Source organism: Gymnogyps californianus, chromosome Z (assembly GCF_018139145.2).
Source record: "Gymnogyps californianus isolate 813 chromosome Z, ASM1813914v2, whole genome shotgun sequence".
Classification (NCBI taxonomy): Eukaryota; Metazoa; Chordata; class Aves; order Accipitriformes; family Cathartidae; genus Gymnogyps; species Gymnogyps californianus.
In genome coordinates, this window is record NC_059500.1 from 73,756,848 (window position 1) to 73,899,497 (window position 142,650).

General features: G+C 47.5%; 2 protein-coding genes across 2 annotated transcripts; both read left to right on the forward strand.

Annotated features, from left to right (window-relative positions):
- The first annotated feature begins 3,193 nt into the window (after nt 1-3,193).
- ATP8B2 (ATPase phospholipid transporting 8B2) lies at nt 3,194-74,650 on the forward strand. The gene is made up of 28 exons (XM_050913400.1): nt 3,194-3,314; nt 9,542-9,620; nt 21,242-21,300; nt 31,406-31,519; nt 33,804-33,902; nt 34,870-34,931; nt 36,530-36,602; nt 36,793-36,863; nt 38,047-38,129; nt 41,993-42,151; nt 43,123-43,211; nt 48,434-48,630; nt 49,811-50,019; nt 52,190-52,233; nt 53,808-53,973; nt 54,769-54,957; nt 55,804-55,919; nt 57,379-57,543; nt 60,007-60,118; nt 61,199-61,304; nt 62,103-62,250; nt 65,434-65,617; nt 67,119-67,342; nt 68,321-68,404; nt 69,317-69,562; nt 70,419-70,557; nt 72,440-72,570; nt 74,429-74,650. Exons 2-28 carry the CDS (start codon nt 9,578-9,580, stop codon nt 74,648-74,650), a joined length of 3,534 nt encoding a protein of 1,177 aa, XP_050769357.1. The 5' UTR covers nt 3,194-3,314; nt 9,542-9,577.
- Nucleotides 74,651-85,724: 11,074 nt separating this feature from the next.
- RUSC2 (RUN and SH3 domain containing 2) lies at nt 85,725-139,322 on the forward strand. Its single transcript, XM_050913440.1, is given in 14 exon segments — nt 85,725-85,866; nt 102,489-102,594; nt 122,143-124,221; nt 126,673-127,461; nt 127,991-127,999; nt 128,002-128,190; nt 129,444-129,587; nt 130,693-130,769; nt 132,802-132,976; nt 133,937-134,042; nt 135,132-135,178; nt 136,646-137,624; nt 138,302-138,475; nt 138,800-139,322. Coding segments are annotated over 12 exon segments (4,842 nt in total). The 5' UTR covers nt 85,725-85,866; nt 102,489-102,594; nt 122,143-122,249; the 3' UTR covers nt 138,981-139,322.
- The last annotated feature ends 3,328 nt before the right edge of the window (nt 139,323-142,650 follow it).

A 142,650-nucleotide genomic window follows, 5' to 3' on the forward strand; every position in this document is an offset into this window, starting at 1 on the left:
TCAAGCTTCAAACCTCGCAGTTCAGGAGTTGCAGACTGCAGTTACAAGACAGTAAGGGAAAGCAAAGATCATCAGTGCTCCTTTTGAACTATGTAAGATAGTTGGGAAAGCATCTAGGTTGACAGTAATTTTAAAAATAGCATTGACATAGGGAGGGCTGCTCGCAAGGACTGGCGTTTAGTTTAAGTCTATACTGTGGGATGCTCCAGTTTCTCTCCTGTTTCTCTCCTATCCTCTAGTTATCCTCTCCAGTTACTTGGGGGCATATTAAGCCATTCAAAGCCTTACTAGGTCACCAGACATGTTTGGGTCCTGCGTGCTCCAGAGAGGGTCCTCTGCTCTCAGCTTTGCTATTTGGAGGGAGAGTGAATCTGGTCCGGAGGGTGGGCTGAGGGCATCCCTTAAACATCAGTGTCAGAAAGTTCAGTTTTGCATCTTGATCATAGTTGAAACGCAGCACAGGCTGAATGACTGAAAGTCATTCTTCCAGATATAGCCCTAGGATAAGGTCTTAATGGCATTACTTTAAATCCATCCCACTCTAAGCCAGCCCTCTGTGACTAGTGGGCAGTTGGGAAAGTAGAGGATTCAAAGGAGAAGGACCATGGTTTGGAGGTAGCTGCCTGGCCAACAAAACAGCTTGTTTACTGGAAGAGCAACAGACTGAACTTCTTCCCACAACTATGGGTCACAGCAAACTCACTGCTGCCTTGCTGCAGCTAGTCAGCTGAATCTCTGCCCAAACCATGCTAGCTGCAGTGGGAGCTCAGACACCTAGCATACATGTACACTCTTTATGCAGGCACTGAAATTTAGACAACTGACATTGCAGGCTGCAGCCCTGCCTGATGTGTTCAGAAATTTGCAAAGGAGGATGCAAATGGTGTGATTATTGGGAAGATGCTTCCCAGGGACCAAACTGTAAGGCAAGGATAAGAGACCTCAGAGCTGAGTTCATAACACTGAGTCACTTCTGCTCTTCTGAGTGCTTCCACATGTGCTGAGCATGAGCAGGTTCACTGAAGTCCATGGGGAAAGTATAGCTGAGGGAAAAAGTCATTGCCAATGTACGTGAGGTGGATTTCGCTGCCAAGAAAAATCATTAACAAAACAGCCTACCCAATTTTTAGCTATTTTAAAGTCTAAACAAGCCCCAAGGCCAGCTGATTTTATGGCTGGATCCACTCTCATGTCAAAGGAAGGAGATGAACCTAACTCTAGACAGGAAGAAATGACCGTGGCCGAGGTCAAAGTGACAACAAGCAACTGTAAAGACAGCAGCAAAGAAAGTGGGAGTAGTGTGGAATGAATCGTCATTAGCTAACATATTAAAATGGCGGGGGGGAGGGGAAGCAGAAGAAAGTTCTAAGGAGGAGGAAAACTCTAGAATCAAGCAAGAACAAGGGGTTCCCCAAATATGTAGAAGGACCGAAATTAATCCAGATCCTTGTACTTTTGGTTGCAGGAAAAAACGTGATACTTGTGGCTGTTGCTGTTGAGATGGGGTGTAGGTGGTGAGAACATGAGAAATGGCTAGTGCAGGGGAAATTCCTTCTGAAGTTAGATGCTTTTCAGTTCAAAATCATCTGAAAATTACCTGGGCGTTGAGGAGGTTAGTCCTACATGCCATGTCCCATGTTGGCTGTTTGTATGGATACTTTGTGTTGGAATTAGGAATCCAATTCAGTGAATGTTGTCTCAAATAGGTGTAGCTTGGAAGAATAACCCTGGAGTCATCGCAAGGGGGCATAGGCTCTTGTTCTTCCTTCAGAAATTGCTTATGGTCCTATAGGATCCTCTTCGTTGCCACTTCAACCTTCATCACCACTGAAGCACTGCTATTGCAGCATCCAGGTTTCTGCATAGCTTTGCTCTTGACAGGACTTCAGAAAATTTCACCTTCTAGAAAATACTCTTTGGCAAAGCCTTGACTTTCATGTTACTATAATTAATCAGCTGATTAATGCGTTCAAGTGTTTGTGGGTAGGTTTGAAATTAATTCTAACAGTGTTCACATAAATCCAGTGGGAAAACACAGAAGATGAAGGAAAAAACAGAGATAAATACATCTAGAAATCTTTTATGTTAAACTTTCTCTTGCTGTCTGCAATAAATTGGCACATTCCTGGCAGGCATTACTGTCAACACAACTTTGGGAAAGAATACAGTGATCTTAGAATAATTGCAATTCACAGATATGGGGAAGCAGGATTAAAGTTGTAGTTGGCCCAGTTTTAGTCTTGTAGTGTACTTGGCAGGTAAAACGCCAGAGGACTGGCATATAGGAGGGCACTGTATTGTGAAGGGTCCCACAATTCGGAAAAAAAAGTTAATGTTTGGTTCGTTGAGGGAGGGAGAATGAGTGGGAAGGTCGGGAGGCTTATGAGGGTGCTGGGGCATTTTGGTGGGGAGGGTCCCCTCGCCAGCGGTGAGGCCAGGTGGGTGTCCCAGAGGCCAAGGGGAGGTCATGCTCTCAGGGATGAGCAAGCCCTGACGTTTCGGCGCCAAAGCGATCCTCCGGCTGGCTGGAGGAAGCTCTGTGGTTGAGTTATGCAATTGTGCTCTATGAGGTTTTTCTCTGCAGAGTTTTTGTTACTCACAACTATTGGAAAGTGGGTGAGGTGGAGCCTTGGGATCAGCTTGTAGGACAGTGTCTCTGGGTTTAAGGAGTCCTCACCAACTCCAGCATTACAGACGCAGAGAGGGGCTGCTGCTGGGAAATGGATCCCTTACCAAGTTCATCCTTTTTTAAAGCAATTTGATATGTTGGACTCTTTCACTCGCTTGGTTTCCTTTTGAAAGCTTCCGCGTCGGCAGGAGGTAGGTAAGGCGAGCAGCAGTTGCCTCTGGAACTAACTGGGGTACCCCAAGCCTAGGTGCTCTGCTTTTCTGCTTTACTCTTTCGCAGCTTGTTGTGCTGAAGCATTTTATTTTTAAGGGAGCTGCTACGCTCTCCATATCTACAGGAAACAGAAGTTAAAAAAAAAAGGGGGGGGGGGAGATTTTGGCAAGGAGCCAAGCACAGTGACTGAAGGAAGAAGTAGGGAACTTGGAGTAACTTTAGTTACCAGGACATCGCATGGCAGAGTGGGTCCGCGGTGGATTTTAAGGGGCTCAGAGACAAGCACGCGATGCCCATTTCACAGCGCAAAGAAGCTTTGCTTTCTTAGATGAATGTCCTGGCGCTGCGACTACGAGCGAAGCTGTTGGTCTTGGGAGGGGATAAAGCTGCGTGTAAATGAGAAGAGAGGAGTGTACCGGAGTGCTATGGAGGGCAGCAACTTTGTTGCTGTGACTTTTACAAGCCTTCAAGGGTAAGATTTAATACTTTCCTTCCGCTTGTTTGTTTTCCCTCTCAGTTTTTGGGGGCAGAAAACCTGCATTTTTTTCAGACCCGAGAGCTTTGCAAAGCTTAATCAAAGTGCTTGGGGTTCAGCTTTTTCTGCGAGCGAGCTGATAGACTTCTGGGTGGAGTGAGCTGAGCTGTGCATGATTTCAAGCAGCAGCAGCAGCAGCAGCAGCAGCTGCCCGGGGAAGCTGCTATTGTTTGCACTGTGTCGGAGGGAGCAGACTGCAGCCTGCGTTTCTGTTTGGGAACTCGCTCTGCCTCAGCTGTTGATCGGTAACTTGAGCATTGCAACTAACTTACCCAAAGGAGCTGAATGCAAATTTTTGACTGCCATTCTGGTGTCAGTTTAAAGAGTGTTTTAATGAAGACAGATGGAGGATATTGGATCATTACTTTAAAACGTGGCAGATAACAGACTGAGTCTGTTTCCCAGCAATTATAGCTAATTGCATTGGCACATTTGAGTGTAGGGGGTAGGAGCACAGTTTCATGGGTTTCTGTATGTATAGCTTGGAACAGCACCAAAAAATAGCTGGAGTGCTAGCTCACCTCATCCAGGACACTTCTTCAGGTATTTAAAAAGCTGGGGAGATTTCAGGGATACTTTCAAACTCTTTGCACTGAGCTATTAGATTTAAACCAGAGTCACCGCTCCTTTTGTAAACCCTGATGCCAAGAATGACTATTTATAGCTTCTTAAACTTATTCCAGGTTGAATTCAGGCAAATGAGATTTCAGCCCCAAAAGATTGTTATTCTAGGATTAAAAACACACGTTTCGGTTGTCCATCCTGCAGCTCGCTTTCTACATTTCCCACTTGCAAAGCAGGGAGTGGTACAACACATGCTACTCCCTGTTTTGCTCTTGAGGTGTTCAAACACAAGAGGATGCAAGGAGCGGTGGAGAAATACAAATGCTAATGTATTTCAATGTTAAAAGATGGTTAGTACTAATTATTTCTAATGGCTGAAATTTTTGTGTTTGCTTTCGATAGGGAAAAGCAAATGCATCGTACTCTTTGGAACCAAAAATTGAGCAATTTGATTGAAATAGTTAATACACCAGAAGTTTAAAGGGGGTCCTTTGCAAACATGCCTTTGCGTGGCACATTAAAAGGTCAGTCCATGCCAGGTGTGCCAGGCCTTTACATTGCTCTTGCCCGGGCATTAGCAAACTTTGCACCAACTGTGATGTCCTTCTCTGCAATACCTGTGAGTGAACGTGACTCTCCTGATTTAGTGCCTGACACGTGCACCCCCTTAGCAGGCATGCAACTAAGGCATGGAGAAAACAGGGAGTCTGAGGACCTAATGTGTTTTAAACCCTTAATATTTTCCCAGTTGTGCCTTCAAATCCAGTTGCAAGTGATAGGTGTTCAAAATGTAGGGACTTAGATTTGGTTCATCTCGTGGTATTTAACAGCGCTACTCCACCAAGAGCACGAGGCAGCACAGGCAGTCTTGAACCTTATCTGTCACAATACCCAGTGCTTGGGATCTACCTTCTCATATACTGAGTTGGATATTTAGTACTTTAGCCTGGAAAAAAAAATGTTCTAAGACCTGTGGGTATTTGTAATTGTTACATCAGCTGAACATAGATTAAAAAAAATTTAACTTACAAATCTTGCTCATGTGCAAAAACTGACCTGACATGGACAGCTGGTGAGTGGAGGCATGCTATGCTTTCTGAATTTTTATCTGGACAGGGCTATTTAAGCTTTTTAGGGTGTATACATACCACATTATGTTTGGTGGCAAAACTGACTGGAGAAATCTTGTTCTCCTGCCTAATTCTCCTGGACTCTGGGTGCTTGCTTCTAGTATTACAGCACAATTTGCTGCCCCCTCTGCTACAGCCACTGCTTGGGTAGGAATTTTGGTCTGTACTGAACTACACCCCATGATCTGGATTAAAATAACCCTTCCAAAAATGATTGTATTTAACATGGATTGTTTCACAGAGTCTGGGAACAAGGTGATGGGAGCAGAAGCATCAAGTATTTTCTAATTCGTATTTATCATTGAATCTGATGTATCGTGTAGCTACGTCCAGAGAAATGGGCAAGAAACTAGCCATGTGTTCCACCTGCAACATCTGCTCTCCATTCATCCGAGTTGTGCCATGTCTTTTCTCATTTTGCTACTCATCACTGCGGTGGTAGGAAGTGCCTCCCTCCACCTCCAGTTTGCCATACAACCTTTGCAGTTGTGTTCTCAAGCCAAATCTGGCTCTTGTCTCTTCTAAATAAGGCTGAGCTTGGTTTGCGAGAAAGCATCCCTTCCCTATTCAAGACCCATCAAAGTATCTTCTCGCTGTGGATGTTGAAGTGCTCAGAGCCCATGAGTAGCCCATGAGTAGCCCATGAGTAACTGTGAGTAGCCATAAGCAGGTGGATTGTCTTTGCAGAATTGTAAGCTGTAGCTAGACAGTTTGTAGAGCACTGTAGGTACAAAAGCCTTCTATGGTGAGAAGAGATAATTTATTCGTAGCTTATACCCCCAAATCCCCATAAATGAGGAACTGGGAATTTGAGCTTTAAATAATTTTTGCTATAGGGTTTGGAAACATGGGGAAGCAACACATGTCTTGTTAAGCAGAGGAGTTGGACCTGCGTGGTTACTCAAATATTGTGAGCCCCCGTTGATTACTGAACAGAGCGGAGTACCTGGAGTAAACAGAAATGAGAAAAAAAACCCAAAATAATTGAGTGGAAATTGGAACAACAAAAAGAAGTCCAGAACAGCTGACGCAGACTGTGGAAGGCAACTTGAGGAGATTGAAGCAGTGCTTCACTTCGCCTCTGAAAATAGCTGGTGCCAGGGAAAATGAAGGCAAAGAGGAAATTGCCTTTTTTCTGACTATAGAAAGTTTTCATGTGTTTTATGGGTTTTCAATTAATTCAGGAATAGGAGGCTGTGAAAGTGTCTTACCATAATTTGAGAAGTCCTTCATGCCACATGAAAATGAAACATGAGAGAGCGCATTTTTTCCAGAAAGTGCAAAGGGAAATTAAAACCGTAGCAGTGTATGTGAGTGATATGAGGCTGAAGACCCATTGTTGTAATTTTGGAAGGGAAACTGAATCTCAGATTTAAAAAATAGAAAGATAAGTTAAGAAAACTGAACAGGGACATGAATTTTGATTACAAGTGGAATCTCAGAAAGAAAGATACCCTGAGGGAGATTGTTGATAGATACAGGTGCAAAGATCTTGGACCCTGCAGGTAGGATTGAAAGTCAAAAATACGCCAAGAAAAAGACCTGGGACTGAAAGGCAGGCAGAGCTAAGGTCAGCCAAGAGACCACATCTAGCTGTAGAAGTTGTGATAGCTAACACAAATGGGAGCAGTACCAGGAGCACCACCAAAAGGGAAAACTCCACCATCATTTGCTTAGGTTTGTTTTCACACTTGCAGCCAATGGTCAATGAACTATCAGACTGAAAACAGACACCTGGAAATGTGAAGGTGTGCTGGTACAAACTGGGCTGTGAGCAAGCGAGCACACACAGAAGCTATAGCCAGCATGAGAGTGGCTTGCTAGGTAAAGGAGTATGAGGATTAGATGTATGAGTCAATAACAAAGCAGCAAAGGAAGATATTTGCAATATCATGAAAATAAAGGGTACACCTCAGTGCAATAGGGGTGTGTCAAGCCCTTAATGCCGTCGTGTGTGTGTGCCCATCAAATACTGACACATTCTCAAATGACACTGTGGTTTGGGCAAGCCAGGAACTGAGTTTTGCATAAAGGATCAGGTCAGCTTGGGAAGGATTCATAACTCCTGGGCTTTAACTAAGTAAGCAGCTATGATAAATCTGCGTGATGGAAATGACGTACCGGAGCGGTAATTGGTACAAATGGATATGGCAAAGTTATCACCCACATCTGCCCTAAAAGACAAGGTTTTATGGGAATGGTGAGCCTGTAAGGATATTTGTGCAGGCCACAATGGCAACTTAAATATGCTGCTGGGTGAAGATGTTCAATGAATGCAATCCTAATCAAATGCACCGAGAAGCTGAAGGAATTAAAGATGCCCGCCATGCCAAAACAGTGTATCGTTGCAGTCTTGTTGTCATACTGCGGTCATGCCAGGAACTGGTGATTAAAGAAAGAATCACAGTAATTAACAAAAGCCATGTGTCAGAGCTGAAGGAAGTTTCAGGTTTTTGTTTGTGAGACGCGGATCTTAACTCCATTGTTTATTTCATGTTATTACTGCTGAAAGAAGGCTTGTAACTACCCTCTAGTCTCTGCTCCGCCACAAATATAAACATCCTTTTTTTCCCTCTGCTGAAATTATATGCCTTGTCAGTTGAGCACACAGCTGGGAGAGGTTTCATAGTTGCGGATAGTCTTTCTAAAACGTTTGGCAAGTACAGCAAAATCCAGAGTTCAGCAGTATAGCCATATGATGATTACAACCAGCCAACCTTTTGCACCCTTGTGCTGCCAGTGGAGAGTGATTATCAGATCTGTGGCTCGTGGTGCTCTAGGAAATCTGAGGTCTTTACCTCTAGGTGTATGGGTAGCATGTCTTGCTTCTCCCACCATCTTATGGGGAGCTCTCAGTCCTAGTTTAGAAGGGTTTTGGAAGACATAATAGTAATTCTAAAACATGGAAGAAATATGTTGAAAATTATACATCAGTTAGAGATGGAAAGCAAGGTTGGTCAGCAGGGCTGAGAAAGCTTTACGTTGTGACATTGAGTATTGTAACTTTAAGTGGTTTAGCTCCATGGGCAGAGGAAATTTTGGGGAGAGGTGTTGCCCAAGCATTTGTTCTGCTAAGCAGAAACAGTTGGATCTACATGAGTGAATAGAAGAAGGATCTCTTTCAAGCACAGTGGGCACAGCAGGGTTGCCAAACGCCGCAGTGAGTGGCAGGGAGCACCATGCCAGGGCTGCTCTGTGCCCAGGGTGTACAGCACTTAGCTGGCTGGCTGGAGCTTACCTGCTACTGTTTGCCTTATCTCAGGCTCATTCAATTGCAGCTGCTAAATATAGCTCTACTTTAGCATCTGGAATAGAGATCTGTGCAGAAATGTTCGACCTATGCAATGATTGTATTTTTCCTTAAAGTTTACCTTCGTTTTCTGAAAAGACGTGAAGCCTGAGCTTGCACTGGGCACGGTCCGGTGATGATGTATCAGGATTGCATTTGGACAGTGGCATAGGCAGTATTCACATTTGCATGTTTCCAAAATACGATATATTATCTGCCGTACTTGTCTCCTTAGACACCCTTGCTCTGCACAGATAGCATAGGACAAGGTGCAAAAACTTCATTCTGTCACCTAGAAAACTTGTTCTAGATTGATCACAATTCCCTCAAATGTCTCAGCTTGCTTCCACTGCCTGGTTAAGCAACTGATACAGAGTTCATGTTGATTCAGGCTCCTGGTCAGCCAGGCATGCCAGGCAGTGCTGGCTTTTCCCATGCTCACAGATCTTTGCAGGCTGTCACCACCACCATCACCATTAAGTCCTTTAAATAAACTGTCCGATGCTCGGAAGACCGAAAGTTTCCTTACTGATTTTGTTTAATGCTCAATTCCTCTGCATTTCAGGATATACTCAGTGCCTTAAATGCATTTCTGGTGCCTGGCTTTTGGCTTCTGGGCCAGGAAGTTTGCAGCCAGCAGGGGAGTAATTTTTACTCAAAGCCGTACAGGGTAGTCCACCCCAAACATGGAGGGTGACCAGCAGATGGACAACAGTGTGAGCCAGCACATGTTGGGCACAGGCAGATGTACAGGAAACCAGTGCTTCCTGCTGCTTCCTCCTCTTCAGGGAGGCTGGTCTTGCTCTGGGTAGTCACACAGTTCCTCTGTACCTTAGGTACAAGCCCTGTGAGTGTATTTCTCCTTTTCATATAGGGCCAAGGTAGTAGGAATGTCTTTTTCAGTCTCTCCTCCACCAGCCCCTTCTTTGTGCCATGTCAGGAGATGAACGGATCAAAATGTCCAAGGTAAGGTAGCCCACACTGATGCAGTGCAACTTGCAAACCTGAGATGGTTTTGCATTTTAAGACACACTATATGATATACTGTAGCTGTTGGCCATGGTGCTGAGGAGTTTGGTTTTTCCATTTTATGGGCACAGAATTACATGTATGTGCTGCACCATGTCATGCTGCGGGACTAGAAACCCCCGTTATGAATTACCTTCTCTTCTTTCTTGCAGAAGTTCCATGGAGTTGGACTAAAATAAAGTTTTGGGATGTCTCTATTTGGATTAAAATTTGGAAAGAAGAAATTGCAAGGTGAGTGCCGTCTGGTAATGCCATTGTCACAGGTGACAAACTAAGGAATGTAAATATAGCACGGGTGCAAGCCCTTGAGATGGTGTTTGGGAGCATGTCTTACACCTGCAGAGCAGGTGGGGGAAGACACACTTTCTTGACTTTTCCTGCATTTTGTACTACCTTGGAGGAGTGCTGCGGACTGTGTGCTAGTGAACGGGGGGCACATCTGCAACAGAACAGGCTGCAAAGTTTGTGCTCTGTCATGGCACATGACTGGCTTGGGGAAGTTGAGTTTTGGTGGGTTTTGTACAAGGATCATTTGGGGGAGTGGGTGGATGAGCAATGCAGAGTGCTGTCTCTCAAGCAGTTTATAAAATATTAAAAAATATATAAAAATATAAAAAAATATATAAAAGCAAGTTAGCGTGAAGGTGCAATGCAGTCTTTTGACAAAGAAATGTGTTGATGGCAATGGCCCGGATATTCCATTCAATGAGAGGCAGGAAGAAGAGCAAAGTACAGAGATGCACTCTGAGAGCACCCCAAAAGCTGCTGAGAGGAACACTAACTCTGGAGGAGAAACCAGAGCCTACAGGGAATTACCCTCCCTGTGAGCTCCACATGGCACCCAAATAAATGGGTGAGGGAGCAGCCATCCTCTGCAGCAGGATCCTCACTGGACTTGGCAGCAGAAATCCCTGAAGAGATGAATGCTTGGAAGAAGTCCAGCAGGAGGGCTACTAGCATATCCTTAAAGTGGGCCAGCTTCCTAAAGCCTCTTAGGATGCATCTTCATCAGGCTTTGCAGCAGGAGCCACTGAACTGAGTCTCGTGTTTTATCACTTCACCTCCAGGCCCAGGGTGCGATCTCTGGTCAGGGATCCAGGTCCGCAGATGCTGTGAAGATGGAAAGTCTCTAGCTTTTCCTTTCCAGGGTGTTCCTCCCTGTATTTGATGAATGCAGAGATTAGTGCCCTACTCGTATTTTGACACGAAATTATTTTTTTCCCAACCTCTCTGAGCTCAGAAGACCAAATAGCTTTTTCCCAAGAGTTTATTTTTGCAATTGTGCTGCTGTTTCCCCTTCCTGGCACGGGGCAGACTGTGAGCCCTGGTGTTACGATAGGGGCATCCATTTGCTGCTCTGATAGCCCCAGGAGAGGAGGCTGTGATTGCTCCCAGGGAAGGATCTCCGCCAGCCCAAGGTTTCTCTCTCCATCTTCGCTTTGGAGATGAGGGAGCACAGGCTTGTCTGTGAGCCACCGTCCACCCAGGGCATCCCGACTTCTAAAGCAGTAGCTGTTCTGATTGTCAAAAAGATTATTAAAGTTGCTATATTAGGAAAAAATTGTGTTTTGCCTGGCCCTGTATCTGGGTTTTAGCAGAGAAGTGTTCAGCCCCTCCTTCAACCAAGTGTCTAAGAAACTCAGATCTTCCTAGATATAAACCCCATACTTTATAGGGAAAAATGATTTATTTTCACATTTTATGTGCTTTTGATCACCAGTTCAAAACCAATTAATTCAAACTGGAGGAAGTTCAGAAAAGGATAAGGGAAGCTGGGGTGATCAGGGAATGAGGAGCTTCCATAACAGGAAGAGCACGTTTTCCTCCCCTTTTATTTTTAATTTTTTTGCCTTGCAGCCCAAAAGCTGAAAGGGCTATGATTGCTCCTTGCAAACATTTCACTGGAGTAAATGCCAGGGTTGAAGTGCTATTTTAATCCAACAGTTTATAAACCCTTCTATTTGGAGAAGTCCGTAGGACTGTGCTGCATGAGAGCAGGCAAGGCTCTTCTGCGGGGGACATCCCATGCAGTCATCTTACAGGGACAGTACTGCTGATGGCAAGACCAAATTTCTATTCCAAAAACAAAGCTGGATGACAGTTAACCTTTCTGAAGAGCCATGCTCATGGTATGACTTTCATGGGAGGGAATGGATTACCTCAGGCATCAGCTGCTGAAACTGGGATCAGGATTGCTCCCATGAGAACCAGTAATATTTTGCTGTTTCTCCCCAGCAAGACATGAATGTTTCCACATGAGCTGAGATGCAGGCAAAATTAAGAGATTTTTTTTCAGGATGGGTATAGTTTAACAAGACAGGTTACATGGTCTAAATTTCTTGGAGATAAGAGTCAGGTTTTTGTAGTTTTATGATGTTCTTTATACGAGGAATCAGGGATGTAACTAAAACTCAGCTTCACAGTGCAGTAGTGTGTAGTGTCATGTCAGACACACAAAGACTGTTGGAGGAAACCAGTTCCTAGATGACCGAACCTTAGTGAAGCTCTTCAAGCCAAAGTGGGGAAGTACATCTCTTAGATAAGCAGCAGTAGTGTTTCTGTGGAAAAGATGCCTGAGATCTTTTACACTGAGGTTTAACCTACAATGAACATTGACAAAACAGAGAGGAATGGGGACACTTTCGGTTCACGGAGTGTGTAGGAAGCAATAAGGATCATGCATTGGTGATGGCTGATAAATGTGGAACATCTCTGCTCACTGGCTTGATCCCATGGCAGCTTAACTCAGCACTGGAGCTTTGTACCTCGAGGATGGGGATGGTCAAGTACTATCTATGAAACAAACAGAAACAGGGAACAGGGAGAACTCCTCTACACAAATAACCCTATCCCAAGGTGTGTGCTTCCAGTCGATGGCACGAGCAGTCATTGCTGCAGCTTCAACCCCATAAGCCCAGCCTAGGGGCACTGTGAGAGGAAGAGGAAGGATATAAATTGAGCCAGGGCTTTTGGAAAGCTCTATTGGGTTCTCCTTCTTGCTGATAGGGACAGCCTGCTCTCCAGGTTTTGAGCAGCCAGGCTCTGGGGAGAGCTTGGCAGGGGTAGCAGCTCCCTAAGGAGAAGGCAGCCTAAGACTGGCTCTACAGACATAAAGCTCGTCTGCCTTCTGGGACTCCCATTCAGATCTGATAGGAAATGTCTTACCACAACAGACATTGAGTATGAAAAATATATTTATTTTTACATAATTTCCCATGAGGGAAATAACTGTGAATTGAAAAAGTTCATTTCAGAGCTGTATTTATTTTTATGATTTTTACATCACTTCCTATCGCTGTGTATCGCTGTTATTAACAACATGTGCAATTGTGTCAAGCTGTGGCATTACCAGCGCGCCTAGGAGATACTGTTTTCTAGTAAAGGAAATTATATGTGCCAGCGAGTCACTGTCAGACTAGTTTTGAAAATAAAAACAAATGGCTGTTTCAGCTGCTTTATTTGGCATGCTGATACTGATCAAAATATTGTGAACTACTATTACAAAAACCAGGACACAAAGTGATATAAATTCTAAACCAAATTTGTAAAAAAATAAAATTAAAATTAAAATTTTCCAAAAAGACACAATTTCTACTGCTAATATATTTGAAAAATGCATACTTTCATTCTGAAGTGGACTGAAAACAAACATAAAAAGATGTAGATGCTTCTTGAGAAATAATCTGTTGCAAGGCATTTCTGAGATGTGGTGAGTCCCCACTCCTTGCCCAGAGCCAAGGCAGGTGGGTGAGACATCGCTGGGAGGAGGAAGTGAAGGAAAACCAGAACTGCTATTATTGCAGGAGATGGGGAGAGGGAGAGACGAGGCAGCCTCTGTCCCTTCCCAGAATAACCTAAAAAGGAATATTTTCTGTTTTAAGGTTATCTAGCACTTCTTCCAGGCCTGTGTCCCAAGAGCGCTGTTTGACCACGAGTGTTGTACATGCTGGGCAAATCTGAGGCATCCTTTTGAAGCTCTCTTTTCTTGTTTTCTCTCTCCTTATGGTGATAATACCAAATTCTGCTTTTAGAAAAGGGCAGGATCTAATATTGAACTTTATCTTCATATAAAAAATTTACTGGACCTGAGACAGAAATAATTCCAGTTCACCCTCAAGATTTTTGATTTCAGACCTTGCATCTGCTGTATGAAAATGGAGGCATGTCAGTATATCTCCTAAGTGGGCCCTCTGTTAATGATGCCAGAAAAAAAATCATTTTGCATTAATACCAGGGACATATGAAATGTTTTACCTGTGTGGGAAATCCCAGTTGCCACGTAGTGTTTGTTTAGTGCTAGCAGGAGGCTGAGCTCAGTACCAAGCACCAAAGACACAATCCATGACCACAAAAGTGTATTTCTTGCCTTTCATTTTTTCAAGAGGAAGGAGGATTCTTGTTCTTTTGAGGCAAAAAGACATAATAAAGAAGATCTTTATTTAATAATGGAGGAACAGGCAGGAGGGAATAGGGCTAAACCCTTTTATGGTGGTGTCTCTGAATGGTCTTGCCGCAGGTTTTTTTAAATTAAATCCCTCACACTCAGTACAAGCTACTCCATTTCAGAGATGAAAATGCATGTGATTGCCAGCATAAATCCTCTCCAGCCACAGCAGCCAGAGAGGCTCCACAAAAGAGAGAGCATCTATATGCCAAAAATGCGCAGGTTTGTAACATGGAGCCCTGGAGAGCCCCTCCTTTGAGTCAATAATAAAAAACACGTTTGTTTGCCAGGCAGCTGGGCATGTTCCTGCTCCGAGCAGGGCTTGCCTGTGACCTTCGCCTTGCTCGTTTCCATCCCACCGGGTTCTCACCGCTGCTCCTGCCCCAGCCACGCTCGCTGCACCCTGCCAGGCTCTGGCTGCGGTTCAGGGCAGGGATGGGCTTCGGTTTCGTGCCACAGAGCAGCAGGCACGCCGGCACCAGGCATGTTACAGCATTAGGTTGACACTTGGGTAATGAGGGTTCGGCTTTTGTCTGTGTCCCAGACTGGCTGTGAAATGTAAATATTTAACCAGCGTGAGCCTCAGACCTGATGTATGGCTCTTCCCTTCACCCACGTATCCTCTGATCCATATTAAATGTTGAGCTTGTTGGGTAAAGATCCCTGGCTTTCGTTTTGGGTAGAGTTCACTCGGTGCAGCTCTGATCCCAGCAAGGCACTGCTGTATTATGAATGTGAAATCCTGTGATATCGCTGCTATAAAAAATATTCCTGTTCTCTTTAACCCAATGGTAGGGACTCTACCCAGGTACAGCACCTGTAAATCGAGAAACTTTTTGCATGGTTCCTTCATCTCTCATGGTTGCAAAAAGGGGCACTTATTGCTTTAAGGTGAAAGGAGATTTTGGCTATTAGCTTGTATAATAACCTCCCTAGGAGCAGCTATTTTAGTTGCCTAATACAGTATACAAGGACTTACCCTCTCCCATGGAGTTGCCTTTCAATGGACACTGTAATTCTCTTTTTTGGGGGGAGGATAGAGGTACAGACGCACCATGGCAGGTTTCATTTACATGTGCACACAGAGTAACAGTCCAGCAAAGACCAGAAATGAGGGCTAGGATTTCTCTGCCTGTGAAGAGATGGGTGATCTCCTGGGTATGGGGTGCGAGGTGGCACTTGTGCCGTTGCTGAGAGGTGATACCAAAAGCTGGATCACACAGTGACAATGAAGTGCCCAAAAGTGGGGTCAACAAAAGTAGGAGGGAGATGGGACAGGAGGAGGTGGAAGGAGACACATCATGAGATTTGAAATAGAAACTGTGCTGCGACTGGTGGAGGTCTTCTGAGACTGCTTATAGCCTGTTGCAGAAGAGATCTGAATTACAGTCTAGGATGTGCCCTTGGGAGCAGAATAACCATGTTATAGCTTTCACAACGTGGTATTGGTAAGCTTTGCTTTGCTTACCAATAATAGCTTTGCTAAGAGCCACTCTGCAAGGGAAGCTAGGGAGATAAGCCCAGCTCCTGGATGCCATTCTTCATAGCTGGTCCAGGGCAGCGTTTGTGCTCTTGAGGTCACTTGTTTAAAGGGTGGAGTAGAGATCATTATTTTTACAGAGTTTATGTTGTCTCTGTTCTGTTGTCAGGCTTAGTTACACTGGCACTCCCCAAATTGGGCTGTGTTCATTTCATGCATGAGGTATCAGGCCCTAGTTTGTATATGACTTGGCAAAACCAGGCAGCCCTTAACCTCCTGTTTCTTGGAGCCACAAAACCTAGTATCTACAAAATTTTTCCAACAGCCTGTTGAAAGCACTGCTCTTGGCACATGCTTCTTAGCATAAACTAGAAACAAATTTCCAGGCTGTCTGACCAGATCTTGAATCTAACCTTTTGCAGGACTTTTCCGTGCAGCAGTCCTAAATGGAGAAGGCTGGTGGGCTGGCCAGTTACATTTATAGCTGATTTTTGGCATGAGTTTAATTTTATTAAATACAGATGTTATTCTGTGGTTTAGCTCCTAAATCTGTCTGCCTGAGAAAACAGCCACTTTCCCAGTGACTTGGTCTCAGTGGTTAGACCAAGAACTGGGCACTAAGCCATATTTATGTACGCTGAGTTTCCACTGATGAATAATTTAAAATAGTTTTCAGTGGCAGTGAAATGATAACTTGGAGCACGAATCCCATTCCTTCTTTCCAGTGATTTGTGACTGCAGTTTGCAGAAGCAGAAAGTTTGAGTTGCTTAGAGATATAAAAAAGTTTCAAGAAATGAAAAACTTAACATGTGATAGCCCTTCAGGTTTCCCCTCCCTTTTTCCTCAGTGCTTTCAGAATCAACAGGGCATGATAAGACATGCGTGCTTGGATCTACAGCCAAAATACCCTGAGCTGTGGCTTCCAGGCAAAGCTGGTGTAACGCTTGACTTTCCCTGACGTTTTGTTTATTGTGATTGTCCAAGAGGCTTCATTTCTGTCCAGACAGTTCCAGAAACAAATAGGAGTTGTCTGGTCCATGATAGTTGAGAACTGCTGGTTTAGGAGGCACAGCAGTAGGACCTCACAGTCCTCTGTTGGTAAAAATAAAACCACTGAGGCAGCCTTGCCCTGTGCATGTGGTCAGTGGTGGTTCTCCTTTGGTGTAGCCAGAGGACAGAAAGTTCCGCTTGCTGATGTTGTTGGAGGAGGCACCCTTTGCAATTTGTTGTCGTCGTTCTTGCTTTAGCCAAAGGTATTGGCTGTTACCCAGTAAGGAAAATGAAAATCTTGCCACTAGAAATTAGCCTCATATTTTGGCCTTTAGGGACACCGCCTCTGAGAGGGATGGACGGCTACGGCAGGCCAGAGACTTTCCATTCAGTTTTGAACCAGGTTCATAGCTCTCTGGGGCCTTCAGAAATGGGTTGTCCGAGAAAACCTGCCCTTAGGTACCAAACGATCAGGCACAGGAGGGCAATGCCTCGAGTGAGTTTCATTTGCTGTTCTGTTTCATGTCCCACTGCTTCATGTTTCTGTGCCATCCCTAAGCTGTTTGCAGCTATTTGTGTGTCTCACATAAAAGCCATTTCTCTTGGAGAAGGCATCTCTCACTGTGGTGAGAAGCCAGGCTCCTTTCCTCACTAGGGCAGATACACGCATGGTTTCTTTCTAGGAGCATTTGAGATCCTTGAATTCAAATGCATGTGTCAAGTGCCTCTCCCCTGGCTGCACAGACCCTGGGGACAGGCTGAGGAAGGGGGACGGCTCCTCACTCCCCCAGAGAGCCCTGGGAAGAGCAAAGGAGCTCGCGGCATGTCCAGCTGCTGCCGGCAGCACTTGGATTTCTGTTTCTCTGTGCAGTCCCCTCGAGGGCTGCCCTGCCTACGAGAAACAGAAAGTCACTGAGGACTTTAGAGCCTCTCAGGAGCTGCTGTGTGACCCCGAGGCTCTGCCATGTGCCCTGTGTCTCATGTGCTGGCAAGGGAATAGATACCTGAAGGGCTCCAGCCCAGATTAGCAGTTCTGGATGTCTTCGTGCCCCTCCGTCCATCATGCATTTCCGTAGCTCCTTCTGGTGAGGCAGCTGGGCAGACCTGCTGGCTATGAGCAGCTCGGACAATGTCGTCCCCTGCGAGTGTTCAGCCTTTCATTTCAGGGTCACCACAGGTCTTTGGCTTGCTTGCACTGCTCCATGTAAGTGTGTGGTGCATGCAAACAGTTCTGCCTCTGCCTGCTGGTTCCCCTTCCCAGGACCAGCACGGGCTCTGCGAGTGTGCCTCTGTAGCCCGGTAGGTTTTCAAGCTTTGTCATCTATTCCTATTTACATTAAAGCCATTTATCTTTTCTGTGGCATTTATTCCAGGACAAGACTTGGAGCCCCTGGGGAGGGGATAAGAGTAGCACTTACTGTATGGGAGGAAACGTGTGAGTGTTGGGAAGTTCTGTTTTTAACAAATAGCTTTATCTTTCGTCTGCTTTGATAATACTGGCCGCTCTCAGGAAAATTCCTGAAAGGGCACATAACACAATAGTTGATGCCCTGCAAGCCTGGACCTCTTGAGCTCTGCTTCTGTTTTCCTCTGGGACACAAGACAAGTTACTCTGATCTCTCTGTACATTGTTCTCTCTATTGTGAAAGATGAGAAAAATGTGTCTGAGGAAAGCAGTAAAGGATTAAGCACTTTGAGGGTCTTGAATGAAGCCTCTGTGGTTGGTCTGAATCACCCAGCTGGGGCAGATGGCAACTGATTCGAAAATGCCTGGCACAGCTAGATGTGCCTGAACAAAGGGAAAAGCACATTTACCTGCTAACATAGCTTTACATTAGTAATTAGAGGCCTTGATGAAAACAGCCCACAGACAGAGACAAAAAAACGGTGATCTGAAAAAGGGCTTAAAACTTAGGGATGCTGTGTTATTTATAGGGTTATTGGAGGGAAAGGAGGAAGGATAGCAGTTCAATGCACTGAATAGCTTAGACGCTTGCTAATGCAAGAGTGAATAAACAGGAAGAACTAGATGTCTTAACACATCATTTAATAGGTGTAATAGACACGTGCTGGGATAACTCATGAGGCTGGAATATTAATAGAAAAGAATAAAGCTTATTCTGGAAGGGTAATAGAGGTTTTCCTTGTATGTCCATGTGCTCCGAGATCCAGCATGAAGAAAGAGATGAACAAATGGCAGATCTCTAAGTAACGCTGCAAGGGTAAAGAACACAGGCATAGCAAACGAAGAAGGGCAGTCTTTTGAAAAAAATAATATATAGTTTTCTGAGAGACAGGGCATGGTGGTAGATGAAGAATTCTAGCTATGCAGAGGCAGAGTTGGAGAGGAGCATAGGGGAACACGACCTGTTCAGCTGGCACAGCTTTTTGGTGCAGAGGTGGGTAATTTTTTGGAGCTAGAGAGGAGGCTGTTCCAGAACCAATTCTCTCCAACAGGGAGGAGCTGGCTGGTCCTGTGAAAGCAGGAGGGAGTGTAAATGGGAATGATTATGAAATGACGGTATGATACTTAGGAAAAAGTGACAATAGCAAAGTGTTTAAAAAGGACTTCAAGAAGGAAATCTTCAGTAAATATGAAGAACTAGTAACTGAGATCTCATGGGAAAGAAATCTGGGGTGGAGGGAGAATTAAGCAGAGCTGTCATTTCCCTAAATTATTGATATTAAGGGCACAGATACAAGTTGTTATCTTTCAGGGAAAGACTCAGAAGGCTGAGTGAAATGGCGAAATCACAAGCTCCTCATTCACTTCAGGCAGAGGAAGGATGCCTCTAGAAGGTGCAAAGCAGCTTGTTTTATCCAGCACAAACTGTGCGGCAAAGGCTCAAAGCGAGAAAAAGCTACTGAAGACATAAAGAGCAATAGAAGTTGTTCTCTAAGAGTTGGGATCTCTGGGGTTCTGTAACGCTTCTAGTAAGAGGGAGATCAAAGATGGTTTATATCTGCTATTCAGTGAAAAAAGCCTAGCAAATAATGCTGGGTTTGGGTTTTGGTTTTTTTTTTCTTTAGACATCTAACATAATAGCTGCCAGAAACAGAGAAGGGGGGAGGTTTGTGGCCGGAATAGAGAGGGAATGGATTGGCTAGGTAAGGTAGAGCATGGCCTGAAGCAGTGCTGCCTTGGAGAATTTCTGGTGCACAGACAGGCAAAGTTCAGAAGACTGGGAAGAGAGCAAGCATAGCATCTATCTTGAAACAGGGGAAAAAGAAAAGCTGAGCAATTATAGATATATTGGCTTCACTTCTTGGGTAAAGGTTAAAACAATGCAACAAACCACTTCAAAGTAACTAGAAGTGTCTGTGTGGGGAAGAGATAATTAACAGTCAGCGGTCTTGAAAAACTGCATCAAACCAAAATTAATTCTGTATTAGTGGTAGCCAGAGGGCTAGTGAAAATGCCTTAGATAGCTGTCATGTATCTTGACTGTCACTTATGTCATTTTTACAAGTAAACTGGAGGTACATGCTCGAGATAAAATCACCATACAATAAATGTGAGATTTTTCAGAAAAAAAATACACTGACAATAGTTATCAATGACTGATTATGAAACTTGAGAGATTCATCAGGGATGTATGCTGAGTCTGGTATTCAATATTTTCTTCTACATCTTGGCTGGCAGAATAAAGTGAATCTGCAAATGGCACCACGCTGGCAGGAGCTACAAGTGCACTGAAAGATAGGATTAGAATTGACTAGATGGAGAAATGGTCTGAAAAAATTTGGATGCAGCTCAGCAAGGACAAATGAAAGATTTGCATTGCCTGATGAGGCATTGGCTCTGCCAGAAAGGATCTGCCAAAATGGATCGTATTCTGGAATGCCGTCAGCTGTGTGCCGGTGGTGCATAAGGATATTATTCTAAATTACTTCTAGGTGAATTTCCATGTCAAATATGCATTGTCTACAAGATAGATGGAGTGTCCCTTGTGCTCCGGTCAGCTTTGGTAAGGTCTCAGCTGCAAACTATGACCCATTTTGGCCACTGCACATCCAGAATGAGGTGAAATAGCTGGGAAGCGCACTGGAGAGCAGCAAGAGTGATGCTACTTCTGGCAGACTGAGGCATAAGAAGTGACTGAAGAAACTGGCGTTGCTTACCCTTGGGAAGAGAAGACTACAGTAAGGCATAACAGCCTTCAATACATAATGAACTCATCTGTGCTCTGTGTCCTTGGCAAGTAGAACAAGGAACTGAGGGGGGGCAGAAGAGCACTGATGACCATCCCAGGAGAAGATATAATTTGTTTAAATTGAAGTAATGAGTTTTATGTCAGATAACGGGGAAAAAACTCCCCCAGGGGAAGGACACCGCAGCCCTGGAACAGGCAGTCTGAAGAACAGCTGTCACTGGAGCTTTCTAGGACATTTATTGGGAGTGACAGGCACGACCCTGTCTTGAGGTAGAGGATAGATATGATGACCTTTTGAAAACCCTTCCAGTAGTTTTTGATTTCATGATAGCTATGGTGGTGATGTCCCATCTGTGGGATGATGCTAGGAGATGCATTTGTACTGGAGGAAGGGTGCTAACAGCAGGCTGATGGCAACAGCCCCAGAGACTTCAGGGGGAAGAGATGGAGCAGGGCAGGAATAGTGAGCACCACTAGCTAAGTTGTAATTCTTACCCAGGAGTAGGTGAACAACCTGTAAAATCAGCGCTGGCATTGCAGTGGGTTGTGGGCAGAGGAGACTTGGAGTATGGGCTTAGAGTGCTACGGTACCAGTCCACAGTGCTGCTCTGTCAGTGTCACCAGCCTCTTCAGTTCCCTGACGTGGGGTGGTTAGCCCAGAGCACAGATTCCTGGTGACATTACCTTTTAGCAGCTCTGCTTGCATTTTCTGATGCTTCATTCATATCTGTATTGACTCTGCTTACCTTCAAGCATGTCTGATGTGTTTCCTCTTCTTTACAGAGGAAGAGAGACAACTTCAAGCAAACAACCGGGATTTTAATCTGCAGTTTGAATATGCTGTAAGTAACGCAGCATATGTTGTTTCATGCAGATGTAGTCACAGATGTAGCTGCATCTGCTTCATGTCTTGAATGTTGTTTCAAGGGGGTGACATGACTGCACACTAGCTATGACTCTGCAAACAAGAGTACCAAGCACAAAACAAGGCAAATATGTACCAGACAAACCATCAGAGACGGTTCATTGCTGAGTCCACCGTAGGGAGCTCTGCCTTCGGAGTCAACCCTGCGAATGGGCAGTTGAAGGAGATCTCATGCTGGAAAAGCATAACACAGTGACTTTACACACTTCCAGAAAATTATTTGCGAGTCAAAGTGTTTGCAGGATCAGGCTCCAAGGCCTTTCAATAAAGGAACCTGGAGGGAGTTTTCTGTTGGAAACGTGTCTCCATTTAAAGTAAAACATGAAAGGAAATGTGTCAGTTCCTCAGCTCTTCCAGTGAAATCCTCTCTGGCAGGAAGATTTTGAATCTGGCCTTTGTGGCTTCCTGCCAGCTTTATTTCCAGCTCCTTAACAGCCTCCTTAGGTTCACATTGTGCCATGAAATCTGTGACTCCAAGGAGCATCATGAGACGGGCTGGCTGTGACCCAGGTCTGCCAGGCTATGGTGCCAGGCAGCTTTGGCAGCAGTGCCTTTGGCAACTTGATTTCCAAAGCTTGTGAACCATTTGCTGACACTGTGTGCCGAGGAGGGCTAGCTCAGTTGCTAGACCTGTACTGCCTGGCTGCAGGGTCATCCCCTCCGTGAGGCAATCCTGAAGCTGCATTCTTTCAAAGCGTTTGCAGCTGCCAACTGATACTGAAATGAATTTTGTGAATTTTTGTCATCTGCATATCTGAATTCCAGTGGTGAAATTCATCCTTCAGTTTTACTCAGAAGCTCCTTTGAATCATGTTTTGATCTAGGAACATCACAAGTATGATCTCAGTAAGAACTAGAAAAACTCAACATTTCAGAACACTGTAGTTTCTCGTGAGATAGAACGTCTGACTTGCCAACAGCTTTGACTAAAGATCTTAATGATGTAGCTGATCTGTTGGCAACATGAACTGGATGGTTTTCAGCAGTCACCTTTCATCCATGAACTAGCCAACACAGGTTAGAGACTTCCTACGTACAGAGCTGCTGCAAGTGTCCTGAATATGGAATGCGTTGTACTTAATATATGTGAAAGACTACTGTGTAGACAGAGACAGGAAATCTAGAAGACTGTCCAGAGAGAGCCAAGCAGGAGGGAGATGTACAATGATGTCAAGGTAGAGAGAACAAGCAACTCTTCTGGTTCTGAGCCTATTTCTGTGAAAAGCCATTCATAAGCCTGACTTTGCATGTCACTGCTTCCCAGCTGATTGCCTACATGCCCAAGGATTTGCAAATAACCAAAATTAAGGAGAGCTCTGGAGGGTTTCCATGAGAGTCTATTGATTAGGTGTAAAAGTGGAGGCAGCCAAAAAAGCCAGCTCAATATAATCTGTTAAAACTTGGCAGTGAGTTTCAGTAATCCTACCCCTCATTTTAGTCAGCTGTGGCTCATGATTTCTGGAGTCCATTGTATACAGAGGCTTAGGAAATCTAGAAAACTGTCCAGAAAGAGCCAAGCCTTGAAGTGGTGAGTGGGTGGTGAGGTACTAAAAGACTTTAAGTGATGATGCAAACACTGCCCTAACTGTGCGGGGCTGCACATCATGTCCTGGGCTGCTTTTTTCCAATAAGTTCTGGCAAAGGTTCAATTTATTAAACCCACATTACCATGGTGTATGAAAAGAACTAACCTTGTTCATAAGTTACTTCAGATCCCATGCTATAGATTGCTGGTGCATCTGGAGATGCCAAAAAGGGAGATAGTCTCCTGCTACCCTCCCATCAACATATGCATGATGCTCCTGAAAGTTAGCTCTTCCAGTCCTGTAATCCACTGCAAGGGTCAAATCTGGGCCCCTTCCTCACGTTCAGATTCATCTGAACACAGTGGGGTTGCACTGCTAAGCACTAGGATATGGTCCTGGGGGACCAAGACTGCCCAAATGCCGGAGCCTGCCCTGGTGTGCTCAGGCACAGCAGCTATTAGTCTCAGTTGTCTCTCAGCATGCTGACATTTTCTGGACAGAGTAATTTGTGTCTCCTGCAGCCACAGTCCTTCCTCAATATGTCTTCCCACCCTCATGTATTTAATTTGACCTGTGTACAAGCAAACAACAGAAGCTTTTGGACTGTCTGTGCTTCATTGTGGTGCTCAGCTCTTTGGGACATGAGAATCGGCATACGTGGGCAGCCACATGGTGATTTGAGTCTTCTTTATAGAGCCAGGAGGAGACAGCTGTCCTCCAGTCCTCGGTCCCACGACAAGGACCATTAGTCCTTGTCCTCCTGCACAGGAGTCTTGTCTTCTCTCGAGGCACAAGGAAGGTTGCACCAATAGCTATTCCAGCCAGATAAAAGGGACACTGGGCAGGAACTGGAAGGAAACCCAACAATATAACAAAGCTTAGAAAGTATTTTAGACAGTGAAAGCCACAGGAGTGAGGTTTACTTTACTTGGTAACTTAAGGCCATGTTAGCTATAAAACCTATAGAACAGGTTCTTGTAACAAAGCTAGATGAGGCAGTAAATGTTTCTTTAGGGTGAGGCACTTGCTGAGAAAAGCCAGAAAAGAAAAGAAAGGGAAATGCAAACAGAGGCGTAGTGTATTGCCTTACCGCTGTGGCTGGACTGTATGTCACAGCTGGTGTGAAGGTTCGAGCCTTTCGCTAAAAAGAGAGTTTCTGTTATGTAGGCATAGATCTAAGGTACAGAGATGCTTTGTCCTTGTTTAGTCTCAGTGAGAACAGGGAAGCAGGAAAGTACAATCAGAGGTGGGTGTGTTGTCCCTGAATAGTTGGTAGTTATCGTCCCTTCCCGGTGCAAAGTCTACAGGATATCTGTGAAGGGAGAAAAGAGGAGCTGAGAAAGACTTGAAAACTCTATTGTGTGTGGAGTCTGACATCAGCTCTGGCAGCTGCTGAAAGCTGGCCCTCCTGGTATGAAGCAAGATTCCCGAATACGCTCAAACCAGCTTTGCAGGAACCTGATGCTGCACCGTGGAAAGCCGTGTCTGCCAAAGCGTGCAAGGGCATGTCCAGATCCATCACACTTGGACTTGCAGGAGACTTGGGAGGGCAAATTCCCTCCCAGAGCTCATCAGAAAATACACGAGAGGCCAAGCTGCAGTGTGTCCCTGCCACGCTGCTCCAGCCATGGAGCTTCTTCAGCTGAGCAGCGGCTGGGCAGGAGGGTTGGACAGTGTGGGAGGCTGGACTGATAGGGTAGGATGAGGATAAGAGGTGGATAGGAGCTGCAAGTAGTGGAAATCCCCTTAACACAGAGGCTTCACGGTGAGGCCGAGGGACAGTTTCAGAGGAAGAACTGAATGTGCCCCGTGGGCATATGAGATGTGTCATGCAGTGGGCTAGAAGACTGGGGTGGTCTCCTTCATCTGTGTGAACAGAGGCAGTACAGACTGAGAGGGGGGACAAAGGAAGTGTCTCTTATCTGAAGAAGCCTCTTACATGTCTTCTGATGATTTTTGCTGTGATTAAGTAATAGGAGGTGCCTGTGGTTAAGGGCAGCAGCTTCAAGCAGTGGCAGTGCTTGGGTAGGTCAGGATTTATTTGGACTTAGTGTGAAGACTGAAGCTGAAACTAGAGCTCTCAGACTGGTGCAACCCCCGACATCCTTGGCCTTATCCTGCACAGCAAGAACACAGTAGCTTAGAGAAATAAAACAAACTTTAAAACAAAGTGTTGTGCTGGAAGGGCTGACTGTGAAGGTATGTACTGCCCACCAGCTCACAAAATTAGTTAGGAATGACTCAGAAACCAAGTGTGAATGAGAGGCATGCAAAGGCACTTAGTGCAGCGCAAAAGCGGACTCAATATAGGTCGGTAAAAATGAAGTGTCAAGTCCTAATCCCGTGTTTATTCACACTGTAGACAGGAAGATCCTTCCTGACTTCAGTAGGAGATTTGCTTGTGTAAAGACTGAAATAAAGTGAAAAGCAGGGTGCCAGATGTGGTCCAGCAAGATTTAAGGGCTTTAATCAAGGTTCTTATCTGAGGCAATTCAATCTGGCTGCGCTGTCCCCAGTCTGTCTGCACTGTCCCCAGCACAGCTGCAGAGGGGACTGCCCCATGTGGGTCCACCATGATGGGCTCTCTGTCTACCAGCACTCTGGAGAAGAAAATCTCTTCTGAAGGCTTTTAATGTTCGGTCTGATCCCAGTTCCCTTTTATTTCTTTGCTTTCACGTTGGAATTTAGCACAGCTGCACTGGGACGTCACGAAGGGCTGCAAAAACAACTTTGAAATTGGCTTTCAGACAATAGGAGAGGAAATGCAGGGCCCATGAGTCAATGACAAATTTCATCTTGGATCAGGATCTAGGGTCAAACCAGCATCCTTTCTGCAGGACCAGCAGCGAGGGGGCTGCTTGGACTCTGCTTTTGTTCTTCCCGGTCACCTGATGAATTCTCTAGTGAAATAGGAGGGACGTATATAACTTCCTGTGGCCAACACACATTGCCCTGGGCTGGAGCCGCAGCTGGGTTCTTATCTCTTTGAAATTTAATCAGAGAGCAAGAAGCTCTGGTAGCGGGCTCAGACTGCTCCGCCTCCTCTGCTTGCGTGCTTTGATCTGAGAAGGACCTTGTCAGTGTGGTCAGGATGGTGGTAACGGCTGCCTTCTCTTCCTGTCTCAACCTGTAAATGTTTCCCAGTGTTTGTCACGCTCAAGGCTGAAGGGAGTGTTGTATGATCATGTGAAAAGTGGTCTGAGTAGCCCCTGAAGGAATAGCTACAGCAGCAACCCGCAGTGCTCCTTCTGGATCTAGGAAGGTGTTAGCTGGATTCATCTGAACACCAGCTGAGGCACTGTCAGGGAGCCGCCAGAGCAGGGCTGCCCTACGAGAGGGGACAAGCTGGGAGCTGAGGGTGACCCCAGCACAGGCAATGCCCTCACTGACCAGGGTGCAGTCCTGCAGCATCTGGTTGGGGGGGACAGAGCAGGATGCTGGGAATGGGGCCCATCCTGACCATCCCAGACAAGGTGAAGTGATGAACCGGGTCCAGGGTCCATCTAGGAAGCCCAGTCAGGAGCTGCGGGAGACAGAGCTGAAGACAAGACTACACCATAGGTCCAAGGTCCATCCAGGAGGCACAGCTGGATAGGTCCATCTGGGAAACTAGGACAGATGTCAGGCTGGAGACTGGTACTCCTACAACGTAGCTCAAGCAAGGACTGAAGGCCCATGGCTGGGTTTAAGTGAGCTTCTGAGCCCTGGAGATGCCAGGTGAGGTCAAGGCCCTTAAGACGTATTAAGGCCCTGACAAGCACAGAAAGGTTGAGCTGTGCCAGACATGAGCTGCAGTGAAGTCCATAGACTCCTTTGGACCAAGTCCTTCACTCTTCATCTTAGCTTAAACCTCATGGAGGCAAAAATCCTACTGCACTGGTTGGGAGTCTGGTTGTGTGTGACCTTAATGCACAGGGTATGGTGGTTTGGAGTTTGCCTCCTCTGCACCATTCAGCAGTGCTCTGCCCTCCCCTCCACTTCTCCTCCCTGCCTGGCAGCAGCTTCAGGTACTGACCTGAGCGGGACGAGAAGGCAGTGTAGTCGAAGGAGATGACTAAGAGACAAAACCTTTAGACCCTGTACTTGGCCTGTCTGTGAGCAATGGCATGAGGTCGTCAAGCCATCTGCCTCCATGTCCTCCTCTGCACCACCATGATGAGGACACTCACCACAGTGATGATTAACTGCTCTGTAACAGGATGACACCAGGCAGAAGGAACAGCATAGGAAAACACAACCAGTGACCACATTTTCCTAGAGATTTTCCTGGAATACCCAACATGTGATGGGATCCTGGAGCTCACTTCATTATTGATGCCAAGAGGGGGTCAAGGGGTTACGTATGTAAGAAATTCCCAAAGCTGTTAAAAAGAAAAAAAAAGAAGAAAAAAGAAACAAAAGAAAAAGGATTGTAGGTTGGATATAGATCTTTTTATTTCTGGTGTTTGGCCAGTCTCTTACTTCTGGGAGTCAGGATGAGATCTTTACAGGGACCCAATGAACCCCATCAGCATCCTGTTGGCCTTTCTCAGTCTTATGTTGAGTTGGGGCTGCTGCCCACCATCAGGAATAAGGCAGTGAACTTGGTAGGCTTACGACTGAGCTGGTGTGACTATTCTGTACTCCCTGTGAAAACAAAGTCTCCGTGGCACCACATGCCCTGTTACATGAGTTTATTAGATATGTCCTTGAGCAGCCCTATGGTCAGATTTCTACGTGTGGCATCTGCATGCTTTCAAACTGCACTGCTGCAGTTAAACAAAGTGCCGTTGAATTGCGCTCCCACCACCTCCTTGCAAGGCTTTATCAAAGCACCTAGGAAAGCCATTTCTGCTGCTCAGCTGCCTCATCGGTCTGTACCTTGTACTACACAGGTACCAGTGATACTGTCATGTGTCGTGGCACAACACCTCCCTGCAGGATCGCCAAGCTTTTGCTAAAATTTGCTTTGAGCCAGGTTGTCCAGCTGCTAGAAACTAATATGTCACTGAGCCAGGGGCATAAATGCAGATGGTCAGTACCCTGCCATACCCTGCCTTTTCTGGGTATCACCCTTTAACCCCTGTAATTTAGCCACAAAAGCAGCATTGTCTCTTATTTACAGTGACTTTTATGGCGAGGAGATGATTTGTTTGCTCAGCAAACAAAGGTAGGAGCCATCTGCTGAGCATTTGCCTGCGGTTGGATGTCACAGGCAGGCTTCTGAAAACACCCCCAAAGTAACAGCTCATCCACCAGATCTGGACTTGTGTAACTGTGGCGCGATGAGCTCTATTCTTAGGGACAGCATTTCGGTGGAGTCACACCTCCCGGAGGTGTGAATCTAGCCCCTGAAAAGAGCAGATGAGAATAATCCCTCACCCACAGACAACGTTGCTCTCGTGTCAAGCTTCGCATCTGGAGAGCTTGAGGCTGACGGTGGGTAACCAGGCTTGAGCCTGTTCATTTAGGACGCAGGCACATGCAGGGGCTGCCCACGGTCAACCAGAAGTCCAGGGCAGATCTGGGAGTAAGTGTAAAGCTCCCAATTCCCATCTTTGTGCTTGGCCCATAGAGCTGGTTTTCTTAGATGTTTGATTTTTACAAATCTGTAGGAGAACCAGAAGTTCCAGTGAGGCCTCTTAATTGCTCCTTCAAAGATATTTCCTCTCCATCACTTTTCCCATATGGGATTCTCCCTCACTGAAGGCAGAGCATGGGGGAGGTAAGGCAGATGATGCATTAGAGGCATTGCTTACAAAATGACAGCTGCGTATGGACTGTTTAACACACTGCGTTGCTGCAGGTTCCCGTAGTACCCCTCCTACCCCAGAGTCAGGTTCTGGTACAGCTCTAAAGGAGTGACAGGGTGTGACGGTGTTAAGCATCACGGAGTAGGATAAGATCAAGAGCAGAAGCCAACTGAGATTTCCCTGTAGTCAACCAAGAGCCTGAGCTGTCAAAGCATGCAGCCCTGGAGCATTCCATGAAAACATAAATTATTATCTCATACAGAGCTTCAACTGTATCCATGATGTGGGAATGCAGAGCTTTGAACTGGAAAGGCTGAAGTTTTCCCTAGTTTGTTTTTATCATTTAATATTGATATTCCTTTAGCCCCTCAGGGCCATGAACAAGTTACTTGTTGAATTAGAAAGCTTCATAGTGATGACAAGTAATTCTTTTTTTCCGGTGGTTAGTTTTAATTATAGATTCTAGAATCCACTATAATACTCTCTGTCCTTACCCTGAGGTCTGTAGTGTCCCAGTGTCCCAAAAGACAGTGTGTGTCAAACAATATCATGATCCTGAACTACTATGAAGAAAATATTGGATGTCCAGATTCCTGCAGTTAAGCATTTGGAAGCTGTTATGTCTGAGGTTTTTACCATGCCTAATGGCAATAGGAAACAAAATGAATGGCTCTGGTTCATTCAGTGGTTTTCCTGATGTAATTAATGGACAGAAATAGAAGGCAGGAATTGAAATAAACCACTCCCATTCTTTTCTTATCCCCCTCTGAGACTTTTACAGGCAAAGATCTATAAACTTTATGTGAGTGTTTACTGAGTAGTTTTTCCCATGTTGTATGTGACCCTCCGAAATCTGTTGACGCACAAAGGTCGGGTCCCCTGTACTTACTTTTTCCTGCAGCTACTGTCTTCTCTTTTTTTAAGTGGCCATGATATTTTTCTTCAGATTAGTGGGCAGGGAGCATCTTTAGATCCAGTTTTTGTTAAACAATCTGCCAGACTCTGTGTCTGGTGGACACAGACTTGTCAAGCAATTTAGTTCTCTATGTGTTGGGTTTGCAGAGGATGCTGCTATTCCATTGCTTCTGTTTAGCAGTGTCCATGGAGCCTGTGTGCAGCACATATCGATGGTGAAGAATTTTGAAATTGACCAAATTTAACTATGTGTCATGACATTTAGATCACAGGCAGAGTTAACCACACCTGGAGATGGCTACATGATGCCAGGAGACAGGCAATATTGTTTATATGATGATCACTGATAAACATCTTTTCTTGCTGGAGTGCAATCAACGGGAGGATTTATCTAGCTCTTCCATGAAGGGTATTTCCACCTCTGCTCTTTTAGAGACTTATTCATTGGCTTGTAGAAGGGATAAAACATGAAGTTAATGCTGAAGAATGTTGCTGTACTTTGTGTCTGGACATAGCGAAATCCAGTAACTGCCTAAAATGGAATAACTTCCTCCATACACACCTTACAGTTGTAATCTTAAATAATTGGTTTAATGGTGGAAACATGCTGATGTGTGTCAGTTTAGATATCGAGATCCTGGATTAATGCATGGATTGGAAGTGGCCTGTGATTCATACTTGGTAGCTCCTGTCCTCCCACCAGTTTAGCAATATCTAAAGGCTATTACAATACTACATTCACCATTTTCCCTTCCGTTGAACCAGCAAATCTGTTACTGAATGAAGGTGCACTGTGTATTATCTGCTTCCTAGTGCTGTCACACCTTAGGTTCCCTGGGAGGGGGTTAATAGACACCTTCTGGAGAGCTTCTAGGAGGGAAATTTTAGATGTGCTGGCAACAGATGGCATACATGCTTCCAGGACTAAACCTGGATGAAAGTTTGATAAACTCCATATGAAAAGAAAGTCGAGCACACCTGAAAACTGAAGGGACGGCCCAAGTTGGTGGGCTCAGTATGATAGATTGAGCCTGTCTATCAGGTGGCACGAACTGAACCAGAGTGGTCTGACCTTCGGGGAAGAAAATACCCAGTTCTGTAATCTCGAGCTTGGGTCTTTCTCTGGTTTCAAGAAGACAGACAGGGGAGCAGCCATTGCTTGTGGCTGGAGGGGCCGTCTGCAATTAGAAAAGGAAACTAGAAATAGGGAACCAAACTGCAACTCGCTTACTGAAATGGTGAGTTCTTCTATTAGTGGCTGTTTGCACAACACCGCATGCAAGTGATCTTTGTGGAATAGAAACAAGCCACCTCTCCAAGTTGCTGAGTTGAGAGGCTGCTGAATCAGCTGAAAATAATAATGTCATGTTCTGCTCCTGGGAAGAGCTACAGCTCCTGTGGGGTTGTCCAGCAGAATGGTGCTTTAAAATCTCAGACAAATTATAGATAATTGACCTAGCATGTGTTTTCTAACACTGCTTTGTAGACGCTACCAGCAGAATCGTTGTGTTCTGGTTACAGTTTTTAATTCTATCTGTGCATCGTGTATGTAGGAAGACTATTAATAAAGGGAAGATGCGTCTCTGTGAGTGACTACATGTACCTGTATCTACCTGCAGTTGCACTGGCATAAACTGAGCATCATGTTTTCACCAATTCCGAGAGGAATTCTGTATGTTTATCCAGGCTCAGCATGATTGTGGGGGGGAAAAGGAAATGTTTTTTGAGCTGCTGTTGGAAACAATGCTATTGCTAAATATAAGCAAGTAAAAACACAGTTGAAATGGGTTGTGCTGTAATTTTGTTTCCTGTTTTACCAATCCTATTTATTTTCCTTTTTTCCTTACAGAACAATTCAATTAAAACATCGAAATACAACTTCTTCACTTTCCTGCCTCTCAACCTGTTTGAACAGTTTCAGCGAATAGCCAATGCTTACTTTCTTTTCTTGCTGATTTTGCAGGTATGAATTCACTGTGCTGTTTCTAGTAGATTGCGTTGTCTGTTATCAAAGCCGGTCTATGTATTGATAGTTGTAATAAAATGCAAGCTATATCCCTGTTATTAATTAGCGTCTTAGTAAAACCTTAAAGTAGATAGAAAGTAGGGCAGGAAAAAAGCACCTTCCTCTCTTACCTTTGGATATGAGGGTTTGTACTAAATGAAGAAAAAAATTTAATCAAAGTTTTTAACAAATTGTGTACTTTTTTCATGCCCTGTCCTACTACCCCTTTGTGTCTATATCTGAGTACTCCTGGCTGTCCTTGGATTTGCATTTACTTATTCCTCCTGTAGTACAAAAGGAAGGTGTCTCTTGTCCATAGGTTTAAAGGCAAATTCCACTGGCAGTCTCAAAGGAAACAGCAAGAAGAACAAATTTAAAACCTGTACTGTTTCCCTGGGAAGGAAGGAGTTAACATCAGGAAGGCTCAAGGTTGGAGCTAGTTTGCATAAAGCTGAATATTGCTCAGCAGGGTGAGGAAGGTGTCTAATATGGAGCGTCAGACACTGGCAACACTGTTGAACCCTGTGGCTCATAATGGCATTGAGTTGCACTTTGCCCATTGCTGTTGCTGATACTGCTCTATCTGAAAGCTGAACGCACTGGAGAAATTGATATCAGGATTGCTGCCCCTTTGCACTTTGATAGAATATGGATAAATGCAGTGTACTCTGTTGTTCCTGAGTCATACTGGAATACACGTTATCAAAAAAAGGGTATAATTTTGATTATGTTTAAAGTATGATATTTTAAATTTGACCATTTCGGTGCACACAAGTTTGCAAAATTATGTTTTTCAAATGCTCTTTTTCCATTTCAGCTCAAAAAAGCATAGGCAAAATTTTGTTACGCCTGTAGCAAACTACATACAATCTTCTTTGCTTATTTACAGGGAATGAATTTGGGAAATTTCAGCGCACATATATTTTTCAAGAAACTAGTGAAAGTGCCTTTTCAGCTAAACTGACAGCCCTGTTCCTATGTTGTACTGCACTCTAGCTGTTTGTCTATCAAATTCATAGTATTACAAATTATTTGCCTTAAATTATTCTGCTGTGTCTCTTGCTGAACCATCTAGGAGTGACTGTGTATAAAAGCATAGAGCTTTTTCTGCTACCTGCATCAAGGTAGGCTAAAGAGGGCAGCCATTAGTCTTTTATATTTATGTATTCCTCCATTTAATTTTTTTTCCCCTCTTCTGCCACTCACCCCATCCCTGTAGCACTGGGAGTATCTCTTCCTGCATCCGGAGTGGATGTGATGGGCAGGCTGTGGGGACTCTGCTTCCCTACTCCTGTGGCACAGCCCAGTAGGACACGCATATTCCCAGTTAGGTGAGAAGGTAGCAGTTATGCGTCTCTGCAGCCTCCACAGCTGAGCAGGGCTGTGCTTGCCTCTAAACATCATTCCTCCTGGCTGGATTTGGTGGTGCCTGTAGGATCTGGGTTCTGACAGCGCAGCAGAAGGAGCAATCTCAAAGAGCAGCTTTCCACCCTTAAGCAGCTGCTTCAGTGGCATAAATGTCAACTTCACAATGCACATGGAGTTGACACTGCCCAAATCCAATCTGATGGACACAGTGATGCTGGTATCACACTGCTTCCATCATTAGTGCTGTTCTTTAGAGGAAGGGGAGAACTATGCTGCATAAGACATCCATCTCGGCATCACTGAAGGCATGATAGAGTCACCTTCAACTCTTGGGTCCTCTCACTATTAAAGATGTGGGAAACAAAAATGGCTCTGTTGATCTTGGAAGAGCAAGGTCAGTCCTGGCAACAGCTGTGTGTTGTTTATGGATACGAAGTTTATTTCAGCAAAATCTGAAGAGTTATTGAAACAAAAAATAGAAGCTTTTGAAGGCTCTGCACAGCAGGCCTGGCTCAGATAGCTCTGGGTCCCTCATGGCAGGCTTGTTCATGTCAGTGCCTCCAGAGAAATCCACTGGGGACTTTGCAACCCTAATGTTACAAACAACGAGAAAGAGAAACCCACTGCACTTCCTGACAGCTCCATGTTTATATCCTAAATTATAGCTTGTTTTGTAAGCAAAGCATGGGTTGTCTGGCTGTCCCACCTTTGTGGGGTCACATATAAGTGATAGAGCTGAGTTTCTGTCTTTATTCTGTATTCAGATACCATGGAAAAAATGTTATCTGCAGCTTCCACAGAAAACAGAGGTTTTTTCCCATCTGTTTGCTGAACTGGCAGGAAATTTCTCAACTCAGATCTTTTCTTCCTACAGTTGATTCCTCAGATTTCCTCACTGGCCTGGTTTACAACGGTGGTGCCCCTGGTGCTGGTGCTGGCTGTATCGGGAGTCAAGGATGCCATCGATGATTTTGTAAGATCTGTCTTTCTGACCTGTACTTTGGAGTTTGCCTGTGATTCTTCAGCACAATGGCTAAAGCAAACCACTTAAAATAAACACAGCCAGTGGCAGGCAGTTGGAGAACTGGTCTGTGGCCAAGACGGGGTCTGAGATAAGATCCCCAAATCTATGATTCATTCCCTAAAAAGGAGCTAGAATTTCCAAATTGCTGAGCAGCCCAGCAGCTCCATTGACTTTCTCTGAAACTGCTCAGCATGTCTGAAAATGTGGTCACCGATAGATGTGTCTGGACACATGCACAGAAGTCTGTTCTTAGGCTTCCACTTTGGAGAACTCATCCTCTGCCATCTAGCTGCAATGTAGGCAGAAAAGACATTTGGTAGGAAGTAAGCATTCAACCCATGTGTGATTCTTCAAACTTGCCCAGCTTTGGCTGAAGCCTGCTCCCATCAGAGCTAATTGTCAAAGTTCCATTGACTTCACAGAGTGACATTAGAGCTGAGTTTAGCATCTGATTTTCTCTCATTATTAAAATAATTCTGATGCTCTATGGAGACTCGGTGCAACTTTGCAAGTAGGCAGGTGAGAGGTGGCGAGGTGCTCTCCCAGGGAGCAATGCCAGAACATCTGTGGCCACTTTCCATATCAGAGCAGAGGAATGGATTTCTCCGGTGTTTACGAAGCTGTGATGGGCAGGACCAACACCAGTTGAGTCAGGACTGTGCTAAGTGACATACAAGGCTCTACCCTCCTTCTTCCCTCCAAGAGCAAGCCCTGTGTTGCCTGTTGCTCTTTGCAGTCCAGTTATGCCCTATGTTACTAGTGCAAACATAGGCTAGACTATGGCTCAGTTGTGACTCTAATCTGCCTGACCCATTCAGCCAGCTGGGTGAAAACGTAAAATGTTAATGAACTGTCTACAGCTCTTGTGTGCTTGTTTTCCTGGAAATGCCTTTTAACGTACTGATCAAATTTTCAGAATCGACACAAAAGTGACAAACACGTCAACAACCGCCCAGTCCAGGTCCTGATCAATGGCATGTAAGTCCTTTTTCTTTTGCTGTAATTTTGACTGGGAAGAGCATTTTATTAATAATAATTTTCTTCTGTATGATTCCCAAGGATCACTAAACAATTTAAAATTCAATTGTCTTTCACACCATTAGTTCACCGTGCAGTTCTGGACTATGTGTCTGATTAATGAACCCAAGACACAGCACCACAATCAGTGCAGACATTATGGCTGTGACCTTGCACTGACAAAAAGTAAACTTTTTCTGCTCCTGGATATATATATATGTTTAAATAAGTGATACTTTGAGAGTATTGTACTATTTTACTCCTTACCCTAGAAGTGACAAGCAAGGCTATCTTCCCATGTCCATTTATGTTCATAGCATTTATTTCTGCATTAAGCAAAACCAGGCATTATCAACAAGTTATTTTAAATTAAGAAGCAGGAATAGCTTCCTCATACATGTCATAATACTTTGAGTGTTTGTAGCACTTTTGACTTAGATGTACTCAAAACATTTCAGCTGTGTGCTTTGGACATTGTACTGCTAGCGCTGTTCTTTCCTGCAGAAAAAATAGCAGAGGCTTTGGCTTTTGTGGCAGACAGATGTGCTGTTTACTTGCAGCTCCATGGAGTCCAACTGTGCATAGGACACAGCTGTAGACAGCTGTGAAGTCTCTGGTGACCTTTTTTCCATACCATAGATAGCAGTATGTTGTGTAAACTCCAACAGATGATCAAACAGTTAAAAATATAACTGGAAACTGAAGAATAGGAACGTACTTTTTGTGCTTTCTGCTAAGTAAACCAGTTTCTTAGTTTACTGTGTATTAGTTACTGTGTCTAGGAAACATACATCAAAGTAGAAATTTTCTAATATTTTGCTTTTGTTCAAAAACTGGAAACCATAGGTCCTGCCCAACTCCAACCAACGTTGAAAAAGCAAGGCTGAGCTGAACTCAAGCTTGAATACCCAGTCATGTTTTGATATAGCTCTTGATATTTCTCACCTCTAGATTTTGCATATACAGCTATCGTGACTTGGTTATGTTAGTGCTTGCAGCTTAGCTGTCTGTCTGCATGCACATCTTGCTTAGTGCTGTGAAGGCCACTGCGGACACGGGCTTAGCTAGGCACATGCACAGCCAAAGCACCTGCATTGACCTTCCTGACAGCCAGGCCCACACAGAACCAGATCTGTTGCTCTGGCCCTTAATACCTCTTAGAAAAACTAACACAACTGGCAATTTTCCCCGGTGTTTGGGAAGTCTGTTACGCAAAGTAGTGAGATTTTTTCTCAGACAATGATGTGGCCCTTCAGGAGAAGGAAGGCAGTAGTCAGTCCAGACAGAAGGACAGTGCACATGGACTGTGCTGCTGTTGTGGAGATGATTGGTCTCAACCCTGCACGGATCACCCCAACCACGGTTACTGCTTTTTTTGTATTGTGGTGGTCCCTTAGCTTAGGATGGATCAGGCCACGTTATGGCAGACCCTGCTCTGTCTTATCAACAGCCCAAGTCCTGATGGCACCTGCAGTCTGGCTTCAGGAGCAGAGCTGAGTATCCTACTTTCCCAAGCAGTGTTTGCTTTATGTGCCTACTTACTAGGAGTTTCCTTGCAGGTTAAAGGATGAAAAATGGATGAATGTCCAAGTGGGGGATATAATAAAACTAGAAAACAACAACTTTGTGACGGTGAGTACAGTTTCTCTCCATCCTGCTCGCAATTAGTCTCTGTAATTACTGTTATCGCTCACAAGCAAATGAGTCAGTAGTGATGCTAACTGCCTCAGAGGCCTTCAGTGTTCAGAAACCACAAGTAGCATTGCGTTGCCATGCCCTCTGACCATGTGAACTCATGCCAAGTCTGTCTGTCTGTGTTCAGGCCGATCTACTGTTACTGTCGAGCAGCGAGCCGCACAGCCTGACATACATCGAGACAGCTGAACTGGACGGGTAAGTGAGCCTGGCCCTCGGGTGCAATCACTGCTGCCAGTGCAAGGCCAGATCTTCTCTGGTGACCCTGGGTGCTGCAACCTTACCTGCAATAGCTTTTGCAGCAAGAATTTCCTAATACATAGCATAAACTTTGGGTAGGTATCTTGAAAATAACATCTTCTGGTGGATACTTTTGCCTCTTCAATGTCATGTGAGGAGGGGACTTTTCCTTTTATTTTTAGTGACAGTTCTTCTAACACTGAGAGTTAGTTTGAAATGTGTTCTTACACTATCCCAGGTCACTGGCAGAAGCTTTCTGTTTCTTATATCTCTCTTAGTCTTTTCTCTTAGCCAGATTATCTAGGTGAGATAATAACAATGAAAAACTCCAGTAATCTCCTTTGGACTGCTATACCATAATATTAATGCATGCACACTGCAAAGGCTTCCAAATGTTGCTCAGTCCAGGGCACAACTGACCACAAGTCAGAGGGCTGCAACTAATTTGTAGTAATTGGAATAAACTGGATCTGACCTCATCTTTATGACCCAATTTGCATTACCTTTCCTGCATTGCCTGGAGCTCGCATCAGCTTGAAGGACTAAGCAAGACTAGAGAGATCAAGAAATCGTGTCTCTCCCAATACCCTACAGACAGCCCTTTGGACTCTCCCCGTCTGACTTCTACTGCAAATGAGCTTGTAGTTCCTGTACATCCAAGTGCCAGGAGGCCCTGAACAAATGCAGTGTTTCTCTGACATTGCATTTCAAACTCCCTACCTAGCTAGTCCCAGGACTTGAGTACTCTCCAGGACCAGAATACCATGGGAGAAGATCCAGAGCTCTCCCATATGCTCAGATACCTCAGGGTTCAGTGTGGTATGAGTGGCAGGATCAACAGTGAGCTGCTCAGGGAGCTGAGATGCCTGGTCTTGCACTTTGTAGTGAAAATGAGAAGGCAGAGCTACCTCATGCTGTTTGTACCATGGTACCATGTCCAGAATTCCTCTGGCTTGCCTGCCTTTGCAACTGAAAGAGACAACTACACCCTTTGGCCAAGTAAAAAAGGCCCATGATGGCATGGTCCATCAGACGTCTAAGGAAGGAGACTGTCCTCAACAACAGGAGTGACTTTCAGGGAGAGCTTTTAGTTCACGTAGGACTTCCAGTTCATGTTCTTGTCTCACGTTATTTGTTACAGTGAAACAAACCTGAAGGTGAAGCAGGCACTGACAGTCACTGCAGAGCTTGGAGAAGATCTTCAGAAACTGACAGAGTTCAATGGTGAGTCTACATGGAAAATCCACTTTCCAGAGGATTTGCCCAAACACCAGAGTCCAGAGAGTGCCTGGGAGTCTTCCTTCCAGGCCGTCCCTTGCTCCCTGCCAGGAGTCCTCTGGATGCAGCGGTAGGAAAACAGAATGGGCGCATTGCAGTCTGTACAGCAGATATAAACAGCACACATAAAGAAAGAGATTCCCCTTCACTTGGAGGTCTCAGTGCCATGTATGGCTATAACGTGAAGCTGCATTAGTGGGAATTCTCCTCCTGGCTGCACACTTTTCTTTAGCATCTGTCTGTACATGTTGAGACTACCCACCTCGAACTTCAGTACAAGAGTTCGTGTAATTGCACAGCGGCAACTGTTTTCCCAAAACTGCGTGCTTAGTTCTGATCTCAAAATATTTTCACATTGCACTTTACATTGATGCAGCAATGCTGAGGCATTGATTACATTTAGCCTCTGAGCAGCGGCACTTTCCAGACACCATGCAGACCTGAGGACTAACTGTGCACACAGGACAGGTGACTACTTCCCAGCCTGAAGCCTTGCCCTGCCAGCGTTTCTCTCCTCTCTCAATGCCACAATAAAGACTGCATTTTAAGACATTTAAAGACAAGCAGTGCAGATGTGGTTAACAGGCAACGTGTCCTTTCTTAGCACTGCTTTGTATATCAAATATAGAATAGAACAGAATAGAATAGAATAGAACAGAATAGAATAGAATAGAATACACTGTTTCAGTTGGAAGGGAGCTACAATGATCATCTAGTCCAACTGCCTGAGCACTTCAGGGCTGACCAAAAGTTAATGCATGTTGTTAAGGGCATTGTCCAAATGCCTCTTAAACACTGACAGGCTTGGGGCATCAACCACCTCTCTAGGAAGCATGTTCCAGTGTGTGACCACCCTCTTGGTAAAGAAATGCTTCCTGATGTCCCGTCTAAATCTCCCCTGGCACAGCTTTGAACCATTCCCACACATCCTGTCACTGAATACCAGGGAATATATAGCAGCACATACACAGAAAGGAGCCAGACCTGTCAAAAATGGAATACTCCATGCTCACACATCATCCGTCTGCAGAGAGAGGATGGAGGAACAGATCAAGCGGTGTTAGTCACGCTCTGCAGTGCCATGCTGGCTTAGGTGTGAGGGCAGGATTATGGGAAAAGTCGGTATGGAAAGGGGTGGAGTGAGTGCTGCTGCCCTTGGAATGTCCCAAGGACTGCAGGCTCTCAGGAAATATTTTTAGATAAAGAGGAAAAATAATGTTTAAAATATTCTTTTTGAAATACGTAGATGATTCCAGGACAAATGGTGGGGACGTGGCAGAGTAGCGTAGCTGGGACTCTCTCTGGTAGAGTCATCCAAAGGCATGGATGCCTTTTCTTTTGCTTTCTACATTGAGGTTTTATGAAATAATGTGTGTGGTCTCGGCTGAGTGTCAGCTCAGTACATCAGGATTTCTCTGAAGTGATGGCTGAAATTCTGAGTGTTTTAGGTCTTGAGAAATATGTTTTTACAGGTGCAGTTAGATGCTTTATGTTAATAGTCAGAGTGGCATGCCCTAATTGTTTTCCTGAAGAGGCTGCAGTGTGTATCAATTTGTAAGCAAAATCTTCATCTTAAATAATTTGTCAAGCATTTTCTGTGTAATGCTTATCTAATCTAAGGATACTGCATTCTTGAAACTGCATAATTAGACAAATGTTTCAAAATATTTTGGAAAATTAAAACTTTTTTAATCAAATATTTATTTGTCCTTTAAATCTCTATTTTAGTTATATTGTAAATAAAAGTGGTCTCTTTGCAATACTTAAAATGAATAAAATGTTTCCCAGGATGATTTATATTTGGCAGAGTACTGGGAAGAGTGCCTGGAATCAGACCCAACCTTGCATTTCCCCAGCAAACCTCTGTAGAAGTATTTAAATATTTATGTAACTCTTTATCTAATTACTTCTTAAGACAGGAAGAGAGGAAAGGGTTGAGCAGCTAATACAGGCACTCAGTGGAATGCTTAATATGAGTTATGATGTTTGTTGACTTCGCAATGGTTCAGATAAGGAAGATGCTTGCAAAACGCTGAACTTTGTTTGACTTGGGGAACTGGGAGATGAGAAAGGAAACAATACTTTTTGGCTACCTACTACTTATCACATGTAGACTTGGTGGTATTTAACTCTTTCAGGTGAGATGCATTCGGGTATCTATCGTCTTGCTGTTAATGGGAGGAGGAGACAGGAGGCACGCTGCCTTGCTGGGGTATCTTCAGCTGCAGAGTTACTGGGTTCAGTGCAGGTATATTGGGTGAATCTCTAGAGCTTCTCACTTTTTTGTGATCGGTCTAATTTGGATGAGTCTCTTCTGCTCTCAAAATCAGCATATCGGTAACCCAGACCCACCTGCTTACTGGAAAGCAGATGTGGATGTTGACATGCAAGGTACTCACATGAGCGTTGTCCCACAGCTGGCACGAGGAGAGGCGCAGTCTTCCTGGTGGGGGATCATGCCCTGGGTTTGGTTCTCCAAAGTCTCGTTGTGCTGTGTTTCAGGTTGCACTGCAAAGCCTCTGTTTTCTTTGTGCTTTTCAAGGGGTTGCAAGGGCGGCAGCGAGATGGGTCTGGTTACTGTAGACTTTTAGGAATGTTGGAGGACAGGTCTGATTGTTCTTGGATTAACTAGATGATAAAACAGATCAGCATAGTTGTTAGTATGAGCTCTCATGTCACATATGTCACAGAATTTCTTAATCACTTCATCTTTCAAGTCTGATGATTTGTCTGCCCTAGAGTAGAGCTACTTTTCTATGAAAAGAACATCCATTCTTGATTTTAAAATTTGCAGTGGTGGAGACTACCATAATACTTAAAGTTGTACTTTTCTTCTGGACTTCTCTGGATTTTGTTTCCAGTCTCTTGAGCCTGGTGTGTTTTGTCTGAGAACAGCTGGAAGAGCTGTATTCTCTGCAAATGCTAGTCCTTATGTAGATATTTGCAGCCTGTGATCAAAATAACTTTAATGTTCCTACTGATTAACTGAACAGACTGAACTCTTGGATTCCCTTTCAATAAGGTGTATTTGTATTTCCAGTTCTTTTCAATACATCCACAGGGCTCTGCTTTGAATTTTTAGATGTCAGGTGCAAATGTTGATTTAAATAATCATTTTTATACCGAAGTATCTGTGTTTACAGTTTTGTGTGAACACATTTTATTACAAGAAATAAATATAAAGTGTGGAAATAGAAACAGGCTCTCCAATCACTTAGTGTCAGCTGCATGGCCAAAGAAGGTAGCAGTATCTTTTTTCATGTGCCACTGGGACTTAAGTTATAAAACAGATGAAATTAAAAAACAGTGAACAAAGACACCTCACTTAATTACTCTTTTGCAGCCTTCAGGCTATGATTTCCTCGCTTGGGCTCCTGCAGTTTTAAAGAAAATGGAATAGGAATTATGTGAGGTCAGCACTTTTAGCTAAAGTTATCCAGTGACATCCTACCACTATGAACTTGCTGTGAAAGGATTAAAAGTATGTTGCTGGTTCAACATTTCTTCTCACCCACATAAAAGATGCGGAAACTTTGTTTTGTACTCTACTGGTAAAAAACTGCCATGTTCAAAGAATAGGATAAATCCAAGTTCATTGTGTTTCACTGGATTATGACATGAATATGGGGAAGGAGCAATATCCCAAAACATCAGTAAATATAGGATACAGGATGGGAACGACAGGGTCAGGAGTGGACCGCAGCTACAGTGTGAAATATTCCCTGTCTGGGGAACTGCTGAGAATGCAGTATTGACTGACATCTTTCTGGGCCAAGATTTCCATTTTTGTTTTTACGTTCCTTTTACAGGTGAAGTCAAATGTGAGGCACCAAATAACAAACTGGATAAGTTCACAGGAACTCTTACTCTTCGAGGAGAGAAGTATGCCCTGGACAATGAGAAGATGTTGCTGAGGGGCTGTACTATTAGGAACACAGAATGGTGCTTTGGTCTCGTTATTTATGCCGGTAGGTAGAAAAATTGTCATGTGAATTGCAGAGCACAGCAGCACTGGCATGGAAGTTCATCACTCCCAGTATGCACAAAGGAACCAAGTATTTTCCTCTTTGGAAAATATGTTTCTACCAGGTACAAGAACAAAAGCAAAACAATACCTGAGATCCCTTGGCTTAACTCTAGGCTAGAAATTATGCATATTACAGGGGATTTTAATCTGAGATTTTTTATAGTGGTCTATAAGAGAAAACTGGATTGCAAGTGCTACATTAGAACATCCAATTCCATCTTGATTAAGTGCTTTAGTAAGCAGAAGTAGCCTTTTATTTCAGAAATGCATGCAGCAAAGCACATGAGTCTTAATCAATCAATAAGAAAGAATATAGGAATTAGATCTATTTAAGAAATAAAGCTGAATTAAATCTGCCTTTACTGGCCCACTCTGGGCCAATTGGAGTTTTTCTCTCACCACACTTGTTCAAAGTTTTTCACTTTTAAGTGTATTCGATTAAAAATTCCACATCATTTCTATGTAATTTTAATCCATATTGGAATATCAGGGTCATCAATAATATTATTGTAGGCCATTAGATCTATGCTTTTTGTGAGCATAGACCTTCTATTGTTTTATACTGCTTTAGACATGTGAGATGACGTATAATATGTCACCAATAACACAGCAGTATCAGGTATTCTGTGCAAAGTAATTAAACCTGAAAGGGAGGATTGACTGTTGAAAGAAGAGAGCAGGGTCAAAATCCAGAATTAATGGCTTTATGTGACTCTCTCCATATAATCTAAGGCAAGTGACTTAACCTTTTTCTGCCTAAGTTTCCCACCGGCACTGTAAACTCTATGTACCTGCCTTCCAGAAAGCTGTGATGGGTATTTATGCTGTAAAGCACAGTGGGGCCTCAGAGGGAATCAGCTTTAGAACAGCTAAGCTTTATTACTAAAATTCACGAGTGTGTTTCATCTCCAGGGCCAGACACCAAACTAATGCAGAACAGTGGAAAAACAACTTTTAAACGGACGAGCATTGATCGGCTCATGAATGTCCTTGTGTTGGTGGTACGTCTGATTATTGTGTCTTCATTTCTTCAAATGTATTCATAATTTCCAGGTGTTCCACCTCTTTGTCCACACAACTGAGGGAGAATCAGAAGTGACTAATGATAAAAAGAAAGATTATGTAATAATTTATTAGCAGCCTGAGTTCTGCAGTGCCTCTGCCAGCCCATCTTGCAAAGCAAGGCCATTACATTGACGACATTAAGGACCTTCCTTCTGAGCTTTTCATTTGCTCTGCTCTCCTTTGCTCTGCATTTTTTGTGAGAATCACTTTGAAGTCTGTAAATGCCTTTTTCCCCAGTGATTTTGTCATTTTCTATTTAAATAAGCATTAGCAGTTCTCCCTTTTCCTCCTGATTTCTTGGCATCTCTGGTGATATCTGCATAGGACTTGGTAATTGAGTTTGTTAATTTACATGATGCCAGCTTCTGACTTAACACATTAGGGTAAAATGTTAGATATGGTCTCATTAATACTCAGAAACTGGTGTTTTTAGCAGCTGAGAAATTTGAGAACACTAATCTTATATAGCAGACTCTCTCCTCAAATTAGAAAACAGATCTGATGTGAGGTTTAAGCTTGTCAGTGGTTTTAACAAATGGCAAACACTTCCAGGCAGAGGTAGTGAACCTGTTATGGAGACTCTCCCAAGTTTTTACCACTTGAGTTCAAAGCTGCTCAGGGAAGGAGGAAGACATACACTCTAACACTGCTTTACTCAATGTTGCTTGAAGACAAGCTCTTTAGTTTTAGGCTTTTCTTTTCCTTTGGGTGCAAGTTTTTCATGCCTTTTCATGCATGCTGCACCACTTTCAGTTTATGACCCTGGGAAGGTCTGGTGGCCGCTGTTCCCTCTTCTTCCTTCCTGCCCTTGCTCTCAAGCCCACCCTGACAGCCAGGCTGGGGCCAGGATCCATCGCCAGGTGCTGGAGCAATCCCTGGGGAAGACAGAGCTTGAGATGTGCAACAGCAGCCTGCCCATCACAGCAAGGCTGCCCTGAGCTCTCGCTGCCCTGCGTGACTTCATGCCTCCTCAGCGCTGGGGCTTATAGCACAAACATCTCCCAGACTGCCCCACTCTCCCATCTTGCCACTTCATCCCAGCCCCTGTCCTCCTGCTTTTTTCTCAGGATCCCAAAAGCTCTTTAAGTGGGCCCGTGGCTGGGAGTTGTTACAGAGCAGGTTGTGCCTCTGTGAGGCTGAAACAGTGCCAAAGCAGCAGCGGTTATCCCGACTCCCAGAGCTGTGAAGCCATGCCCTGAATATCTGCGTGTGCGTATTTGCTGTAAAGCAGGGCCACAGCACAGAGAGGCACTCCAGAGTCACCTTCAAGCCCTCTTGAGTCCTTGCTCCACGTACAGTAAGAGCACACCCTTGACTGTAGTAACATTACACAGATCTCCGCCAAGTGAAAATCTTGATTACCATCATCAGCTTGTTTTCCTCAGTGTTTTCTTCCCTCGCACTTAAGGGGACAGCAAAATCAAGCAAGGTTTGGGCCTCTTACATTGAAAATTTTGCGAGCATTTGAAAAAATCCACATTTTCTTAGGTGTTCTGCTATGTTTTAGCTGGAAAGGAGGATGGGCTGTGGGGTAGGACTGTGGGGGATCCACAGGGCACAGAAACAGAACAGAGAAAAACTGAATAGGGAACTTGGAATTTAGCGCTTGATTAAGGTTTGCCAAATCTCCTTTCACAAGTAAAGGGTCCCACCCAGAGCTTTCAGTCTGTTTTGCCTCTCTTCATGAATGCGAACAAGATGAATTTACCTCCTGGCTCTGTTTTAAAAAGCTGAGCAAGTTGCAGTTGATTGCATCAGCCCCTGCCTGGGTTCTTGGGCGCTGATGGAGCCAAGGGTGTGTTTTTCTCCTTCACACATTTTTAAGGCACCTAACATTTTGGAGTCTAAGTAAAGCTCTGTCCTACCCTAAGCACCAGGCTCTGCACACCCGAGGGATGTGGCATCAGGTCCTTCCAGCTCACTGGGTGGTCGAAGGTTACAAAGCGCGGTCATAAAAACAGGCAGTATATTGCGCTCTTGAGTTTGGAAATACAAAGCAGCCACAGCTTGCTATAAATAGTTCATTTTAAGTGTAAGGAAACTTGTTCCGTGTTAACACTGGCAAACACATATTTCGTGTTTAATTGTCCATAAAACTTCCTGGCACAAAGCAGTGTTTAAACAGGGCTCGCCAATGGAGTCCTCGTTAAATGTCGCCCTGGTCTGTCCCAACAAGGGTTAATCAGGAGTGAACCTTTCCAGACGGCAACCACAGCTGTTTTTTCAAGTTTGGGAGTGTTTCTCAGGGATCTGAGAGAGAAGTGAATGTTCCTCCGCTGGCGACGCACCTGCCAGCTCCAGGAATGCTTTTTCCTCCCAAACTGGCTTTTTAGCAGGTTTGGGAAAGCACGTTTTCAGAGAAATAGGGCTGTCACCTTCATCTCTTAAATGACTTATTGCCTGAAATCCTGGAGCAGAACTCAAAGTGCCAATAAAGAAACTGGGACAGTTTGAATTCACAGTCCAACAGGAAATGTTTGTCAAAAGTCACCTCCTCTTTACAAAAATCCTACTCAGTCCTGCAGAGGATCTTTCTCAGGCGGTGCATGGGCAGGACCCAGAGAGGGAGGATGTTCACGCTGGGAAGCCCCATGAGCATGCACAAGCCTATGATCAGGGTTTTTTCATGTCCTTCTCTTGCAGAGCTGTGGTTACAATTACAACACCCTGCACACAGTTGTTTCCCTGCACAGAAATTAATCTCTGGGGCCGCTGTTAACGGCTTGGTCTTTTGCATTTGTCTCAAAGCAAACAACATGTTAGTGAACTTTGTGTAAGCACAAGTATTGCACACAAGTTGAGCTGTTAGGGACAATAGCGTTGACATGCCGAATGCACATAAAGCAAAATGTACATAGAGCAAGTGCAGTCATAGACAAGAGCTGCTGTGATATGGGAAAGTCCAGCTGCTGTGTTGCCCCATGTGTATTACTGTTGCTGAATCACACATTGAATTTCCTGCATGGATTGTGATATTCTACAAACTGACAATTTTTAACCTGTGGGGCCGCGAGGAATCATTCAGGGTACAGTGATAAGATAGAAGAGCCAGCTGGCTCTTCTAATTCATTTCTTTTACAACAGACAAGGTCTGCAGAGAGAAGTAATATCTTTTACTTGACCAACAGAAGTATCTATAAAAATAGAGATATTTTCTCCATCTACGTCTATTGGTTTAATAAAAGACATTATCTGTCCCTGGGTCGTGCCTCTCATATATCCTTAAGTCTTGATGATTACAACAGCACAAATTGAAGTCTGTTTTTACTGCTGGTCACAGAGGTTTAAAAACACTGCACCACATCCCTTAGCAACAAGCAATATTGTCTCCATTTTACAAGTGCAGTAATTTATTGGGCCTCCCACAATTAAATAGAAAAGCTACTACTGATGTGGGAAATAAATGTGTCCCCTGAAACTCAGCCCAGCACCTTTACTTACTGCAGTCCCCTTTTAGCAGCTTGTTGGTATTAAAACTCGCGTTGGTTGGACGTGAACTTTTCAGCAAATCGCTGCATAAAAGTATCCTTCTTCCTCTCATAGATTACCTCAGCAATACAAATATCAGCTTTACCAGCAATGTTTCTATGTTTGTACCTCAATTACTGTTTTTTAAAATGGTTGGTCACTGTTTTAATGTGATTGTTACTGGGTGGCCTTATACATAATGGCCCAACTTACTGATATTTCCTCCCTAATGATTATACTTGCAAAAGATGATTTTTAATTGCTCTGTTGTGCAGCCTGTTGATTCTATATCTTCACATTTTTATTAGGATGTTGGTTAAGTCAAAAGTTTGGAGAAGTCTGTATCAACAGAACTGTTTTTATTATCATTTGTCCAGGAAGGATGTCAAGCTAACTTCAGTTTATCTTTCCCAGAATCACCATTTCTACCTTTCAAATATTGGAATTATGTTAGCAGATTTTCGGGATGGTGGAGCTTCCCAGTTTTCAAAGCATTATTAAAATGAACCTTACTGGTTAACAGAATTTCTCAGCTAGTCCCTTTAAGCTTTCATCTTTAAATTACCTGGACCCGCTGGATTGAAAATGCTTATTATTAGCACACAGAGCCACATAGTGTTTCTTGTCACAGAACTTAATCTATCTTTTCCATCTGCTACATCATATGGGATAGATACTTCCTTCTGCTTCCTTCCTCCTTCATTCTTGGAGGACTGTCTGTTGAACATGTCTGCTTTTTCCACACCTGTTTATGAGTTTACTGTTTTCTTTTCTTGATATTTTATATGACTATTAGATATTCATAGTTCTATAATTCCTTGCAGTTTATATTAATTTCTTTTAACTTCCCTTTTCCCCTTCTTCTTGTATTTTTCCAAATAATTGTATTGCTATGTTCCTGTCTTCTTTTAATCAAAAATGCTTTATGACCTACGTCATGTTTTTGTGTCTAGTAAATGGCATTCCTGAGCAAGTCCCAGTTTTCACTAAAGCATCCCACTTTGAAATTCTCTTCCCTGTTGTGCTTCCCCTGGTTGCTTTAGGCTTCAGGAAATAGGCGTTTCTAAAGTCCAAGGCTACACATCACTGGCTAGTGTTGCTTTCTGTTTGCTCAAAGGAAATGTAATCAGATTGTGATGGCAGGTACCAAGGCAACCATTAGTTCTGAGTCAGTGATTAACTCTCCTTTAACCATCAGAATGATATCCAGTGCTGAATTCCAACCTGCACAATGCTGGATTTTCTGTATTACGAATTATCTTTAGTAGTTTTTCAGAAATGGTGAGGAAAACTATGATATATCCAGCAAACGGCCAGGTAAAGTCCTCCAGGCACTTTCTGTTCCCAAGTGTGCAGCCAGATGTTTGAGGACTTGCAGCTCAACTCACTTCTAACGAGATTTGATGTTCTGCAGCCAGCTGCCCATGAGCACCCTGGTTTAGGTGTCTGCTTGGGACTTAAACCCCCAGCTGCTTGAGGTCTTGTGATTCCAAATTGCCAGACTCTGCACTGTGTAATTTTGGCCTTGAGATAAAAGTGTCATAACTTTGCTGTTTTTCCTCCTTCACCCCTGGGAACATTTTCCTGTGATTCAGGCTGTCCAACCCAATCTCATTAGGGTCTTCTGATTAACCTGTTCGTAATAAATTCTTTGTTTCTAAAATGCAATATTTTGGGGTTTTTTTTGCAGATCTTTGCATTTTTAGCACTGATGTGTCTTATCCTAGCCATTGGCAATGGCATCTGGGAGTATGATAAGGGCTACTACTTCCAGGTCTATCTGCCCTGGGCAGAAGGCGTCAACTCTGCCTCCTACTCCGGCTTCCTCATGTTCTGGTCATACGTGATCATTCTAAACACGGTGGTGCCAATTTCTCTCTACGTCAGGTATGTGCCAGAACCTCCTTTCATTTTTCATCTTATGAGAGGTTTAGCTTTTGCCTTAGCTGGAAGCAGCATTTTCCCTAGACACAAATGCAACCCCATTGTGGACAATCACACACAACCACAGAGATGCTTTTCTTATTTCTGTTGCCTTCGAAGGTCTTTGTCAGGGTTGGAGCAGGGACAGCAGTGAGCCCTGGAAGAGGAGAGAATGATTTTGCTGTTAAAGCAGAGGTGTAGGTGTAGGATGCTATAGGAGTAAGGCTGGAAGCCTGCTATGGTTAGCGTCTTGCTCTCTCACACTTGCACTGCCCATCAAACAAAGTGAATGGCATCTTCTTTGAGGTGGCTGTAGGGCTCATGTGAGGAGTGGATTGCCAGGTAAGCAGATGTAATCAAGCTGAGCATCCACAGAACTTGGTGCTGTATGAGCAGAGTGAATGTCGCCACTTCCCAGAGAACGTAGTGTTATGTTGGTTATTGCAGACAGGCAAGTAGGGGTAAAGAGCAGGCAATGTGTCCATGATGCTCCCAAAACCTTGAGGTTTGGGTATAGGCTGAGTAGGCCTGTATAGTTTATCATTGCACCTAACTCTTCAGACAGCTTTGCTACTGAGACAGTCTTTTGTGTTGGTAAATATGAGGAATTAATCCCGTTCCTGTCCAGTCTGTCACACCAGCAGCAAAGTGGAAATTCATGTCATCTGTGAGCTGATACGGCTCCTTGGTTGTATTAAGTTACACAATGACTCACTTGTTGTGGAGCTCTGGGTTGTTTGAGCTGTGGCTGTGCTCATCCCTTGGCACCAGGCTCAGCCTAGCCCAGAGCCCTGCTGGAAACCATCCCTGTCTGAGCACCACTCCCAAAACTGCACCAAGTGAAACCCACTGCTCCTGCCTCACTTTTCAGTCTGAAAACTTCTGAAACTTTTCAAATACATTTTTAAGATGTCGTTTTATAAATAAAGGAAAGGAATTTACTATAAGCCTAACAGATCGTTTCGGCGGGACTTGCTTCAGCATTGCTTACTACAGGCCATTTAAGGACAACCTTGATGAGTACACCCTGTAGTTACCTTCAAAATTGTCTTCTAATTGCAATCGCTAATGGTGGTACTGAAGATAAAGATCTTGTCCCTTAAACTAATGAATATTCCATCACCTTCTCTTTCTGTTTCACCAGTGTAGAGATTATACGCTTGGGTAACAGTTTCTACATTGACTGGGACCGTAAAATGTATTATCCGCTGAATGACACGCCGGCTCAGGCCCGTACCACTACACTCAATGAAGAGCTGGGGCAGATCAAGTACATCTTCTCAGACAAAACAGGAACTCTCACTCAGAACATCATGTGTTTCAACAAGTGCTCCATCAATGGCAAATCCTATGGTATGTTATCTATTTTTCTTATTCTCCAAGTGTTATTCCATTGTACGCCTCTTGGTCCACAGAGATTAAATGTGATACCCAGAAGAGAGTGTCTTGTAAGAAGCTGCAGTGATCAAGTGCAGGGCTGCCTGTCAGGGATGCCTGGACAGCCTTGATTACATTATTTGCATATCTTAACATCATTTTCCTGTCCCTTATTTCCCCTTTTTGCCACCCTTTTACCTCCCTTTTTCTGCCCCAGTGTCATCCCAACTAAAGAACCTGCACCTTATTACTTTTTCCTCATTGGTCCTAGTTTTACTACAGCTGTACACAAATTTCTTTTTTTCTGATATCACTACCTAGGTAATCTCAGCCTTTTATGGTATTACTGACATGGTTACCCAGGTATTGCTAACCCTGCAAAACATAACACACAACTCACATTACTAACTCCCTCTTAACCACTTGTGAAATCAGCCATCCCTCATGGGGTTATCGGCAAATTTGGCAGCTTCTCACACTGTTATCTCTCACATTCAGCAACTTCTCGTGTCATGAGCAGTGGTTTTCCACATCGTGTTCAGGCAGCTGAACCTTCGGTTGGCACCTAGTCAATGGCCTGGTCATTTTTCTTTAGCCCTTACATACTTCACCTACCAGAAGAGAGAAGAGTTCGTAGGGAGTTGGAAAAAATGGGAAACAAAAGTTATTAGCTCTGTTAGATCCTAACAGTCATTGGCTTAAAAGGCTCATTCATTGTATGGCCCCAGGCAGTTTTCTTCATACTGCTCAAGAGGTGCTAACAATTCACAGATTGACTAATTGATTAACATCATCAGATTCCCCCAGAGAAATTAGTCACCGCTTGTTCATAGATCAATGCTTGTTCTGCCCGTGTCAGACCTGCTGATAGACTAGTGTGCCAGAAAGCTTGTCTTTTTTTCTCAGTGCTATCAGCTGGCCTAATAAAAGAAGTTATTTCCTCCTATAAATCTTGGTTTGTGTATATTTGGAGACCGTATCTCAAAAAGCGCTACTATGCTAGCCAATGTTCATGCTGCTAAACAGTTTGAAAAATATTCAGTCTGTTCATTCATGTGTCCTTAGTTGACTTTTCCAAAGTGGATGTCACCACTAACATAGATATAGGGTGTGGGTTCAAGAAATGAATGGGAAATACGTGGAAAGAAGGCAGACAGTGTATTGCCTATAGTTTTCTAAATGCTTAGCTTCTTTCTAGGAATGTACTTCTTTGGATTTGCTGCTCAGGGGCATTTGGGAAAGCCATGCCAGAAAGGATGAAATAGTTCTGCTGCCAGGGAAGGTACTCTGGAGGCTTAAGCTTCCCAATGGGAAGGAGGTGTCCAAAAGCCTCTCAGTTACAGGTCCCAGGGGATCAACTGATGTGCAGTTCTCAGGAGAGATGACTTCTGAGTTTCTTCTACACCCTCAGGGCTTTTGTGAGAGAGTACCAGTACCTACATTTGACTTTGGTCACAGTTGAGGTTGCTGGCGCAGGTACGGATCTATCATTCATGTAGTTCACTGTACTTCAACCTTATTTCAATGAAGTGGTGAATCTGGCTGGGCTGGGCACAGTCCAGACCTTCCAAGTGAAATTTTTCTTCAGGCAGAAGAAGTTTCAATAGTGTTCCCTGGAGATGAGATGTCTTACGTTTCTGTGACCAGATCATCTGTTCAGGGAAAAGGAATAGAGCAGCCTTGCTACCTAGACATGGGAAGAATGGGCTTTGACAACTCCTTCTCTGGGGTTGTCCAGGGACTGTTGCAAACCCAATACAATCCAGGAGCTGGATTTTGTCTCACATTCCAAAGCGAAGGTACAAGAGAAGTCATGCCCTGAAAGCACCTTCATTTCCTACTTAGCAGTACGTCCTTTCTGGGTTCAGCTTGAGCCAAGTCTTTACCCAAATGCCACTCATTTTTATGGTAACTGCTTTTTGTTTTACGCATCTGTCAGTCTCTGGATTTTATCATGGATTAACATAGAAACTGATTGATATGAATCATCAGTCTCCAGTGCCCATGTCAAGATATCTATGCTTACTGAAACTTTTTAATTAGGTACTAGCTTCAAAACACTTTAACCAATTTTTGTGGTAGGGAAGCTCAGAGACTTCACCTATCTGGAGTTTGTGGCTATAACCTCAGTCTTTCTTGCTTGCAGGTGATGTGTATGATATGTCTGGGCAAAGGATAGAAATAAATGAGGTAAGTGCTCAAGTGCTGTCAGGATCTGTGCTTTCAGTGAACCTGCCTGCCTAAGTGCTAGTGGACACAACCCACCCAGGCATAGCTCATGCTCTTGACCCTGCAAGAGCTGGTGCTTTTGACCCTGACAACAGGGATGTGTGTTCTTGTGGATGTCAGAGGATTGCCAGAGTTGCATTCCTTTCCAGTAAGCCTGGTTTAAACCTGCAGGTCAGGTAGCTTGAGTGCCCACTGTTCCCTCAGCTTCACATGACATCCTAGTGCATGCACAGCTCCTCTCGAATACTTGGCCATTGATGTTTGTTGGAAACTTGGACATTGGTGAATTTTATTATCCTTGGCAGTTAATTAAAGCTTTGGTGGGGAATCAGTGAGTTCAGTTCATATCGATAACAAGGTCACTGTCAAATTCACTTAATGTCTGGACATTGGAAAGTGTGAAAATGGGTGACTTCTCCATTCCTCTCTAGCCTCTGCTTGCTGGCACAAACCCACATGTCTTGGATTTCTAAAATGTCTGAAAACTGCATGCAGTAAACCAAGTAACAAACGGCAAGATGATGATGAAAATCCCACTCCTTGTTCCAGTGATTCATTTCCAGGCCATTTAAAACTTAAATTACTCACTGAAATTGGCTATTTGTGCCGAGCGCTGTGCCTCCAGACTGCCCTCACTCGGGCAGCAAAATGCAAAGGGCTGACTTGCTTGGGGAGGCATGCTGGTCTCCTGCCAACTGGCTGCCCATGATACTCGCCGGAGCAGAGTCCTGCTGCCCACACATCCACACTGTTGCAGTGCCTGGACCTTGCTGCGCAGATGAGTGTGTGTGGGGGGTGGGTCTGTGCTCTTGTGGTAAGTGCTAAATGTCAGCTTGTAGAGGTCAAAAGGATGACTCCCATCCTGGAAACTCTGAGCTCATCGGGGATGGGGCGAGAGTCGGAATCATCCTGGGCAGGCTCAGCAGTGCATTCCTCCATAACACATCATGCTGTGAGCTTCTGGCCATTTCTCCAGTATGTTCCCCTCTGCTTGGGACTTGTTTTTATACCAAATGGGCAGCGCCTGTGGACTTAAACCTTTACATCACTTGTCTGTCATCTTTTTTCCATATCAGGATTTTTTCTTGCTTTGGGAGAACAGGGTGGAGAACAAAGCCCTTTGAATTGTTTTAAATTGGGCTTCCACATTCCCCTATCACAGGCAGCCATTGACATCAGGAGCATGATGCCTCCAAGCAGGCATGTGTTGAAGGCAGGCATTTCTTTGCTATAGAAATCCTTTGGCGGGGATCCTGTAGGAGCATTTGCTGTCGTAGAGAGAGGCATCTTCAGCTAATCAGGTTCTCAGCCTGAGTGCTGCTCTGAAAGACACCTCAAGTGCCTGTCCTCTCCTGTGATTCAGTAGCTTTCATATCCTCCTACTTACTTAGACTCACCAATCTCTGTCATGAACAGCCCTGCAGGAGAGGGCCCTTCTTTGTAAATGTAAGGAAGAGAGAGGGGCTAAGATGGGCAGGCATTGGTGTACAGGCATATGAGAGCTCCACAAATAACACCGAGCCATATTTTTGCAGAACACAGAGAAGGTTGATTTCTCATACAACCAGTTAGCCGACCCAAAGTTTGCCTTCTATGACCATAGCCTGGTTGAAGCTGTGAAGCTGAGTGATGTCCCGACGCACAGGTTCTTCCGGCTGCTCTCACTTTGTCACACGGTGATGCCAGAAGAGAAGAAGGAAGGTGAGGACTGTTGAAGGCACCAGACTGAGTGGTTATGTTCACCCTGCACCACAGTATGTCTTCTCTCCACAGAAGCTGTTATTGGTCCTTTTGGCTCCCTGGTGATTTTCTGTAGTATATGGCTACACATAAATCAATGTCTTTGGAGATGCCACATGGGAAGAGAAAGGATCAGGGCCTCCACTCCCTGTGTGTTCCTGTGGTGGAGCTGACACTACTGCGAACATCACATCTCTGGAGTGCGGAAATTGCAGGTGCCACAGCTTCCCTGAGGTGGCAGATGGCTTGCCCCACTCTTTCTCTACTCTTCACCAAGTCCCATAAAGCAAAGAGCATAGAGCACCTATCCACTGGAGGCTCATTAGCTCCACTCACCCAGTGTTCCCGCAGTTGGGTCAGTCTCCTCAAATCCCAGACAGGGTGAAAACTGTGCTTTTAAGGCTAGAACCATTAACTGACACATATAAGGTGAAAATACTGATGAGAAAAATACATGCAGGTGTAACTAGAAGGGGTTAAACCCAAGGAAGTTGTCCTCTCGGTGAGATCTGTTGGACTCCAAAGAGAGTGATAGAAGACCCCAAAAGAGTCTAGGAGGCCTCTTGCGCTGGCCTGGAGGATGGTTGATGGGACTTGATGGAGACGTGTGGACATAAGGTGCTTCTTAGTGCTGCACCTCTGGGGACAGACAGAAAAGCAAAGGGTTAACTGCTATATAATGTCTTTGATTTTGTATTTGTTTAGCCTCAGAAACAAGGCAGAAGCCACCTTACTTTTTTTTTTCTTGCATGTCAGGTAACTTGGTTTATCAGGCCCAATCTCCTGACGAGGGAGCCCTTGTCACTGCTGCCAGAAACTTTGGATTCGTGTTCCGGGCTCGCACACCAGAGACCATCACTGTTGTGGAAATGGGAGAAACAAAAATCTACAAACTCCTGGCTATTCTTGATTTCAACAATGTTCGCAAGCGAATGTCTGTTATTGGTATGTTCCCTTTGCTCCCTTCTTTTCTTCCTGACTTTTTAGGCCCTCAGGTTGGCCTTCATTCTGCTGTGATGCCTTTTCCTAGGAGACCTCCTTTGCAATGCTTTCTGAATAACATTTTCTTCTGAGCTCTTGAGATGGGCTGCCTTGGCTTTTCAATTACACAGCAACAGGGCTAGATAAATACTTAACTTAGGCAGGTGGGAGATCATCTTAACATCTCTATCACAATGATGGAGCAGCCTCCTGATGACACTAAGTTTTTACATATCTTACTTCCCTCATGACGATGCAGAAAAGGCCTTTCTTCTAATCAGCTTTAAAATTATCAGCGAAATCTGAGAAAGTGGGAAAGGAAAAAGCAAGGATGACTAGAGAAGCCCACTTTTCCAAAAGGAAAATGGAGAAATGATTCAAGAAACCTCGTGTAGCCTTTATTAACCCTCCAGCATCCTCAGATATTTCAGGAATTGGAATACCATAACTGTAGCTAGAGAGTGGTAGTACCTTTACTGGTAGGAGCAATAACAGCAGCAGGAGCAGTTCTTGACTTTTGAATGCACATGTCCTGCCTGAAGTGCTGCCTGTAGGAACCATGTAGTCCAACAGAGCATCTGCTCAGACCAATGCAATCTGGGTACAGTTGCCTGTGCTGCTACTGCTAAGGTGGAGAGCAGTTGCATTATCTTCTTTTCTAAGCAAAGCTTGTCTTGATTCCTGGAAGTTTGCCAAAACTCGGTGGAGTTCGGACACCTCTAAAAACATTTATTTGTTTTTATGGAAGTGCTGTGAATCCCAGGTGTCTCAGTCTGGGATTTGCAGCATTTCTTTTCCTCTTCCTCGTAGTGCGGAGCCCTGAAGGTGACTTGACTTTGTACTGCAAGGGGGCTGACACCATTCTTTATGAACTGCTTCATTCATCCTGCGACTCTCTCAAAGAGGAGACCACAGAACACCTGAATGTAAGTGTTTCCTTCTGCACAACATCTCCACATTTGATGATTTCCTTTTCTCCAGGTGTGGAAATGTACTTTGTATTGAGACAAGAAATGGCTTTCAGAAGCAGCACCCAAGCACTAGTTTTTTAATTTTTTTTTTGTGGGGAATGGAGAGGGAAATAAATTTATAAAGCCTTAGGTCTCAAATAGTTGCCTAAGCATGGGCACCAGGTGCCATTTGAACTGCTTTAGGGTATCCAGGACATGTGGACACAGATGGCAAACACAATGCAGGACATTCAGACGAATGTCTGTATTTGTCTGGAGTAGGAGCTGGAAGCCGGGCAGAATAGGTGAAACACCTGAAATGGCACAATGCATCTGTGTTTCCACATCTAAATTCCATCCAAGTCTGCTATTACTGTACAACGCATGCACCCAATGCACTCAAGCATGCCTTGAATCAGAATAACTCAGGTGATCAGTAAGGGCCACAGAGCTGTCTACCTTCTTGAATACAATTCAGATCTACAGTGATTGTGATCCAAGTGGTGTCAGTCAGAAGGGACCAGGCAGGCGCTGGGACATACTCACCTCCCCTTCTCCCAGATCATATAGGGCATATTGACTAGGCAGCAAGGAAAATGCATCACTCAAACTTGTGGCCTTTTATATTGTTGATGGTGTGCACTGGGAGGTGGTTACTCATCCAAGTGGATGTTTTGGCCAATATTTACTCCCCCTTTGTGATGCCAGATCCTGCTGGTACAGTGCAGAGCACAAGATAACAGAAAGTTTTGCCAGAGGGGTTGTGCAGTAGCACAAACATCTCTGCTCACTGCCTGTGGGAGCCAGAGAAAGTTGCTGGCGAAGGAGAGAACAGCGCAGAGCAGAGCTGTGGATGTAGCCTGTTCCTGATGCACCTTTACTTCAAGCCTGGGGGAACACCTCTGTTTTCACAACGGGATCTCTGTTATTCCACCGAACACTGAGAGCCGTACTGTCAATCATACATCTGCAGAAAGCACAGTTAAAAAGACTTGCTGAGATGTCATGACTGACTGTGCTCACCCTGTGCATTTCAGCCAGCATTTGTACCCTAAACATGTTGAGCCCAGGTCCAAAATTCAAGGCTGTGTTCAGTGTTTATTTAGGTCTCACTATTCTGAACCTTATGTTAAGAAATACGAACCTGGGAAACAACTGCCTGGTTAATGTGAAGCTTTAGAGCCAGAACGTAGGAAAGCTCTTTTGAATTTGTTCTTTGTAAGGACCATGGATGGCAATGATAAAGTGGTCTGGAACTAGTTTTTAAAAAGAACCCCAAGGTTTGTGGTCTAAGGTGTGATTTTTTCACCTTTCCTCTGCAGACTTTAGGCAAGAAGCTTTTACAAATAGCCGTTTGCTTTCTGAGGGTCCTTTGTAAGCCCAGATGAGCAGACCATTCTTCTTTGACCTATTCTGTCTCACCACTGTCTCGCAGGAATTTGCTGGTGAAGGTTTGAGGACACTCGTGGTGGCCTATAAAAACTTGGACGAAGACTACTTTCAGGACTGGATCAGGCGTCACCATGAAGCAAGCACTGCCTTGGAAGGACGGGAAGATAAATTGTCGGAGTTATATGAAGAGATTGAAAAAGACCTAATGGTTGGTGTTTCAGGGAATCTGGGCCAAGCTCTGGGGGAGGCAGCAAGGATGGTGGTTTGTCAATAAACAGCTCAGTATGACTTCAGTAAACATTGCTCTGCAAACACCTCAGTGGGTTGTGTGACAGGAGCAGTTAAGAATATGGCAGTCCTGGGTTTTCACTGGCACCTCCATCAGGAGCCTGTAACTGGGGTGTCAGCCACCAGTGCAGGGGAATGGTTTTATTTTAACTCACATGGGTGTCAGAGTAGCTTTCTCATGGTGAAGTGACATACCAGAGCGTGAGGGAGATGACGTGGACACAAATATTTCATAGCTATCCTTTGTATGTGCAAATGGCTGATCTATTTATTTTCCTGTCTTTGAAATGGCAGGCAGTGAATAATCCCCAGTGCCCCACCATTTCAGAGAGTGTCTTCTTTGTTCTTGCAGCCCTGGGCAGGATGGGGAGATGATGTCCATGAACATGTTTGTGTCAATTTGAAATAGGGCTAAATTGTGATCTTCAAGTCATTCTTCTCTCCCTGAGTGTTGTTACAGCTTTTTGAATGCACTGGGGGGTCTGCCTGTGTTTTAGAGCCATGAATAATGAACGAAAATGATGCGTGGGATCTGAGGGGAAGCAATTCAGCTTTTGCACTCACAGCAGTGCTTTCCTGAAATCTCAGAAATCCTGGGAGCTGCACCGTTGCTCCTTCCATTAGCTGTACACTCAGGATGCCAGCAGGGCCTGGGAAGAAGCAAGTGTGAGCCAAGGAGATGCTGACCTCTGGAAGTTGCAGAGTCCATGGGGCAGAGCCTACTGCCCTTCTGGGTCTCAACAAAGTAGTGGTAAATGCTGATCCTCTAGTCCAGTGAAAATATAGTGCAAATGCTCTGTGGGTCGTGTTCAAAGCAGGAAAGACACAGAGGTTTAGGAGGTTAAGGGGCCAGCTGCTTTGCAAGAAAGGGTTATGAAGCTCATGGTCTGAGTAGAGAAAAGGTTGTGGGCTCACAGCAGGAAGAAGCGTGGCTCAGAAGAAAACACTGTTTACACCAGACCCTTCTCTGTACTCTGTACAGGAGTGACTTTACTTCACGAAGGTGCTGTGGGAAGAACAGAGGGTGGGTGTAGGAAAGCCTGGCTTGCAACAGAGAATGGGTGTGAAAGCCAGAGTCAGCAAGGAAGTAGATGGGTCTTGTGGAGATGTAGAGGACTGCCAGGTATCATAGTCCAGTTGACGGGCAAGAGCAGAAGTCCCTGTCTGTGGCAGGCTCCTGCTAGGGGCCCTTAGGGGGAGTAAGGATATAAGGACACAAGGGGATGGAACATGGTTAGATTCACAGAATAGTAGTGAAAATACTATTTTTCATTGATTGACCTAAACACTAAGGAAGATCCAGAGTCAGGAAGGCGTCACGACTGTCCCTCCAGCTGCTCTTACACCAGGCCATGGGCAGACAGGCAAAGGCCTGTCAACAATACTATTGTGCCTTTCTGCAGCTCCAGAAAGACAATGGCTATGGGGAATGCAAGCCCTTGTTCTCTCTTCCTGGACACACCTGACATCAGTGACCATGTTAGGGCTTCCAGCTCAGACTCAGGCTGCCAAGGATGAGCGGGTGCTCCCAGGAGGTGGCTTTGTATGCCACAAGCATTTAAGGTCTCTCTAGCTGGCCCAGGGACTACGACTGTAAAATGTGGATTGTGCAGTTTTGAGGACCCTATAAAGAAGTTCCATCAGAGCTGTTGTCTACATTGGTAACACTCAAAGCTGATGAATGATGAACATCCCAGGGAGCCAAAAGGGATCTTGGGCTTAAAGCCAACCTCTGAATTTAGTCTCCCAACAGCAGGAGGTAGGTGGTAGCAGATGCTGTCTAAACCTGAGCTAGCAGTGAAACCTTCATGTCCCTTTGATGATAGGTTAACGCCACGAAGTATCTCCAAAATGCAGAAAAAGCAATAACTTTAAAATAATGAAGGTTTGTGTCCTGAGCAGTCTTGTTAGTTGTGTGACAGTGTGGAGCAGGGGTGGGGACAGGTCTGTTACGGGCTGGAGAAGATGTTTAGCAGCCATTTGACAGCTGCAGTACAATAAAGCTGGGAGCAAGCTCCACACTAGAGGATGCATATGGAGGTTTGGGGATGTGGATCCACAGCTGTCTTTGTCCCTCAGTTAAAGCTCTGTCTGCCGTGAAGGGGACACATGGAAGAACACAGACCTGTAGGTCTGCAAACATGTTGGCAAATAATTTCATGCATGTTCATGATCCATCTGAGCTTGGGGGATTAGAGACTAGAACACTTGCAGGATCAGGGCTCTACTCTGTACAGTAAATTTGCTGAGGAAGAATGAAAATCAGTACAACCTTATTCCTGGATTTTGTTTGTGTTTGCTTTAGTAATTACCTGGATGTCTAATGCTTTCTCCTTTGCTAGCAATGGGAAGACTTACCAGTTCCCTGCCATTTTCTGTTAAGCTGCTAGGTGCCACAGCGATTGAGGACAAGTTACAAGACGGAGTCCCACAGACAATTGAGACTCTTGCCAAAGCCAACATTAAGATATGGGTTCTCACTGGAGACAAGCAAGGTAAAGGGGCTACAGCTTTGGATGTTTCTCTTCTCTCCCACCAGTGGGATGGTTCTGCTAAGACCCATGTTCTCTTTCTTTCTCCTTTGAAAACTGCACAGAAGACAAACTTACAGGGCTTTGCTTCATTGCCAGCTAGGCAAAACTCCAGTTACCTGGAATTAGACCAGATAACTGTAGCTAGTGCCTGTTCTTAATTCATGTCCTGAGGCTGGAAGCAGTGTGAAGGCAGCATCCTTTGCCTTTGGAGAGGTGACAATCAGCATCCCATAGTCCCTGTCATATGCTGTGAAAAGGTGTCACTTCAGTACAGTCAACCATCCTGGTGAAGAAGGTGGAAAAAATCTTGTCCTGCTTTCCAGGAACTTTAATGCTAAAGTGGATGGGGGTCTGTTTCAGTTTGGCCCTGGCATTAATGATCCAGAATAGAAATGGAGGAAACATAGGCTTTTGGAGAAAGCATTAAGTTGGAAAGAACGGTAAATAGACTCCAATGAATTCTTTTGCAGAAATAGTAACTTCACTGAAACCACGGTGTTTCAGGGAGGCCAAAAGTGTTTGCAAATAATAGCATCCAAGAAATGAGCAGAGAATTTTTTATAAAAATTAAACATTTCATTTTGTCATGTTCCAAATGTAATAGTTTTGCTTATGAAATACCAAAATGGTTTTTTTTTAGAATTTTCTGAACAAAATGTCTTGATATTCTTCTTCAGAACTATGGTTTGGGGCTTTTCTGGGAGTAGGGGGAGGGAAAGTTAAAAATCCTGAAAAAATTTTTTGGAATCAACATGAAATGTTTTTTGTTGCTCCAAGTATGTTGGCCAAAGGGTGTTTTAAGCTTTTTCATTTTGATAGAAATATTTTTTTCTGTGGCCTTGTGAAGCCCACTTAGGGGAGATTTGCTGCTGCGTCCATCAAGGTGACTCTCCTGGCTCTCTTAAACTGTTGACTCTGAAAGGCTCAGAGCTCTTTTGAGTGAGAAAGAGAGCTTTTGCCATGTGTGTAAAAAGGCCAGAGAGACAGTGGGTGAGTTTGGGGCTGCTACGATGGGTCATCTTCCTGGTTTACCTTTCCCAGAGACGGCAATGAATATTGGTTACTCCTGCAACTTGCTGAATGATGACATGGAAGATGTTTTCATTATTGAAGGCAGCACATCTGATGACGTACTTAATGAGCTGAGGTAAATGGCTGAAATATACAACTTCATTGCTGTGCACAGACACTATTTCTATTTTGTATTATTCTGTCTTCTTTTCCTGTGGGCTTTACCTGGTGCAGTTCATTCAGGGACCTTAGATAAGGGCTAGCTGGCTCCCTGGAAGATCCAGCAGCTAAACACAATGTAGAAATTTCCTCTGAGAATAAACTCTGAAGCTTCTTGATCCAAGACGTCAAATCTATATAAATGTATAAGAAAGCAGAGTCAGGCAGGCAATATCAGCTGACATTCGACAACTGATGTGGAGCCACAAAGCCTTTGGCTCCAGGCTTGAGCTATGCTGTTGCTCTACTGCTATTGCCATTCATCCACGCTGCAGTCCTTTGTCTGGATGTGGCCCTTTTCTAGCATTATCTGGAAATCTACCTTCCTCCCTAGCCTCCTCAGTAGACACAAGTTCTTAGGTATAGGAGGAAAATAGGCAAGTTTTTCAGTCCTTTTCTCTTGAAATAGGTGGTTGCCAGACAATATGCACAGAAAATTGGATGCCCTTTGGGATACTGTCCTTCATGACACTCAGATGATTTGTTTGACTTTAAATCAGCACAAGTTTAGCACACACTTGTTAGAGTTTCAGAAGCATGTGGATGATCTGCACAAACAGCAGCAGCTAAACTATGCATGTTGTTGTAGGGATACAGGGAAAATTGAACTAAACTATCAAAGGGAAGCATCAATTTTTTATTTTCATAAAGTTGATTTAATAAAACATATATATATCTTTACAAGCTTTTCATTATTATTCTGGATTTTTTTTAGGAATGCAAGGAAAAAGATGAAGCCAGACTCCTTTCTGGACAGTGATGAAATCAACATTCAGTTTGAAAAATCTTCAAAAAAACCAAAAATTGTACCTGATGAGCAAGCAAATGGGGTGTACGGTCTGGTTATCACTGGCCACAGCCTGGTAAGGAAGGTTCAGAGTCATGTTAGGGCTGAGTTCTCTGAAAAACATAATGTGATAGGGACATACTGGAAGTCTGAAAATGCTTTAAATATTTAGCTCTAGAGGACTGGATTTTTTTTTCCTAATTGAATATTAGATTCAGTGGTTATCATCTGAGACATCAAAGGTGATGGGCAAGGTTTCAGAAGACAGGAACAGGGAAGAGTTGGCCCTGATGTTAGGCGAATAAGAGGGGTAGAGTAGCTGGATCAATTTTCATTTCCAGAAGGATACTAGAAAAATAATCAGGCAGTTTATGGATGCAGCAAGAAGACAAGATAACATCAGACGTGAGTTTCAAGTATGCCAAGAACATACTCTATTAAATATGTCTGATAACAGATATATTTAACAGATAGGATATATATCTTATAACTTAACTAATAAATTGTTTGATGCTCTCTCCCATGATGTTCTTCCAGACAAAGTGAAGTAATACAGTCTAGCTGAAATTGTTAAGTGACAGATGCAAGACTGCTTGGAAAGTACGGCTCTTAAGGGCTCACGGTTGACCTAAACCAACAGTTAAGTGGCATCTGCAGGGGGCCATCCCACATCTATTTGATATTCAGAGTTTGCATTAATTGCTTAAAAAGACAGCAGATAACATCAGGATGGGAGAAACTACAGGCACGACGGAGTTCAAGATTAGATTTGAAAGCAATTTTAACAAATTGGAGAAATACTGCGGAAAAAAGGAGAATGCAATTCAGTAAGAACAAATGCCTTGTTCTCCACTTTCACATAATCAACAACACACATACAAAATCAGAGATATGTATGTAAGAGCATCATCTGTAAGACTTGTGAGGAAAGCCTCCTGCTTCATTTGGCATTGGTAAAGTCTTAGCTGAAATAATTCAACTTATTCGGGCCATTTTCTTTGAGAAAATGTAGACCAACTAGAAGGAGTACAAAGAAAACTGTAGGAGTAATCATGCATGATCTGGAAAGCATAGGGGAAAACTGAGAGAGTTAGGATTTCTGAGGCTGGAGAATACCGATCAGTCTCGGTAATACTCTTCAAATAATAACAGGTAAACAAAGTAACGGAATTAAACTGAGATAAGAGAGTTTTGGGTGAAATGTCTTCCTGGTGAGAATAGTGAAGCACTGGAATAGATTTTCCATCCTTGGAAATTTTTTAGAACAGGTTAGAGAAAAAAACAATTTAGATACATTTCAACCTGTCTGGGAGGAAGCCTTAGTCGAGATCAGGTTTATTTGTCTATTGTATTCCACTTTCCCAGATTGCAGGGGAAGCAGATAGGTAGACATGGAAAAAGCTGGGAGGCGCTGCCTTTCAGTGACAAGATGCTTCTGTTCCCTGTGGTTGCTACCTCTCTTGATGACAGTCCAGCAAATTTAACTCCCAGCTTTATACCAGCCTGGCAAATTACTATTAAAAAAATCTCTTCTTTCTCCATTTTTGGCTTGTGTGCCATGTATACGGACCCTGGACTAGAGGGGACACTTTCAGGCAGTGTCTACGTTGTCAAGTGCCCTCTTTTACACTCGCTCCCTCTTTAACTCCAGGGCCTTAATCCCCTTTAGATCCCCACTGCAAAACAGACAAGAGCTCTATCATGTTCGGTGCATCTGCATGGGCGAATCCTCTGACATCCCAGCTGGCTGCAAGCCCCTGCCTCTTCCTACTCCATCCCTTCAGCCTGCAGCACAGACCCCAAGTGCTGTGCTGTAAAAGCACCACTGGCAGCAGTGACAAAGCTTTCTTTTTCTTCCTGGAAAACCACACGCTCACCCACACCCTGGCAAGGAGATATGTCCCACACAAAGAAATTCAAATCTGGGCTGTGTGGGAGCAGCCAGTCCACGTAGCCCGCAGCAGAGTGGACACAGCCAGTCTCACCAAGACCATGGCTTTCTCCTGGGTGTGGACCACAAGGACAGTGTGGACAAAACTATATGTTATTTATTTATTTCTATGAACCTAGAGCTTGAACAATGGTAATAGTGCTGATACCATCCCACTAAAACACAGCATGTGTTCAGTGCCACATCCCTACGTGCAGACGGGTGGGATGGCAGTACTGGGGCTATGCACACATGTGGTCTTGCTTAAACAAAGTGGATGAACAGAAGTACATCAGCATCTGTAATGGCATCATCATACTAGTCGATTTGTGTGCAGTACCATTAATATACTGTGTGATAACATTTTGCTAGTGCTGTGCAGCAAGGAAGTTGTGGCAAAAGCCCTCTCTAACTGCACTGACCGGCCAGTACTAAAGCTAACCATGAAAAGGTTTCTCGTCTTGAGCAAGCCCGCCTGCCACTGATGGCAGGGAGGTGGGGGCACTGGTGACTCACAGCTCTCTGTTTCAAGAAAGGCTATCATCTGGCCTAAGGATTGTCTGCCTTATGCAGAAGGGGCAGTGGGCCTGCTGTAATGGCTCTGAGGAGGAGAGTGCCCATGCATGTCTACTGAGAAGAGACACCAAAGAACAGAGCATGATCTGAAAGAAATATGAAAAGCTAACGCTGCTCCCTCCTCCTCACACAGAGCTGGAGGGGTGACCAGACATCCAATTATCTCTGTGCTTCCCGAACAGAAATAACACGGCTGACTGATTTAAAAGGTCAGCACTCAGAGCAAAGTTGCCTTCTCCCTGGCTTTGTGTTTTGCTTTGTCATGCCCACCTGAGTTCAGCTTTTTCCATGTTTTTTTTTAATTAAGTACTCCCAAATTGAAATCGCTTCTATTTATACCACAGATCTCCCAGAGCTTAAAAAATAAACCAAGAGGGATGAGCAGAGACTCTCTCGCATGGAGATACGCAAGGTTGTCTCAGGCTCAGTGGCAGCTTCGTTAATTTAGTGCTCCTGTTGTTTGACACTTCGGCTGCACTGTCAGGTTACATCATCCAGAGCAGCTGTTGTGCATATCCAGCTGTGGTGCATCCAAGGTGCAAGCTTGTAGGTGTGCATTGCATGGCATGATGTCGTGCGGTGTGGATGCTCCCTGCAACTGAACGGATGGATTCACTTGGGGTATCTCATACCTTCCTTCTGCTGAACAGAAGAACTAGCTCAGTTCTCATTTCCTTCCCGCTGCATCCTCTTTGTCAGGCCACAAGTTGCTGCTAGTCTGACCTGAACACCTCCTTTGCTCCTCCTTTTCAGGCTTACGCGCTGGAAGGGAATCTGGAGCTGGAGCTGGTGAGAACCGCCTGCATGTGCAAAGTGGTGATCTGCTGCCGGGTGACCCCGCTGCAGAAGGCCCAGGTGGTGGAGCTGGTGAAGAAGTACAAGAAGGCTGTGACCCTGGCAATCGGAGATGGCGCCAACGATGTCAGCATGATCAAAAGTGAGTGATGGCCGACAGCCAGCATGCTGTAGCAAACTGGCTCGCTGATGTATTTGCTATCTGAGGTGGCCCAGCAGCAGGAACGCATACCTGAGTGCCTTCTGTACCACCCTCTTTGTGGCACCAAGTGGCTGTGTCCCAGGTTTTGGCAGGTTTCTACAGAGCACTGTCACTATAGGCTGCTCGTGTCTCCTGCCTTCCGGGACACACAGGAGGGCCCTTTGCTGTGCTCTCATCACCAGGATCACAGGAAGCTAAGGTTGCACTTACTGCCTGTTTCTCTGTTTCTACCTTAGAATAGACAGAAGCGCACCGGGGCTGTGATATGTCCACCTGTGTGTCTGCATGGCCCCCATCACAAGGGCAACACAAAGAACAAACAAGTTTGTTTCAGAGAGGGCCTGTCTGCAATGCAGAATGAAAATCTTCATGCCTGTAAATAGTCTGTATAATGTTACATGATTTTTTTTTAACATTTCCATGTGGTAAGGCCATTTGTCAATTATCTCCCTAGAGTTATAAATCACGGGCTTCTAGGCCCCTTCATCCTTGAGCATCATTTGATGCTGCATTACCTCAGTGAATTTATGAAAAAAATCCCCTAACTAGGTATAATTAAATTAAGATTATTCAGAAGGGCCTATTGCTAATCTTCCTTGTGTTAATTTGCAAGAATTGATTAACTGGAGCCTTTTAATTAAGACAGAAAAGGCTAAGTAGAGAGCTTCAAGGGAGATAAGTCAGGCAGTCAGTAAAGAAAAGATAAGAAAAGTTAAAGTGTACATGATAATTAGAAACTAACCCACGCCCGCCACGAGAGGGTTGGGACTTTGGGATTTTATCAATTCACTGTTCCATGGAAACCTCTGAATCTAACCAACCTCCAGCCATCAAGATTGTTCTCATTAGTTAAAGCTGTATAATTAGCTGTCACATTAAACTTATGTCCGTGTTTAATAAACCCAAGTTACTATTAAAATAGACGTGACTCTTCTATCTAATTATTTGATTGAACTAATAAAGCCCAGGAAATGTAAAAAGGCTACAGTCTGCCTTGTAGCACTGTGTCTGAGAAATCTATAAGGTGTTTGAAGATTTTGCTTGTCTGGAGTGATGTTTTAAGGCTGCTGGAAGGACATGCATGCATATAAATGTAAGTCACATGTCAATATAAATTATTTTTTCATAACAGCAGCTGTTATGAACAACAGCATTTATGCTGTTGGAAAACGTTCAGAAAGAAAACATGAATTGTCACTGAGGGTGTAATTTCATTCAAATAATAAAAGGCCAGTTACTGGAAATGTATCACCCCAGCCAAAATCATAATGCTGCTGAAAATAGTGCCCCAAAATATTTTTTTTTTAATAACTTTACATATGACTTTTTATGAAGGCTGGGAGGGAATTAACACAGTGTCCCAGCACAGGGAACTCATTTAAAAAATGGGGTAATCAAAACTCTCAATGTAATGACATGATCAATAACCTTCATGTTGCAGCTGCCCACATCGGGGTTGGTATCAGTGGCCAGGAGGGGATGCAGGCGGTCTTGTCCAGTGACTTCTCCTTTGCACAGTTCCGTTACCTGCAGCGCCTGCTCTTGGTCCACGGCCGGTGGTCCTACATCCGCATGTGCAAGTTCCTCAAATACTTCTTCTATAAGAATTTTGCTTTCACGTTAGTGCATTTCTGGTATGGCTTCTTCTCTGGCTTCTCAGCACAGGTAGGTCCAGCTTCTGTTTTTTCATGGTCACGTCTAGCATTTTCAAGCACAGTATCTGGAAACATTTTAAAAGGAGATAAACTAAGCCATTCCCCCCACTTCACTGAACGGCACACTGGCCTGTCTTCTTCAGCTGTATGAGTATAAAGCAGATACTGCTGCCTTCATTGTGCTGCTGGTTGAGGACAGATGCCTGAAGATACTTAGGTGCATTATGAAGTACATAGGCCCCTCGTGGGATTTTCGAAAGCGTTCAAAGTGACTGCAGCCACCAAACAAGGATACAGATCACACAGACCAGTTTGGCGCAGACCTGCGCAAGACCTGCGCTTGCCCTGCGAGCACACGTGAAGCAAACGGTTTAACCCCAGGCGTGCTTCAGCACCTTGCAAGAGGAGCAGATCTCCTGCAGCCAAAAAATCTGTTGTTAGTTTAAGACAAACCTATCTCCAACGCATCCCAGCCCCCGGGAAGCGCCGATAGCCGCAAGCGCTAGCGTGCAAGCGTGCAAGCGCTAGCCCCGGGGCTGAGGGTGCAGGGGTGCAGGCAGGGCGGTCGCCGCCCGCCCCTGCCCGCTCGCTGCCCGCTCGCTGCCCGCTGGCTGCCCGCCCCTGTCCGCTCGCTGCCCGCCGCGGAGCGCGGCTCCCACCTGCCGGCAGCCGGTGCGCGGTGCGGGGCCGGGGGTGTGTGTGTGGGGGGGTGTGCGGATCGGGATCCTGCTCGGGCTGCGGCCGGCAGCGGGTGCCGAGCAGGCAGGGCTAGCATAACCGTGATCCTTCCCCCGCGTATTCCCACAGCTTATGTATGGTAACGAGCCGTTTAGGGCTGCTGATGCTTGAGTCACCTTATACTTGTGGTCTCCATAGCATCTCAGACCAAGATGTTCCAGCGTTTAATTGTGTATGCTTCTGAAGAGCTGGAAAAGGCAGCCTTTTGCTAACTTCATGCTCTGTTTTTTGTTTTTTTGGGTTTTTTTAGACTGTCTATGATGAGTGGTTCATTACGCTTTACAATTTGGTATATACCTCCCTCCCGGTGCTAGGAATGAGCCTCTTCGATCAGGTACTGTTTCTATCACCAGTTGGATTTTTTTATAGGGGTTTTATCTCCAAGTGCTTTGAGCTGGTTCCATGAAGCAAAAGCAGCTGACTTTTTGGCTAGCTGTTGTGGTAGCCCCTGAAATAGTTGCCTGCCGGTGAGACCGGAGGGCACAAAAAAAGGATGCTCCAGGGAGGAGATGGTGTATTATCCTCATTTGGCCTGTGGGTTTCAGTGTGTGATGAGACTTTTGGGTTAGGCTGCTGACTACAGTAAAAGCTGCCATTGCAACACCCCCCTGAAGTAGTCACTTCTTACTAGCTGCATTCCTGAAGCCTGACAAGCGACTTTTTAACGACCACACGAAACAATGAATGAACTAGATCTCTGAAGCCAGGTCTTCCAGGCCTTTCTAGTGGAAGTCTTTCTGCAGTAATTTCACGTACACTTTTCTACCTCATTATTACTGTTCAGCAAGACATAGGAGCAATAAAGCTGTTCCTATATGCCTTTTACAAGTTAAATAAGTAGGAACTTGCTACTCTGCAGTGGTTCACAGTGTTCAGCTCTGGACACTTAAGGGATCCAAGTCAGACAGCCTTGCCTGTGTGTGGACCCAGGGGAGGTATTTTCCAGTCCTTAGCTTCCAGGCAACTCTCTGGAGACCAGACCATGCAGTCTGTTTAAGATGAAGTGTACGTTCACTTTTTTTGCAGCATTTGTCAGTTTTCTCAGCACAAGAAAGGTGCAATTCAACATGGAAAACAAGTCTAGGTGATCTTGGGATATGGCATGCTAGTCAGCACAACTGAGTGAATGGTGTGCTAAGCCTTTTCTCATGGAAATGCATGTCACAGGGACATGGCAACCTAAGTGCTCTTGTGTGGTCAGTTGCTTAGGTGCCAGCAGATCTGACCATCTCCCCTCTGCTTTCAGGATGTGGATGATCGTTGGAGCATGCTGTTTCCTCAGCTATATGTGCCTGGCCAGCAAAACCTCTATTTTAACAAAGTGGTGTTTGTCAAGTGCATGTTGCAAGGGATCTACAGTTCCCTCATTCTCTTCTTCATCCCCTATGGGGCCATGTACAATACAATGAGAAGTGATGGGAAGGCCATTGCTGACTACCAGTCCTTTGCACTGATGGCCCAGACCTGCTTACTGATTGTGGTGTCTGTACAGGTAAGGCATCCCAGGTGATATTTTTAGGAATTAGTTGTTGTTTTATGAAGGCAGCATCTGGGGGCCACTTGGGATCTTGATAGCATTGTATTTGCTGCTGCATCTTGCATTCTTGCAAAAAAAAGTCTCTTGACACCAGATTACTCAGTTCAAGAGAACAACAGATTTATATGTTATGAAAGATCAGAGTGACAGGAAAGCAGAGTCTTTGCCTTGGGAAGTCTGCAGTCATAGCAGACAAAACAGTTAAGGTTGGGAATAGAGAAGGACTCATTCCAGTTTTACGGAAAGGGTGTGAAGCACAGGACTGTCTGCCTGCTATCAGGCAGTCATTTATAGGGTCTCCATTATGGGGCTGTCTCTGTAGCCTGGCCTCATGCATGATGCAGATGCTAGGCCTGCATTTGCTGGAAGAAACAGCTAAGGCTCGGGTGGTACAAAATTCAGATGGTACTAGCAGGATGAGAGAAATTTCTTGAAAGAAAACAGTCAATCACACCTCCCTAGGTAATGGTTTCTGCTGTCTGAGGTCTTGTAGGCTCCTTCTCCTAACTTTCCATGCTAGATAACAGCTTGGGGGTGGGGACATAAGCGTGGCTCATTTGAACTTAGTATCCTGTCTCCAGTACTGGCCACTGGTGAATGCTTGAGAAGAGGGCAACAACAGGACAAACGTAGTAATGCTTGCCTTGAATAGTCTCCCAGCATCCTGTGATGTGTGGCTTGGTATTTCTCGAGACTTGAATGACTGACAGTCTCGGGGGCAGGTGTACAAAGCAGACAACAAGCTGTGTTCAGCACAGGTCTGCTAAATAATTAAGGCACTGACAATAGCTGTATTGTTCCATTCTTTCAGATTGGCTTGGACACCTCTTACTGGACAGTTGTGAACCAGTTCTTCATCTGGGGCAGCCTTTCTGTTTACTTTGCTATCACCTTCACCATGTATAGTGATGGCATGTACCTGATCTTCACAGCCTCCTTTCCCTTCGTTGGTAAGCCCTGGGACAAATCTGCATTGCGCTCAAAATGGGCATACTGCGGGGCTTAAATCTGTCGAGTATTTCTAGTACATGTTATTGCCTCTCTAGAAAAAATAGCAGAACATATTGATTGCCTTTTCTACCAGAAATGCCAGTGTATTTCTGAGGGCTGCTGGGAATGCTTATTTTGAATCCCATCCATCCAGGTGAACGTGTGCCACGTTGACTTCCTTGCGTAAGAATGCACATTCATATGCAGCCACAGGAATGGTCCTTTAAATAAACCTACTGAGCTGGCTGGAGTGCTTTCTGCCGCTCTTTTATATTCTGTTTCCAGGTGTCCAATTCTTACAGATATCTAGGAGCATTTTTTTTGCAGAAGGATGCGTGTTCTTTTGTAAATAAGTTAACATGCTGTAGGAAAGCATACAAGTACAACATCCAGTTAGACATGAGAAAAATGCCATGTGATTATGGTGAGACTTCAGCCAGGTTAAATGGCAAATTCCAAACAAAAAAAATCCCAGTGACGACCAGGTCTTTGGAGTTACTCTACGTAACAGATTTCTGAACACATGCAAAAAGTGAAGGATAACATAAAAATGAGTCCGTCTCCTGAGACTTTGACCAGGAGGATGATGAAAGCTTAGCAGAGTAATTCAGATGTTAATAGCTCTGTGCATCCATAGCCAATATTGATACAGCATTGTTATGAGACTCTACTTCTGAAATCCCAACACTTCTTGTTTCAAGTCTCAGATTGGTGCATTAATCAATGCCTTTATTTCTGGATTAATTGTTATGCCAAGACTTGTTCTGCCTGTCTTTACTGCAATACCAAGGTGCTTGGCCATTTTAGAAATATCTGAGATGCAGGTCAGTTGTTGCAACGTATTTTCCAAGCAGATGGTCACATCCACTCTAAGATGGCTTTTAGCATCAGAAATGCTGAGTGAGAGAAGACAGAGTGTCTATTCTGTTTCCAAAGACAGGTGGTAACTCACTTGCCAGGGATATCTCTATCTGCTGCTCTCTTGGTACTATGTAGGTCAAATTAGCCATAATGCTGAGGGTCGCTCAATAAGGCCTCAGTCTGAAACCATTTTTAAGGGAATTGTTTCTAGTCTGGACTCAGACAACTTGTTTACTTTAATTTCAGTGGAGTTGTATTACAGCAGAATTTGGCCAACTGAAAAGAAAACATTCAGCAACTTTACTGCCAACAACAGCATCATTAAGCCCTGTAATGAGGGTTTTGCAGACTGTTTGTTCTATCTTACATTCCTTCAGTTTTGAGGGAGCCAGAAGTGAGCACTTTGGTTTCAGAGAAGGCGGCAGTGTCACGCCAGCACATGGCAGTTGCTCTGCCAATACACCCATCAGGCTACACTGTCCATGCAGACACCCAGAGCAACACATGTTCCTCTCGTAAAGGGCTGTGATCCTATCGTCTGCTGGGCAGTCAGAGTCAGTACTCCATATGCTTCAGGAAATGGTGCTGGAAAGTAAGAAAATAGTACTCCTCCTTTTGTACTAGAGTCCTGGCAAAAGGTGAGAGGGCTGGACTGCTGTTGAAGAAGGTCTCCTGAACATTTATATCAATCCTTTGCAGTGATTTGACTCTTTGTAAAGAGAAGAGGCATTTACTCTGACATCCTTGTCTCCCTGAGTTGTTGCTGCAGTTGTGTCTGGACGTTGCATTTTAATTTGCTCGTCTCAGACAGTGATATTGGTATTGCTGTCCTCTCTACAGCAAGCTGATTTCACTGTTGGAGATGGTGTCTGCTTTATATTTTGGTCTGTTTGCTTTGGAAATCACAGAGAGTGAAAGGTTCAGGTGAATGATGGTGAGAGGTGCTGCTGTTATGGTTTTAATCATGCTTTTGTTTTTCAGGTACAGCTCGAAACACCCTCAGCCAACCAATCGTGTGGCTAGCAATCTTCCTCAGCATCACCCTCTGTGTGCTCCCTGTAGTTGGCTTTCGATTCCTGAAGGCTCAGTTAAAGCCAACTCCCAGCGATAAAGTAAGGAGATATACGTTATTAAACCAGAAATCCTGCTTACTATCACCTAAGCTTACCGTGGAGCCATATTGCATGGGCCTGGCATTGCTCAGAGTGTATGTCCCTGTAGGTGCAAGTGCTGCCATCCGTCTGTCCCTCAGTCCCTTGAAAAGGAGGATTGAATTTGGTTTTTGGCACAGTTCAAACCATCTGCAGCTGGGACCAAGGCTGAGATTATTTAGATGTGGATTAGATCGCACTGGAGCAAGGAAACTGCACTATTTTTAGATGCAGGGTTTAAGTGCTGTGGCTCAGTGGCAAAGGAGTGGCGTGTTCCTCCTGCCCTGCTGCCGTACAGTTTTTAGCCTGGCAGACCGCAGCCCTTCACCCTCCACCCAGGCGTACGTGTTTGCTGGGCATTTTTTTACTTCAGAATTCACTTCGTTTGTAGCCAATGGTTATACGCCCCCTCTGAAACCGGCTGCCCTCCCATCCCCAGGAATACGAAGATGAGGCCATTAGGGCAAGGAGAGGCTGGGAGCGATGGAGTGGGCAGAGAATGCACAGCTCAGTACAGCCAATGGGCCCCCTCCAGAAAATGAGCATAAACACAGCTCCCCGGGCTGGCTTTCAAACAGGAGCATCTGCTAGATGCTGCTGCCACCTGGTGCTTCCTTCCTCTTCCTGCACTGAGCTGCGAGAAACGAGTGTCTCTGAGCACAGCCCCAAGGGCATGCACCTCAGTGCTGCTCAGTGGCTGCCCTCATCATCCTTGGGACGTCTGTGAAGCTCCCCAGGTGCTCCAGGACAGCTGGAGAAGGAGCGAAGTGGAATTCTCAGCCCTTGCAGAGGGGGTAGGTGGGTGCTAGAGAAGACTGCTAGGAAGTAAGGTCCTCAGGACGCAGCTAGAGGCAGCTCAGGTCTGTAAAAATGGGCTGACTTTACCCTTCAGTTGCATAGAAGTCCGACACAGCCGTGGCCCAGAATCCCAGCCTCAGTGCTTGAGTTGACCATCTCTCTATAGTGCAAAATCACTTTACTTTTCTACCTCCTCTGCGAAGTGAATTGTCACAGGAGAGGAGTGTTTGGGTTTCCTGCTGTACAGAGATCCCCAGCTGGCAGTGTGAGAGGAACTTAAATACAAACCTGATGCTTAGAGAGGCCAAGTACCTACAGCTGCCACTGTCCCAAGCAGGAATGACAGGGGTGCAGTGGCTGGGGATTCTGCCAAGCCACTGGCACTCAGTACTGGCCTCCTGCCTTTGACAGCCCCTTTCTGAAAAGATCCTTGTCCGCAGATGATCTCGGTGGCCACGTGGGAGCAGAGAGCCTGCTACCTGCAAATAAAGTGCATTATTTCATTCCCTTCTGCTAAGGAATATGAGAATCTACTGATCACCATTCTCATCTCTCAGCTTTTAAATACTGGCGATTCCCTTTAGTAGTCTGTTTTCTATATTAAGTAAGCCAATTTTTACATGTTTTCTCATTTGTTTTCTGGACTTTTGACTATTGTTGAGATGATTTCCACAGTTTGGGTTATTTGGCTGAAGGGCCTGAAAGAGCTGCAGTAATACCCCAACCCAGGCATCACAGAGCTGTGAGGAACAATACACTGAAATCATCCCCTCCCATGACTTACAGATGACACTCCCATTAACGCCTTTTAGAATAAGATTGCCTTTTCCTTTTACCAGGCTGCCATCCTGTGCTGCCAGTTTCAGTTCCTGCTCCGCAGTCCCTCCTGCCATCCCCCTGTTTTGTCAATCATTTTTGGCTTTGGATCCCTGCTTCTGTTTCCCTTTCTTTGCTCCTCTTTTACTGTGCCTGTGAATAATGATGCACTTCCCACTTTTTCCATCTTATTTTCTGATTTCAGGTTCTGCTCAAGATCAAAGAAGCCAAAAAGCGGCCACCTCCACCCTCACCCAAGAGACGCCTGCGTCGGACCAGCACCCGCCGCTCCGGCTATGCCTTCTCCCATCAGCACGGCTTTGGAGCACTTATTATGTCTGGGAGAAACATGCGGCCAAAATCACCTTTTGCCACAACGGGAACATTTTCACCAAATAGTGACAAACATAAACACAAAGGACTGTAAAAAAAAAAAAAAAAAAGACAAAAAAACAGCAAACCAAACCAAAGTAAAGGGCTGTCAGGAGAGGAGGCTGCACTCCCTGCAAAGCACTGAGCCAGTGGCTGCCCAGAGCTCTGCCCTCTGGGCTACCAAATCAAGGACCTGGGCCTTTCCTTTCACCCACATGCACGCTGTGACTCCAGCTTCTCTTCCAAAGACGTGTGCTGCTGCCGGGGAAGGCGGGCAGGGTGAATTAGAGCTGTTGTACGGTATCCCAGAGGGCCTCCCTGGAACAAGAGACAACATGCTGCGGGAGGCATCTCCGCGCCCTGAGATTGTTGATAACGCTATTTTTTTTCCTCCCTTTAACTACATACCTCAGAGCAAAACGAAGTCCAGGCTGAGGAAAAGGCCAAATTGGCGATGTCTTTCTCATTCATGTGCCTTTGTTTCTGTCATGAATCCACTCTGGGCTGTATTACTGGGGTGACAGTACTGACCCCAGGTTTGCCTTAGGTCCAGCCACACAACCCCCAAATCCCTAATCTTTGTAATATGTGTAATTTTGTAGCCTTTTGGCTGTACACAGGCACTTTGGAAGGCATGAGTTGGAAATAACCTCCTTCCAAACTAACGGTTAATCCAGTTTCTCAAGAGATGGCCAGTGCTCAAACACCACCCTCTTCCTGCATCTGCAGTCGGGAAGTGCTGCAAGCTCAGAGAAACCCTTAGTTGGTCAAGGGACAAGGACTTGACATTCATCAGCCTGCCCTGTTTTATCTGCATTGCAAATCTGCTCTTGTAAAAGATCATTGTCCTCCGAGCCCTCTCAGGTTTTGTAGCTGGGCACCAGCCATTTCATTTAGACTTAAATAAAAGAGCAGAAGCAGCTCAGGCTCCCATACAGATCAAGCCATAAACCCTGAGAAGCCCCTGTCATGGTTAGGGCTCATCCGAGCTGCCAGCACCAGGTGTCTCTCCCACCAGAACAGGCTGAGGCACACGCACATCTGACTTGTTGGAGATCACGCAGGCAGTATCAAGAGGCAGAGATGCTATTTCACGGCTAGGGCAGGGCGTCCTGCCCTTTACTCCACCAGTGCTGTCGCTCAGTGTAAGGGACGTAGTGTGACCTGGTGGCTCCCTCACCCGCCCTGACGAGTGGTGTGGTCAAGTTTCGGAGGAACTCAGTGAGGGCTCAGGGGCCTCTGCAGAGTTTCTCTGTGCTGGCTAGTATTTTATTTGGGAACAGTTCATCTGTCAACCATGGGTTGCGGAGAGCTGAAAATCCTATCAGTCTGGCTGCCAGCAGAGGGACCTAAGATGCACAGACACAGCCAAAGCCACGGTGATCTTGAGGGACTGGGATTTGCTCGCTGTTTTGTTATACCAGCTCCATAATCAGCGGGGTTACTGGGTGGAAGGCCAGCGTGGCAGCGTGAGAGTCTGTCCTGCCAGCACTGCTGAGCTGTCTAAATGGAGCTTTTTTGTGCAGAGGACTAAGCAGCCTTGGCTGTTCTATTTTTTTCAGCTCCTTTATACAAATTTAGACTCCTTCCTTGCTTTGAATTGGATTTTTTTTGCACAGTAACCATCTGGTATTTATTGGGAGCTCTCTGCCTTGAGTCTCTGAGCTATCGGTGGAGGCAATGTATGATGGCAACAGGCCAGCTATGTCCCTATTTCATCCGGCCTGGGTATAACACCTTGCTGCCTGTGGTCCCAGTTTCAGCAGTTACTGTGTAAGATTGTTTAAGCTCTAATAGAAGGTTTCATCTCCCTGGGTTTGACTCACAGAAAAAAAACGTCTGTTGCACCTGCTGCTTTGGGAGGCTCGTTGCAAACTGTGGTATTAAATTTCAGCCTAGCCAGTGCAAACCTAGAGCTGGGACTGGATACAGACTTCAGCAGCCAGGAGCTGCTTGCTAGGGAAGGAGCAAATTCTAATCCGGTGATCTCCCCTGCAAGTAGATACCTCAGTAAAGTGAGAGCCTGCACCCTGCCTGAGGAAACCGCTGTGATAGTTAGTGCTTGTCACAGCCCTCTGATTGACCATTCACTTTGCAGAGACAATCATGGCTTTCTGATGAGGATTATGTCTTTCACAGTCAGCCTCCCTGGGGCTAGAGGAAAAAGGAGAATTTATGCAGGTAAGCAGACATCCCCACAATACCCAGACTGGTCTGTGGACTGAGAGTCCTATCAAAGCTGTTCCTAGCATGTAGTGCAGCAGGATATAATGCAGAGCAGCAGAGGCAGAGCTTTTGCTGACGGAGCAAGGCAACTCTGAGACTGTGTCACTGTTCTCACATGGATTACGTGCAAAGCACTCACCTTTTGGCTGAAGGGGATTTTGCAAATGCTGCATAGCATGTGCAGGGGATAATAGAGCTGTTGGTGAACTTGCACCAGATACAAGTATTTCAGTGGTTTGACAATATCAGCATTTGAAACGTATCAGCTGGCAGTGATGTCTGTCCTGCATCACTCCTGATTTTGTAAAAGGATTTTTTTTTAAATAAAAAGTGACTATTGGGATGACTGATTCCTTGCCACTCTGTTATCTGGTCAAAGGCGTTTATAATCAGATGTGTTATGTTATTCCTGGACCTCCTCAAGTGGGAGGACGGTCTGCGGGAGGATGGATCCGAGGTGACGGTGCAGGTGATGGGGGAGGGGGGCAGGCAGGGAGAGAGGAGGCAGCTGCCTAGGGTAGGGGTTGGTATTTCGGGGGGGTGTCAGACCTCGTGTCATCGGTCTGAAGGTGATAATTTAGTCTTTTATGAGGCTCTTCTATTTGATGGATACATCAAAAATTAAGCACTCAAGTGCCTTTTGGTTTTTGGTTTGGGGTTTCTCCCCCCCTTCTTTTTTTTTCTCATTATTCCATAATATAAAGGTTCATGGTTTGAACACTGTGTTCTGCTGTAGTGACTAAATACTCACCAGCAGTTTCAGAATCAAAAATGATAATGCTTTGCTGATAACCAGTGATGATATGGTTACTTTTCTTATATGGTAGCAGAGGAGGGCTTAGAGCATCTTCTCTCTCCCCTGAATCCAACAGGGTGACACGGAGCGACCTCTGCCACTAACACTGTGGGCATCAGGTGCTTTTGGGCAGAGGTACCTCAAGGGTATTTTACATGGCTCATTGCAACACCTGCATTCCTGCTAGGCTGGCTGCCCGGTGGCTCTCACTTTTATCGGTGTGCATCCGCACAACTCTCTTCCACTGACCTGTAGCCTGGAAGTCATTACTCGTGAGCAGCTCTTAGGGAATGGGAGGAAAAAGGAGCACTGCATGCTTGCCCTAGGTTCTCCAACTGGAGTGATCCTCAACCACGTCTGTTGTAAGAAAGGAGCCATCTGAATAATGACCCATGCTAATTACCAGCTGGGAACAAAAACAGGAGCATAAGGGACCTCTTGGATACCTGTGGGCAGAGGCACTGTGTCTTAGAACCCCATGAGACCACTGATGAAACTTCATCCTAAAACCAGCCATTCCAGCTGAAAAGCTTCCTGTTCTGATGGTTGATTTTCTTCCTCCCCCTCCAATTTTCAACCTAAATGTGTTCACAGTGCATTTATTCTCTTGCCAGCATTATCCTTTTGCTTCAGCAGTTTTGTTTGTCTCCTGTGATATATTTAGAGAGCAATCCTATCCTCTCTCTGCCTACATTTGGCTAGGCTAAACAAGCCAGGCTCTTAAGTTTCTTCTTGTTTGATAGGTTTTCTCTTTCCCCCAGGCCCTTTCTGCACCTGTTCATTTGAGTTTATCATTTTAAAATGCGAGTGACCAGAATTTTTTTTGTATGATGCTCCTGTCATCAGTGCCTGTACAATAGCACGGGTATTTCACTGCCTTCTCTAGACTGCATTTGCTTTACTTATGGCCTCATCATCTCTGTGATCCCTAACACAGCTTTAGTGGTTATTTTTCCTAACTTTACTGTGAATATGCACAATTGTTAGCTAAATTGTGTTTGCTAAATAAATACCTCTCATCTCTCACTATCTCATGCCTGATAACGTGGGGAGGAGCTGAAGTCATCATAGCATAGTGTGTGCATGTTGATGCTTTAAACTGGTGTCTTGTCCTCAGGGGCAAGTTTTTTCCAAGAGGACTGGCAAGGGCTTTTTACTACATCTACTTATGTGTTGGCTGATGTAAATATGCTGGAGTGAGGGAGCTGTCATTCCTCCTAGCAAAGGCGAGTTCCCAGCCTCAGCTCCCTGTCTGGGAGCCACCTCTATCCCAGTTCCAGTGACAGGGGACTGCGTTGCTGCAGGGGCGGACGTGATGCAGGGCTCAGAAGAAGGGCACAGAGCCCTGCAGCCTGGGCTTGACCTGCGAGTGCTTCGGGCTAGAGCTGCAGCTCAGCTGCTCTTCAGTTTTTCCAAAGCTAGTCTTCTGCTGCCCTACTTTTTATAATTCGCTCAGAAGTAGAGAGTGTTTTTCTCTGCCTGGAACTGTGGAGGAGCAACCTCTCTCCCATCGCTCCCAGCTTCAAGGGAAGTGGTTTTCCTGCCCCCCTCTTTCCCCAGCCTGCCTCTCCTCCTGGGTGGAGCAGGCTGTACTGAGCTGTCAGCTCCCTGCCTTTCCGCACAACGCTGAGCCCTCTGCCAGACTTTTCAGCTATAAATGGATCTGGCCTTTTCCAACCCCCCCATCTCCCCCCCCCGACACCAAGAGATGTTGCGGGAAATCGGAGCTGGGCCAGGCTTCCTCTGAATTAGGAAAACATGCAATCCAACCACTGGCTTTTTGTAGGTTCTCTGGAAGCATCGTGCCTGGCTTTGGGGGAGCTGTCTGTGCCCCGGTGAGGGCGGTGCTGCTGAATTGCTTGTTTGCACTGCGAGAGCAGTTATTCCCAGACCTGAATGCAAAGCTGGGGCAGACCCATAGGTGCTATCTCCAGCCCCATGCATCACCCTACAAACAAAGTGCCGTCTGATCTTAGCGTTGTATCTCAAGGGAAGGCCAATGTTTTTGTTACTGACTCCATCCTGCTTCCACATCCGTATTAGGCACTTAATAAGAAGCCTGGCTTTTGTACATAATGAACAACCCCGCCTGCCTCCCTTAGCTTTGGGATTTATGGCAGAGATCCTAGGATCTTTTAAGCTTTATTGCATTCTCCCTCCCCTGAGAGGCAGGGAGGATCAGTATCTTCTAGTTCAGCAGGGAGCTGGGGCCTGAAGTATGCAGACCAAGGTGACTCAGGGAGTCAGTAGCTGCCCTGAATTTTAAACTGAAGTCTTTTGTGTCATCTGGAGTAGAGTGCTACCCACCATCAGCCCTGCAGGCATCCAGGCCATTCATTCCATGTAAAGTACAGGTCTGTATTTAGAAAACTAATTTGTACTCTCATGTTGAAAAATGGTAGTCAGAAAGTCTCCTAGTTCATAAGCTTCATAGAAGCTGCTGGGCCAGGTTCCAGTCTGGTGACCTTTGACTGGCAGCAGTGGGTTTGCATCCTTTGGGCTTAGATAGCAACACCTAGAGCAGCTGCTTCAGAGGCTTCCTTACCTCCTGGCAATCGTCCCTCAAAAACCTTCAGGCTGTGGACAAGGGAACATAGAATATTCAAAAGGTGCAAGCCTGGTTTATGGTTGCCCAGTGTTCTGCCTGCAGTTCTGTTTCTGGTTCAGTTTTTGCTGCGGCAGCAGATGCTGTCTGACACTTTTTCCTGTGCAGGATGCCTGGCATCCTGAGTTTTCTCAACTCAGTGGCTTGGTTGTGTTGGCTTTTGGATGGGCTGGTGGAGCTGTTGACTGGGCAGTGTTCAACAGGCAATGTGCAGGAATACATCTGTTCTCTTTTTATCCAGACCAGGATATTACATCGGGGTTACGGTTCACTGAAACCTCCTTTCTGTCTTTCTGCTGGGACTGCAGGCAATATTTTGCATGACACAGATGAGGGATAGATGAAGTGCCTCCTTCACCCTTCCCCACGCCATCAAGCTGCTGTGTGGCAAGGGTACCTTTGAGTTCTGGGAATAAATGAAATTAAGATAGTGTGTGTAGCTGTAGCTGCCTGATGCTCTTTCCTGTGGTAAGCTGTGCTGAAGCTGGCCCAGGCATCAGATCCTGCTGGTCTGCCAGCTCAGCTTGGAGTGCTTCAGGGTAAACTCGGCTGGGAGGAGTTTTTCTGCTGCTATATCCCTCCCAGATGTTCAGGGAGGCTGGTTACCCCAATTCTGCTTGGCCTTACACAATCTGCCTTCTACTGAACACTTAATTCCCAGTTCTTCACCAAAGCCCTGGACACGTAGCAGGGTGTTCTCTGAGGTTTCTTGGCTATAGGTCTCTGTTCCTCTGATTCTGGAACGTGAAGCCTGGTTCGGGTTTTGCTTGTGATATCTGCTGCTCATCTGAAGCCCACAGTTTCTCCCCCTCCTCTTCCCATTCTTGTGTGTGCTTGCCTGGACTGGGAATATTGGTTTCCACAATCCACATCTGTTGTACCTGGGATAGGTATTTTCTCAGCATCTTTGTAGCCCTTAAGCCTTGCTCTGGACTCTGCATTTCCGACTGAGGCCTCAGTGGAGCTGTGGATGGGAGTGTGTGTCTGTCACCCGGCACTGACAGGTTTTCTTAAGGGACCCTTGGCAGAATCATGATGGCACTAAATCATAGTTACAATTAAAGCTTTATTTTCTTAGCAAGTTCCTGGTGCCCAGGAACCTTGAGGCTGGTAAGGAGGGGAAGGAGAAATCTGTTTGGTTTGTCTACTTGGTGCACAGGACCTTCAGGGCCTGAGAATGAGGGGAAGGGAAGGAATATGTGACCCTCTCGGTCACAGAGAATGGCTGCTCACCTCGTAAAATGGCGTTAGTTGTGCTAACCACATTGCCAGGGATCAAGAGCAGGGGGTACCGGTCTCAGTGTCCTCCTCAGGACTGCTCCTGTCTGAATAGTCTCCCCATGGACAGCTCTTGGGCTGCTGTCACAAATGCTCTGCTGACAGCAGTATCTGTCTGGCACAACCTGTAAAGGCTGCTGTTGGAGGACACTGCCTTACGATGCTTTCAACTTCTCTGCTAGTTCAATTGCTTTGCAGAAAACTATGCACTACCATGGTGGTGTCTCTTGGGCGACTTGTTCATGTCCTTCATGAGAAGAACTTCTTACAGGCTCATTTCACAATGGCTGGTTCAAACTGCACCAGGATCCTCCACGAGTGCCAGGGCAAGACACTGGTTCAGACGGTGGTGTGCGAGCGCAAATTTGGTGTGCTGCTAATCTCATCCCAGCAGTGGGATGTGTAGCCATCCTACTGCTGTAATGGTTGTGCTACCACATACACAGCATTGAGACTGTGCCTGACAAAGCCTGTGGAGTACCTGGTACAGGGGTCTACCTGTGCATGGCCCTGTGTCAGCACAAGTTCAGGTGCAGACCACGAGTATTAGAGCTCCACAGCTCCTTGCATCACGCCGTGGTGGGATATCCCACTGAGATGGAGCATTCCTGGTCACTGTGCTTAGAGCACTCCTTATCAAATGCCATGCTTCTCAATGCATCAGAGCTCTGGTACCTGCAGTGCCTGGGTCCTGCAGGGATCTCTGTGGAACACATGCTGTGCAACACATCTAGCTATGGTTTGGAAGACAGAGTGAAGACTCTAATTTTCTGATGATTCTAAGTTAGTCAGGGTAGTCGGTTTGAAAACTGCCTAAAGAAATACAGTAGTATCTTGCAAAACTATTAGCATGATAAAACAGCAAATGGGATTCCGTGATGATAAATGCCACAACTTTATGCATGTAATGGTGATTTGTGAACCATTTCTCACTTGCCACAAGAAGTCCTTTGGAGTCACTGTGGATCGGTATCTGAGCACATCAGCTCAATGTTCAGCTGTAGCCAAAAAGGCAGACCTCATACTGGAAATAAAGAATAAATAAAAAAATGCTGGTATATGTTCTTGTATACTTAGGCATACAGTCATGTTGTGCCTGCATCTTGAGTACCACATACAGTCTGGTCACCCTCTCTCAAAAAGAGTGGCATAGACCTGGACACGATACAGAAAAAGGCAATGAGGATGATTAAGGGACTGGGATAGCTTCTGTAGGAAGAGAGATTAAACAAGGAAAAGTAGATGATAGTGGGAAAGAGTAAAGGCCTATAAAATAGTGTACAGTGGGGACAAGTTGAGTAAGGAATGATGTTACTCAACTTTGCTATTTCTCACAGCACAGAGGAAGCACGTCCAGCAAAATTATTTATTAGGCAGGAGGTTAAGGAAGTCCTTTTTCAACACAGTTGATTTGCAGAACATGTTGCTACGAGATGGCATGAAGGCTGAAAATACACAGAGATTCCAAAAGGAACCAGACACCTCGATGGCAGAGATGTGTTTCAGTGGCTGTTAAACACGGTGGTCAGCGTGCAGCCTCCAGCTCTAAAAGTTTCTTGACTGCTGGTGGTTGCAGGCTGGAAGAGTGTGGCCTTAGGAGAGATCACTCCGTACTCTGTGATACATGTGCCAGTGCCAAAATGTCAAGGATAGGGCACTAGACCAGAAGAATTCTTGGTATGACCCAATATGGTCGTTCTTGTTACCAGAACGAGCTGAAACAGTGGGGTGAAAATGAACTGATTTGGTTTTGAGCACTTCTGGTCTAATGGCTCTCCTGTGGGAGTTACTGTATTGGGTTTGCATGGCAAGGTTTTGATAGTGGGGGGCGCTACAGGGGTGGCTTCTGTGAGAAGCTGCTAGAAGCTTCCCCTATGTCTGATAATGCCAGCGGGTTCCAAGACAGACCCACCGCTGGCCAAGGCCAAGCCCATCAGCAACGGTGGTAGTGCCTCTGTGATAACATATTTAAGAAAGGGAAAAGAAGTTACAGGGGAGTAGCAGTTGCAGGGAGAGAGAGCAGTGAAAATATGTGAGGGCAACACCTCTGCAGACACCAAGGTCAGTGAGGAAGGAGGGGGAGGAGGTGCTCCAGGTGCCAGAGCAGAGAGAGATTCCCCTGCAGCCCATGGTGAAGACCATGGTGAGGCAGGCTGTCCCCCTGCAGCCCACAGAGGTCCACGGTGGAGCAGATATCCACCTGCAGCCCACGGAGGACCCCACGCCAGAGCAGGTGGATGCCCGAAGGAGGCTGTGACCCCATGGGAAGCCCGCGCTGGAGCAGGCTCCTGGCAGGACTTGTGACCCTGTGGGGGACCCACGCTGGAGCAGTCTGTTCCTGAAGGACTGTGCCCTGTGGAAGGGACCCGCGCTGGAGCAGTTTGTGAAGAACTGTAGCCCGTGGGAAGGACTCATGTTGGAGAAGTTCATGGAGGACTGTCTCCCGTGGGAGGGACCCCACGCTGGAGCAGGGGAAGAGTGTGAGTCCTCCTCCCCCTGAGGAGGAAGGAGCGACAGAGACAACGTGTGATGAACTGACAGCAACCCCCATTCCCCGTCCCTCTGCACTGCTGGGGGTGAGGAGGCAGAGAAAATTGGGAGTAAAGTTAAGCCTGGGAAGAAGGGAGGGGTGGGGGGAAGGTGTTTTTAAGATTTGGTTTTATTTCTCATTATCCTGCTCTGATTTGACTAGTAATAAATTAAATTAATTTTTCCCCAAGTCGCGTCTGTTTTGCCCGTGACGGTAATTGGTGAAGTGATCTCCCTGTCCTTATCTTGACCCACGAGCCTTTCATTTTATTTTCTCTCCCCTGTCCAGTTGAGGAGGGGGAGCGATAGGTGGCTTTGGTGGGCACCTGGCATCCAGCCACGGTCAACACACCACAGTTACACACAGGTCACCACAGATTTTCTTGTATCTTTTATTAGCAAATCTGAAAGCACTTGCAGGAGAAAGGGACGGGTGCAGACATAGCCCACCAGGTCAGCGTGCCAGACACTGTTGTGGTTGTTGCAGAGTATGCCAGCTCAGTGACTACTGCCCAGCCAGCCAGGTGAGATGCCTGGCGTTTGCTGTCTGGTCCTATCTTTGCTCCCCTTTGGCTTCTGATTAGGATCTGGTTTATGTCCTGATGGAACAAAATCTGGATTCTTGGAGCCTCTTCTTTATATAACTGTGGGTGTTATTGTTATCCATCCAAATGTCTCATCCTGCGGAGAGGGGAAAGAGCAGGCTATTGCAAATTCTGTTGTGAATTCCTCTATCCTTTCCAAGTCCTATGTTGCAATTTCCTTCACAGTCTAAGTAGCAAAATGTCTCCAGTCTCCCTCTGCTGAGATCTGGAAAAGGCTGGAACTGGACTGCCTGGAAAAGTCTATTTGCTGATAATGGAGTGCCTTAGATGCTCATTTTAGGAGCAATAGCAGGGGCCACTGTTATTTGCCACTTACCCCATTGAAAACTTACCAAATCAATGGGGTTTTTTGTGGAAGCTGGCTGAGGCTGTAGCAAAAGCAACCAGACAGTAATGGGCATATGATTTTTGTCTGCCATTCAGCTTGCTGCAGGGGGATTCTTAACTGCTTAACCCTGAGCATGGTATCACAGTGAGATTTTGGGAACACTAGACTCAGAATCCAGTCATAATTTTACCCCTGCCTCGTTCCTTGAACCCAAATCTATACATTCACGAGCTCTAATGTTTGTGCCTCTTTCAACGGGATGGATAAAGAGTTTAAAGCCCCTGTCGTGCTGCCCAGTTCCCTGCTCCCTGCAGAGGAAAAAAAAGTCTCCCAGCAGCCTCAAGCTGTTTTTAAACGAGACAAATGCCCCGGGTGCCTGTCTGCCAGAGCCTCCAGCCTGTACACCGAGTCCCTTTTTAGCACGCTTCTCCGCGTGGCTATATCTGGCTGCGGTTCCTTGCTCTGGGAACGTGACCTCATCGTTGTTTTGGTATTTCCAGTGATTCAGCCTGGTCCGGGGCAGGGAGGAGTCATTCCTGGTGCAGGCTGACGGGGTGTTTGTGCGTTGCTGGAATTCCAGAGCAGTGCAGCCCCAGCCCTTCCGCTGCCTTGACAGCTCGGCTGAGGCTGGGCTGGTGCATCACATTCCCGCCTGGCAGATGGCCTGGACGCGGCTGGTAGAGGGACCGAAGCTCCTGCTTTTGGGGGTAATGGGGATCCCTGTCTTTGCAGCGTACCTGCCGTGGCGAGGGTGAAGAAAGCTGCGTGCAGCAGCTTGTACGCCTGGGAAAGCCACAAGGAATCTCTGCTTATGGGTGGAAAAAGAGTATCACAGAATGCTCGTTACTGTTTACAGACTGCCAGCATCCCATAATGAAGTTAACTTTACATCTACAGCAGCTTGGTAAGTGTTATGATCCTTATTTCACGGGGCCGGGGGGGCGGGGGGGGGGAGAACAAGGCACCACACAGGGAGGTGGTCTGCTTGAGGTTTTATGCAGCTGAACTGGAAAAGTAAACTCCTGTGAAGTGGTGCTGACTGTGCCCGTCGTCTCCTGTAATGGCTGGATACCTCCAGTGAATGATGAACGTGGGCAGTGGGTCAGACGGAGGTGGAGCAGGACTTGTAGGGAATCATAGAATGGTTTGGGTTGGAGGGGACCTTAAAGATCACTAGTCCCAACCCCCCTGCCATGGGCAGGGACACCTCCCACTAGCAGAGCCGCTCCCAAACTGAGACGAGGCCAGGCTGTAGAGATTGCTAAACCCCATTTTCTGTGGGTATCACTTTCCTCCATCTCTCCAGGTGTGGTCAGAAAGCACAGGGGAGGGCTTGTAGGCAGGGTTCCCCAGCCGAGGTCAATGCTCATGCTCCTGGGAGGCTGTGAATGCTGCAGGGCTGTCACTTGCGCCTTGACAGGATTGCTGTTGCTGCAGATGTGGTGAGCCTTACTGCAGCCTTGATCTAAACACTGTCAACTGCCTCGTTTGAACCTGGGTTGTTGTGAATGGTTTTTAAACCCTTTGGGATCATCTGGTAGTTAGCCATTCCCTGGCTGAGACCCGTTTTGCTGCAGAAGCAACTTGGTAGAAGATACGGCTTCAGTGTTGTCTTGCTTAGCAGTGAACCAGCCTGTCGGTGTAGTCGCTTCACCTTAGGAGAGACCTGTCCCAGTTTGTCACTACGCAGGAATAAGTCATGAAGGCTCATCATGTTTGGAGAAGCAGCCCCCTGTCTGGAGCCCTCTTCCCCATCTTGATGAATCCTTGGCGATGAAGTCGTGGCTGTATTTTGTCTCAGATAGACCTGGGGAGCTGCACCTGGTACCAGATTCGCTGTTGTTACATTGGGAAATTTTCCCTTTTTCTTGTGCAAAGGTAGCTCAATGCCAGGAGGACTACCTCATCCCAAAGTCAGCTGGGCTGGGCTGCGGTGGAGAAACTCTGCACCGTGGAGGGGGAAAGCATAAAGCACCTTCCTCACTGCAGCCGCTGTCAGCCCAGGGAAAGGATATTGGCATGTGCAGGAACAGGGAGTTTTAACTCCGATACCCTTGCTTTCCCAGTTGTGTCAGGGGTAGTGGCTGTACCAGCAGTTTGGTGAAGAAAGGAGAGTATAGATAATACACCTGGCTGTGCTCATTAGCAGGGAGCATTTCAGGCGGGCTTGATGCCTGGTTGGCTTCACCCCTGTCCTGGTTTCAGCTGGGATAGAGTTAATTCTCTTCTTAGTTGCTGGTACAGTGCTGTGTTTTGGATTGAGTGTGAATATAATGTTGATGACACGCTGATGCACAATGCAATTGCTCACCACCCACTGACTGATGCCTGAGCAGCGATCCACACCTCCCGGCGAACTGCCCCCAGTTTATACACTGGGCATGACATTCCATGGTATGGAATAGCCCTTTGGCTAGTTCGGGTCAGCTGCCCCGGCCATGCTCCCTCCCAGCTTCTTGCACACCTGCTTGCTGGCAGAGCATGGGAAACTGAAAAATCCTTAACTTAGGGTAAGCGCTACTTAGGAACAACTAAAACATCAGCGTGTCATCAACATTATATTCACACTCAATCCAAAACACAGCACTGTACCAGCTACTAAGAGGAAAATTAACTCTATCCCAACCGAAACCAGGACAACCCCTCTGGTAGGTATCACCAGGACATACACCTATTACTTTGGGGTCCCTGTACTCTCCTTGAAGCTAGGTTTTTAACAGCACTCACTGATGCAATTGGCCTAAAAGTCAACTGTTTTCACACTATTTCTTTTGAGGCTAGGCAGTATTTTTTTCAAAGGAGGCCCCCCCAGTCTCTACAGAACAGACCTCAGTTGCTTCAGAACAACATGAACTCCCAGTTCTTTGTCACCGGTTGCACCCAGAGGTCACTAGTGTGAGCTATATGCCTGCCTGGCACCAGGCTTACTGAAAATAGGCTATGCCCGCTGTGGTATGCATCCTGAAACACCTCCTCAGCCCCTTGCTGAGGTCTTTCAGTGCTCATTTAATGGGCAGTGGCTGAAACTTGCAAAACCCCTCTACTGCTGGTTCGAATTGTGGGCACAACGGAGGCAAAGCTCCCAAACCCTTTGACACATTGCTTCTTTGCCGAGCTAGTCCCTATCCCCCATCTTTCTTATTTGGTGTAAATCCAGTTGCAATACCGCTTGTGAGTCATCCTGAAATGGCAGGGGAAGAAGAATCCTGGCAGGAGGTGCCAAAGGCAGTGAAGTGGAGAGAGAGGGTAAGTCCCAAAGGTGTGGAGCCCCTGAGCACGGGGAGAGGGCCTGGACAACAGGAATGGGCTCCTGCACCATGAGCTGGTCACACACACGGGTGGAGCATGCCTTTCTCCCAGGCATGATGGGCTGCTGTAGCACTGTGCACCAGAGAACGTGTGGGGCTGGGGCTATCCCAGGTGGGGCGTAGGATGGAGAATTGCATAGGTTTGCATTACGGCTAGCAGGTGCTGCGTATGGAGTTGTAGGAGCTGCTGGAGAGTGTGGAGTTGGGGGGTCTCCCCTCGCTAGTGGTCACCGCCCCACGGCTTCCCCTCGCAGGCAGCTGCCCTCCCACCCCCCTGCCTGGGCAGGCAGGCCGTGGAGTCAGCCCGCACAGCCCTGTCACGCTCGCATCTTTCTGAGCTTGCTGTAAATGGCTCTCTGTAACACGAGCTGCATTTCTGCCATAGTCCTCTCCAGAGTGCATCTGTATTTACACTGGGGCTTTCATTAGCAATCTGGCCCTTGCATTGCCAGTAGCCCGCAGCCCTCGCTTTTCCCTCCTGCCCACATGCTCTGTGAGTGAGACCAGCACGCTGGCACCACTGTGCCCGAGGAGAGGCAGGTGACTGGCAGCAGGAGGAATCCCTGAGCCAGCTCCTATCTGGAAGAAGTGCCTTGTCATGTTGCCTCTCACCCGCCATCCTGCAGCAACGGGGGAGCTGCCTGCAGAGACTCCCCACAGCGTGGCTTGCTGATCCCTGAGCCGACACAGGGACAAGCCGGTTTTGCTTTGGATTATCGCTGGCTCTGCTTGCTGTATTCTTCGTGCTGCTCTCATGCTGTTGCTGCTGCACCCAGCTTCCAGCTGCAGTGAGCGGAGCCCATGATCTTGGGAGAGTCTATCTGGCAAGGTAGGAGCTGATCCCTTCCATTTGTTCTGCTAAAAGTAATGTGGCCAGTCCTGCCTCTGCCTGGAGAGCATGCTTCAATTAGTAGTGTGTATGTGGTTTTATTTTGCATTGTTCTGTAGCTCTGATGAACAGTCAGTATGCTGCTCAGGCTGTAGCCTCTATTACATGGAAAGAGAATGCATATATCCATTTTCTTTTTACGTACACACTGGAAAATCAAACTCTGGCTCCCTTTCTACTCCAGGTTAGTGTGCTGGTGCTCCAGAGCCTGTCTGTCTTCTCTGTTCTCGTGCAGCATTCTGTGCATGTTCTGCACCTCATGTCACCTGCTTCTCCAGGAGATAAGAAAGTAGAGAGCAGTCTGAATATGTCTTGGGGGAAAGAGGGAGGGAGAAGAAACTCGCAGAAGACAAAAATCAAGGGAGTTCAGTAGGCACGGAAATGGCTTTAGAGAAGGTATTTTTACTTCAGAAAATTAGACAGGGGAAGAGCCTCCTTTCCCTGGATAGGCTCAAAGGGGTATTTTTTGTTCCTTCAATCCCTTAGGGCAAGCTGTTTTGATATGGAAAGGCCTGAGGCTGCTGTTGTCCCTAGGGATGAAGGAGAGTCAGTCTTGTTAGTCTGGTGCTTTCTTAATGCTTCACTTTCCCCCACCACTGCACTCCTTTACTGGGGCTGTATCGGGGAAAGAGGTGATGACCAAGAAACCCTACCCCTGCTGGATTTCCCTGCAGTAGCCAAGGACAGATAGAATAGGTGGGCAGCAGCATTTTCTTCTGACCTAGCTGGTGTTTAGGCACAACTGTTCCCTTTTTCGTCCACAGCAGCTGGGATGTGCCTGCCCCTGTACACACAGCCATCCATCTTCCCCAAGCTTGCTGTGCCTGGGGTTCCCTCCCATGTGGACGAGAGTCTCCTAAACAGGACAGACAAGGGTATCAGGCCTTCTGCAGGTGATGGTTTACTTCTGAGGACTAGCCCAAACAACAAACCATGTTTTAGGGCCCCCCTATATCCCTAGTTGCTAAGCTGTGAGGAGGGAAGGGGGTCCTCTAGCTTTCCCTCCTTAGCATATCCTGCTGTGCTGCCAGTGGGTGTATAAATAGTGCCCACAGTATACTATTTTGGTGACAAGCTCTTCCCAGGATTCATCCAAAGAGTTATGTGAGCAAGTGTTAAAAATAACACCAAGCCCTGCCCAAATGCTGGCGTCGTTTCAGCCAAAGTGTTGGGAATCTTCCATAGAGAGCAGCCTTGGACCCTTGGGAGGGGGCAGCAGGAGGGGGTCCGGCAGGGCTCCCCATGTTTTCCTCTTCTTGCTGCCCTGCTGACCACAGAGGACACTGACCCTCAGGTTCAGCAGATGTGCTGGTCACTGAGAGGATGTGAGACTTTCACTTCTAATTAGGTTATTTGCTACTGAGCTTGCCTTGTGTGTTCTGACTATTATCGCTAGGTCTAATGAGAGGTACAGGAAATTCCAGGAGGGGTTAACCTGAGCTTTAGTCTAGCCTGCTGCTAGGTCCCTGCCAGTGGCCAGAGGTAGCTGCTTCGCTAAAAAGTCTTGGGCTGTAGCAATGGCATATGTAGGGATTCTGGCCCTGTGTTAGGTTTATCTTGAGGACTGATAGCTGGAGATTAGTTTAATTGTGGAAGGCACTTAAATCTGTATGTTGAATTACAGCTATAGCTCTGGACGTTCTTGCTGTCCATATAAATACAAAAGTTGTTCCAAAATTCTGCCCTTTCCATGGTGTGGTCGGTGCCTATAACTGAAAACCGGACCACACTGCAGAGATTGCTGGGGAGCCATGCTCCTTGGGCTATGTAGCCAGTGCAGGATGTACCATGCCACTGAGGAGCTGGAAGCTGCAGTTTGTTTCCCTTGGGCTGGGTTTTGCCTGTTGTTGGTCAAGTCCTATGCTAGGTATGCCGTTCAGCCGCCCTCATGCTGCTGCAGCATCAGCCGCTGCTGTGTGCTGGAAAGCAGCAGACCCCACTGAGTCCTTGTGTTCAGTGTATGGAGCCTAGAGCTCACAGAAATGCTTCTTGGAGGGCTCATGCTCAAAGAAGCCCCATCTGAAGACAGAGATGCTCCCTCTCACAGATAGATGATGCGGTTCCACTCTTGCCTGGTCTAACATGGGATGTAGGAGAAGTTACCCCCTGTGGGAGTGGAGCGCCCATTGCTGTTACACAGCTCAATGCATAGAGCCTTGCACACAGAAGAACAGGTAAAGAGGTGAGATGTCTCCTGGCTCCAAACTTGGGGGCAGTGCTTGGGCTTACCTGTTTGCTCTGAGTTGAAAGCAGCAGTGTCATGGACAGGGGAGACCACACTTCTCTTTCAGGTGCTGGGGTTCAGGACTACAGCATTAATCCCCCTCTGTAGCTCCTTGGCCTTCATGTTTGCATCCCCAGATACATCTGTGCTAGTTTCTGGCTTCGCAGAGGAAGGGCCAGATGCTTCTGCAATCTCTGAGTACTTTACTTTCAGAAGCGCTGGATTTATTTTAAGCTGATACAGAAAGTTGCTGTGAAAGTAGCAGGTGTGCAAAAATTGCTAAAAAGGTCACAAGTGCTGTTTGGCGCTCCATGCTTCACCTCCTCTAACATGGGATTAGTAATTCTGGCAGATGTTCCCAGGAATGGAGAGCAGGTCCTGTTAGAACATCATGACGGAGAGTTTTTTCCAGCTGTTGCACTGAGAATGAGTTGCACTGAGAATGAGTGAGAGCAGAGCAGCCGCTTATCTTCTGGCTTGGCTTATCTTTTGGCTGTTGTATCTCACATGCTCAGCCCTTGCTAGCACTCCTTCCCTTCTCACCATTTAGCTGGTCTTCTCTTTTCCTTGCTGTGTGTTGAGAGGCACATGCTGGGTTTGTGCACAGGATGGAATGCTTTCTTAAGTGTGTATTGAAAGCACAGACTTCAGAATTGTCCGGAGATGGAAATATGTCATGGAGATGAAAAGCATGTTTCTGTTTTTCCAGGAGCATGCTCTGGGCAATCAGTCCTTCATCAGGGGCTTCCTGCTCCTCCGTTCCTCTGCTCCTTCCTGCTCCTCTCGCGTGTCCAGCTAACAAAGGAGCTCTCTGAGTCATCATCGTTGCTGCTTATTATTAGGCCTGAGCCAAGGCTCTGTGTATCATCATACATTACAGAGCTCCTGAGGACTCTTTCAGGGCTCTTTCCACCCTGGCATGCTCTTGTTCCTCTGAGTGGAATGTGTCTGGGGTACATGGGGACACATGACCTTGTTTGTTGTCTTTAAGTACCTCTTTGGTGGATGTTTCTCAATACTCTTCTGTGCACTGCCAGAGCCCCACACCACGGTTTCCAGCAGTTCCTGAAGTGCTGAGATGTCTCCATGGGGAACCCCGTAGAGCAGTGTGTCCCAGCTCTTTCATCTGCTTCACATGAGGTTGAGCCCTGTTTCAGTCTGTCCGACGCAATCTAAGCTTGGTGTGTTTGTCAGGCGTCTCCTGTGACTGCTTTGCCTTCATGGCCTGCCTCTGCCAGCTTTTATTTTCTATTTTAAAGAACATGGCAGGATTTCCTCCCACGCACGGATCCCCTTTATCCTTACAGCATTTCCTTCACTGTGGGTCTTTCTCCGACTTGAGCAAAATTGTTGCACGCAGTCAACAAGCACATACTTCCCAGTTCTGGCTCTGTGTGCCCGCCTGCATACGGGATGGCTGCCTGTTGGTTGAACACGTCTTTTGGAGGAGGTAGACCTTGCACAACTGGCTGCACGGCAGCTAGGTGCTGCAGATTAGACTTTTTCTGCCAATTAAGCATACACCGATAAGCGCGTACAGCCAAAAGGTTGTTTAATCATGGGCTGACCTGACATGGAGACCTCGAGCACAACTGATTGATGATCCAGGACAGCCTGCTGTATTAGATGGGGAGAGGTTAATAATAACCAGAGAGAAACTTAGAAGGGTTCTCAGCTGTGGTCAAGGATCATCTTCAACAATACCAAATTCATGAGAAAGGGTCTCTTCACTGTGGTGGATGAAAGGAGGATGAATCCACTGGCTGAAAGCTGGTGCTGAGCATATTCCATTTAGGAAAAATAAAAACCTGGAGTATGTTTTTAACAGCCAGGTGGATTAGCTACCGGCTCAGCTGGCATGGGATGCTTTTCCACTCTCAGGCTGTACCTGTAGGTTTGTTGTGTCTTTTCAGGAGTGTGTTTCTGTTTCTCCAGGTATTCTGCCTCACAGAATAAACTGCTCTCAGCTTTTAATCCTGCATTAGAGGCTTTCTGCTCCTCTGAGTCAAAGAGAAATCATACAAGAATAAGACCTCCAGAAGCCACATCATTACATCTCCCTGACCCAGGCATAGTGGACTCGGGCTATGCCATTCCTTTTGTTTCTTCACTTTATCTCTCTAGAAGCTCCCAGTGATTGGGACATCATCTGCTGCATCCTGCATCTTAGCAGTCCAGTCCCTTACCTCTATTGGTATCTCCTGATGCCATAGCACACTGGGCTGGCCAAGATCCTAAGATGGGCATTTCTTTGGCAGCAAAGCCAGAAAAATAAATTGTTTCCAGTTTCTGACACTAAGGGCCTGTGAAAATTAACAGGAGTGCATGCTTCTAAATAAGTAAAGCAGAGAGCTTCTGAGACAGACAAGACCATGTAAAATATTAAGAAAACAAGTCTTACCCCCTGACTACTGTGCTTTTTTGGTGGAATAACGAATGGCTAGTTTTATCTGTTATACCTGATGTCTAACCTAAGCTTCCCTGGCTGCCCCTCAGGGAGCCTGTTCCTGTTGTTGACAATATGGAGAACAGCTTATTCACCTGCTCTTGGCGGCAGCCTTTTGTACATTTCAGAAGTGCTTTCACGTACCCCCTAGTTTTCTACAGAGAACTAACTGGCTTGCTTTGCAATTTACTCCCTTCTGTTTTTCCTTGCTCTCTTTGAGCTCCCACCAGTTTGTCCATATAGGACACGTCCATGAGGCATGTGCCAGTGTGGGGCAGAGAGGAAGGATTGCTCCATGTCTTGCATATGACATGCCTATTCATACAGCCCTACATACCGTTTGTCTGCTTCAAAGCAAAATGCCACTATTACTCAAGTTCAGCCTGTGATCTACGGTAACCACAGATCCCTTCTGAATAAGCAGGTCACGCGTGATGATTATGGGTGGGGATGTGCGGTCTGTGCTGTGTGAGGTGTCATGGTAATGATTGTAATTTATGTCACTTTACTGTTTATGTATAGACCTTATCCCTTCAGCTAACAGTATTGGTACTGTAGACGATACAGATGAAGAGTAAAAAACAACCGCTCCATCTGAGAGCCAGTAGATTAAATGCAGAAGTGGTAGACGAGGTATCCAGGATTTAGTTACAAGCCTGCATTACAGAGGCTTTTTAGAAGAAGTTTTCAGTGGTCCTGTTTCCTCTTCCCTTTGCAGCTGTTCCAGGTGGCTACTGGGATGTGGGTGCTCAGGAGCACAGGCAGTCTCTTGGGTGGCACTGGAGTCCTATGCCTGCCAATATTGTGCTGTAGCATTGCTGCTAGTGGGCCGTTTTTGAGTGTACCTTCAATAGTGTCTTTTAATGACAGAGTGCTTTGCAGAGGCACAGGCTCGCTAGACGTTGCTTTATTTGCCACTAAAACATAGCCAGCTGGGGGAGGTAACACTGCGTAGCAGCACTGCATGTCCAGTTGGGGTGGTAAATGGAGAAACTTAGGAAAGAAATTCAGTATAAACAACTGTAATTAATATCACGTGTCTTTAATAAATCAGCTGGTGGTTATGTGCTCCCTGGGCTTCATTGCAAAGGTGGGAGTGTTTGAGAACAGGGAGGTCTGCTGGGAACTCACTTCGTGGTGAGTTGCCAAATCTCACTGCTTGACTTTTTGCTGTTGCTCGGAGCAGTGATGGCAGGGAAGTGCTTTGACATGCGCAGAGGGAGGTGAGTGTGGTTTTTCTGTGTGAAATCCAGAGCAGTTTTCATACTTGCTGTTGCCTTGGAAAACTGGAATATTTATGACTCAGTACTGAAGCAGGAGGGCAGGAGGCTTTTTCCATTCTTGGATGTGGCCTCTCCTGTGTCCAACAGTGATGTTTTTCTTCTCCTCTGCTTGCTCCTTTCCTGCTACATCGCTTCCATTGCAGTCTCTGTGAGCTGAGGCTTGTTTGCAGTGCAGTCACCCTCACTTTGAGTCAGCCACGCGATGCCCCTGGAGTGGGAAGGGAACGTCACTTTGGTGTACATCATGGGAACCATAAGCAGTCACCTTCCTTGAGCAGTGCGTGCTGTGTACACAGCAGTCTGTGGTTGTACTTAGTATATAGACAGTGAACCATTTCAGGGCTGCGGATTCAACTCAGCCCTGCAGCTTTTCAGCTGCTTAGTTGGAAATGCGTAATTTTTGTTTGAGGTCAGGATACAAACCAGTGAATACAGCAGAACTGCAGCTGCCAAATTCACCAGCTCCAATATAGTATGTAATGTGGCAACTTAAAGCTTTCCTCATGGCAGTGGGGAACTATTAAGTCGTGGTGAAACTAATGGTTTAGCTAAATTGTGTTGTAGAGGCAGCATTGATCCCACTTTGAAAACTAATTTTAATAGGAGTGAAGCCAGGAACACCTTAATATCCACTGTTACCATGGGCTGCTCAGAGCAATTGATTGCCAGATTAGAAGACATGTCTTTTTTGTAATAATACCCTTCTGCTCCTTTTGCCATGGCTTTGGTTGCTGAAAGTTTATATTCCCACTCAGTGTATCATCAATATTTGAGTGAATGCTTGAAGAAACAGGGTTGCTCTTAGAGCTGAGCTCCTACTTCAAACACTCTGAAATCTCAGGCTGGATCAGTTATGTCCAGGCTTTGCTTTAATTCAAGGTTTTCTGTACAGCTTTATGAGCTTGGTTTATCAGATTGAAGCTGAGACTTCAGGCGTGATTCAGGAGCTGCTCTGTTGTTTCTGTCCTCATTTCCCTCTGCCTAAAAGTGTTCAGCTATTTCTTTGTGCTCTTGCTTGGGCAGTACTAAGTATTAGGGCTAAAAGATGGGCACTGGGGTTGTAGGATCGGTTCTGCCTTTCCCACAGCTTTTCAAGTGATTCACATCTCCTTGTTGCCCCAGTCTCCTGTGTGTAAAATGTTGATAGCAGCACTTTCCTAGAAAAAGAGTACAAACATACTGGAATCCTGGGCTGGAAGGGACTGGAGACAGACAGCTGGTTGTGGGCTGGGTTTGGTTTTCCCGTAGATGTCTCAGTATTTTAGAGGTATGTAGAACTCAGCCCAGCCCCGTGGCGAGCCTTGCCAGCACTAGCCTTATCTGGTAGTTGTGACTTTTTATGGAGCTTGTGAAAGCCTCTGTTCCTGAGCAGTGAGGCATCAGCTGCTAGCAATAGGAAGGATTTGACCTTAATACAGGAAAGTGGAAATCAAAATAGTGATTGGGATGAAGGAACCACCTTGCCCAGTATGCTTTTTCCAAAAGTGGTTGCAGGTGGTCAGCTAGGGAGGAGGGGGAGCAGGGCAAGCAGGTATTATATCCTAATAATTTTTTTTCCCAGGGGATTTGCTAAGTCTGTTATATTTTATCTGTTTAGTAAGCTGAAGGGGATCTCTCAAGTGCTTGTCCTGCCTCCCCTTGAACCCATGTGGACTTCTTCCATCCATAATACCCTTTGAGAACTAACCAGCAGTAAACAGAGATAACAGAAATGTTGAAAGAGGAACTACTGGTCTGAAGGGAAGTTGTTGTTAGAGAGTAGCCTCAAAATGGAAGCTATTCAATAGGCCAAATAATGCTCTGAGCATTTAAAAGTAAGATTTTACTAGTGATGTTTCCTAAAGACACAAAGCTAGGAAGCATCATCAGAGGCAGTTCAGGGTTATTCAGCAGGAAGAGCTTGGATGTCGTTAAGGAATAATGCAAATGGGAACTGGGTAGTTCAAAATTGCATGGTTGTGTGCATGAGAAATGAGCAAAAAGTTCAGCTCCAGCTGGGAGCTCATTGGGGAAAGTGAGAGAGAAAACCCAGGGTCTGTCAGTGACGTGCAGGGTAACTGTGAGCAGCTGGTATGATGCAGCTATGAAAAAGATAAATGCTATCCAACATTACGTGTTGGACAAAATATTTGTAGCAGAGATGAGGAAATTTTAGCGTATTAAGGCATGATGAGACCTTGCTTGGAAGACTGTGTACATTTCCAGTCACTCTCTGAAGGCTGTATGCAAACTGGGTCAGGTCCAGAGAAGGGATACTGGTATGATCAAAGAAATGAAGAGTCTATCTAATGTGAAGTGATTAAAGAACTCAGATGATATAACTTTAAACACAGACTGGATAAACACTGACGTTAAAGCTCATTTTTGGAACATGAGTGAATAGGGGTGAGCTGTGCATGGATAAAGATAAGCTGGAAATTTAGAGAATGTTCTTAAACATCAGAGGAATTAATTTGGGGGATTAATTCTGTTAGAAAATGGTTAGCAAACAACAAGAAATGTCCAAATTTTTGGAAAAAACAGCAACAACTTTCTCTTCTCCAGCCATTTTCTTACTTGGAGGCGTGACTCCTGCCTTGGGTTGCTAGCCCCGAAGAAGTCAGTACTGGTGCTCTGGGCAGTGGGCACAGCTTGCTGGGGCAGGATCATCATGGGGGGCTCGTGAAACCTGCTGTTGTGAACGTGTCTGCAACTGGCCTGACCCCGCAGACTCCTGTGCCTCTGTCCTCAGATCCTCTCGGAAGGCAGGCTCAGTGCGCGGGATCGGTTAGTGACCCCCTGGGGAAGTGTGAGGACGGAAGGCAGGCATTGCCACTAAGCTAATGTGTGCTTTTCTCAATCTTCTTCGATTCTGATCTCTCATTCAAAAACTCCCATATTTGTTCACACTGAATAGAAAAGTTGTGAAGCGCATGTTGGTAACGATCAGCCTGTATTGATCTTTGCATGTTTGAGAGAGGGATGTTTTTTGACCTTGAAAGGCAGGGTTGGCAGGGATGGGGAATGATTTGGTTTTTCTTTCTGAGGATTTTTATAAAGTTTTCAGCACCTCCTGCTTTCCTGATGGCCTCTGTGTTCTGGTCCCCCTTGCTCCAGTTGAGCGGTACCATGCTCTTAGTTCAGCTCTGACTGACATCCCTCACTTTGGCATTTCTGAAATGGCCTCAGCAGGGGTGGATGCGGTTGCCGTGTCTTGAGGATTCAGATTTCTGCCGTCAGCAATCTGTGAGTGACATGGAAAGGCACTGAGTGGTTCCTGCCTTGCTCCTGAGTGGTCCAGCACATGGGAGAGTGATGATGTCCACCCCTTCTGTGGCCATGCTACGGATGGGGTCATGATGAGCCAGAAGCTGTAGCCTAGGCATGTTCATGCTGTTTCACTCGCAGATAGCAAGGCACAGATTGTCCGCTGTGGTGATGAGCTTGCTGTTGCTCGTACCACTTTCTGTTTGCTTGAGAGGCATGGATACGCTGAAGGTAATGAGGGCTAAGTCAAAATATATGTCCTTTAGGAGGAGGTGGCAGGCAGCTCCCTGTGCTGGGTTATGGCCGTGAGCTGTGGTGGAGAGGCGGCAGCCCTAGCACTAGGGCTGTCTGGCTTTTGCGAGGGTGGGCAGGTTATGCCTCACGCCTGATGGTGAGGGGTGATTAAAGACCTGTTCATGCCTGGTGCTTGGTGTCAGAGCTACAGCCCGGGCAGCTGGCTGGGATCTGGGGCTGAGCTGTTTCTAGTTCACAGATCACCGGAGCAGATTTGCAGCAAATAGGTGGGAAGCTTGGGCTGCTAGTGGATGATTTTGCTGTACAAATGCAGCAAAAGTGGAAAGGTTTCTTCCTTCTTATATGTGGGAGTGTGCTGACCTTAGCAGCCAATTCCTGCATGGTACATGAAGGAAGGAGCCCGAGGCCAAGACAGAAATGTGTTGGGCTTTTTTCTGCCTAGATGATCTATCTGTGTCCTGGTTGTTGTCAGCAAGCGCTCCAGGTACGCACACAGCTTGGGTCCAGCGTGAGTGCAGCACATGGGGCTCCCCTGAAGTGGTGAGCTCTGCTGCAGCCTGGCACTGGGAACAGGACACGCCTCCTTACTGGTATTCACGGGTGGGAGAACGTGTTGTGCATTGAGTTCTCACACCCTTGGAGCAAGAGGGAAGGAGGTGAGATGGCAAAACCCCTGCCTGACACTCAGGATGCCTGTGAGTAATGAGACTGACGTTGCTTGAAAAGCAATTTTCTCCTGCCAAGCTGCACCCCACAGTGCTGGGGTGTGTGGGAAGCACCTATCCCTACCTCTCCAGGCCAAGCAGGACAGGGACCCCTGTTACTTGTAGGGGCAGGCGTGTTCTGGCACCTCCATCTCCCTCACCTTGCTTCTCTTAAGGAGCACAGTCACCAGCCTGCAGTATCCCTGCTCCCCTCCTTGCATGAGACTATGGAGTCAGCCATGCTCCCCTTCTCACACCGACTCATCTCTGTGATCAAAGAGAAGTCATCTCCTAGAAGACAGTCCCCATGAAAGAGCCTTCTTCTTCCTCATTAGTGCCTGTAATCTCTTACTACCTACGAAGCTTTGGGACAGCCCAACAGTTTTTACTGCTGTTGCTGAGAGGGGCAGATCCTGTGAGGGGGGTGCAGCAAAGGGGTGCTTGCTGCAAAGGTGCAAGGCCACGTGAGCTTGCAGTGGGGGGAACGTGCTGAACGTGTTTTGGGGAGGAGAATACAAATGTTTATGTTGGGAACAGATATGTAAGTCGGAGTGCTTCTCAGGGAGCCCCTTGTCTGCTGCATTGCTCGCTCTGATTTTTAACAAAACAGCCCCCTGACTTCATCTGCTCTGGTGTGCGTGTCTGCTACACAAGGCAGGCATTGCTGTCAGTGAATTGGTTAATGCCACCGTCCTGTGGCAGGGACAGGGATACAGGCAAGCACTCAGCCTGCCAGCATTTATACCTCCTGGCGTCAGCATTGGCAATGCTTGTGGAGGACTGGGGAGGGCACCGAAATAGTTTCCATTCTCCTCTCTGCTGTGGGAACGAGTCTCCTGGGTAACAAACGCTCCTTGTTCTGCACAGAGCTCCGCAGCTGAGACTCTCTGTCTCCTTCCTCGCTGCCGCTCCCCGACTGTCCCAGCTGAATGGGCCAGAGATGTCTGCTTGAGCCTGCCTTAATTAACGCTGACAATACAATGGGACTGGCCGTACAGGGGTCCAGGGGCTGAACGCTAGTGGGAGTACAGTAAATAGTCTCATTTACTGCAGCTCGGGTGGAGCAGAGCCCGGCAGGACTAGCTTTCTGCTTGCTCTAATGGCGAGGCATGGAGGTATGTCCCTCGCTCCTGCATCCTCCCAGGGGCTTGTCACTGCTGCTTGAACGGGACCAGGCGGTGGTGTGGGTCCCCAGCATCCAAGGAAAGGCAAGCAGTGGGCTGCGGAGCGTGAAGTACCACAGATGGGGCAGATGCGTTGGCCTCTTGGGAAGGACCTGCGGAGCCTGAGCTTTGGGACGGGCGGAGGGACCATTCCCAGCGTTTCGGAGGTGAGTAGCAGAGCTGTGTCTGTGATGGTGGCTCCAGTGCATTGCGAATGGGCTGCGCAGCCCACAGCCAGCCCAAGGCCCTTTCTCTTTTTTTGCTGGAAGGGTCTCTCTGCAATGGGGGGAGTCCTGGACTCCTGCCTCTGGAGCCCTTGGTGGGAGCCACCCACCAGCCACTGGGTTTTTAGTCAGTAATCTGATTTGAATGTTACTTGAAGAGATATTTGAAAGGTTTCTAGTGGTCTGGGATCCAAGACAATTGGCAGCCACTTCCACTAATGAGTATAATATTTTTCTGGCATAGCCTTTTATGTTGGCCTCTCCAGAGGCAGAAGCTTCTGCAAAGTGTTGTATGGTCCAGGCTGTTGTATTTGTTTTATTTGGTTGCTGCTTTGGGTGCATCATGGCATAGAGCAAAAAGTTCTCAGGCATGTGATAGTTCTTCATTTCTTTGACCTCTGTGTCTGTGTGACATTTTTACCTCTTCTCTGACTTATCCACTCCCCGTAGAGCCTCAGTTTAGGAGATGGGGTTTGGTTCGGGCTCGTAGGGGTTGCTTTTTCCCATGTGGACACTCCATTTTCTGAGCTGTGCTTAGCTCAGCGCCGGGCGGTGACTGTAGGAGCAGGAATGGATGGAGAAGTGCAATAATGTGAGTGGTCCCTCCAGGACGGTTGTCTCAGGGCAGCTGCTCCAGTGCTAGAAACATCTCCCCTGGCACAGCTTGGAGCACAGCTGGCTGAGTTTCTGGGGTCTGGGGTCATGCCCAGACTGTGGTAGAAAAACAAAAGCAGCCACATATGTCCCTTGGCGAAGCTACCTGTGCCCTGTCAGGAACTGCACTGACTTGCCTATGGAGCAGGTTGCAGCTGCCTCTGGTGAAAGGGGAATGACAGAAAAATCTTTTCACATGGCCCCAGGACAGCAAGAGAGCCTGGGCTTTTGCAGGTGGTGATCCCTTGTTTCAGGAAGGAAGGTCTGCTGTGGATCGCTTTGCAGAGATGCTGGGATTTAGCCCAGGTTACGGTCAGCGCTTTAATCACAAGCTGTAGTTAATAGTTGCTGGGATCTTGATTTGCGATTCCCTGTGACAGCAGGGACTGCAGACATCCTGCCCCTGCCAGGTGTGTTCAGCACCGGGGGAAGCGCTGGTGTTTGCATCTCGCTCCAGGGGTGACTGCGTTTCAGGGATGCTGGGTAGATACTGTTGATGAAGCTCTTTAGAACAAGGCGCTACAGAAATGTAAAAGAAGCTTCAAGAAGCTTCTTGTAGTTTTCCTGATCTCTCAGTTATAAGTCCTCCCATCCTCCTCCTCCTGTGCGTTGCTTTGCAGACTAGCATTTTATCTCCAAGGGCTCTAGCTGCCATTATCAACGGTAGGAACATAGCACTCCAGTTCCTTTTGCTTTCCTTTGCAAAGCCAGGAGAAGAGATCAGATGGCTTGCAACCACACAGCATCAGAAACCCAAGCTCATCACGGAATAAGATGCTGCAGCTCTATTTTATGGCATGGGCTTTAGTCTTTTTATGTCTTCTCATGCTACCTTCCTGATTTCCCAGTTCCTGTAAGAATCAATCCTCCATCTTCCAGCTCGACTTATCTCCCCTCCTCTCCTTCTCCGCTCCCTCCCATCCCCTGCCTTGTCTGAGGTCCCGCAGGGACTGATTGCAAGCCAGAGTGGCGGTGCTGTGGGCATGCTTGCTCCCTCACACGCAGCAACGTCACAGCAGCAGCAGGAGCATTGGAGATGTGATTGCGCAGACCCTCTGCATTGCCAGGGATGCAGCTGTGAAAAAAAAGAAAAAAAAAAATTTTTTTTTTTGACTCTGTGTTTCCCACAGCGTCCTGGTGAGAGAGCACGGAGCCCGCTGGAATCCGAGTGCTCAGCAGTGCCGGAGCAGAGCGTGTTCAGTGAGAGGAGACAGGGAACGGAGGATCTGTGGAAAGGTGAGATGGAGAAATGATCGGGGTGGGTGTTAGTCGTACTGACGGTTTTCAGGCCGTTCGTTGTCCTGCAAAGTGGCCTGTTTGTTTTTGTAGAGATTGCCAGCTACCCGGTAAAGCTTACAAGATTTTAGGATTGCTTTGTCTCTTCAGAGGCTGCGTTGCTTTGGAGCTACTGTGATTATAATGGATGTAAGCGAGTGAGGAGGCTGGCGTTGCTGCGCAGAGTGCATGTTTGTCCATTGTAGCTATGAAATAGCAGTTGTCATGTCCGGGGCTGGTTGTGCAGAGGCGAGCCGTGCTTCGCCCCGACAATGCCGTCGCACAGCTCTCCATTGTGCCTGCCATGACAGCCAAGCCCACACGGATTGTTTTGGTCCCGCCAGCTACCATGCTCTCTGTGCATCCCTGGCGGTGATGCTGCTGTGCGGCTCAAAAGCTGTTTTGACAGACAGTGCTTCCATGAAAAGCCAGAAACAAAGGGTGCAGACAGAGGAAAGGCTGTTGTCAGTGTGGCTTTTGGCTTTTTTTTTTTCTTTTTTTTTTTTCCCCCCTAAATATTAGCAAATCACTTGCTCAAAGGCATTAGGATAAAATATTATGGTAGGTAAAACCCTGCTCTTCTGCTAAGAGATGTATGGGCTCTGCAGGCTGGAGTCCTTTGTGTTGCCCAGGGTGTGTCTGCACTGGCTGTGTTAATGGATGCTTTCTCCCTGCCTCTTTTCACAGATCGGATGAGAAAGGTTATCCAGGAATGGAGGAATTACTACTTTTAATTAGTGAAACAAGGGGTCCAGGCTGGGTACCAGTTACTAGAGCTTAATTACATGGTCTTGTTATAGCCAAATCCCTCTTTTCCCTCCCTGCCTTCCTTCTTCTTCCCTCCCCCACCCTCTGCACAAATCCTTCCATCAAATTGCCTCTGCAAACGCAAAGGGAGAAGGGCTTGAACAAAGAGAAGGATATATGTGGGATAGGGATGTAGATGCTGAAGAGGCGATGTTCAGGATGACAGTCAGCGAGAACAATAAGGCAAAGGTATAAAGAAAGAGATTTTGGTATATGTGGTAAAGTGACGTGGCTGTAGGGGAATGTGCACATGGGAATGTAGTAACAAAAGGGGATAAGCAAATAGCAGATGCAATCTTTTGGGGTTATGGAAGATGCTGAGCATGTGGGGTTGCAATTGCAGGTGTTTTGGGGGAATGTGATGTTAACGGGAGTTACATTAGCATTGGCTGTTGAGGAACAGATCGTAGAGGGTCTGGATTGATGGGTGTCGTAAAGGTGTATGGAGTATGGGGGAAGGAGAAATCTGCTTTTTTACCTCCAGACACCTACAGCTTCATACAGCAGTGTTGCTAAAGAGCGAGCTTGGCAGGTCTGACCTATTCAGAAAAGCTTTCTGCAGTTTTCCAGGGACCCAAGAATAATTCAGATAAAGCATCTTTAGGCCTGTCAGGAGCAACAGGATGGTATGAAAAATGTAGATAAAATGGTAAATGTTTGGCAGAGCTGTAGAGGAACCGTGGAACAGAAGAGGCAGGTGTGAGGGGCATTGCAGAGCTGGAGGAACAGGGGGTTTGGGTCAGAGACCAGCGGTAGAGGGCACAGAGGAGGAAATTCAGGGTTGTCCTTGTCCGGGGAATGTAAATGTGTCGTTTGTACTGTCATTCTCCAGCCTCTCACTGTGTTCCCTGAGATGGTCAGTCTGTGTGCAGCCCCAAGGGGTTTGTGAAGGTGGGAGCGATCTGCAGCACAGCCTTTTCTGCAGCATTTTTCTGGAGGAACCATTTTGCTGCTGCAGGTTCTCAGTTGGTTGCTCCCTCTCCGTCCCTATGGAGCAGCAAGGCTGTCTGGCCTTTAGACCTGGTGAAGAAGATAAACCCAGTGTTTCAGTGCAGGGTGCCAGGTGGGAAGGAGAGGGCTTCCAGCAAAACCACAAAGCAGAGTGCATTCTGCTCACAGCTCTGTGACAATGTCCTGGAAGCACCCTAGGGCTTCCTTCTTATCCCTGTCTTGCCCTGGGACCTGGGGACCCTCTCTGTGTCTCCAGGTCTCTGTCCCGTTCAGCCCAATGGGAGCAGGGAGCGGGCTATGCTCCTGTTGGTGTGTACCAGACTGCATTTGTGGTGCTGCTGCAGAACAGGCTCCTGCAGGAGCTTGGTGGGGGGTAACAACAGCACGTGTGTGTTTGTAGGTGCATCGTGGGCGGGAGAACAGGACGTGCAACAGGACATATCTATGCAGGATACACAGACTTATATCGGGGTGTGGAAGAAAAATTGTGTATAGTTTGTGTGTACAATGCTTGCCTAAAGAAATAAAAAGAAGGTGATGCAGCCTTCTTCGCTGTGTGGGATGGGAATGCTCCCCAGGACATACAGGCTGTCCCTAGGTAGTAGGTGCCACTCTTACAAGAGCATCTGTTAAGCAGTGAGAGTGCACAGATAATCTCTGCCTTGAGATGCTTAAAAGATGGGCAAAAGCTTCTGGTAGCTGGAGCTGACCAAAATGATTCACAGCAAGGAGATAAAATTGCTGCTGTGTGTCTTCCTCACGGCATCAATGCAGAATGCTGGAGATAAAGTGCAGCTGGATCTCTGGATCCAAAGGACCTGGACCTGCATTGCAGAAAGTGCAGGTGGCCCAGGAGAATATGCCACGGACTCAGGAATGGCCTGCCCACGGCTCCATTACCGGCTCTCAGGTGTCTGAGGCTGTGATAGCAAACAAAAAATGAATTCTCTGTCCCAGAGATCTTAATTTTCTTCCAGTCTGATGCTCCTGGTGAGTCAAGATCTCACTCTGGTATTATTCCTGATAGCCAGACAGTAATCCACCTTTAGCAACCCCATGTTGTGTTTTGCCCCATTTTTCATTTATTTCCCAGTCTTACTATTCTTTTCCAATGTTTTCTGAAAGCTTTATGTAGTATTAAGGGCAGATCGATAGATCTAACGTGGGTCACTTTCCTTCCTCTTTCGGAACAGGCAGAGACTTTACTTTTATTATTCGCCAGCCACACAGCTTCCCCTCCTTCCTCTCTTTCCTCACAGGTATATTTATCAAAAGCCTTGTTGCCAGCTGCGATCATGCAACTATTCTTTCATTGTTCTGAGATCAAGAATATCTTGTCTGTCTGACTTCAGTGCATTCATCTTCTTGAATTTGTTTCCACTTCAAAAGCTCATTTCTTTTTCTGCACCTTCTGTCCTCTGTATTGTCTAACCTGTCGTCGCCGCAGCTTCAATATTCTTCTTGCCAAAACAGCACCAAGGATGCTGTTTTACTTATCTCTAATATCCTTCTTGGTGTGGTTATTCATTCAGGTTGGTTAGGAGCCCTGCTCTTCTCATTTCCTCATCTTGCTTGGTGATGGCAAATGTTTTTTTTACTTATGATGTACATTCAAAGTATTTTCTGCAGTACTTCTCCAAGCTCTTTGTTCTTGTTGGCTTTATAACTGTTTTCCCTGATACACCAGAGATCTGCTCTTTAAAAATTAAAAAGGTTTCATTACAGAGCTGTTTGCTTTTTACCTTTCTGTTTAATAGAAACTGGGTCAGCTTGAGATACTCAGTCCAAAGCCATTTCTATATCGTAGATGCTGGGCAATAACTCCTCTCAGTAGGCAGGGTTGTGATGGACCTGAGTGCTGGTTAAACCCAAGAAAAGCAAACGAAAAGTGAGAGATGTGGAGATCTGGGTGGGTGGGTGAGACACGGAGGGTCGGAGGTGGAGGTGTCTCCTTGTCAGCTGTGGAATCGCAGGACAGTACGGGATGAGAAGATTTTGTCCCCCTGTTTGTGGAAGCCATTGAAATCCCACTGGGAGTGGGAAAGCTCACTTGTCTGCTACGTGTGCTGCTTTGTGGGAAGAGTCCTGATGTGGATAAAGTGCTTCTGGCAGTCCAGTCTGTAAGTCCAAAAGAACCAGAAGTTCACCCCGTTCCAGAGCTGTGTGAAAGGCTGCAGGATAAGGCTTGAAGGAGCTGAGGGAGCTTGGCTGGCAGGGGGTGAAATCCATAGCAGTGATCAATGACAGCTGTGTTGGTAACTAGCCTTAGCAGGGATTTGTCATGTTATCTGCTGAGCAGGTTTCCTGCATGCCCTAGCACTTCATCTGAAAGCTGGTTACTCTCCAAAGAGAAAGAAACGGGCTGTCAAAATGGCTCTAGTCCCTGATTCTGCTCCAGTTTTCTCTCTTGATGAAAATGATTTTAATGTTCATTTTCTGAAAGAAGTGGGTCAAAGCAGGGACATACCTGTTAAGATGAGCGCAAGGGCAGGCTTGTCTACAGACTCTTCCTCTCCCCACCGCAGTTGTGTTGCAGCCTCAGGGTCATGTAGACAATGTTTTTTTCTATCCGTCAGATGCATGCAAATATTTCTTACTGGGCAAGGCTGCCGGTGGTTATATCAGCAGATGGGGGCGGGGGGAGGGAAAAAAGACTTCAGTTGTTAACTGTTGTAAATGGGAGGGAGACAGAAGGCAGAGCTGCAATGTAGGTGAGTGGCTGTAACGTAGGTGGTGGCAACTTCTGGCTCAGGTTCACCCTCTGAGTTTGAACTCTTGGGAGAGAGACCATGTGTCGGTCTTTGTGCAGTGCTGAGGGCGTGGGGCTGGCAGTACCTTGGAGTGATAAATAAGAAACATTTCAGTGATGGCAGCAATGCTTTGTACTAACACTTGGCAAGTGATGGGAAACTGGCACTACCACCAAACTCTCTCTCTCTGCTCCAGCACAAGATGCTCTCTGGAAGTAGAGAGCAAGTGTCACTGGCCTGTTGTTGTGCCTTTTGGGCCAGTGGCACAGATATCTCAGAGTGATGAGAGCTAGCAGTTCCTTCTGGCAAGAGGGGATTTTCTCCTCTGGGAGTTGCAGAAAAAAAAAATTAGAGCCTGTAGGGAAGACCTTGGCAAACATACAGCAGATTTTCACCTGATACTGTTGTAAATGGGTTGTAAATAGTTGCAAAAGAATTTTAGATATAGATTAACCAAGTATGCAGAAGTTACACCATTTCTACACCTGCATCCTTGAAGAATATGAGAAACTGGTGAGAACAGACAAAGAAAGGCAGAATCTGTGACAAACCGTTTACCAAGGACAACCAGGCCTGCATACCAAAGAGTAGCAAGTCTGCATACCAAAGCAATACGTGCTAAAAGGGAAAGATGTTCCTCAGTATCAGTATTGTATCCCCTGGCTCTGCTGACTGAATTACAAAACAAACTGCACGATGAGCCAACTCATAGCCATATAAGGAGAAAAACTCAAGAGTTCATCACTTGAGAAACTACCAGAGACCACTAGAGAACCCCTCAAGGCCTCTGTGGACGCCCCTAAGAGACCCAGGACACATGCCTAAAGACTATGCAGATATTATAATTAGTTCTGGGAAATGTATTGAATATGTACCACCATTCCGGGAAATGTAATATATATGTATATTGAAGAATCATATAAGGGGCGGCTGATACAATATGCGGTGTCCATGTTAGGTGGAGTGATCCCCCATGCACCCGGTGCCGAATAAAGTGCCTGCTCTTCAAGACAGCCTGTGTTAAAGAGTTTGGTTCCCGAATTTCGGCAACAGTACTTCCCTCGAATGCATTGTTACCTCAGACTAGACAGTGCTCTGTTCTTGGGGAAGGGTGGGACACATGGACAAGGGTTGGGTACCGAACTGGGGGGGTCTGCCTTCCCCTTGGTTCCCAGATGTGCAAGAGTCTCACCTGAGCATCTGTGGCTCTGGCAAATGCTCAGGAGCTCTCCTGCATACCAGTGCCAGCAAAAAACCTGCATACAGTTGCAGGAAAATGAGTTTTTCCTGAGAAGTCAAGTTGTCATGTGAGGTTTGAGCTGGTGAGTTGCTTAACTGTGATGCAGTCAACCCTGGGGAAAACCTGTGCTCCTGAGTGTTGGCTAACACAGACTCAGTTCAGCAACAATTAGATAATCTCTCTCGGCTCCTTCTGACCCTCAGGGAATGGGCTCTTCAGGTGTTACTCTTCAAGGGAGTAGGCAGTCCTTGCTTTCTACATAGTTAGACTAATCTCATCAGTTTAAGTCCAGAACTGCACCTTGTTCTTTGTAAACTAGCACCAGCTGCCATTGCTTCTGGAAAAGTGTGACCTAAATGCTTTCAGTAGGCAGACTCTTCTCTGTTCTGCTCTGCCTGCATTGGTGCAGGACCAACTGCATGCTTACTTAGCCTCCTTTTGCATAGTAGGTCCAATTCACCTGAATTTTTTAGCAGGCCACCTTCTTTTGGTCTCTCTCTGGGGTTCCCATGGCGAAGAGCAGGGACGTGTGCCTCATGCTACATTGTCGTGTGTCTTCTGTGTAAGCTCAGATAGCATAGGTGTCCTCAGAGATGTCCTTCTCAGCAGGGAGAAGGACCTGTCTGGACCATTATGCTGGTGCAATTTTCTGTTCTTAGTAGTGAGGCTAGTTCCAGTGTCTGCTTACATGGCATTTTTCCCTGGAGTCCCACCCTCAGACCTTTTCCAGTAACTCAGGTGGCAAAGTCATAAGCTCACATATGAGAAGATCCAGTGGGAGGTATAAATAATTCATATCTCTGGTCCCAAGATATTGTTGGCCCACACAGCCTATCTTCCTTGGCTTTCCCTAATTCATTCTAATGATTGATACCTGGAGTGACCCATCTGCTCTGGGGTTTGGCTTACTCTGGTTGACCTCTCCTTCGCCACTTGTTAGCATGTGAGTTGTAGTGGCTTCTAAGGGATTTCTTGCCTGAATGTGGCTTATCGTGAGCAGTGATAACAGCTTGACCCTTTGGAAGAACAGCAAGAGGATTTCAGCGTGCGTCTGCACTTAGCCATTTTCTACCAGCAACAAGCTGTTCTGTCTTGTCCACAGTCACTGGCATCTAACTTAACCTGCTGCTGAGATTTATCCTCCAGCTGCAGGTCATAGTGCTTGAAATGGCCATTGAGGAGAGCATCTTCCTTACCCAGATGTCTCCTCCTGCCTTCAGCTCCTTGTCATACGCCTCATTTTCATTTCTGCAGGCGCTTGCTATTTATAATTACTGTATTTATAAAGCACTCTGAAGGTGGTGACTACTTCTTATTACAGTAAGCCTGACAGCCTTTTTGTTCCCATGTGCTTCCCTTCCCTGTTTCCTCTTAGACTGGCTGGTTTTGGGGGAGGACTGGGTCAGAGGAAAGGTGAGGCTGCATGGAGCACAGGGGGACCTCAGACATCCCTAGAGGTCTCTAGACCCTAGTGCAGTAGGGCTAGCCAGCTCATGGCACAATAATGGAGGAGGAGAGGAGGAACTGCCAGAAACAGGTATGTCCCAGCACTGACAAGCAACGGCATGAGGGTGGTTAATGTACAAAGGTGGCGATGCTCTAGTCACACGTCATTCAGTTTATGTTTGGCCATGTCTTGTTGAGACACTGATAGTAGTTGTTGATCGATTGGGGTTTCTATTATCTGTGCATCTGTTGGTGACTTTGTACAAGCTTCAGAGATCCCAAAGAATGTCTCCATCTCCGTAACCCTCACCTCTCCCAGGCTTTGTGCTGCTGGCATGATTTGGTACTGCAGGGTGGAGAAACACCCCAAACTGAAGCAATGCGTTTGTATTTGTCCTGGGGGCACTGAGGGGTAATTTCCCTCTGTACGAGAGCATGTTCGACAGCCAGTATTTTGGTCTACTGCCTTGTTGTCTGCTTTCCCCTTGGCACGAGTTGAGGTTGAAAAGAAAAACCACAACAACCTCTTGGCCTGCCCATCAAAACGAAAGGGGAATCTTCTTTCATGGAGGCAAGCCACCAGACCTCACTGATTTAATGAGGCAAATTCACCAGGGAAAATATCCTTCAGCCCAGACCTTAGACAGACATTGAGGACCCTCTTATCTCTTGGGGGACCACAGAGACAATTTGCATGGGGACATGGGAAATCTCTCCCCACAAGGCTACGCCAAGAATTTGTGCAACTTGAGGGAGCAAACCCACCAAAAATCACACTCCACAGACAGGGAAAAGAAACTCCTTTCTTCAGAGAACAGAAAAGTAAGAAAAATCCCCTGGTTTCTTCTAGGCTAGTCTTGTTGTAAACCTTGATTTTTTGAGCTTGATGCTAAGTTCTGTAAATGTGTGTAACAGAAGATAGTCACAAAAGTACACTTTGTCAGGTTCCAAATCATTAAACTGATTAAATTGATTAAATTGATTCCAACTCATTAAACTGATGCCATTAAACTGCAAAAAGTACCTGGATGTCACCCTGGTCATAAGGGACTTTACTTGGTGAGCATCTTAATATGAATGTTAAGGTACATAGGAAATGGAATGGAAAATTATGGAACAGAGTCTTCTAATGGTGATACAGAGAGCAGAGGACATCCCACTGTTGGCTGGGAAACTGTGTTCAATTAGTCACCCCAGCTCAGAAACATGACTGCAGAGTTGGAGGGAACTGAGAAACTGCCCAGGAAACTGCACAAACTCCTGGAAAACTCTCATAAGAGGAGAGACTGAAGAAATGGGGATTGTTTGTGTTAAATGGGAAACTGTAGGGTTTGTGATATGAAATAATGAACTGTCTAGAGAAAACAGATAATGATTTATGAGGTGCCCTGCTTGTAGCATGGAAGTATTCCAGGAAATTAAGGAGGATTATTTGAAACTGATAATAGGAATAATTTTCACATACTATGATTAGTTAGTCCGCGAATTTTGCTGTCAAACTTCAAAGCCCACCAGTATTCCCAAATGGCTTGGCATTTGTGTGACTAAGACTACCCAGTGTATTTATAGTACATGTTCAGAAGTTGCAGTTTTGAAACCTCCTGGTTGAGTTGAGGCCCATCTCAGTGCAAGGGCTTAGGAGGGGCAAATTCTTCTTCACCACTTGTTGCAGGTACTTGTTCTTTTCTCTGAGACATCTGGTAGGGAAAGGACACCACAGCTTCAAGAAAGGAGCGTATCCTAGCGGTGAAGGTCTGGGAACCTACAGTCTTAAGGTTTCTCCTCAGCCCTGTTGAACACCCCTGAAGTGATTAAAAGCAGAGTGGTCATCCCTCCAGTAGACTTGGTGTGTCCCCTGGGACTCTGACCTGCTCTTCCAGTACAGAGCCAAGGATGATCCCCACTTGCCCTCCTTTTTTCTCCTAGTGAACAGGTCTATGCATCCTCTGCAGCCCAGCAAGACTTTCCTCAGCAGAAGACCTTGGTTAATCCAGGGTTATCAGATTTAGTTAGTTAGACCCTTAATGCTCTGTTGAGCCCAGTCATTCCAAGCCTAATTAGCACATGAGCTGTCTTGTGGAGCGATATCCTAAAATAAACTGTCCCGAATAGAGCTTTACAAGCTGAGTTTGGTTTGGGTTGCCAACCCCTGCAAGGGATAAGTTTCTCCTCTCAGAAGAAAAGTATGTGTAATCATTAGGAGTGCCTGGTCTGCTTCATAAGTATTTTATTAAGGTTCTGGCTTGCTTTTTGTTAGTTCTGTTGCATGGAAAATATTCTGTTACGTAAATTGGTGCTGCGATTTCATCCAGATCCTCTTGAGTTCTGCCTTGCTGCCAGCCTTGCGAACATACAAATACACCCACGCATCAGGAGGACACTTGGAGAGAGGTTAGTGACTGGACCAAGGATCTGGGAGTACTCTTGTACGTGCGCAGAATGAAAAGCTTGGGACGGCTCAGAGGGGTGGCAAATGTAGTGGAAAATATGATACTCTCCCTGCCCTAGCCCAAGGACAAGCAATGAAGTTAAATGCCCGTATGTTCAAAAGGACTGACAGACGGCTTCTACTGTGGCGTGTAATTTGGTGTGAAACTCACTGGTTCAGGAAGTTACAAGCCCTAAAAGTTGCAAGAATTCAGAAAAAAAAAAGGGACACTCTAAGGGATGTCAAGAATATATAGCACTACGATTGTATAGGCTCCTAACTTTCTATGGGCAAGTTATGAAACCCGCTTCTAGACATAAGCTGTTCCCATATGGAGGAGGCTGCCTGTGAATTGGGGGGAGAATGGAGCAGCCAGTCCCTCATTTGCCCACTTTGGGGTTATTACACCTCATCTAGAGCATCTGAACTCTGCTGGCAAAGCTGGAGGATGGGGCTTCACCCCTCTGATTCAGTCCACAGATGTCTGCGTTCCTGTGCTGAAATCAAAACTTCCCTGGAGCGGTTGATCCATGAAGACTAAATATGTTAATCTGTCCCTTACATTTTTCTCTGCCCTCTATTTCTGAGCTTAGTGGCAACAGTTGACCTTGATTTTATCTTTCTTGAGAAAAGCATTCTTGATAGACTTGTTTTGGCCGGGGAAGTCATATCAAGACCTGCTGTGGAGTGCAAAGAGTGTTTTCTAATCTTGCACAGTCTTGCTATGGTCCAAGGATTTGTTCCCAGTTCAGAAGCTTCTTGTCCCGTCATCTTGGGAATCATTCTGCCTTTTTTTTCACCCACGCTGAATTCTGCTGAAACAAGATTCAGACAGTATTTGGACTTGATTACAGAGGACCTGTTTGTTCAGGGACCTGGCCAAAAAAGGGTCAAGAAATGCGCGGTCCTAACAGTAATCAGGCAAATTCCCTTTTCACACGTGTGGGCTACAGGGTCTTTTCCTCCAGCTACCTTGAAGGGATTGCAAAATCCAGCCGGTGGTCTAAAAGCAGTTGGATATCAGCAGCAGAAGTATATGTGGTCCTGGTGTCCTTCAGAGGGCAGGATAAATTTGATGCATTAGTCTCAGCAGATGCTGCCTTTATTGGGCTGTTAGCCTTTTTGCTTTGTAGCATGCTATCATCCCCAAATCAGGGTGCTGCCAGCCTCCAGACGATTGAATAGCTTATTGCATATTCCTGCTTTGGAGAGACAGAAATTTTTTTCCTGTTTATCCAATTATTGCTTCTGGTCTTGGCAGAGCTACCTAGAGCTAGGAAGGGTTAAAGTTCCCTGCAGTCTCAGCAGGAGTCAGCTGTTGGACATAGCTGCTGTTTGAAAAACCATTTAGATGTGCACTGTGAAGAGGAACATCTACTCAAACCAGGCTGCTGCTGGGATGTTTTCTGTTTGTGCTTGATTTTGGAGCTCCTGATCTGGTTGCACACCGTGTGTATTAAATTCCATGTAGTATTGCATCACTTAAAAATAATACAGCTCTGCAGATGCAGGCATTCTGGCTGTCTGGCAGAACTGATGCCCATCACTGCTAGGTAATGCCATACCTGCATTGCTTCTCCTGTTCACTGGGACATGGCTACCTAGTCCTGGTAGCAAACCATTGCACCACCACTGTGTTCAAGTCTGAAAATAATCCTTCTGGGGCTTTTTGACATCTCGGGCTGCTTTATTTGTGGTGGCTTGTGGGGTGATACTTCACTTATTTCAAGAGCTTGGCCCTGCTGTGGTTTTACTTCACTCTCCCATAGCCACCTTTGCTGCCTGTTCTGCTTTTGCTGTGTTGCTATATGGGGTTGTACATCTGTAATCTGCTCTCCCAGAAATGTTTGTTTTTCACTTGATAGTGAGTGATTCCTACATACGTGGAGCTCTGGGCTGAATAGACAGTAAACATGATTTTACAGCCTCTTTAACTGAGTTATCTTAAGACTGAGTTCCCTATTTGTCAGGCTTTCTCCAGCGATCACTGATGCTTTTGCCTTGCACAGAGGCTTCAGGATTGTTTTGCAGCTGTGATTCCTGCAAGGGGTGGTCTGGACAGAAATGCAATGCTAGTTTTAATCTGCATGAAGAGGAAGCAATAGTGAAGATATGCAGCTGTGGAGTGGCTGGAGTCTGTATGGGTGTGCTCACCTGTACAGCAGTGAGATCTTATTCACTGTGCAGACAGACCTTTGTCCCTTTCAGGCCTTAGCTCATCTCTTTTCCCCAAGTCATGAAGGTGATAGGGGATGTAGAACTACTTGAGATGGAGCTGTCCTCCTCCACTTTTTCTTTGTGCAGATGAAACTTGCTTCTGAAATTATCCTCCCATAAGCCTTGGATAAGCAGAGCCTCTTCTTTGCCATGGTCTGGGCAACACTAAGCTGTCTGAAGGCAGATTCCAGTAAATGTTAGGGAGGAAAGTCCTGAGGGCCCAGTGGAAGTGATTCGTGACCTCTCATTGAGAGGTCTCTCCAAAGTATAGTAATTCTAGGGATGCTTCAGATCCTCAGCAACCCCTGAAGTCTCCAGTGCTGTTGAGAATATCTCCATCCATACAAAGCATCCGTGCCCTCTCCACCTCTTGCTATCATCTCGGGAGCCTTCACCCCTGCAGTACACGCCTGAGCAAGAACGGCTGCTCGTTCACCATTGTGTGTAGCCACGTAACAGACTTCGTGAGCAGCTTTACCACCTTATATGCCTGCAGGCACAGGTCAGAGAGCCAGCTTTGATTCACGAAGCTGCGCTGAGTTTGATGCCTGACTCCCTCAGCAGGACGCTTTATTCCCTGCCCTCCTGTGGCTGTTGTGGTGGAGAGTTTTGAGCTCACAGCTCCCAGGCATAGAAGTTGGTGGGAAAACCTTCAGTCCACGCTTCTGCTGGCTTTGACTCTGGTTTACCCACAACTGCTGGCTGTGTTTTGCTCACTACTCAACTGTAGCCTCTGGTTCTGAGGGTCCTCAGTCGGGCAGGTCTGTAAAAGGAGCACTTTCATGAGGCTGACATCCTGCTTTGCAGCTAAGCCCTGGCCAAAGCTGTGCAGTTAAGGAGGAGTTAAGCTTGGCATCTTCAGCTGCTGATTCTGCCCAGCAATTTCATTTGCTTATAGGATTTCTTTCTTTCTGTGTGGGTTCTTGATTGCTCTGGGAACCCTGCAGCAGCCAGGCTCCAGCACCCAGGCAGATCCATGTTTTGGAAAGGAATTGTGTAATTTCTGCTCTTGTAAGATCTTCAGTATGCTTTCAGAGTGCTCAGGCAGAAAGGTGCTATGGAAGCGTAGTCCCTCCTCCTGCTGCTGCTGCTACTGGAGTGTCTGTGATAAGAAAGGATTTACTGTGTCTGCAGTTTAATTCAGCAGCAATTTCATTGTGATATTAATGGCTAGAAACATCGCAGTCTTTTTCTCCTCTGCAGATTTGCATATAGTAATTAGGAGCATATGTGGTGGGGGCTGGGGCAGAGGATGGCCGATGGGGAGAAGGAGGAGCGGGTTCCCGCTCAGATCACCTCGGTGGATGCTTGTGAGTCACAGCCTATAAGTGGTTCTTGCTTAGTGCCACATGCCAGACGATAAGTCACGGAGCAAGAGAGCACAGAAATGAGAGAAACTGGTTCCGTCACTGTCCAGCTCCTGTGTTAGCTGGTATAGATCTGCTGCTTGAGCTATTTCTGATGTCTTGTGTAACTCAAAATGCCCAAAGCAGCTGGGGCTTCTTTTCCTCTGACTGGGAGGCAGTACCTGCCTCGTGCTAGTTGTGTCATCGGCAGGAATACACATACTACCTATTACTTATTTTCGTCTCACATACCCTCTCATCTCTGCTGGCAAGCCCTTTATCCCTGACCTGCGCAACTCCTTGCTGCCATGAGCGCAAGGGCTGTGATTGATTTGTCATGTGCTGCAGTTTCCATTTTGAACACATCATAATCCTATATAGTTCTGGGATGTGATGATACATTAATCATGGGCTTAGTCAGGCTGTCCTGGAAACCACTGGAAAAAGCCCTGGCCCAGGCAGCACCTCATTGTGGAAAGAAAAGGGAAGTGGTCTTTTCAGGAATCACTGTTGCTCGGCACCACAAGAGGAACCAGCCTGAGCTGAGGCAGAAATTTAGGAAGTATTTAGTCTTTCTATCTTGCTGCAGCCCTGTTTAAACACTGAGTTCTGGAATATTCACCCTGGGACCAGGCAGAGCACCCTCACTATGCTCCCTGTTGCCCGAGGCAGGGAAGGAGAGCTGGAAATTTAGGATGAGTCAAACAACTGGTATTTCCTTTTACACCTTTTCTTTCATTAAACGTGCTGGATGATTTAGTAAAACATTTAATGAAGGCGTGAATTTGGCAGAGATGTATTAGCTGGCGAGAAATAAACGGATGTCCAAACAAACATCACTAGCTAGTCCCACCCTACAACAACTTACAGGCTTCCTCACCTCCACCCTCTTCTTACTCACCCCGATGGTTCAGACCCGTCCCCAGGCCACTCATCCTGTGCCCCTCGCCCCATCCTCTTCACTGATGCTGCTCCCTGAATGCCCTCCAGCTTCCTGGAATTTTCCTGTTTAGCTTTTTTTAAAACCATTCAGTACTTTCTGGCAGCTTTTGGAGTGGTGAAGCTGGGGCAGGGATGAACTGTGTTACTGGGGTCCTGGAAACTGGTGCTGGAACCAGTCAGCCCTGAGATCCCCCACGCTGTCTGAAGAGTGACCTTCAGTTTGGATTCATCTCCCAGCCCTTTTGCCTGGAAGTAGACTTACAGGGTGTAAACTGAATATATCTCTCCCCATGGAGCAAAGAGGAGATGTATTGTGCCCCTGTCTGCAAGCTCACACAAACCGTTGCTTTTTGCAGCATTTCTGCTCGTGCTTGTTTTGTAGAGCTGTGTGGTTTCTTCAGGCGTGTTAATGCAAATGCTCTGTAGGAGTCAGGAATTCACATGGAACAACCCTCAAAGAACAAGCAGCTCCAATACAAAAGGATTTTTGCTGGTTCATCTATGAAACTGAATGCCCAGCTTTTAACCCTGTTTTTCCATCTTTCACCCTTGAGTGACATGATGGATCTTGGTCCATCTGAGGAAAATGAGGATGACAGTGAAACCACAGCCATTCAGAAAGAGGCAGCAAGAACCCTCACAGTTAAAGGTTTCCACTGGGCATTCAATTTCATAGACGAAGTGACTGAGATTTGTAGAAACAGTAATCTGTTCAGAAAAGCCAGCCTCCAAAAAGCCAGCATCACCTCCAGCTGACAGTTCTGATGATCTTGCTCCTGCCTCTTCATCCTCCGTCCTGTATGTGCAAACTTTTTGTATTTAAATCACATTTAAATCTTAAATCTCTGCATGCCTCCCCCACTATTGCATTACATTTTATGAGGAAACTTGTGTCACTGTGTGTTGAACTCCATCGTCCCATGTGTGCAGCTGACAGTACTGAGCAGAGCAGGGTATTAAGCAATCAGCAATGGAACTCCAAAAGCGTGGCCAGAGCGGTAACAGATAGTGGGATATGCCTGGAGGTATGTGACCACCACACCTAACGCATCAGAACTTGGAAGCAAGGCTGGTGTTTGCACCAGCCCCTTCTAATTGAAGCAGAGCCTTGCAGGCCAGCTTGGAGCCAGCTCTGCTGGCTTCTGCATCTTCTCAGCAGTGTTGCAGAGGCAGGAGGTTGTACTCCAGCAGCCATGGAGCTGCACTGACCACCCTTAAATTAGCACAACGTCCTCAGTCTTTGAGGGTACGACAGAAGAGGGATTTGGGGGCCTCTATGTAGTGCTCAGCCAGGACTTACAAGGCATGAAGTGCAGCATCTGCAAGGTGCTGCATGCCCCTGTTATCTGCAGCATGCTGCCTCCTTTCTAAAGCGCAGACACGGCTTGGCAGGCAGCTCTCAGATCAGTGCTGAGCCATCCTTTGTTGCTCAGCACTCACTTCCTTCTACTTACCTGGAGCTTTGCTGCAGCTAAGGAGTTTTTGTCATGTATACATATACATGGGGGTACAAGCGTTGATGAGCAGTTCCACACCACACCATAGGTGTCTCACAAAAAGCCATCCTTCTCTGCTCTGTATTATCTTGACTGGAATGAAGTATCCACAGGTAATGAAATGTCTGGCCCTCGCCTTCTCCAGGTAACCCTTAGCACCTCAAGAAAAATCTGACTGAATAAACAACCCCTATCTCCCATGTAGCAGCAGATCGTGTCAGTATGGAGAAGGCAAAGAATTTTGACATCTGTAAATAAAATGGCTGTTGTACTGATGTGTCTAGAGTCATGGTGCTCCCTGCGTGCCTCCCTGCCTTGTGCTGCCACGACATGCTTTTCTGGGCAAGGATCATTGCTGGATGCTGTGTTTGCTGTTGTATGTGTAGGATTGAGCAGGATTCAGCACACTGTGGGCTTGTGCTATTGCAAATGATAAATAAGAAGAATGAACTGATTTGGCAAAAAGCGTTCAGGTACAGACTGCCTACCCACATCTGGAAACTTCCCCTTGCAAAGGGGTGTGAGGGCTTTACAAGAGCTGATCAAAGCCAGCAGAATCTGAAACTACTCTGCTTGCTGGATTTTATGTCCCAGTGTCGATCCCAGCCTACCAGACCCTGGATAGGACGAGGGAGGATCCTTCTACAGTCTTCCAGAATCAGGGAGGGAGAGTCAAGGGATGGTACGGCCAGGGAGGATGCTCTGGTGTTGGGAACTGAATAATCCCTGTGCTGGCAGTGCCATTGCCAACCTCCGTGCGTCCCTAAAACAGGAGGAAGCCAGGAGAGGTGTCCCAAAGGAAAGAGAAGGGGTATCTAGGGCACAAAAAAAGTCATGCATATCCCTAGGGAAGCTGTTAGAATGGCTCCCGGCAGGAGCTGGCTGCGTGCCACCTGTGATATTGGACCTCAGAGCCTTGTGCTGGGAGCAGGCTGTGGGTGCAGGCAGAGTGGGCATCCGTCTGCTGCAGCATCTGTGACAGCCAGTGAATCACAGTCCACCCGGGGAGCCTGTGCTGCCACTGAAACCAAATAGCTGGGCAGAGTTGCATGTTGCAGCCAGAGCTCCAGCGAGACAGCTGGGAAATGGCTGTGTGTCAGCTCTCTTGACATTTTGCTGTCAAATGTCACAGTGTGCCTGTGCAAGCCTTGTCCTCCCACAGCAGCTTCTGCACCAACGTGAAGGGTGTGTTGCGCAGCAGGGCTTGTCGGCAGATCGGTGCTGGTGCTGGGAGCCAGCTCCAGGCAGCCATTTCCCGGAGGCAGCGGAGACCTGGTGCTTCAGCAGTGAAGTGTGCTGTCATCACGGTCTGCATCCTCCAAATGATGCTTTTCAAGTGGTTGTATTGTGGCAACCCTCAAAATATAGCAAAGCCTTATGGAGAGAGGTGATCTAAGCATTACGATCAGCTACAAAGGCAGTAACAAGGGCAGGGGAGGCTTGCATGAGCAGATAGGCACTGGGGGACCAGCTTTTTTCCCATAATGCTGGGGTCGGGGGGAGACAGGATAAATAGGGGCTCCTGCTGCTACATGTACCATCACTGGTGCACAGTGTCCAAAATGGGGCATGAACACTGCCCTAGCTGTTGAACACAGCTTTCAGCGTGTGTGTGTGCTAGGCACAGAGTCAGGAGCTGCTGTTACCTACGGTGCTTCTTGAACAATGTGATCTTGGGAATCCCTGATGTAAAAGATCTCCCCCCAGGAACTGGGCTGAGGACAGACTCATTCCTTTCAGCCTCTGTGGCAGCAGCTGTGAGAAAGGAGCCAGAGGCTTTTAAGACAGAGGAGTCACTGAAAGGGGAGTGAAGGGTGATATAGGCATTAGGGAGACTATAGGTGGGGGAGAGTTTAGGGTCGCACAGTAGTCCAGCTGGATATGGTCCAAGTGGTCCAGGTGAGCTCTCTACTTCAGAGCCTAAGCCTGGGTGAGACATCCCAGCAGAAGCAGACATGAGGGTGACTGTGCCCCTCGTGTAGGTCTCATGACGACCTCTGGTAGAGTCTACCAGGCGGCTTGTCTGTTTGCTAACGCTGCTCTTGGCATTAACTTTTGCATCGTTGGGTGTTTACTGTAAACACTAGGTCCATTTCCATCTTTGTATTTTTTTTCCTGCCAGCATCATCCTGTGTCTGTGAGAAGCACCACTATGCGTGGGAGGAAAGTACTTCTTTTGATTATTTTTTTTTAGCATCTTTTAATTGCTATTCTTATGCCATGCAGCTGAAAGAACTGAAGTTTCTGATCTTTCTGTGGAGCTGTCTCATTGCTTACACTGTTGTTCTAACTCCACTTATGTCACATTTCCCAATTTCCCTCCTGGGCTCCCATGTGCCTGCGCAGCTCTGCTCCAAATCCATTACCATCCCGTAGTCACAAATGCTGGGTAAGGTAGGCAAAGACAGATAACTGTGAATGCAACTTTCTGGAGTCTGAAGGTCAGTGGTGGCAGCAGACCCGGGGTCCTGGAGTCCAGAGCAGGATCACAGTATGTGGTGTCAGGGTGCTGCGAGCACTGAGGATGCCTGGATGAGATATGAGATGTGGATTGCTGACCAGGGGTGTTTCGGCCAGGGTTTTCAGAACAATTGGTGGATCGATGAGAGCACTAGGTTATTTTTTAATCCCTCAGGATCATCCTGGATCACTGTTGTCTTTTGTGGTTTCTCCCTCTCCTTGCTGCCTTAGCTGCCCTCCCATCCACTTCTCTGTGTTGGCTTCTCTGACGTGTAGAAGGGAAGGCAAGAAGGAAACCCCCTCCAGACTGTCCTGCGAGGTGCTTGCAGGCTGGACATCTGGGTTAGATGGGGAAGGAGGAACGAATATGTTCTCTGCTCTCCCATATCAAATGCTGGTGAACATCTTCCTCTAGCTTCATGAGAACCTGCTATTTACTGAACACTGAGGGAGTGGGGCTTTTAGTGCCCTGCCTGTACAGCTCCTTGGACTGTGGGCTGTGGCAGTTATAGTGTTGTGAAGTGCAGCAGGTAGTAAGATAAGCAGATAAGTGCCACAGATAACATGGCAGACTGTCAGAGAACTGTGAACCAGGCAGCCCGGACCACAAGAGGAACCAGTTTGAGCTGAGGCTTAACCAACAGCAAAAGGTCAACAGAAGGCAATGTGCTGTATGGGACCTATTTAACCATCACCAGTGGCTCCCCATGGCCCCACTGAAGTCATCCACTCCTTTTCACGTGAGAGGCCCTTGTGTGCATAAGTAGTTGCATACTTTGGCATGCTCCCCTGGCATCATTGAAAGAGCTCAGGACCTCATGGGGGCTCCTGGATTTTGGAGAGGAATGGTTGTTGCTGCTTTCCTGTTACAGTCTGTTCCTGCTTTCCAGTCTCTGCCTGGACTTGTGTGTCTCTAATGTTGTAAGGCCTGGCAGTGCAGTTCAGTGTTTGGTTCTTAAAGGAAAGTTCAAGGTACCTAAAGGGAGGCAAAGATATTTAATCCAGTGTGAGAAGATGGACTGCTCTCATCAGAGTGCAGCACTCTGTTTCAGACCCTGTGCTGTCTGCATGTTTTCCTGTGAGCGTACAGTGCCATCCACAGTGAGGTCCTCATTTGGCCCAAAGCCTGTGCAGTTCTTTGGCCACTTGAGTGAAATCAGTTACTCACTTCAGATAAGTTTGAGAGGGGTCAGCTGGAAGCACAAGTGTTGTCCCAGGAGTCTGCAGGGAGGGGGACATGTTTGTCTAACATTGTGATGCTTTCCCTGAAGAAGGACAACTCAGGACCTTGTGCTTGGGTACTTGTGCTGACAAGGACCAGTCTGTTTGGTCGTTGTCAGCACATGAAGTCTCCAGTCAAACCAGGGATGCTTTAAATAGTCACTGCCTTTCCTGAGACTTCCTTTGTGTTTTTGTCTCTCTTTAGGTATCTGAGTTCCCTCATGAGAAGTGTCCTCCCTGCCTCTCATGTGCAGCCCTACCTGTTCATGGGTAGCACCAGCTTAACTGATGTCCTGAAGAGCATTCCTCACCATGGATAGTCCACCCAAACTGACTGGTGAGACGCTGATTGTCCATCACATTCCCCTGGTGCATTGCCAGGTCCCTGATAGACAGTGCTGCTCTGTGAGCAAAAGGACCAACCCCTTCTGCCAGCCAGAGCTCAGCATTACACGGACCTCTGCCCTTCCAGACAGAGACCTTTCACAGACTGACTCCTTGGTGTACAGCAGCTTTCTTCAGACCTCCGAAACCTCAGCAGAGGCCTCAGACAACAAAGAAGGCAAAGCAAGGGATTTGATTGTCCCTAGTGTCAGTAAGCGACATAACCCTTTCCTGCTGAGTGAGGGTGAAGACCTCAGCATCTTTGGGGATGACTTGGGTCAAAAATCTTTCCACCTTCACAACTCACTTGTGGCTGGCAAACCTCCCTTTCATCTGCATGAGCTGGCCTTGCCCCCTTTCCACCTCCACGACTCCAACCACATTGTGAAATCCTGGAACATGGCCAGCCGGTCCGGTGTGGTAGACGGACAAGAGGACAAAATCAGCAGTGATGACGTCCAGAGGAGGAACAACGCGAACAGGTGCCACCAGGCCTCAGAACGCATGGAGCTGGATGAATGCAGCTGCCATCGCGGCAGCTCCTCCAGCTTCTCCTTCGATGGCGGTGACCAGGAGTGGAACCAGAACACAGGTGAATCACTGAGGAATCAGGATGCCCTGCACAGCCGGACATGCAGCTGTTCCAGCTCGGAGCTCCAGCACTGTCGCTGCTACAGTTCATCAAGTCAATCTGAAGTGATTGATCAACAGATGGGCTACATCAGTGACTCTTCCTGCAACAGCTCTGATGGGGTGCTGGTGAACTTCAGTGCTCTCTACAACAAAATGAATGGCCATTCTCGATCTAACCTAAATTCAGCCAACCTGTCCTGTGACTCTTCCTTCTGCAGCCACTCAGACACAGGAGCTTTTTATCTGGATTTGCATTCATCACCCACAGAATCCAAGATGTCTTGCGAGTCGCATCACCCAGAGAGTTCAGGGAAGGTGTGTGGGTGTCAACACTCCTCCTCACCTGTCCTCGATGCTAACTGCAACTCCTACCACCTCCACTGTGAGCCTTGCACTTCGGAGAGCTCAGACCTCACTGCCTGCTTACAGAGCCAAGCACGGCTCGTTGTGGCTACTCAGAATTATTATAAGTTAGTCACATGTGACTTGTCTTCCCAGTCATCCCCCAGCCCAGCAGGATCTTCCATAACTAGCTGCTCAGAAGACCATACCAAAGGTAGCCCAGCCCAGCCCACTGAATACTATCTGTTTAGAAGGCCTAACCTGAGACAAGAAGAAAGCAACGTGGACTGCAGTGAAGAGGAGGCAAAGGGAGAATCCACCCAGAACATGATTGAGGGTCAGGTCTATGTGAATGTGTCACCACCTAACCTCAACACAAGCCGGCAGCGCTCCAGGAGCTATGATCAGAACCTGGACAGGAGTCCCAGCAGCAGGCTGGGCTCCTTGGAGCGCATGGTGAGCTGTCCGGTCAAGCTGAGTGAAAGTCCGGCAATACCTATCCAGAGTTCTCCCCCAAAGCGAGTGACATCTTTTGCTGAACTGGCTAAAGGCCGGAAAAAGAATGGCACCTCCCCACCCCTCCGATCCAGTGGTGATTCCTCCTTGGAGTTCTCCCCTATCCCTGAGACACAGCGGGATTGCCCAGCCTTCCTTGAAGAAAGAGCTCGCCGCAGCCAGAGTCTTCCACCCATGCCCTTCGTCCATGGCCTGAACCGGAGCTGCGAGGGCTTCTGTTTGAATCACGCTTTTGGGGACAGCCAGGCTTTGTCTTCCACCAAAGACTCAGTCTCCAGTGAGAAGGTCCCCAGTGGGCATGGGGCAGGTGAGCAAGCCTCTCTCTCCCTGCTGACGGAGGCAGATGCCAGCTTCTCAGGTGGCTCTGCCAGTGGCCACGGACAAAGAGATGTTAGAGCCCGAGCAGACGGTAAGGAGCCAAACTAGGCAGAATGGAGAAGTAAAAAGAAAGGCTGCTCTTTGGGACATGAGGGGAGCAGCAGAGGAACCTGCATGGCGATGGGAGACCAGTGCCTGTGCAGTTTGTTTCCTGGTCTACCACTCCCTGGGGCAAAGCCCTGCTGTGCTTATTTTGGACCCAGATCAGTCTTATCCTTGTATTTCTAAAGTCTCTTGAGGTTTTGTGCAAACCTCTCATATCGTGTAAGGGAGAACATGGCATTAGCATTTAGGGTCTGTGGAGCTTGGAGGATTGTCTCCCTTCCATGGCATTGTACTCCCCCAGTCCATGAGAATCACCTGCCTTTAGCTCCTGAGACAGAGATCTGAGGATGCTCAGCAGAGTGATGTTCCCAGCAGATGACGGGAAGGGAGCCATTGAGGAGTTTTTAGCCTTTCTTATTTGGAGCTACGTGGGGCAGAGGTGGAGAGGGAAGAGGCATAGCCAGCAGTTTCCTCTCAATGCAGGGTCAGGGAGCTCACACAGTCTCTGCTGGGACTTACAGCATGAGTCCTGCAGAGACTAGAGGAGCTGTGTGTGTCTGCTGGAATATCCTGGTCATATCCTCCACAGTGCAATGGATTGCGGCAAAGGTTCCTATGGAGGGTAACTGTCACAGTTCCCTCTGCAGGAAAGCCTGTAATACGTGACTTGCTTTCCACCTTGACGTTGCTGCCACTTGTCCTGGTGAGGAAGCTGTGCGGCAGCCCCATCAGAGGTATGGCTCTTTCTCCAGCATGGCAGGAGACCTCTATCTCTGCCCTAGGCAGCTCTTGTACATGCTTCCCAGGTAAGAGCCTGTCTAAAATGCCTCTGACCAGACTGCTGCAGTAGATAGCCCCTAACATGCCAAGGACCAGACTGTCTCCATTTAATGCCCTGAAGATTTCTGGCAGGAGATAGGAAGAACATGTTGATCATTGCCATGGCGGGTGTGGGAGAGATTTTGGCCTTTGGAGCAAGAGTTTTTTAGGTATTGTCCTGTTTGTTTATTGAGTCTTGAACGTGTGGTCAGTGTGGGATGGCAGGGAAGGCAGGTCTCTGATCTCTGCTGGGAGAAGGCAGCATGGGAGCAGCCCTCTTGGTTTGCGGAGGGAGTGCTTGGAAGGAGCAAGAGCTGCTTAGGGAGGAGGGGGCAGACAGGAGCTCTCAGGGCAATATATCCTAGCAGTTCCTGCATACCCTGCTGGGGTCCCTTCCTCTGCACTGTGACAGCAAGGCAGGCATTAGTGCTGTGCAGAAAGCTCCTGCCTGCAGCTGGAGATAGAGGCAGAGCTGCCTTGCTCCAGCTGAGAATAGCACGTAAGCCTAGAAGGTCTGAGAAGGGACTAGAGGGAAAGCAAGCCCTGCTAAAAGCTAGCTACAGGGAGAAAGGTCTGGCACACCCCACAGGCAGCAGGTAACACCAGGGCTGTGCTTGGGATGGGTCCTTTGTCCCAGGATTTGCTGTGGGCTGGAGGAGGTGGGGGGAGCAAGGGGGAAGGTGCCACACTGTGCTGGGGTGCGGCGTGGCTGGTGATCAGGGATCTCAGTCAGCCCCGTGTGTGCATCCAGTGTTGTGTGTGTTGTGCGCTGAGTGCACAGTGTGTCATGCTTCAGCTGTGTCCCTCAGGATATTGTGGCCCCACTAGGAGCTGGAGGCATGCACGCATAGGAGATCAGGCCAGCACACTCCCTTAGAACATCCCTGTCCATCATTTGCTGGAGCAGACCTGCGCTTTCCAGGATTGGAAGCTCTTCTGTTTCTGCTGCGGTCCTGATTTTGTTGGGAACATCCTGCTTAGGTCTGGTACAGGCAGGGGGATGAAGGGAGCCGTGTGTTCAGAGCAGGGGGGACACAGTTACAGGAGAAAGAAGAGAGAGGGAGAAGGGGAAGCAAGCAGCCTTTCCGACAGCACCGAGTGCGATGTGGGATGCAGAGCTGTGGTGCTATTGCATGTAATGCTTGTGCTTGGCTGGGTGAGTTCTCAGCACATGTGGGAGGGGACAGTCCTTCGGGATAAGAAATCTTGCTGTACCACAGTGTGTTGGGCCATGTCTTTGTGGTACTGCCTGGGCAGAGGCAGGTCAAGGGCAGGCACCTGGGGCCATGACTTTGTGCTGTCCTGGGAGCAAGGGATGGGGAAGGGAGGTGAAGCTGGTGACCCTAGCAGGAGAGACAAGTTCCTGGTGCAGTGCTCTACTCTTCCAGACAGCTGTCAACAGCTGGAAACTCCGCATTTGGGGCCACATGTCTTTACCTTTCCAGTTCATGATGTGTATAGACAGTTCAGACTTGAACCACTCTGTGGGTGTCACTGGCTTCTAGCTCACCCTCTTCCGCAGCTGAGAGCACATTCCCTTTTGCCTGCAATCTGCTGGGCTGACAATGATTGTCCCTCTGCCCGTCCTCACACTTTGTCCCCCTTTCTCTCCCCGAAGGTGGTGGCACAGACAGCAAGCCTGTGGTACGCTACAGCAAGGACCAGCGTCCCACGACTCTGCCCATCCAGCCCTTTGTTTTCCAGCACCATTTCAGCAAGCCACCCAAGGCCCGTGCCCTGCACAGCCATTTTGCCTCCAGCCTTTCCCAGCTCTACAGCTTGTCCAGCAACCGGCCTGCCAGCCAGCAGATCTCCTCCAATTCCCAGTCCTCAGCCTCGGTCACCTCAGCAGAGCAGGCAGCAGTGGCGGCAAGCCAAGCCCACAGCGCGCTCCTGACCCAACGCTCAGCGGACGGAGCTGCCTCCCGCAATGATGGCTGCATTAAGAAGCCTGCCCCCGAGACAACCCGGCCGTCCCCCCTGGGGAGTTACTCTCCTGTGCGATGCAACGTGCCTTTCTTCGAAAGCGTGGACTCCTCTTCCTCGCCCACCGCGGAGAGAGCTGGAGAGAGCCAGCCCCCCAGGAGCAGGTCCTGCCCTATCTCCGCCAACCTGCTTCCCACAAGGTCTTCCCCTGCTGTCAGTGCCATGCAGCCCTCCCAAGCCACCAAAGCTGATGCCCTGAGGCAAAAGGAGAACCCCAAGCCGGTTCCCAAGAAGGAGGCACCGCTGGAGCCAAGCCCACCACTCTCTGAGTACCGACTCCACAGCGGGTCCCTCCCGCCCCTCTCGGTGGGTGGTACGCCTGTGAGCAGAGTAGGAGGCCACGCAGATCCCCACTGGAGAAGTGGCAGTGAGACCAGCAGCTCTGGTCCTCTGAGCAGCATGGGAATACAGCCCCTCAACGGTAGGTACCCATCTGCCAGGACGTGCTGGTCTGGAACATCTCCAGCTCGCTATGGCCATGGCTGCTCCCTGTAGTACCACCCTCTCTTATAGCCGTCGCCCAGGGCAAAATTGCGTCTGGGTGCTGCAGTGCCCGACAGCCCCTACCATCATTGGGCCTCCAAAAGAAAGTCCTACGCTAAGAGCACGTCCCTCCTGTCCTGACTCCTACACTGTGTCTCCAGAGAGGGCAGTGTGCACTGCTGATCTTACAGCACCCCGTGCCAGGTGCTTGAACCCCAAACCTGCTCCCTCTATGCCCACAGCCACAAGGCCACCCAGGCTCCTGCCCTGCTCTGCCAGGCTGTGGCCTCCGCCTCCCTCCATGTATGTGTGCTAACGTCCTGAAACGCTGCTGGACTTTTAACTAATGTGCTGTCTTTCTTTCTCTCTTCTTCCTCTTTCTCATCTTCTCTCTCCCCATTTCCTCTCCACGTCCTCCCGTCTGCTCACATCCTCCCAACTGGTGCTCACTGGCTGCGGCATCCTAGCGAACCACCTGTCCCCCAAGCGCTGAAGTGGCGAGAGTACAGGCGGAGGAACCCCCTGGGTCTGGACCGCATTTCGGGGCTGCCCGGCTTCGCAGGCAGCCTAGACAGGAGGCAGCAGGAGCCTCGGCTGAACCGGGGGAACCCCATCTTTGAGCTCCCTGGCACTCTCAACACCAGCCCTTTCCACTGCAAGCTGAACGGTGCGCACCACCTTTCTGCTGGAGGGTCTCTGGAGGTGGCCTTGGGGCTCAGGTTCGGTATCCCTTGGGGCTCAGGTTCAGCCTGGCTTCATCAGTGCTCTGCCTGCCCCGAGTGGGAGGGATGATGCATCTGCTTACAGTGGGGCCGAGGGGTACAAGAGGAAGGTGAAAATTGCCTCACTGATGGGTACAATCTGTGTGAGCCTCCCTTCTTCTCCACAAGCTGAGAGCAGTCAGGTCCGGCTCTGGGCTGGATTGAAGGGGAAAGCAAATGGCCCAAGAGCCTGCTCAGACCTCAGCAAGTGCTCCTGGACTGTGTCCAGCTTGTAGTTCGTGTCTCACACAGGAGTTGTGGCCCTTGGAGATCTCGTGTCTCTGCCCCACAGTGTCTGCCCATCTGCCCCAACCCTGGCAGCATGCTAGGTAGCTGGGTTGTAGCTTTCATGAGGCAGCTGGCAACACGGTAGGGCTCCATGGGGCTCTGTCCTCTCCATGGCTTGCCCTTAAGGTCTTCCCTGTCCTCCAAAACCTGTGCAGGAAGGGCTGAGAGGGGCAGGCTGCTTTTGGCTGAACCTTTGAGAGTCCTCTGGGAAGAGCAGTGTGGTCTCTCTGTGGGAGGGAGAGCATTCTTCAGGCCAGCCTCAAGTCATGGAGGGAATTCCCCAAAGCTCTACACCTCACTCTGCCAACCGAAACAGTTTCTCCATCCCTCCTTCATGGGAGGATGCCTAGCCCAGAGCTGGGGAATCAACCACATGGAAATCATCACATGAAAGATCTCCTGCAGAAGTCACCCCTTGAAAACAGAGGCCATCCCAGCGGACAGGCAGAAGACATGTAGTTTGTTACCTGTGCATGCCTGTGCGTGACAAGTAGGGATTCTCTCTGTGCTCTACTTTTGACCCCACTTGCTGGGGCTATCTGCACAGCAGCCCTGAGAGTCTGGTGCAGCAAGGTTTCCCTTAGCACCGGCCCATGAGGGTGAAGCTCCTACAGCATCTTCCAGTGCCTGTGGGCCCCCGGTCAAGCTGGAGCTAGATGTTGGGTGGGCTGTGGGGTTGAACTGTACAGGCTCACACTGCAAACCATTGCTGGGAGAGTAAGAAGCCTGTAGCCTTGCTGTCCCAGCCTTTAACAGGCTGGGGTGAAGACTGCTGCTGGTGCAGGTTGCTTCTGGGAAAAGCAAACAATGTGGGAGAGGCTTTGGTATAAGGGCTTGGGGCTGATCCTTCTCCCCTGTCTTGGCCCTGCAGGACAGTCTATGAGGCAACTACAGCTTACCTACACTGACTTCTTCCCTGACTACTTCTCACTAGCAGAGAAACCCCCTGCTGAGTTCTGCCTTTCCCCAGATGGCAACACAGAGTCCATCTCCATCGACTTGCTGCAGAAGAAGGGTGAGTCTGTGCATCTCTTGTGGACGAGAGTGTGGTGTAGTGCAGCATAAGGCGGGCAGTGCTTCTCTGTCTCATCTCATCTCTGTAGCCATAATGGTTTCTTTCCCTGCCCTTCCCTACTGTAGCATCATAACTACATGTCCCCCTGGACTGATGGCTGTGCACATGGCAGATTCTTGTGTTCTCTGCACCATGCAGTGTGCCACGGAGTATGTTTGAGCTGCTTGTCCCAGGAAGTACGGTTAGAAAGGATCTTACATCCACAAGAAAGGGCAGAGAGAGCAGGCAGGCACAGGAGTGTGACCCTAAGTAAGGCAGGACATGCTGCCACCCCTGTCTCAGTGTATAAGGGTAGACCTGTGTATCTGTGTGATGTTGCAGATGTGCTAGCCTGAGATTTTGTAATTTAGGTAAAAAGTCTGTTGGGTCCTACATGGTAAATTGTTTATATAAAAGGGTGGGAGAAAGGATTCCAAAGCTGGAGAAGATATGGCTGCAATGAGACCCATGCTAGAGGCAGGGCTGGGGACTGGGTTGTTGACAACTGACCTGGTATCATTTCAGAGGCAAGGGACGTGCAGAAAGGTTCCCATGTCTTTGCCAGCTATGTGTTAGCGATTACCAGATGGCAGCTTTCCCCTCTATTCCACTTCTGTTCTTGCATCATACTGATGCAGATGTCAGATTACCCACCACTGGCTTGTTACTGAAAGTCATTACATAGCTTGCCAAATGCATGGCTTCTGCCTTGCCACCCTGTGGGATCAAAGCAGCAACAGACTCATTGCCTCAGACCCCATCTCTGCTCCCTGAACGGGTGGTGTGTGGAGGTGATGGTCCATGTCCCTCGGGAATATTGACAGGGTATCTTACGCTTAGGCCACTTCTAAAAGTTGTCCTACTGTCAGGCTGACAGGTAAGTGTTGGAACCAGCAGGGACAGATTTAGTGAGGAGTTAAGAGGGGCTCTACATGTTTTTGGCAGAGAGGGCATCTGCGCTGACATGGGCTTGAAATGCCCCTGCCTGATTTCTTCATGAAGCATTTGGTCGGGGTCTGTCCTAGAAGCCCCTCAGACAGCTCTCTGACTCGTTCTTTCCCTCTAGGTCTGGTGAAGGCAATCAACACTGCTGTTGACCTGATTGTGGCTCACTTTGGAACCAGCAGGGATCCAGGAGTGAAGGTATGTCTTGCTTCCAACATCATGAGAGTCATGGAGAGGATGGAGAAAGATTGCCTCTCCATTCTCTTCCAGTCAAAAACTACAGGGTATCCAATGAAGGTAGTAGTACCAAGAGCAAACCAAACAAAGGCGATGGTATGCCATGCAGCAGATAGTAAATGTGTGACAATTCTTGCTGCATGATGCCGGGGGTGCTAAAAGAGTACGTGGATTTAAGGGAAGATCAGAAAAACACAGGGAAGGGAAATTCATTGAGGTCTACTAAACACGTAGGAATAATGTCCAGCTTAGGTAGTCTCTGAGCTGAAAGTAGTTGTAGGCTGCGAGAGTATTAAGGGCAAGTATTATATGTGTTTGCTCTGGTTTGACTCTTTCTTATGTACTTACTCATGGTTCTTTATAAGAAAGAATGCCAGGCCAGCTGGATTTCTGGTCTGATGCACTACACCAGCTCTTTTTTATCATACAGTGGAGAGTTGTGTCTCCCTCCTCCACACGTCCCATGATTCTGTTCTGGCACTGGTGCCAGGACACAGTGCAGTATCCTCAGTCCCTCGATGTGTGACAGGGCTCCATAATGATAAAAAAGTGCATCAGTCATTGCCCATCTGGGACAGGTGGCCATCCCCTATAGCCCTTACCATGAACCCACTAGCTTCAGAGTGCATCTAGGTTGCCCATAGGGCTGGCTGTCTCTGGCCTGTGCTCCCCTCATCTCCCATTTCTGGAATAACACAGAAGCAGAGTAAATTTGCTTCTGTTTGTACCAGGCAGTGTTTGCAGTCCTGTGACACCCAGCATGTTTGTGGTGCCTTCTCTCAATGCTGAATACTCTGCTTCAGTTAGGGGACTCTGGGGTAGCAATGTGACACTATTTGGACGTGACAGCTGCCCTGGAGTGCCATTCCCAAGGAGAAACCTGACTGGGACAGATTCCAAGCCCATTCAACCTTATCTCAGAGCTCAGGGTAATTTGCCCCTAATTACAATTGTTGCTGATGCAGAGATTGCTGTGCAGCGTAACCAGAGGTGTTGGGATTCCCACAGCTTTTTAAGGCTTCACTGTGAATTTCCTATTCTTGCAGTGTTGGTTTGGGGAATATTTGCAACATTCCCCCATTACTTTACTTACCAGACAGCGCTGTGGTTTTGACGTGGGGTTTTGTTATGCGTCATTGTGCCAAGGGCTGAGCATTCACCTGTCAAAAGGCAGCACCCATCCCTGATGCTCCCACGCTCAATGGATCTGACAGGATTATTCCTGACCCAGAAGTTCAGTCTCAGTTCAGGGCCTTTGTGGACCCATGCCAACTGACCAGTATAATTCCAGCTCAGCTGGTAAAATCTGTGCCCTGAACACAATTTCCTGGGACCACCAACATGACGTGCAAGGCCTGGGGCTGACCCATTTGGATAGACCCCTTGGCAGCTCAAAGACTACAGTACGCAGCAGATGTCCCCACTTTGCTGATGCTGGGCTCTTACGTGCTTCCTCACCTCAACATGAGCTCTGTCCATCCATTTTGCCCTCACCCTGTTTATTTATAGTAATCCCTAGGAATTATAGCTCCGCATGTCAGTGAGTTAAGTGTTCCTTAACCCCTCGGTGCTGGTAGTTCCTATGTGGCTTGCTGCTTCCTGCTTCAAAAATAGCAACAAGAAAATCTACAGCAGCACAAAAATCCTCTACTCTTTTCTTCCTCCAGCAGAACAGCCTTGTTATACCTGTAGGCAGAACCAGGCATCCCTTCTTATTGGGATATCCTCTTCCCAAGCTGGGATATTCTCTTCCCAAGCTGTTGCCTCATCCCAGCCTGGGGCAGACCTTGCAGGGAGCAATCCAGAACTGGTGTATGAGGCAGCAGGGGTGAAGGGGAAGAGCCTGCCTGTTCGAGGAGCTGCTGAGAATCATCGTAGCCTGGATATTGCCTGCTGGGTGTCTGTAGTAGGCAAGTGGAGCTTCACTGTTTGCATGTATCTGTACCTTGTAGAGCTGTTACCAACACTCTCCCTGTTGCTTGTTGTCCCTTAGGCCAAACTTGGGAACAGCTCCGTGAGCCCCAACGTGGGGCATCTCATCCTGAAATACCTGTGCCCTGCTGTCCGGGACATTCTGAGTGACGGGCTCAAGGCTTACGTCCTGGACATGATCATTGGCCAGAGGAGGAACATCCCCTGGAGTGTGGTGGAGGCGTCCACCCAGCTAGGTATGGAGGGTGTGCAGCGATGCCCATTGCTCTGCGGTACTCCTGTGTTGTGGCTGGGAGGTGCTGGGGAAGGTTGACTGTAAGGATGGGATTGCAGAATAGTACCTATCTCCCTGCACAGAACAGGGTGCACCTTGACCTTCTCTTGCAACACAGGAGAGCCACTGCTCTACTCTGCCCAAATATTTATTGTCGTTTCCCATGAAATTTCCGAATTCTCCTATAACAGGCCCTCGCAATGAAAAAAAAAGGAAAAAAAAAAAACCAAAAAGAATGCCCCTTTCCCCCCTGTAAGTTTCCAGGGTGTTTCTAGATCTTCATCTTTAGCCCTGCACGGCTACGGTATAAGGCAGAGTTGTGCTCTAGCCTGGTCTGTAAGCAAATTTGCACTCACAGCTCACTTGGCTCAAGCATGCCCACAACACCTGCACCCTCTGCTAGTACCAGTCTGTACCCTGGATTGTGGCAGTGGCTGCCATCCAGGATAACTCCTTTCCGAGGTTACAGATGGCAGGGCCACACTGATTTCTGCATCATGAAGAGCTTACATCCAGGGCTGGGAAGCCTCCTAGCCTGCTTGTGGCAAATCTCCAGCTCTGGGGTTATCTCTGTGATTGCAGACACCCCAAATTATAACCACCGACCACAATATTCTGTTTACCTGCTGATTTTGAGCCAAGGGCTGTGATTGTCCCTGAAGTGTGGGAGGCAGGTCCTTGCGGTATTGAAACTCTCCCAAAGTTTTGGAGTGGCAGTCTGGGACAGACCACGACCCCTCCCCCTTGTGGAGTCTTAACTGTTGGGATGGAGTGAGCTCATCTTGGTGTTTGGTGGAGGGACAGTGCACATACAGGCATGGGCACCCAGCCAACGTCTGTCTTTGCCTTGATGCTTCTTTCCGTGGTGCCTGTTTGGCTTTGCTGACCACAACTAATCTCAACATTTTGCTTCCTACCATAGGCCCCTCTACCAAGCTGCTGCACAGCCTCTATAGCAAGGTCAGCCAGTACATGGAGCTCACCAACCACACCATGAGGTTCAACGCATTCATCTTTGGCCTCCTCAAGTAAGCAGGCTCCCTGGGCTGGCTGCATGTCACTGTCCAGGGCTGGCAGCAGGTGCTGGTCCTTGACTGCAGGCAGGCACCATTGCCAGTGAAAAGACTTAAGAAACCTGGGAAGCCACTCCCCAGCTGTAGGTGAGGGAGGGAAGAAGCTGTGAGCCTCAGGGAACTCCAAAAGGATCAAAACCTACCCTACCAGGGCACGACTGAGAAGGGGTGGCTGTAGCCCACTGAAGAACATTGTCAGCTTGTTTTAGCCCCAAAACATTAGGTGGGAAGACTCTGTCTGTCAGGGTTCATACAAGGTTAGACATAACGTATGCATAAATTACTCCTGGAAATCCCTGCTTAAATCACTGCTTCCTGGAGCTGCATTGAATCCTAGGGCATGAGACTTTGAAGGAGAAATTGCCCTGGTCCAGAACTCAAGGCTGGCCCTTCCAAGTTGGATAAGGAGTGTGCACACTACACTCAGTGTTAAACAGAAGGCGACAGTGATGTCATTTTGCTGGTGAAGGGATGAGTGCTGCTGGGATGGTATTTCCCTGCTCCTCTCCAGTGGTCAGCAAGAGCTCTGGCAGTGGCAACAGAGTCCCCAAGATTTCCAAATGTTGGAGGACCCCCACAAGCAGGAGCAAGCTCTGCCCTGTGCTCCCCACGCAGGGTGGCCCAGCTGTCCCCTGCTGGCACAGGATACCAGCATATTTTGGGCCAAGCCTGCAGCAATGATCTTACGTTTGTAGATGATTTGCCTCTTGCACATGAGTCCTTCTCAGCAAAGCTAAGCTCTGCCAAGGACATAGGAACTAAATGGTGAGGAAACTTGCTGGAAACATGGTTGTTAGGGGTTACGGTTGCACAATGCCTCATGTAAAGCAAAATGGATGGCTCCATGACAGGTTGGGTGGCTGTGGTCAGTGCATGCTGATGGGAGTGAGCCACTGTCCTTTCACTAGGTCCTGAGGTTCACAGGTTCATGCTGTGTAAATGCCCTTTTCCAGCCACACTTCTTTTTGTAGAACAGTGAGGATGAAAGGGGTGAATCAATTTTCACTCTTTCTTTCTTTCCCTGCTTGTTTTCCCTTCCTGCAGTATCCGGTCCTTGGAGTTCTGGTTCAACCACCTCTACAACCATGAAGGTAAGAGCCTGAGGGCTGTGGGCTGTAGCGGGGGCCAAATCCTGCACAACGTAGAGCCTAGGTCTCTCAGCCTAGGCTGCTCCCCTCTGCTCTGAGCTGAAGGACTAGACTATACACAGTCCAAGCTCCATACAGCTCCCTCCACCTGAGCCTGGCCAGCCATGTCCTTCCCAGCTGCAGCTAGTACCCAAGGCTATCACCTCCAATGCAGATCCCTCAGTCTACCTGCAGGACACCAGATCTAACCCTCCCCAAATTTCTCTGTTCCCTGCCATGTGCCTGAGAGCTTTGTACTGCTGGAGGTATGCACACTTAGCTGAAACCCTTCAGGCATGGGAAATGGAAAGAAATGGAAAGGAAAACCTCCTGACAAACAAAAAGCAGATTTTACTGGATGTATCTGTTTTTTTCAACCAGAAATGTTTCTAGAGCGTGCAGATAACCCAGCAGCACAACAAGCTGCGTGATGCCTAGAAGCAGCATGACTAAGTGCTAAGGGCACAGTGAGACAGACACCCTCGGCCTGCTGGATCCCCTGAGAGTGCTGCTGGCTCAGCCTGTGCTCAGCCCAGGGCCTCATGCAAGAAGTCCAGCCCAGTGTCTTCTGGCAGGGCTGGGGGCTGACAGCAGACATTTCCCAGGTCTGCATGTGGGGTCAGCACTTCCCTCTGGAGCTGACAGGAGAGTAGACTTGCCTTTGTACTGAGCAGTGTGGCAAGAGAAAGCCACACTGTTTTTCTGGAGCAGAAGACCATCTGTTTCAAGCCGTCGTTAAGAGCTGCAAGTGTGAGCAAAGCTAGGGCTGTCAGGATGATGAAGGCTAGGGAAAGGGGTTGGAGATAAGGTGCAAGTCCTGTCTGTGGAGTAAGTTTGTTATCTCAGTGGCCACAAATCCTGTTCCCAGATGTCTCCCTGGGAGTGAGACCTGACAACAAAGCTGGGGGGGAGCAGCACTGCAGATGTGGCCAAATTAAGTGAAGGATGCATGCTGCAGGTAGAAATGCTAGTCCATTTTCTGTTAGGATCCACAGTTCAGCCCAGGCAGGTCCCTGGAAAGACTGTGTTCAGCTGTCCCTGACACCTCTCTCTGCAGGGGACTGGTACTGGCCAGATCTGCACCTCCTCATTCATCTTCAGGAGGTGGGGAGGAGAATTTTAATATGTGCCAACCCTTTGATGCTCTTTATTCACACCCTGCTCCCATGGTATTTTGTGGCAGGGGTCATCCTGGTGGACAGTCTGACAGGCAGGTCCTGGCTGCAGGTGCGACTGGAAGCAGGACCTGGGCCAGTTTGCCCAGAGCTCACAGAGCACCTGGTGCTCCCTTGACCCAGTGCTGAGCCTCACACTGCAGCCACAGCTGTGACCAAAAACTAGTCTCCAACTCCTTTCCCCAAGCTTCAGCAGCTTCTTGGTGGCTTGGCAAAGGTGACAAGCACCTCTTCTCTAATGTCTCTTGCCCTACAGATATCATCCTGGCACACTACCAGCCGGTGGGCTTCTTGTGCCTGTCTCACAGCGTGTGCCAGCCTCTTTTCGAGGAGCTCCTGCTCCTGCTCCAGCCTCTCTCCCTGCTGCCCTTCAACCTAGACCTCCTTTTCGAGCACCACTTGATGCAGATGGGCAAAGAGCATCAGCAGCAGAAGGAGCTGCTGCGTGTGAAGCAGGACCTGCTGCTTTCCGCACACTCCACCCTGCAGCTGATGCGGACGCGGGGCAGCAGTGAGGATCCCGATGGCTGCAGCACCGCCCCTGAAGCATGCAAAGTGGGTGCCAGAGATGGTGACATCTCACCAGGCCACAGCCCCCAGCAAGCTGCGAGTGAGAGGGTCAAGGGAGTGGGGGCCTCCTGCGGAGAGGGTGACAGGGAGGAAGAGCGGAGGAAGATGCGAGAGAGTGCATGGGAGGGGAAGAAGGACAAGCAGGCGGGCTGGTGGTACCAGCTCATGCAGAGCTCTCAGATTTACATTGAGGGCTCGGCTGAAGGCTCAAAGTTCATCCGCTATGAGAAGAAGAAGAAGGCTTTGAATACTATGCCCAGGTCAGCGAAGACCTGCAAGGCACCACCGCCCCGCGAAGGGGTGGTGGAGGGTGCAGAGGCTTGCCCCATTGCTCAGGGCACCTTGGAGGAGAGGCCCAAGGCTGCCAGCAAGCCAAGTCCTGAAGCCGTGGAAGAGCCCTTGGAAAAGACCCAGCAGGTACCGGTCAGCGAAGAGGTGAAGGAACGGAGCTGGCCCTTCTGGATGGGCAGCCCCCCAGACTCAGTGCTTACAGAGCTGAAGCGCAGCAAGGAGAAGGAGACTGGGACTCAGCAAAGAGTGGGAGCAGCACCAGTAGCCCCCCAAGAGGAGACCAGCACCAATGCATCAGAAGGCAGTCAGCCCATCAAGTGGGGACATTTGTTTGGGTCCAGAAAGGTGCAAAAAGAGCCTAGGCAGCCTAACAGGTAAGGGAAGGGATGGTTTGGGGCTGGGGAGGGCTGGTTAACCTGGGGTTGCAGCAGTGCAGGTGGAAGTCAGGCCAATAGCCGACCGCTGGGCTACACCACGGTGGTACCTCAGAGGCAGTGTGTGAACGGAGAGGTCTGTCACCCCTGCCCAGCCCTGCCAGCCTGCCGGCCTGCCTTAATTCCTCCCACACCACCGTTCCCCTCCGCTCCTACCCTTGCTCAGTCCACCTCACGGGCTTTCCTCTTCTGCCTGAGCTCTACCACTGCCTCAGCTCCTAAGCCCCCTCTCCGGGGGAAGGGCCCCTGCTGCATGGCCACCATCATCACCTCATCCCTCCCAGAAACATATTGAGAACAGAACATGGAGCCATCCCTGTTGCACACAACAGGTGAGGAGGAGGCGTGAAGTTGCCCCATGTGGCTGAGACCTCCCTGCACTGCCTCTCCATTTATACCCTTACTGCTTCTATGGTCACTGGAAATGTCCTTCCCAGTCTAGGCCATGGTGTGTCTGGAGGATGCTGAGCCCTCCCCGCCAGAAGACAGTCTGGGGACCACAGTGCACTTTGTGCATGGAGCCAGACCTCTAAGGCATGACTTTGCCAAGCGAGCGGCTGCTCCTTGCCCCCAGGTACGCTTCCCTGCCACTACCTGCTTCTGTCTCCTTCCTGCAGGTTGCCCTCCGGCTGGCTGAGCTTGGACAAGTCCGTGTTCCAGCTGGTGGCCCAGACGGTCGGGGCAAGCATGTGGCGAGAAGCAGCCCCTGAGCCGGAGCCCCCCCGGCCAGAGCCACCTGAAGTGCCCCCCGTGGTGCGGCCGGCCCGGGGGCTGTCTCCCCACCCTCCCTGGTGAGTGGCACCATGGGGCCGTCCTGCAGGTGCTGGGACGTGGTGGGTTGGGGTCAGCGCAGAGCTGCCTGTTGCAGTTCGCCTGGTCCCCTTTGTACTCACGGACCAGGGGATGGTTCGGGGCAGTCATGCAGCTTGTGCATCCATCCACCCCAACTCTGCAGTCTGCAGGTGAGGGGGAGCTGGGGGGGCAGTGGGAGCCTGGCTGGGGAGGGAGGCAGGGGGTGTTTTCCTCGCTCCTTTGTGCCTGCGGTGGTCCCTGGGCTTCAGCAGAGTGCCCGCCCTGTGGTGAGCTAACCCTTCCTCCCCTCCTTCTGCCTGCAGTGAGGTGAAAGCTCTTTGCCATCACATTGCCACCGAGGCAGGACAGCTGAGCTTCAACAAGGGGGACATCCTGCAGGTCATCTCCAAGGTGGATGGTGACTGGCTGCAGTGCAGCCTCGGCTCTGAGAAGGGACTGGTGCCCGTCATGTACGTCACCCACCCGGAGGATGAGGACTATTGACGTGGCTGGGAGGCCAAGCACAGTACCGTGGGCTGCTGAGGCTCCTCTGGGGAAGCCCACCCTGCCAGAGGAACAGACACAGCTTCTTGCTAGTTTCTTACCTTTCTTGCCATTACAGAATACAGTAACCGTAGGTGGTTCCTTCTTGCTCCTCCTCGTGCAGCTGCCAAAGGCCGACTTGGCCCCCGGGGTCTTCTGCGAGCTGCACCTCGTATTGCCAGGCATCGCCGTGCATGCAGCCACACCGGGGACCGCCTGAGCCCCCTCCACCCCACGCCATCTCCAGCACCCGTAGGCCATGGACTCATACATAGCAGGAACCCAAGCAGTCCCTGCCAGGGCAGCGCTGCCCCGCTGCCCAGCTCAGTTTCACGCTGGAGGGTGCAGGATGCTGGCCGTCCCCTCCCCAGGGGTGGCCATGCAGTCTGCAGCCTTCAGCATTCCTGGCGTCATCAGCCACAGGGCTGGGAGCACCGTGCGTTGGCAAGGTCTCTGCAAGGCCGGGCTGATGGGTTGCATTGCAGCTTGATGGGGGGATGCAAGATAGGTTCCCCCACGCTGGAGCAGCCCTGTCCTAACGTCTTACAGTGGTGCCTGGTGGGTTGTACTGGGCCAAGTGGCTGGGCTGGGGCTGTGCCTGGCCACGGACAGGTGAGGGGGTGGGGTACGTGTGTGTGTGCGGAGCAAAGGGGTGCGTGGGGTCGTGAGGAAGGTGCGTGGATGTTCACTGTTACATAGGTGGTCCGGGATGGGTAGTGCCACCCTGTGTGGAGATGGGTCCTTTGCGGGGGTGGCCGCGTGCCCTCCATGCTGAGCAGGGAGCCAGTGCCTGGGAAGCCCTGGGATGCTCAGTGGAGGGGGTTGGAGGGGAGGGGGTGAGGGCAGGGTCCCTGACTGGACTAGGGATGTTCTTTGGAGTTGGGGGCAGTGCTCCCGGCAGGTAGATCGGGGGAGCTCCTAGAGGGAGCCAGGGAGGGAGGGGTGGTGCTCCCCTTGGCATAGGGTTTCTGGTCTTGCTGAGCAGTGCCGTGGGGTGGGGGGACAAGTGTTGTGCACGAGCACAAGGGGCTGCTCGGGGTCCTGGGGTCCTCGGTAGAGGCAATGCCAGTCAACCCCTTCCTTGCCATGTTCATGCTGCCCACTGGGGTGGGGATCTTCACCTGCCCGTCAGGTGGGGAACAGTGTTAGTGAAAGGCCATGCCAGTATTTGGTGCCTTGGCCAGGTTGACGCTGCTCACAGCATCGTGCCTGGGCTGGCTTCCCCATGGCAAGGGGCCCTGGTCTTGCAAGGTTACCTCCTGCTTGTACATCGCTTAGCGGACGTTGCACCATATTTAATTTGTATTTCCCTGTTAGAACGAGGTGTCTCGCCTTTATTTATTTCTTTATTTATGATGCATATTAATAAAAAAGGTGCTGATTGAGCTCCCTGCTATGCAGCCTTGTGATTTTAGCCTGTCCCTGGGAAGAGTCTGAGGGTTACCTGTGCTGGGACACTGCACTGCAGGCTTCGTCCTGCCTCCACCACAGCCAACACCAGACCTTCAGAAGGTGATAGGTTGCCCCCAGCTATCAGACCTGTCAGTTCAGGCTGGGGGGACGACATCACATCGTCAGATGATGGTATGTCTCGGGGAGGCAGTGTTGTTCAAGGTTCCTTGTCTTTATTCCTTGTGCATGCTGGCAAGGGAACAAGCAGGTTTCAGACAGGAGTTCACACCATTTCAGTCTGGCATCTGCTTACTCAGGGTGTTCAAGGTGTTGTCAGTAAGGTGTCCATAGGTGTGGCCAAACTGGAACTTGTAATCAGCGTGAGGAAGTCCTGAGCAGCGCGGGAAGGAGGTGGTGAAGGATGGTTTGTGGGGCTGGGACCCAGAGCTTGGGACAGCCTGGCCATGAAGATCAGTGGCTGCGGGTCACTCACAAGGAAGGGCTCCAGGGCTTTTAAACTTAGGCTTACACAAGCGTTCACCCTCCAAGTCCAGCAGGAATGAGCCCCAGGAGCCCATCCCTTCCCTGTACACCTCAGTAGCTCCCAGGAGAAGAGAGAAGCTCTGCTTGAGGCACCAGCCTTTGCTGCAAGGACACCACGCTGGAGTTTGTTGCAACCATGTGGACAAACGGCCTGCAGTGGTGGAGTGAGTCAAAACAGTTGAAAAAAAACCAGAAATGAAGCAGCATAAGCCCCTGTCCTGGCTTGGAGAGGCACAGAGCAGCCAGGGCCTGCACGTGGGCTGTTTTAATTAACCTCTCAGAGGGGGAGGTGGTCAGGGCTGTTTACAAATTGCATGGAGCCAGGCTGTTCTCCCCACCTGCACAGGCTGGTCCAAATGGGGAAGGGGACCATGTGCTGCCCAACAGCCCTGCGGGGTGCTGAGTCAGCCCCAGGGAAGGAGAGGGGATTTCCAGCTGCCTGTGCTGCCAGCACTGACATGGTACAGCTCGCTGGGTGCTTGCTGCCGGGGCAGCCTCGGATGCAGGGGAGGCATAGCGGGTTGGTTAGGGTGTCAGAGGCTGGATTTGGGGTTGCTGCTGTGGGGTTTGCAGCGGCTGAAGTCTTCTTCAGGGTCATCTGGCTAAACTCAAGCAGGTCCTGGTTGGTGGCTATCAGATAGCCTGTCGCAATCGGGAACTGGCCACGGGGCACGAAGCCCGTGAAGCCTGCGAGGCTGGGAGGCACACGGCAATGTGTATGGGGCAGTGGCTGCCAGTGCTGCTGCTCTGGCTGGGTGGCCCTGCTGCTGTGGCTGGGTGGCCCTGCTGGTGGCCTGGTCCTGGAGGGTCAGCTGCAGGATCCTGATGGGGACATGGGGCCGTGAGTATCACCGGGGGCAGGCTGGGCAGGGAGAGGAGCCGCCGGGTGCTGCTGTGTCCTGGAGCTTGAACCTGGTCTGGGGAGGGCAGCTCAGCCAGCCCCTGACACAGAGAGCTCAGCATCCCTCGGCACCCCTTCAGCTGGGACACGGCAGAAGAAAGGTGGGTGCTGTGGGGTGCAGGTGGCGATGGAGAGAGGGATGGGTGCTGGCCCACAGCCTTGTGAGCACCTCCAGAGGAGATGGGAGCTGGTATGACAGTCATGCTGTATGCATGACCACTCCTGGGCACTTCCCTGAACCCAAACACAGCAATCCTTCACTAGCAAACAGTGCAGGCCCCTGGCCTCGTTGCTGCACCAACTAAAGTCCCTTCCCAACCTCCTGGTGGCAGGCTGCCTGCCACGGCCAGCCCCATGTTCCCCTGCCCTCCACGGGCACAGGGCAGAGCAGTCGCCAGCCCCAGCACCAGTGCCACCCCAGCACCAGTGCCCACCCCAGCACTGGTGCCCACCTCACATGTCCTGGGGTGCAGGGCGAGGCCAGGGGCAGCTCTGGACCAGCAGCAAGATGTATGGTCAGTCCTGCCCATCTCATGTCACCTGTGCGGGGTCCTGGAGCAGCAGCAGTGTCCTCCACTCCTGCTCCTTGCAGGCAGCTCTCAGCCGCTGCTCGGCAAAGTTGCTCCTGGCCTCCTGGCAGATCTCAGAGTAGGTCTTAGCAAAGAAGTGCTGGGCTCTGGGGATGAACCCTGGGAGCAGAGCATCTGGCATGCAGGAAGCAAAGAGGAGCCCACGGTACAGGGGTCTGCTTTGGAGTGGTGGCAGGGGACCGTGGGACCCAGCGGTGGGGGAGGT

Bases quoted from the DNA above. Each gene is read 5' to 3' on its own strand.
- ATP8B2 (XM_050913400.1), top strand. From the start codon at position 9,578: ATGTCTCTATTTGGATTAAAATTTGGAAAGAAGAAATTGCAAG. The intron at 33,903-34,869 runs GTAAGATCTGTC...TCAAATTTTCAG, and splicing joins AGGATGCCATCGATGATTTT to AATCGACACAAAAGTGACAA. The intron at 38,130-41,992 runs GTGAGTCTACAT...TTCCTTTTACAG, and splicing joins GAAACTGACAGAGTTCAATG to GTGAAGTCAAATGTGAGGCA.